The following is a 144,179-nucleotide window of genomic DNA, read 5'->3' as shown; positions in this document are numbered from 1 at the left end:
AGCTCAGACGCATCCTGTTTCCATTGATCATCCTTGAGATGTTTCTACAACTTGATTCGAGTCCACCTGTGGTAAATTCAATTGATTGGATATGATTTGGAAAGGCACACACCTGTCTATATAAGGTCCCACAGTTGACAGTGTATGTCAGAGAAAAGAAATCAAGCCATGAGGTTGAAGGAATTGTCCGTAGAGCTCCGAGACAGGACTGTGTCGAGGCACAGATCTGGAGAAGGGTACCAAAACATTTCTGCAGCATTGAAGGTCCCAAAGAACACATTGGCCCCATCATTCTTAAATCTGAGAAGTTTGGAACCACTAAGACTCTTCCTAGAGCTGGCCACCTGGCCAAACTGAGCAATCAGGGTAGGAAGGCCTTGGTCAGGGAGGTGACCAAGAACTAGATGATCACTCTGACAGAGCTCCAGAGTTCGTCTGGGGAAATGGGAGAATCTTCCAGAAGGACAACCATCTCTGTAGACCTCCACCAATCAGGCCTTTACGTAGAATGGCCAGATGGAAGCCACTCCTCAGTAAAAGGCACATGACAGCCCACTTGGAGTTTGCCAAAGGGCACCAAAAGGATTCTCAGATCATGAGAAACAAGATTCACTGGTCTGATGGAACCAAGATTGAACTCTTTGGGCTGAAAACCAAGCGTTACGTCTGGAGGAAACCTGGCACCATCCCACGGTGAAGCATGGTGGTGATGGCAGTATCATGCTGTGGGGTTGTTTTTCGATGGCAGGGACTGGGAGACTAGTCTGAATCGAGGGAAAGATGAATGGCGCAAAGTACAGAGAGATCCTTGATGAAAACCTGTTCCAGAGCGCTCAGGACCTCAGACTGGGACAAAGGTTGACCTTCCAACAGGACAACAACCCTAAGCACACAGCCAAGAAAGTGCAGGAGTGGCTTCGGGACAAGTCTCTGAATGACCTTGAGTGGCCCAGCCAGAGCCCGGACTTGAACCAGATCAAACACCTCTGGAGAGACCTGAATATAGCTGTGCAACGATGCTCCCCATCCAACCTGACAGAGCTTGAGGGGATCTGCAGAGAAGAATGGGAGAAACTCCCCAAATACAGGTGTGCCAAGCTTGTAGCGTTATACCCAAGAAGACTCAAGGCTGTAATTGCTGCCAAAGGTGCTTCAACAAAGTACTGAGTAAATAGTCTGAATACTTATGTAAATTAGATATTTCAAATGTTTAAAAATGTTTTCGTTGTTTGCTGCTATAACAGCCTCCACTCTTCTGGAAAGGATTTCCACTAGATGTTGGAACATTGCTGCGGGGACTTGTTTCCATTCAGCGACAAGAGCAATTGTGAGGTCAGGCACTGATGTTGGGCGATTAGACCTGGCTTGCAGTCGGCATTCCAATTTATCTCAAAGGTGTTCGATGGGGTTGAGGTCAGGGCTCTGTGCAGTCCAGTCAAGTTCTTCCATACCGATCTTGACAAACCATTTCTGTATTGTACTCCCTTTGTGCACTGGGGCATTGTCGTGCTGAAACAGGAAGGGCCTTCCCCAAACTGTTGCCACAAAGTTGGAAGCACACAATCATGTAGAATGTCACTGTATACTGTAGAGTTAAGATTTCCCTTCACTGGAACTAAGGGGCCTAGCCCGAACCATGAATCACAGCCACAGACCATTATTACTCCTCCACCAAACTTTACAGTAGGCACTATGCTTTCGGGTAGGTAACGTTCTCCTGGCATCCACCAAACCAGATTCGTCCGTCGGACTGCCAGATGGTGAAGAGTGATTCATCACTCCAGAGAACATGTTTCCACTGCTCCAGAGTCCAATGGCAGAAAGCTTTACACTACTCCAGCCGACGCTTGTTATTGCGCATGGTGATCTTAGGCTTGTGTGCTGCAGCTCGGCCATGGAAACCCATTTCATGAACTTCCTGACCAACAGTTGTTGTGCTGATGTTGCTTCCAGAGGCAGTTTGGAACTCGGTTGTGAGTGTTGCAACTGAGGACAGATGTTTTTTAAGCACTATGTCTTTCAGCACTCAGAGGTCCCGTCTTGTGAGCTTGTGGGGTCTACCACTTCATTGCTGAGCCGTTGCTGCTCCTAGATGTTTCCATTTCACAATAACAGTACTTACAGTTGACCGGGGCAGGTCTAGCAGGGCCGAAATTTGACGAATTGACTTGTTGGAAAAGTGGCATCCTATGACGGTGCCATGTTGAAAGTCACTGAATTCTTCAGTAAGGCCATTCTACTGCCAAGGTTTGTATATGGAGATTGTATGGCTGTGTGCTCAATTTTTTTACACTTGTCAGCAACGGATGTAACTGAAATAGCCAAATCCACTCATTTGAAGGGCTATCCACATACTTTTGTATATATTAGTGTATATTGACAGATTGATTCAGGTTTGAAGTCTATCAGTTGAAAATATTAGGCTTAAATCACCTTGATTAGCAAATACACATAATACAAATCAGACTAGATTATCTCTTCAAAAGGCACATAAAAAAGTGGACACAGGTTATACCAAAGGTTACACCTTGGACACAGGTTATACCCAAGTCCATGTGAGGTCATGCATCCTCTCTTTAAACTGTGTACCTATAATCTGGATTTGATCGGCACAACACTGGAATGTAGCCTATGGCGAAAGTGTTCAGAATATGAAGATCCAACAAACCAATACTCAACCCCTCTGACCGAAACCACAGACCGGCATCCCTTCTTTCTTTTGCTGTCTCTGACTAACTCTGTTGCTATTTCTCTCAGAACGATCTTCTTGACCCTAATCAGTCAGGCTTCAAGGCGGCTCACTCAACTGAGACTGCTCTCCTCTGTGTCATTGAGGCTCTTCGCTCTGCCAAAGCTGACTCTCTCTCCTCCAGTCTCACCCTCCTAGATCCTATCTGCTACCTTCCTCTCCACCTCTCTGGGTTGGTCCTGGATTGCATCCTACCTGGCAGGTTGCTCCTACCAGGTGGCGTGGAGAGGATCTGTGTCTGTACCTCGTGCTCTCACTACTGGTGTCCCCCAGGGCACGGTTCTAGACTTAGCTCTGTCATATCCTCACATGGTCTCTCCTATCATTGCTATGCGATTGACACTCAACTACTCTTCTCCTTCCCCCTTCTGACACCCAGGTGGCGACACACACCTCTGCGTGCCTGGCAAACATTTCAGCTTGGATGTCGGCTCACCACCTCAAGCTCACCAAAACGGAGCTGCTCTTCCTCCTGGGGAAGGCCTGCCTGCTTCAAGACCTCTCCATCACAGTTGACAAATCCACGGTGTCCCCCTCCCAGAGTGCAAAGAACCTTGACATGACCCTGGACAATACCCTATTGTTCTCTGCAAACATCAAAGCAGTGTCACTTCAGGTTTATGCTCTACAACATCCGTAGAAAGTACAACCTTTTCTCACACAGGAAGTGCGCAGGTCTTAATCCAGGCACTTGTCATCTCCCATCTAGACTACTGCAACTCTCTGTTGGCTGGGTTTCCCGCTGGTGCCATCAAACCTCTGAAACTTATCCAGAATGCAGCAGCCCTTCCTAAGTTCTCCTATATCAACCCCGCTCTTCAGCACACTCCACTGGCTTCCAGTCGAAGCATGCATCCTCTTCGAAACCCTGGTGCTTGCCTACGGAGCAGCAAGGTGAACTGCCCCTCCTTACCATCATGCTATGCTCAAACCCTACATCCCAACTCTTGTACTCTGTTCCACCACCTCTGCTCTCTAGGCAATTCCACCCCTACAGGAGGGCAGCTCACTCTCAGCCAAGTCAAAGCTCTTCTCTGTCCTGGCACCCCAATGGAGGCACAAGCTTCCCCCTAAAGTCAGGTTGCCAATCCTGACGTGAAGTGTGTTCTATACTAAATATTTGAAACAAAATTAAGGAAATTAGTAGGGGGGGGGTTTTCGGCAAGGCCATTTTCTTGCCCGGCGAAATCCCCCCTGCCCTTCTAATAGAGTCAAATACTTTCTGTGGCACACACTACTGGTCAACATGAGCTACCAAAATGATTATGAAGTGTGCCAGGAATTGCAGTCCCAAGATAGAAGAGGGGGATTTCGTCAGGGAAGAAAATGGCCTTGCCGAAATCCTCCCCCTTCTAATTTCCTTAATTTTGTCAGTGGAGTCAAATACTTTCTGTGGCACACATCAGTCAAATACTTTCTATAGAACAAACTTCAAGTCAGGATAGGCAACCGAAATGAATGTATGTGTGTTTATATTAAACAGAGGGAGTAAAATGTAGGCAAGCAATAAACATTTCAGAACAACTACTAGTCAAATAAGACATGGGCGAGATGATGAATTTTGGCAAAGAGATTTATTTATAGACTAATACACTTGAAACAAATAGCAACCCCGAAAACTGCAGACATTACTAGTGTCTCCCCTGCGATCAAACTGTCATATAAAATGAAACGCAGCCTAATGTGATCGTTGACAGCTGCCTTGAAGGACAGAAATAAAAAATGCTTTCTGCTACTAAGATAAGTGAAATGTAGGCTAAACTGACAATGGAGTGAAGAGCAGAAATCTCAACTAGCAAGCAAATCACAGCAATGTAGAATTGAGTGTGCGTGTTCACGCGCGGGGGGAGGATTCTGGCAGGGGGTAGATTTTCGGCACACCTGTTATTTGTTAATGCAGCACAATCTGTATCTGTAGTATCTATCACTGCGTGTTGCGCAGCTGCAAGGCACTATCAGTGATTCCTTTTACCTGTCATCTCAGTCATGTTAGTTAGTGACTTGCGCCCGCAGTCACACACTTTGTTACATGACTTATGGTCATTATCTTGGAACCCTATTCCCTTACAGTTAAACTATAAACACATTTAAGTAACGTGCAGACTGGTCTGAATGAGTGTGTTGTATAGCCAATCCTTATCAGCAGCAGTAGGTTTTGGCTGATTTATTAGCCATGTTCTATCTATCATGCCTCATGCATTTTACATAAGTGGTCCCTCCCTGTCGTCAGTATTTGCATTCTAGTGGTATTCTAGTGACAGCATAGTGACTTCTTTTGTATGCTATTGTAGTGATCACTTCATTTTAATCATGTATTAGCTCCTGTTATGAATATAATGCAAGCAGAATATTGTCTTACATACATTTTTTAAATAGTACATTTTTGTTGCAATTTTAAACATACAGTCTACCTGCAGTGAAGGTGCCTGTGCCACTTCAAAAATCTCTTCCCAGCTCTTTTGCGATCTGTATGGCACACCTGTCAACATCCAAGTCCTCAAATGAAACTTGTATATTTTCATATTTATGCTATTTTTGTTCCTCCACCAGTTTTGATCCTTTATATTGGGCAGACAGACCAGTTCCCTACCTCCTCCCGATGTCACCTAACTCCATTTTTGGGGCAGTGCTGTAATCAGTTGGTTGTAATCTTGGATTCCGCAGACCTTCCCATACAATTCCGATGTCTTTCATGGAGCTATAACTCTACCATTCCAATTTGCAATATCATTTAAAAACAAAGTACCCTTCTCAAACATAATTTCCATAAATACAGGTATTTTATCAACCAGGACATTTGAGTTCAATCATATCATCTCTTTTGATGAAATTTAATTTGTAACCAGCTCTGCATTGCTTGTTTGCAATTTTTAAACAAGGATGAGCTTTTCTTAGTAATCTACTTGAGAACCATTTTGGGTTCAAGTAAAACTTTTATATAAGTGAAGCTTTTTAGAGGTTTAGCGCTTTTATATTTAATCCTCTCCACTCAGTTCGTAATCATTATAAACGCTTTATCTTGTCTAGCATCCCAGATAAAGCAAAATATTTTTTGCTCATTATGATTTTGAAGAACAAAAAAATGTATGTCTTACATAGGCTACTAGTTCTATCATGTATTTAATACTGCAACTCTTAATGCTGTGGTGAATGCTCTCACATTCAGGTGTTATGTCACAGATGAATAGGAGTGGAAGGTAGGAGTCAGGTGCAGAGAGCAGAGGGTTCAAGAAAAAGAGGCACTTTTATTCCGGCACAAACGGTCATGCCCAAACACAGGGTGGAAAACACTGACCAACCCAAAACACAGGGTGGAAAACACTGACCAAAACACAGGGTAAAAACGGTCCGGAGCACAAAACCACAGCAGAGAAAATGTTGACATGATAATCATTGAAACTCAAGTTCAAGCACATTCATGCACACGTGCAGTACTCAATTAGTAACAATGATCTAAGTTCCACTAGCAACATAAAATAGTGCCCGTGATAAATGCTGTATAATGGTATCACATATCATACATAACATCTCCTCCCTTCCAGCTATGTTGTACTCTGTCAACATCAACGAGCTATGCATATCAATTCAACTGTAAAAAAAAATGAAGGCACTTACATTCTACGTAACAATTTTGTTTGACAACATGACATTTTTTTACGTTTTAGCTTTTTTTTTTGGTTGTCAATGACAATTAAGTCCATTCTCTGAGGTACTCTATAATTTCTCTCAGGGTATCATTTTAGGTTGTGAACCAGTTAGTAGTTTTGGGACTCAGAGCTGGTATGCTCAACAGTCTCTTGAGGTTTAATGTCACCAGTAGCAGGTAACACCTCTGGTGTTGCAGGGGCGAACTCATCTAAGTCCTGTGAGGAAAAGCCACCAACAGCTTCGTCCTCTGTTTTTGTTTTGGGAATACTGTTTATTTCGAACGTGTCTGCGGAGGTCTGACTTCAGAAGATCCAAGTGAGATCAGAGGCTTCTTCCCATGAAGAGCATTGCTGGTGTCTGAACTGTTGTAGTGTGAGCCGTGTTTCAGTAAGCCAATAGGAATTTGCTTCTTTCTGCTGAAGTGACTTTCCCTCTTTTCCCATTGCTTTCAACTGTTTGAATGACTGGACAAAGCGTTCAGCTAGTCCATTTGCAGAATAATGGTACAGCACTGAGGTGATGTGCTTTATGCTGTTCTTCCTGACAACTTTCAAACTCCAAGGTGAACTGACATCATTGTTGCTAACCAACTGCTCAGGCAGGCAGGCCTGTGCAAGAGAACAGGGTGCAAAGGACGTCCACTGTCTTGGTTGATGTTTCATTTTTAACAGTGAAGAGGCCATTTCGAATGAGCATCGACCACGGTGAGGAACATCCTGTCCAGGAAGGATCAAGCGTAGTCGACGTGAACACGTTGCCAGGAGGTAAGTAGTAGGCTACTCTCATGTGTGGTCTGTGGGTGTTGCTGTGTCTGACATCCATTGCATGTCTTGGCCAGGTCCTCTATTTGATGGTCGATTCCAGGCCACCAGACATAGCTTCTGGCTAAGCGCTTCATCTTAACCCCTCCCAAGTGTCCTTCTTGATGCGCTTGAAGCACTATGAATGTAGCTTTGGTGGCACTAAGATACATGTACCCCACATTACACAGCCATGACACACTGATAATTGGTCATGTCGGGTGGAAAACTCAGGATGCAGCTAATCATCTTGAGCTGGCCATCCTTTCAGTCAGCTCATAGACTTTAGCCAGTGTTATATTTCTGTTTGCACTAGCACCCAAATCCAAAAAGAGACTGAGGCACCTTCTGAGTCAGGTGGAAGGCGCCAGCTTGGTCTGTAGCTTTCTCAGCTTGAAGAAACTCCAGTGGAAGGTGTGAGGGTCTGTAGCGTTTCCATGTTGCTTAGTCCCCTTGAAATCAACGGTGTAGTCATTAGCACCTAGAAACAACGCCCACCGCTGTAAACGTGCAGCTTCCATAACTGGAACACACTTCTGCGTGTTGAAGATTGAGACCAGGGGTTGGTGATCTGTGATTAAGGTGAAGTGTTTTCCGTACAAGTACTGATTGAACTTCTTCACCCCTTATCCCAGGCTCACACCTTCTCTGTCAATCTGTGCATAGTTGCGCTCAGCAGAGTTCAGAGACCTTGAGGCGAAAGCGATTGTTTGCTCAGATCCGTTAGCCATTTTGTAGGAGAGTACAGCGCGGATGCCATACAGAGAGGCATCGCAGGCTAGGCGTAGTGGTATGCTGGAGTCATAGTGTGTTAGCACCTCTTCTGAAGAGATCAGCTTTTTTGCGGTCTCTTCAAGCTTGTTCAGACCACTTCCAGTTGCTTTCCAGTTGCAGCCAACAGTGCAAAGGGTGCAACACAGTGGAGAGGTTGGGTAGTAATATTGACAAGGCCCAGGAATGAGCGGAGCTGGCTCATCTTCCCGCTTTGGGGCTTTCAGAACTGCATAAATTTTGTCCTGACATTTGTGAAGGCCGTGTCTGTCAATTGCCCACAGTACTCGACGGAGTCCTTGAACTAATATTTGCTTTCAAGCCGTACTTTGCCAGTCGAGTGAGAACCTCCTGTAGGTTTGCCAGATGTTCGTCGTCATCACAATGATATCATCTAGATAGCACTGTGTGCCAGGAATGCCCTGGAGGACTTGGTCCATAGCGAGTTGCCATATCGCTGGGGCACTGGAGACTCCAAAAAACAGCCGGTTGTAGTGTTAAAGGCCCTTGTGTGTGTTGATGGTGAGATATTTTCGTGATGGCTCCTCCATTTCCATCTGCTGCTACACTTGAGCCAGATCAATCTGTCAGTGATGTGAAGATGTCCTCTATCCGTGGCAGCGGGTACTGTTCTGGATGCAGTACAGGATTTACTGTGACCTTGAAATCATCACAGATGCATACGGCACCAGTCCTTCTGATTATGGGCACAATGGCTGTTTCCCAGTTAGACCAGTCGACTTTGGAGAGAATGGTTTCATCTTCCATACACTGGAGCTTTGCCCTGATCTTGGGGCAGATGGCATACGGTACGGGACGAGCCTTTTGAAACTTCGGCTTCACGTCATCCTTGAGTACGATCTGTGCTTTGTGTTTTAGGGTGCCTACTCCGTCTTGGAACACCTGTGCTTACTGAGACAGTAGCTGTGTTCGTCTTTTGTCTGTAGAGCGGCTGCTCTGTTTTGAAGGGATTTGCATCACCTTTACTGACTGCCAGATAAGCTAAATGCTCCTCAGCCATTCCATTACAAACAAAGGTACAACTCCTTTTTGTAGCACATATAACTCCAAAGTGTATCTTTTGTTGTCTCACATTCACTGAGTTTTCTCATCGGAGCAACGTTCTCTCCTGTGTATGTTTTTAACTTCACTGTGGTAGGTTTCAGTTTCACATTTGGAAAGTTTTTCTTGTAGCCCTTGTGAGTTGACAGACAGAGCTGATCATGTGTCTAATTTCATTTTTTGTGCCACCCCCTCTACTTCAGGTGTCACCCAGATTATTTTGCAGTCTGTCTCTTTAAGAAAGAGAAGTATTCTTCATCAGTCATTTTGAATCAGTTTCAGTAAACTGAGGCACATTTTTGTGACTTTATCACTGTTTTGCACATTTTCTGTATGTGTCCTCTTTTATTACATTGTCTACAGTTTTTGTCTTTAAACCAGCAATCGGGCAGTTGTGACTTTTTACTGCACATAAAGCATGCATGTGATTTCTCTTGATGTCAGGTGTGAAACTTGTTTGCTCTGTAACCCGCCTGCGTCTTTTGCGGCAGTTCCCATTGATATGGCGATCTCAAGTACGCTCACCAATGTCAAATCTCTTTCAGATAAGAGCTGTTTCTGTGTGCTCTCATTGTGTAACCCTCATACAAGCCTGTCGCTGAGTGTGTCCGACAATCCCGCTCCAAGCTGAGAGCTGCGAGAGTCAACGGAGCTCTGCAATGTACTCCGGTACTGACTCTGTCTTTTGCTGATTCCGTTTGTGAAATTGGAAACATTTGGCTATGACCAGCGGCTTCGGATTTAGGTGAGTCTAACACATCTTTATGAAGGTTTCCTCTGCTGGCTTTGTTGGCGCTGTAAGGCTACGTAGCAAGTTAGATGTTTTTGCTCCTATTACACTGAGAAGTACTGCCGCTTCCCTCATCTTCTACCCCATTAGCAAAGCAATACTGCTCAAGTCTCTCCGCATATGTAGCCCATTCCTCTATGGTGCAATCGATGTTGTCCTGTCACGCCCTGACCATAGAAAGCCTGTATTTTCTATGGTAGAGTAGGTCAGGGCGTGACTAGGGGTGTTTAGTCTAGTTTTTTCTTCTATGTTGGTGTTTGTGTATGATTCCCAATTAGAGGCAGCTGGTAATCGTTGTCTCTAATTGGGGATCATACTTAAGTTGCATTTTTTTGCACCTGTGGGTTATGGGATATTGTTTCTGTGTAGTTGCCTGTTTAGCACTGCATTGTCATCACGGTTCGTTTGTTCTTTATTTTGTTTTTGTATTTGCTTAAGTTTCACTTTCATAAAAATTATGTGGAACTCAACATAAGCTGCGCCTTGGTCCGATCATTACTACGAACAACGTGACATGTCCATTTGTTCTACACATGAAAACATTTTCGCTTTGTTTGTTTTAGTCGAGCTAGGAAAGGGAGACAATCCTATAACTTTTGCCTTTATTCCTTCTTTACTCACACACCCCCTCATTTGTCCAGCAGCAGGTCCGTTATGGGTTAGTGCTAACAACGTGGTATTGTGAGGATTGAAAATATGCTTGGCCTATCATGGGGGTGTGTGTGTGTGTGCTGGAAGTAACATTTTGCAATGCAATTTATGTTCTTACTACAACACAAACAGTAATACATGATACTTGAGACAGAGATAACGTTGACATGATTTATCGTTCAAGCACACTGCATTCATGCATAGGTGCAGTACTCAATTAGTATCAATGCTCTAAGTTCCACAGTAACAAAATAAAGTAGTGCCAATGATAATGCTGTGTAAAGTGCTTTTAAAGTATTTACATCCCTTGACTTTTTCCACATTTTGCTGTGTTAGTCTGAATTTAAAATATATTAAATATATTTTGTCACTGGCCTGCACACAATACCCCATAATGTCAAAGTGTAATTATGTTTAAAAATGTACTAAACTTTTAAAGCTGAATTGTCAAGTATTCAACACCTTTGTTATGGTAAGCCTAAATAAGCTCAGGAGTAAAAATTTGCTTAACTAGTCAAATACAGTGCCTTCAGAAAGTATTCATACCACTTGATATTCCACATTTTGTTGTGTTATAGCCTGAATTAGAAATTGATTAAATATGTTTTTCCTGACCCATCCACACACCCACAAAGAAGAAGTGAATTAAAAAAAATTGCAAGTAAAAAAAAAATGGCATACAGAAATATCAATTTTCCATAAGTATTCACACCCATGAGTCAATACATGTTAGAATCACCTTTGGCAGCAACTTTCCACACCTTGATTGTACAATATTTGCACATTATTATTAAAAAGATTCTTCAAGCTCAGTCAAGTTGGTCGTTAATCATTGCTAGAAAGACATTTTCAAGTATTGCCATAGATCTTCAAGCCAAGTTAAGTCAAAACTGTAACTAGGCTACTTAAGAACATTCAATGTCATCTTAGTAAGCAACTCCGGTGTGTTTTATGTTATTGTCCTCAACGGCAAGGCTCTCCAGAGGGTGGTGCGGTCAGCACAATGCATCACCGGGGGAAAATTACCTGCCCTCCAGGACACGTACAGCACCCGATTTAAACTCAGTTTTTCACAATTCCTGACATTTAATCCTAGTAAAAATTCTCTGTTTTAGGTCTGTTAGGATCACCACTTTATTTTAAGAATGTGAAATGTCAGAATAATAGTAGAGAGAATGATTTATTTAAGCTTTTATTTCTTTCATCACATTCCCAGTGGGTCAGAAGTTTACATACACTCAATTAGTATTTGGTGGCATTGCCTTTAAATTTTTCAACTTGGGTCAAATGTTTCGGGCAGCCTTCCACAAGCTTCCCACAATAAGTTGGGTGAATTTTGGCCCATTCTTTCTGACAGAGCTGGTGTAACTGAGTCGGGTTTGTAGGCCTCCTTGCTCGCACATGCTTTTTCAGTTCTGCCCACAAATTTTCTATAGGATTGAGGTCAGGGCTTCGTGATGGCCACTCCAATACCTTGACTTTGTTGTCCTTATGCCATTTTACCACAACTTTGGAAGTATGCTTGGGGTCATTGTCCATTTGGAAGATCCATTTGCGACCAAGCTTTAACTTCCTGACTGATGTCTTGAGATGTTACTTCAATATATCCACATAATTTTCCTGCCTCATGATGGCATCTATTTTGTGAAGTGCACCAGTCCCTCTTGCAGCAAAGCACCCCCACAACATGATGCTGCCCCTCCCGTGTTTCACGGTTGGGATGGTGTTCTTTGGCTTGCAAGCATCCCCCTTTTTCCTCCAAACATAATGATGGTCATTATGGCCAAACAGCTCGATTTCTTTTTCCATCAGACCAGAGGACATTTCTCCAAAAAGTCCAATCTTTGTCCCCATGTGCAGTTGCAAACCGTAGTCTGGCTTTTTTATGGCGGTTTTGGAGCAGTGGTTTCTTTCTTGCTGAGCGGCCTTTCGGGTTATGTTGATATAGGACTCGTTTTAATGTGGATATAGATACTTTTGTACCTGTTTCCTTCAGCATCTTCAGAAGGTCCTTTGCTGTTGTTCTGGGATAGATTTGCACTTTTCGCACCAAAGTACGTTCATCTCCAGGAGACAGAATGCGTCTTCTTCCTGAGAGGTATGACGACTGCATGCTCCCATGGTGTTTATACTTGTGTACTATTGTTTGTACAGATGAACGTGGTGCCTTCAGGCATTTGGAAATTGCTCCCAAGGATGAACAAGACTTGTGGAGGTCTACAATATTTTTTCTGAGGTCTTGGCGGACTTCTTTTCATTTTCCCATGATGTCAAGCAAAGAGGCACTGAATTTGAAGGTAGGCCTTGAAATACATCCACAGGTACACCTCCAATTGACTCAAATGATGCCAATTAGCTTATCAGAAGCCTCTAAAGCCATGAAATAATTTTCTGGAATTTTCCAAGCTGTATAAAGGCCCACTCAGCTTAGTGAATGTAAACTTCTGACCCACTGGAATTGTGATACAGTGAAATAATCTGTCTGTAAACAATTGTTGGAAAAATAACTTGTGGCATACACAAAGTAGATGTCCTAACCGACTTGCCAAAACTATAGTTTGTTAACAAGACATTTGTGGAGTGGTTGAAAAACGAGTTTTAATGACTCCAACCTAAGTGTATGTAAACTTCCTCTGAAGGGGGAAGTAGGGGTAGAGAACTAGGGGTGATCAAAACCGTTTCCTAACTACAATATCTTATCTTGACAGGTATTGCAAGCCAAATAACTGCTACACAATGGAGGATTCTGAAACCACTTATGGTTTTGGTTATGATTATGGGGATTATAGCAATTCCACTTGTTACTCCTCATAATGAGGAGGTAGCTTTCAAAACCCATAGTACATGCTTCATGGAGGTTTTATGCATTTCCCTCATGGTGGTCAATGTGGTTTTATTCTGGGGGGTTTGTGGGAATGGCGTGGTCATCTGGATCGCTAGTCATAATATGAAAAAGACGGTCAACACCACCTGGAACCTCAGCCTGGCCGTCTCCGACATCATATTCTGTGCCTGTCTACCCTTCAACATCATTTACCCGGTAACAAAGGAGTGGATCTTTGAGCTCTTCATGTGCAAATTCAGCTCTTTAGTGATGTTCCTGAACATATTCGGCAGCATATTACTCCTGGTCATCGTCAGTGTTGACCACTGTGTGTCAGTGACGTTTCCAGTGTGGGCTCAGGACCACTCCACCATTTGCAAGGCCTTTGAATTTGTGTTCCTGGTCTGGGTTGTCTATGTCGCACTGAGCATCCCCTCCTTGGTGTTCAGTGATGCCAAGACTAATGTAGGGAAGAGCATGTGTTTCAATAACTAGACAAACCAACACAGCCACAAGATGATCACTGTAGGTCGGTTTATCAGGAGGCTTGTGCTCCCATTCCTCATCTTCTGTTACTCCATCATCATTCTGCTACTAAGGACCAACCGGATGATCAAGTCCTCCAAGCCCTTAACTTATGACTGCCCTGATAGCCACATTCTTCATCTGCTGCCCTACCATGTCTTTGTTCTGTTTGAGTTGATCCACCAAAGCTACGACCTGGCGATTATAAAAGCTGGACTGATGGTGGGTACCACTGTAGCCACAGCAAACATTTTCCTCAACCCAATGCTATATATTTTCATCTTAGACAGCTCCATACTTTCTAAGATGGAGAATGCCATGGGAGAGGGGGTCCGCACTACCAGCCACTACACCTCTAGGTCCAGCTCCATGGAGAGCAGGCGCAGGGACTCCACACATTTCTAAAAGTCTGAGGATGGTAAGGCCTCAGTGGCTGTAGAGACTGCGAACACAATTTTGTTCAGCAATACGTTGCCTTGTAGAAATGTCATGTAAGGTGGACTTGCACTTGAGGGTCTAAGAGAATAATGATATTTGTCATGTATTTGTTAAATCACAAGTCGTGTTCTTTGTCTCATGTTAATGTAGCGTGGTTCGTTCTGCGTTGTGTAATTCTTAATGAAGACGCTGCCACAAATGATGGTCTGCTCGTTGAAATCTTTTTATTTGCCCTGCACACGAAGAGACAACACACACGTTACCCTTGGTGCAGTCACAGCTCTCCGGCACCTTGCTAGCCGAGGGTCAGGCAAAAGAGAGCGCCAAAAGGAATTAACAGGTGCTGCGTGCACACTCGCTGCACAACAGCATATACAAGTAAAACTATACAGAACATAATTCTGACAAAATAAAAGACATACCTGCACACGAAGAGACAACACACACGTTACCCTTGGTGCAGTCACAGCTATCCGGCACCTGCGCGAGCACATGTACACTCACTCAACCACTGTCACAAGTACTTAGAAGTTACAACAGATACCCCAGTCAGTGAGCTCTGTGAAACTTGTTAACATAAATTCCTACACTGTCCACACTATAACAAACGTATGGTTGCAAAACAGTACATTGTATAACCTTATGACGGTTTTATATTAAACAGTTTCGGAGCCAAGGACAACATACCTTGCTAGCCGAGTGTCAGGCAAAAGAGAATGATAAAGTGGTATGGGGATACAGATAACCCGCGATGGGCCAAACCAAAATATACAAAACTTTTACAATCACTTGTATGTACAATATTGGTATGAAAAAGTGTTTGTACACCAAATAAAAACATTAGCTATGCAGCTGTAATTAAATAAAAAAATACACTGAATTATTATTATTATTACCAGATTATTAACATCCCCTCTTGACCTGGCCTATTTGAATTGGTCCTTGTGTGCAATTTGGTGCGTAATCTAGGGGAACAACATCACACTGCTACATTCACCCCCACTGTTTTACACTAGATTATAGACCCAAAACAAAACACATTACCTCAAAGGTAACAAAGCAAAGAAAGAAAAAAAATTCACACCCACAGGGCGACAGAGTAACCCAGTGTAGTCCCTTAATTCTAGACCCACAAATGGTCGATCAGCTGAAAAGCTATCCCGCGAAGGATTAGGAAAAATAAGGGGTAGCTAATCCCTTATTCAACCGTATACGAAAAATGCCATATACATTTTATGCCGATGGGCTACACACAAAGTTACATGAATTGTCAAATATATTAGACAAACCCACAAATCATTCTAAGACATGCTTAGATTTCCTACATTCCTACAAAAGAAAAGGTAGGCAATATCCTACCGTCACTGAGAAAACAAGAACTGTTTCATTTCCTGTGTAGACATAGTTTGGATTAACCTATCCACTGGCTTAATAAGTCTACCCAGTCTAGTCCGAACACCCTCACCCACAAACCTAGCAGGAATGTCACAGACAGCACTAACCCTGCTCAGAGGTCTAACCTCAGGATGGGGAGTACTACAGATCCGCATCTCCGGAGCCAGCACACTTTCAGTTACCGACTCAACACTAGTAGTGTCAGACGACTGATCAGAATCCTGGTAGATTGTCACAGACCACACTGACGAAGCATCTTCAACCAAGGTAACATCATCCACACTCAATGGAGTTTCGCAATCAGAACTCTTGTAGGCTTCGGGGATATCTCTCTGGTCCACTTCTGCTGAGCACACCTCACTTAAGGGGACTTCATACGGTTGTTCCACCTCACTTCCATCAGCCGGGACTTCACCATCCTCTTGGAGTATCCTCCCAGAAGACTCAGGAAGGCCTGCTACCCAGTGGACAGTCCTGGCGTCACTCCCATCCATTTGGCTGGACATTGCAGACATCTCAGAGATCACGTCACCACTCGATAGAGATCCGTGACCCTCAGGTTCCTCCCACGAAGGTAAAGGCAGAAAGTTGACTGGCATAATCAGGTTCCTATGCACAGTTTTGATGCGTCCAGTGGTAGGGTGTTGGATACGATATGTGTTCAGTGAGCTGTTCTTTGCAACCACTATGTACACCACACTCTCCCAGCGATCAGCCAGTTTCTTCTTGCCCCTCTCCCCCTTGTTAGCAAGTAGAACTCTATCTCCCTTCTGCACCGAGTGACCCTTAGACCGTCTGTTGTAGACCTCGGCTTGTCTCTTTTGTTGCTTACTGGCATGCTGCTGGGCCAATGTCATGGCCTCTCTCAGATCCTCACCCAGAGACTGGACATACTTATCCACATCTACTGTGTCCCCATCCAACAGCACACTTTCAAACATAACATCTACCGGCAACCTAGGGGTGCGTCCGAACATCAAGAAGAAGGGTGGAAACCCAGTAGTCTCATGAACAGTGCAGTTATAGGAGAATGTCAATGTGTTCAACATCTGAGGCCATTTAGCCTTAGACCTAGCTGGCAGAGCTCTAATCATCCCACCCAGTGTGCGATTCAGACGTTCTGCTTGACCGTTACCCATGGGATGATAAGGTGTGGTGTGGGACTTTTCAACACCAGATAACTGAAGTAATTCTGCAATAAGTAAACTCTCGAAGTTTGCACCCCTGTCAGAATGGATGCAATCAGCGAACCCATAAATGCAGAAGAAATTATTCCAGAGAACACGAGCAACAGTCTTAGCAGACTGGTTTGGACATGGATACGCACAGGCCAGCTTAGTAAAGTGATCAGTCACTACTAACACATCAATAGACTTGTTGTTTGAATCTTCGGCAGTCCAGAAATCAATACACACAAGTTCTAAAGGTGCCGTTGTCACAATGGAGACAAGTGGGGCTCTTGCTTCAGGCTCAGGTGCTTTACTCAACACACATCTCTTACAGTGGGCCACATATTCCTTGACATCCTTCTCCATAGATTCCCAGTAAAACCGCTGTCTCGTGAGCCACAATGTGCGCTGCTGACCCTGATGACCAGCATCATCATGAACTCCCTTCAACACAAGGCCTCTCAAAGACACAGGTACGACATACTGGAATATTTTCTTCTTACTCACTGGGTGTTTTGAGACACGATACAGAATCCCTAACCGCGTGGTGAGTTTCCCCCACTGTCTTAGAGTATAAACTGTTTCTTTAGCTTCAAAGACTCGCTCTCTCCTAGATGGGCGCCGGCCTCTATCTACAAAGAACATTACTCTGCTGATGATAGGATCCAGTGACTGGTTATCATACAGCTCCTTGTGTGTAAGGACAGGTAAAGGGCTCTGACCCATGGACATCAACTTCTCAAGGTGCTGCACATGTGAAACGGACCTCACTGTGGCACCATCATCCCATCGGCGATGGGCTTGGAGGACAGCAGACACCTCTTCACAGGAAACCAACCCACTGACATTGTCTCCAGCTCTACTCAACTCACTCCCAGGAGCCATAGACGTTCCACAGCCAGCCTCGGGCTGCTCACAGGAGAGACGGAACATGTCTTGTACATCATCCAGTCGAAGACCTCTGGCTTCCTCCAGCAGGACATCATATGGAATTCTTGTCAGTCGGTGCAGAACTTTGGGGCGGACAAATGGCTCTCTGCTCAAAGCATCAGCAACAACATTCTTGGGCCCTGGTATGTACTGGATATCAAAATCAAAAGGTGCCAGCTTTGCAACCCATCTCTGCTCACATGCATCAAGTCTCGGCTTTGTAAGAATATATTTGAGTGGATTGTTGTCGGTCCACACCGTAAACTTATGCCCTCGCAGCCAATGGCTGAACTTATCATGAATGGCCCATTTCATGGCTAGAAATTCCAGCCGGTGAGCAGGATACTTGGATTGTGCATGATTAAGAGATTTACTAGCAAAAGCTATTGGCCTGGCTATGGCCTTCCCATCTTGCACTTGGGATAGTACCGCTCCCAAACCACTAGTAGATGCATCAACAGAAAGCAAAAATGGCTGAGAAAAATCTGGATGAGCCAGCAGTGCCTGGTCAACTAGTGCTGCTTTCAAAGCTTCAAAAGCGAGTTGACACTCGGCAGTCCAGTCTGCAGCAGTGAGCCTGCGAGAGGGACCAGGCCTCTTTCTGCCCTTGCCTCTCCTAGGCTTCTTCTGACCTGTAGTCAGCTGAAACAATGGCCTAGCAACCATGGAACAATTCTCAATGTAGTGTTGATAGTATACTACCATACCAAGGAAAGAACGGATTTTGCTAGGAGACGGAGTGACACCATCAGCTTCCATCATCTCACTCTCAGTCACATTCAAAATGGTTTGAATCTTAGCAGGATCAGTGGCTACGCCCTCCTGAGAAATGATGTGGCCCAAAAACTTAACAGACCTCCTCAAAAACTTGCACTTAGACGGAGACAGTTTAAGATTGTGCTCCTGCAACCGCTGGAAAACCATCTCAAGTCTCTGCAGACTCTCTTCCTCCGTCTTAGCAAAAACCATCAGATCATCCAAATAGCAAAGGAGACTTAGAAAGTTTTGGTCCCCAAAGATGGTCAGCATCATTCTCATAAACGTAGCCGGGCTGTTGCAAAGGCCCTGAGGCAAACGATTGTACTCGTGCAGACCTAAAGGAGAGGAAAAGGCAGTGTATTTCTTATCCTCTTCATGCAGTGGCACATTGTAGTACCCTGATGTCAAGTCCATTGTGCTGAAGAAGGCATTACCTCCCAGCGCCGCCAGTACATCAGCCTGATGAGGCAGGGGATGAGCATCCTTCACTGTGCGGGCGTTTAACCACCTAAAGTCAGTACATAGACGCAAGTCCCCATTCTTTTTCCATACCAGCACCAATGGTGAGGCATACTCGCTGCTGGATTTTCTGACGATTTCCTTTTCCTCCATATCATCCAGTGTTTCCCTGAGTTTTTGGTAATCAGCTGGAGAAAGCCTACGATAAGGTAATCGAAATGGGCGGTCATCAGTCAGCCGTATGCGATGGCAGAACTCTTTTGCCTCTCCACAATCCAGGCTATGTCTAGAGAACACCGTGTCATACTTCTCAATTAAACCGACAAGTTTGTCTTTCCAGAACTGTGAGACTGGACACTCCTCAACCGACAGGCCTTGAAGTCCAAGATTGCTCAGTGTACTGTTTCCATTAACTACACTGCCATCAACTGAACTCTTGGCTGTAAGACTGCCATGTGAGCTGTCACATTGTGCTTTTGCCACGTTCTGGTAAGCAGCTTTCTGCTTGACATCATCAAAATCCTCCAATGCAATACAAGGGTACACATCTGCCACTTTAGCATTTCGTCTCAGGGTAACTGGCGAAGTTGTTGGATTCACAATCTTCACAGGGAGCCATCCATCCCCCCACAGAGGCGTAACTACTCTCCCTACTAGTATGTGTCGATTCACACAACGAGACGTGCTGGGTTCGACAACAACAGTACTGCCCACAGAGAGTTTTGTCTTTGGGGGTAAGCGGCCCCACACAAGATGCTCACTCATGGGTTGGAGCGTTACTGCCCTCTTCAACTTAATGGTGCCCACTTTATCTGGGATGGAGTCTCCTCTCCATCTCTCCAGATTTGATAGGAGACGCAGGAACTGGCTGTCCTCACACTGTCCAGAGGGACCTGGCGTACCCACCACCTGCCAGTAGCTGTCATTTGATTTGAACTGTCTAATCAGAGACTTCAACACGTTAGTGCCAACAATGAGTTCATCAACCTGCCCATCTACAATCAGCACTGGGACTACATAACTGAAGCCATAAAGCTGTAGTTTCAAGTCACACATGCCCACTGGGCTAGTTTGCGTCCCACCACAACCCACCAGTATGATGTCTGAAGGAGCTAGAAAGTTCCCCTCTACCACTCCTGCCTCCCTCAACCGAGGTACAATATCTGCGCGCAGAGTAGTAGCCATGGACCCACTATCTAACATCCCCTTCAGCTCAACTTTATCCTGTACTAGCACGGTGGTGTAAAACAAACTGTCATTCTGAGAAATTCTCATTGTGTTCTGAAAAATTACTGTGTTGTTCTTGGGTACTGACTCACAAAAATAAGAATAAACAGATTGGATATCATCATCAGTGGAGGAAAAATTAGACTGCCTCACATTGCCCTCCTCAGAATGGAGACTTTCTAGTTTTCCTGAGACCTGCCAGTCTGCCCACATACAGGGCTCTTTCGCTTCCCAGTCTCACTACAGTCAAAGCTCATGTGGCCAGGAGAGAAGCACTTGAAACACAGCTGGTGCATCTGACAGTGAGCTTTGGTCCAGTGATTAGTGCTTCCACAGACAGCGCACTCACGCTCACGTTTGGGGAACTGTTTACGGGGGCCTCTGTTCACAGACTGAGTATTGCTGACAAGAGCCTTCTCTAGCATACTCAAAACCTTCTCTAATGTCCCACCCTCAGATACAGATTGGGCCTGTTCTGGTTCACGGCCACATCGAGAAAAAGATGACACATTAGGTCTGCTCTCAGGATCCACTTCCTCCTGGGGGGAGTCGAAGACAGCAGCCACCTGCTGTGAAAGTTGTGTTCTACATGCTTTACGCTCCCTTAACAGTTCATCCAAACGATCCTGTACCTCACTGGCTGTCCAGTCACGAAGGGGTTTGCATTTGAACACTTGGGCCAACTCTTTATCAGGACAGTTACGTACAAACATGACTGCCAACTCTGAGCACTGATTGGGCAAGGTTCTACCCTCACTTACAAGGTACTGTTCAGCTGCTTCTGCAGCTTTGTTAAGCCTAATCCAGAAATCTAGTGGACCCTCATTAGCATATGGTCTCATTGAATAGAAGTCAGCTAATGGCATACCTGAGTAGACAGTATCCCCAAAGTGTTGCTTGAGAACACTGAACACTGCCTTAACATCTGTGACAACAGGGTTGTTACGCATCCAGACTTTGGTCACATCCCGTGCCCTCCCCATGAGCCTAGACATCACCTCCCCAACATTCTCAGACCCAGTGTAACCCCTCTTCTCTAGGTAGACTCCCATTAGCTCCTCCCACTCCAGGACAGAGTACTTATCTGAGCCATCACCCCTGAAGAAAGGTGGAGCACTAACCTCTGACTTCACAACCAGATTCAGCTTGGACGCATCAATTAAAGTTGACCCACATTGTTGAGGCAGGGGAAACTGCTGGGATTGGTCAGGGGAATGGGCAGGAGAAAGACTTGAAGCCCCAGGCTGCAGTAAACTCGCTCTGATAGATTCTCCTATCTCTGAACCAATCTGCTTAATAAGGTCACTAAGCTGACTCGGTGTCCCATTATTACTGAGGACTGGGGACAATGGTACATCAAGAGACAGAGGTGGGATACCCTGGTCAGGTGGAGTAAACAGCCTACCCCTCCCAGTGCTTGTAAACTCAGGACTAGCAGCCACTCTACTCCCAGGAGCTGACTGTACCAATGGTGTAAATGCATGGACACCCCTCCCTCTACCCACACTAACCACACCAAAATCCCCAGCATAACTCATCTTATGGACTTGAGAGTCTTCCATGGCTCAATAGAGAACTAAACTACATGTAATTTACTGCATACAAATACAAAAAAAAAATGCAATAAACAAATTCCCTCAAAACATGCAAATAAACGCCAATACAATTATCTAGTGAATATGCTACATTCACCTTCACTATTTACAGTATACATTCACTTATAGCAAACCATCAACAAGTGCGCATGCGCGGGTCGCGCATCTCCTCCACATGCACAGCTCCGGTGGTCAGCTTGAGCTAACCAGTCGGCAGGTCGCGGCACCAGTTTGTAGCGTGGTTCGTTCTGCGTTGTGTAATTCTTAATGAAGACGCTGCCACAAATGATGGTCTGCTCGTTGAAATCTTTTTATTTGCCCTGCACACGAAGAGACAACACACACGTTACCCTTGGTGCAGTCACAGCTCTCCGGCACCTTGCTAGCCGAGGGTCAGGCAAAAGAGAGCGCCAAAAGGAATTAACAGGTGCTGCGTGCACACTCGCTGCACAACAGCATATACAAGTAAAACTATACAGAACATAATTCTGACAAAATAAAAGACATACCTGCACACGAAGAGACAACACACACGTTACCCTTGGTGCAGTCACAGCTATCCGGCACCTGCGCGAGCACATGTACACTCACTCAACCACTGTCACAAGTACTTAGAAGTTACAACAGATACCCCAGTCAGTGAGCTCTGTGAAACTTGTTAACATAAATTCCTACACTGTCCACACTATAACAAACGTATGGTTGCAAAACAGTACATTGTATAACCTTATGACGGTTTTATATTAAACAGTTTCGGAGCCAAGGACAACATACCTTGCTAGCCGAGTGTCAGGCAAAAGAGAATGATAAAGTGGTATGGGGATACAGATAACCCGCGATGGGCCAAACCAAAATATACAAAACTTTTACAATCACTTGTATGTACAATATTGGTATGAAAAAGTGTTTGTACACCAAATAAAAACATTAGCTATGCAGCTGTAATTAAATAAAAAAATACACTGAATTATTATTATTATTACCAGATTATTAACATCCCCTCTTGACCTGGCCTATTTGAATTGGTCCTTGTGTGCAATTTGGTGCGTAATCTAGGGGAACAACATCACACTGCTACATTAACATAATGTCGAACAATCTACTTGTTTGATTTGTTTCTCTCATGAGTAAACTGAGTATGGTCTTGTGGAGATATTGGTCACACTTTATTTGGATAATCCAGATGACACATTAATGTTTCTTATAAAAAACAAGTGATGCAGTCAGTCTCTCCTCAACTGTTAGCCAAGAGAGATTGGCATGCATACTATTTATATTAGCCCTCTGATTACAATGATGAGCAAGACGTGCCGCTCTGTGGCAGCTGCAGCTTAACTAGGTCTTTCCTTGCAGCACTCAACCACACAAATGGACAATAATCAAGCTAAGACAAAACTAGAGCTTGCAGGACCTGACACATACCGATGTAGGATCTTATTTTGAGCCAGTTTTGTACAGCAACAACAGGAAATGTGAATTCGATTTTGGATTATACATTTTTTTAGGGGTTGATATACATTTTTCGTACGGGAAAATCAAGTCTGAAATTTCTGTGGAATTTTAAAACTTTAAGACTTTTTAAACCTCAAATACCTCAGTTTTACATTTCCTGCATTACACTCTGTCTGAATTGGATCTTTAATTATGCATTGGATATTGCAGACATCCATACACAACATATTGTCCAGACCTATTCCCCCCAAAATAATTTGACTTCTGGGTCCAAAAGGGTAATGAAATTTGTAAAAATACAAGTATTTTCTTGTTCAATCTGTTTTGATTTGTTTTCTATATATACAATGAATATACAATCTTGTATTGTAGATATTGTAACATGTTTGGTTATTTATGTAAATATTCATGGGAAACGACTGCAAGAGAAGCTGCTTGCTTTTAATGAACTGAGAAGCAGCACCAGGCTGTTTGTGTGTGTGTGTGTGTGTGTGGTGAGTGCATTTTTCTGATTTAAATCCGATGTTTTGATGCATAGAAAATTAACTGATACTGTGCATTCGGAAAGTATTCAGACCCCTTGACCTTTTTCAAATGTTGGTACGTCACAGCCTAATTCTAAAATTGATTCAATTATGTTCTTATCATCAATATCCCATAATGATGAATGAAAAAAGTTTTTAGAATTGTTTGCTAATTTATTAAAAATGAAACAGAAATACCTAATTTAGATAAGTATTCAGGCCCCTTGCTATGAGACTCAGACTTCAGTTCAGGTGCATCCTGTTCCCATTTATCTTCCTTGATGTTTCTACAAATTGATTGGAGTCCACCTGTCGCAAATTCAATTGCTTGGACATGATTTAGAAAAGCACACACGTCTATATATGGTCCCACAGTTGACAGTGCATGTCAGAGCAAAAACCAAGCCATGCTGTCAAAGGAATTGTCAGTAGAGCTCCAAGACAGGATTGTGTCGAGTCACAGATCTGGGGAAGGGTACCAAAAAATGTCTGCAGCATTGAAGATCCCAAAGAACACATTGGTCTCCATTCTTAAATGGAAGACTCTTCCTAGAGCTGACCACCGGGCCAAACTGAACAATCGGGGGAAAAAGGCCTTGGTCAGGGAGATGACCAAGACCATGATGGTCACTGATAGAGTTCCTCTGTGGAGATGGGAGAACCATCTCTGCATCACTCCACCAATCAGGCCATTATGGTAGTGGCCAGACAGCCACTCCTGAATAAAAGGCACATGACAGCCTGCTTGGAGTTTGACAAAAGGCACCTAAAGACTCTCAGACCATGATGAAACCAAGATTGAACTCTTTGACCTGAATGTCAAGCATCACGTCTGGAGGAAACCTGGCACCATCCCTACGGTGAAGCATGGGGGTGGCAGCATCATGCTGTGGGGATGGTTTTCATCGGCATGGACTGGGAGACTAGTCAGGATCGAGGGAAAGATGAACAGAGCAAAGTATAGAGAGATCCTTGATGAAAACCTGCTCCTGAGCACTCAGGACCTCAGACTGGGGTGAATGTTCACCTTCCAACCAAACAACGACCCTAAGCACACAGCAAAAACAACACAGGAGTGCTTCGGGACAAGTCTCTGAATGACCTTGAGCGGCCCAGCCAGAGCCCGGACTTGAACCCGATCGAACATCTCTGGAGAGACCTGAAAATAGCTGTGCAGCGACGCTCACCATCCAACCTGACAGAGCTTGAGAGGATCTGCAGAGAAATGGGAGAAACTCCCCAAATACAGGTGTGCCAAGCTTGTAGCGTCATACCCAAGAAGATTCGAGGCTGTAATTGCTGCCAAAGGTGCTTCAACAAATACTGAGTAAAGGGTCTTAATACTTATGTAAATGTAATATTTCCGTTTTTTAAATACATTTTCTAAAACTGTTACACTTGTTTTTGCTTTGTCATTATGGGGTATTGTGTGTAGATTGATGGGGGAAAAAAGCTATTTAATCCATTTTAGAATAAGACTAATGTAACAAAGTGGAAAAGTTAAGGGGTCTGAATACTTTCCAAGTGCACTTACTAGGCTCTATTTTGTTTAGTCATTCCATACTGTCTTTTAAAATGCAAATTACTGTAAATCAAAGTAAGTCATACCTGCAGTTGTGACAGACACAAACTTTTGTGTCAAATAACCCGAATTTAAATCAATTGAAAAGGAAACAACTCCTTTGTTTACAGTTTCGTAATGTACTGTAACCACAACCACAGATGGCATAAGTGCTTTGCCAAATACCCATCCCAAAACAGCCACCTAACTGTAGCTGTCATTGGCTTTGTGCCCCCCATCATCTTCTGCTACTCTGTCGTCATCATCCTGCAACTGAGGACGAACAGGATGACAAGGTCCTCCAAGAACTTCAGTCATGACTGCACTGATAGCCACGTTCTTCATCAGCTGGCTGCCTTGCCATGTCTTCATCAATCAGGAGCCAGGTATTACAATTTTCAAACTTTTATTCATGAAGGGCTAAAGATATCTGCAACTCTGGCTAGTGCAAACAGTTTTCTGAACCCATTTCTGTATGCGTTCGCGAGCAAAGATGTCAATCAGAAATGCTGGAGCTCTGTAGTCTCTAAAATAAAAAATGCTTTTGATGAGGAAGAGCGCTCTACAAGGAGTAGAGGGACCTCTTCCTCCCAGGCTGATTAAAAAATGTCAACAAATGTCTGATTGCCTTTCAACAAATACTGTAATTACAAGGCAAGTGTATGCTCCTTAACTTTTTTTCAATTTTTGCCTAAAATGACATACCCATGAAGCAAGGATATGCATATTCTTGATACCATTTGAAAGGAAACACTTTGAAGTTTTTTGAAATGTGAAATTAATGTAGGAAAATATAACACATTCGATCTAGTAAAAGAAAATACAAAGAAAAAGCAACCCTTTCTTTTGTACCATCTTTGAAATGTAAGAGAAAGGCCATAATGTATTATTCCAGCCCAGGTGCAATTTAGATTTGCTAGATGGCAGCAGTGTATGTGCAACGTTTTAGACTGATCCAATGAACCATTGTATTTTTGTTCAAAATGTTGTATCAAGACTGCCCAAATGTGCCAAATTGGTTTATTAATAACTTTTCAAGTTAATATCTGTGCACTCTCCTCAAACGATAGCAATGGTATTCTTTCACTGTAATAGCTACTGTAAATTGGACAGTGCAGTTAGATTAATAAGAATTTAAGGTTTCTGACAATATCAGATATGTCTATGTCCTGAAAAATGTTCTTGTTACTTACAACCTTACAACCTTAGCTCAACCATCCCGTGGGGGACCCACCGATCCTGTAGAGGTTTTAAGGACATGTCCATATTGCCAATTCAATGATAAGGATTGTGACAATGATTCATAGAATGTTGGTTCTATGTTATCTATATCAGCTGCAATGCAAACTACCATATGCAAAACTTTTCATCACCAAAAACGAGTAGCAAATGTTGAATAATGTCTGTATGTTGACAGTCAGTAGTATTTGTATTTCCTGCCACATATCACCCATCTTATGTTTGACAGGTTTTTGTGTAATCAGATTTGTACCATGAAATATAATTCAGCCCACCGTGCCAACATTCATCTGTCAGATCATGTGCTGTGACACTGAAATATCAAGTGCAATTAGATATCCTATAAAGCAGTTGTTCCCAAACTTTTTATAGTCCCGTACCCATTCAAACATTCAACCTCCTGCTGCGTACCCCCTCTAGCACAGGATCAGCGCACTCTCAAATGTTGTTTTTTTGCCATCATTGTAAGCCTGCCATACACACTATACGATACATTTATTAAAAATAAGAACGAGTGAGGTTTTTGTCACAACCCGGCTCATGGGAAGTGACAAAGAGCTCTTATAGGACCAGGACACAAATAATAATATAACAATAATCAATAATTTTGCTCTTTATTTAGCCATCTTACATATAAAACTTTATTTGTTCTTCAACAATTGTGAGTAACTCACCACAGGTTAATGAGAAGGGTATGCTTGAAAGGATGCACATAACTCTGCAATGTTGGGTTGTATTGGAGAGAGTCTGTCTTAAATCATTTCCCACACACAGTCTGTGCCTATATTTGCTAGTGAGGGATGAGAATCCACTCCCACATAGGTACGTGATTGCAAAGGGCATCAGTGTCTTAACAGTGCGATTTGCCAAGGCAAGAATCTTTGAGTGTAGCCCTATCCAGAAATCTGGCAGTGGCTTCTGATTTAAATTACATTTTCACAGAACCACTTGTTGTAATTTCGATGAGGCTCTCTTGTTCAGATATCGGTAAGTGGACTGGAGGCAGGGCATGAAAGGGATAGCGAATCCAGTTTGTGTCGTCCATTTCGGAAAAGTACCTGCATAATTGCTCACCCAGCTCACTCGGATGCTTTGCTATATCACATTTGACATTGTTCGTAAGCTTGAGTTCATTTGCACACATCATACAATGATGGAAAGACCTGTGTGTTGTCGTTGTTCATGCAGACAGAAAAGAGCTCCAACTTCTTAATCATAGCCTCAATTTTGTCCCGCACATTGAATATAGTTGTGGAGAGTCCCTTTAATCCTAGATTCAAATCATTCAGGCGAGGAAAAAACATCACCCAGATAGGCCAGTTGTGTGAGAAACTCGTCATCATGCAAGCGGTCAGACAAGTGAAAATGATGGTCAGTGAAGAGAACTTTAAGCACATCTCTATTAAAAGAAACATGTCAATACTTTTCTGCCCATATCATTGCATAATGCAGGAAATACACGAGAGTTCAGTGGCCTTGCTTTAACAAAGTTAACTATTTTCACTGTAGTGTCTAAAATGTCTTTCAAGCTGTCAGGCATTCCCTTGGCAGCAAGAGCCTCTCTCTGTGTGGATGCTGCAGTGTACCCAAGTGGCGTCGGGAGCAACAGCTTGCACTCGCATTACCACTCCACTGTGTCTCCCTGTCATGGCTTTTGCGCCTACAGATACCAACACATCTTGACCACCAAAGTCCATCTGATGTCACAAAGCTGTCCAGTACTTTAAAAATATCCTCTCATGTTGTCCTGGTTTCCAGTGGTTTGCAGAAGAGGATGTCTTCCTTAATTGACCCCCTCATAAACGTAACGGACATATACCAGGAGCTGTGCCAGGTCCGCCTGTAACGGCTGTCGAAGTCGTTCTCCTCCTCAGACGAGGAGGAGCATGGATCGGACCAACACGCAGAGTGGAAAGTGGTCATTATTTAATGAACGTAAAACAGAACACTTACACATACAAAAACAACAAACGTGACAAAACCGAAAACAGTCCCGTGTGGTACGAACACTGACACGAGAACAAACACCCACAAAACACACGTGAATCCCAGGCTGCCTAAGTATGATTCTCAATCAGGGACAACGATTGACAGCTGTCTCTGATTGAGAATCATACCCGGCCGAACACAGAAAATAACACATCGACAACCCACCCCAACTCACACCCTGACCAACTAAATAAATACAAGAAAAAGGAAAAACAGGTCAGGAACGTGACACCGCCACGTCTGCTGACTCATCCAGCTGTAACGCATATAATTCACTGGCCTGTATGCGAAGCAGTAATTGTTTCAAAACATCTCCTGCCATGTCACTGATGCGTCGTGAAATAGTGTTGTTTGATGAAGACATTGTCTGTATAGTTTTTTTGTCCTTTTACACCAGCATTGTCCCAGCCATATCCGCGTCAGCAGGAAGAATTAAGTCCTCCACAATAGTATGGGGCTTGCCTGTCCTAGCCACTCGGTAGCTCACCATATAAGATGCTTCTAGCCCCTTCTTATTAATGGTGTCTGTTGCTTTTATATATGTCTCACTACTCAAATGTCTTCTTTATTCTCGCTCAAACTCCCGTGGCTTATTTTTCTAATTGTCATGTTTTCGTTTCTAAATGTCTGCACAAGACTGAAGGTTTCCCGCAAGAGAGTAGCGCTTAATGTGATTGGATGTTAATTACATTTACATTTACATTTAAGTCATTTAGCAGACGCTCTTATCCAGAGCGACTTACAAATTGGAAAGTTCATACATATTCATCCTGGTCCCCCCGTGGGAATTGAACCCTGGTCCCCCTGTGGGAATTGAACCCACAACCCTGGCGTTACAAGCGCCATGCTCTACCAACTGACTAGGCTACCTGCATTTGACATTGTGTTGTTATTTCGCTTAACACTAGATGGTTTAATTTTATTTTTGGCGTGAAACGAGACTACACAGGCGAGGGGGGAAAAAACTCACCGAAATGTATAGCCCCGTTGGAAAATACAAATGTACTGTTTGAAAATGGGAATCACATTTTTATTTGGCGTACCCCCGACGGTATTGCGCGTACCCCTTGGGAATACCTGCTATAGAGGATCTGAGAATTCAGCCTGGTCCTATAGACAAGACGTAACATATTATGTTATATCAAATTAATATGATATATGTTACGTTTGGTATGGTTACATAGGACAGACGGTTACTTAAGGCAAACGTCTAGCAAACCAAATGTTGCGAGCTCGAATCTCATCATGGACATCTTTAGCAAATTAGCAACTTTTCAACTACTTACTACTTGTTCAGCTACTTTGCATGTTAGCTAACCTTTCCCCTAATGCAAACGTCTAGCAAACCAAAGGTTGCGAGTTCAACTTTCATCACGGACAAGTTTTGCATTTTAGCTAATTAGCTACTTTGCAACTACTTAGCATGTTAGCTAACCTTTCCCCTAATGCAAACGTCTAGTAAACCAAAGGTTGCGAGTTCGGATCTCATCACAGACAACTTTAGCATTTTAGCTAATTAGCAACTTTTACACTACTTACTTATTTTTGCTACTTTGCAACTACTTAGAATGTAAGCTAATTTAGCTAACCCTAACTCTATCCTTAACCATTTAACCTAACTCCTAAACTTAACCCTAACCCCTAGCCAAGCTAACGTTAGCCACCTAGCTAAAATCCACAACATATCATATGTTTTGCGAATTCTTAACATATTGTACGTTTTGCAAATTCATAACATAAAATAGAAATTGTAATTCGTAACATATCATACGAAATGGGTGATGGACATCCACAAATGAATACATACCATACGAAACGTAACATATCATACATAATGGAGTATCTCAGATTTACATACAGAATTATACAATATGCTCTGAGACCAGGATGGAGAAAATAATTGGAGACTCCTGTGTTGATATTCAGGTTGAACAATACATGGAAAACACATTTCACACAACCACTGTGAACTCATTGGAAGTTGGAATTGTTCATGTATTTGTAAAAACACAAGCATTGTTCTGTTCAATTTACCTGTTTAATTTGTTTCTCTGAAGAAGCTGACTAAGCGATGATCTTGTATTGTATTGCACCATGTTTGTGGTTATTTATGTAAATATTTGGTGTAAACCACAGAAAGAGAAGCTGCTTGTTAAAAGGAAGTTAGTCCGACAAGCAGAAAAAGTATTGTCCCCTACTAAACTGCATTTCTGATTCTGCAGCAGGCTGTTTCTGTTGTGTGTGTGTGTGGTGAGTGCCTTTTTTCTGATTAAATCCAATGTTTTGAGGGACGGAATGTCAATTGATATACACTTATTAGGCTTTATGTTAACTTGGTTACAATATTGTTTATGTTTCATGCATTTTTTAAAAAAAATCTAATTAAAAGTGATAAATACCTGTAGTTGTGACAGAAACAAATTGTGTCCAACCATCTTTGTGTTGGACACACCAAAGTTTAAAAATTATCAAATCTGATAACTAAAAAGTTATTTTCAAAACATGAACAAACATTTGAAAAGTATTATTTCAAGCTGTGTGAATCCAGGGTGAACAGTATATTTGAAAAGTGATTGTAATTACATTAGTTTATCAAGAGTTACAAAACGAGATTCAGAATATATGAACCTGCAGCCTCTGTAATATCCAAAGGGCCAAAGTCAGTGCTATGTATTGGATGCTGTGCCTGACCAGGTTTAGGTGGAGGCTGCAATTCCAGTTGAGGTTTATTTTCACTTCATTCAAATTTTGAAATTGCATGTCAATTTCAGTTCCTGAATTTAAATAAATTATAAAGGAACTCCTAAAATAGGTCATTATAAAAGCATAGCTTAAAACAAATTGCAGATAACTTGTACCTTCAAGTAAATCATGCATTTATGTCAATGAGACACTTTCATGACATAGTGTGCCATTTAATGGCACTGTGTTTTTTGATTTGTTTTACCTCACGGACATAAAATGGTATGAATATATTACAATGCAACTAATATTTTATCACTTAGTTAACTTAACAACATGTTCTGAGTTGACACAGCTAAAGCTTTTCAATAACATTCAAAATACTGACATTTTAATCCTCAAATCTTAAATTAATGTATTGAATGAAATGATATTCAATCTTCCTGCTGTTTGTTTTCTCTGAGGTAGCTGATTTTTATACTTGTGTTTGGACAGAACGAGAGAGCCATGACAGCAGGGATATTAGACGCAATTTCAACGAAGGATGATTATTATTATGATGATAGCAAAACCCCTCCAACTCAGTCCTCATTTGGCCAACCACCGGATACATCAGCCAGTTCACAAGGGGACTACATACTCCTTGTGGTCAATGTGGTCATCTTACTGCTGGGGGTTTGTGGGAATGGGGTGGTCATCTGGATAGCTGGTCTCAAGGTGAAAAAGACGGTCAACACCACCTGGTACCTCAGCCTGGCCATCTCCGACTTCATATTCTGTGCCTGTCTCCCCTTCAACATAATCTACATGGTAACAAAGGAGTGGATCTTAGGGCACTTCATGTGCAAGTTCACCTCTTTTGTGATGTTCCTCAACATGTTCAGTAGCATCTTCCTCCTGGTCGTCATCAGTGTTGACCGTTATCTACTTGTCGTATTCCCAGTTTGGGCCCAGAACCAGCGAACCGTGAGGAGGGCCTCTGCAGTTGTGGTTCTTGCCTGGGCCGTCTCTGTTGCACTGAGCATTCCCTCCACAGTGTTTCGTCAGGTAACCACAGATGGCATAAAGTGCTCTAATTATTACCCACACCCAAACAGTCACATAACTGTAGCTGTCAGTCGATTTATCAGTGGCTTTGTGCTCCCGCTCCTCATCATCATCTTCTGCTACTCTGTCCTCATTCTGCGACTGAGGACCAACAGGATGACCAGGTCCTCCAAACCCTTCAGAGTCCTGACTGCACTGATAGCCATGTTTTTCATCAGCTGGCTTCCATACCACGTCTTCATCCTTCTGGAACTTAAAGCCCACGATCAAACTTCTCTAACTGTTATTCATGAAGGGCTAAATATATCTGTGACTCTGGCTAGTGCAAACAGTTGCCTGAACCCGTTTCTGTATGCATTCATGGGCAAAGACTTCAAGCGGAAATGCTGGAACTCTTTCCTTTCTAAGATTGAAAATGCTTTTGATGAGGAGGAACGCTCTTCAAGGAGTAGAGGAACCTCTTTCTCCCAGGCTGATTCAAAAGTTTATACAAATGTCTGATTGCCTTTCAACAAATATTGTAAAACAGGGCAAACTTATGCCCCTTTTAAGTATATTTTATATATTTCCAATACAATAACCCATTAAGTTCACATATTAAGGTCCATAGTTGTGACAATATAAGATTTGCTCTGTCTTAGCCAACTGTTATGCAAACTATGCAAATGTTTTAACCCTGAGGAAACTAATTTCAAGTTATTTCCTGTAACACCCACTCAATTGTGGTAACGGTATTGTTCAAATGTAGTTGAATGTAATTTTTATCACCATTCAAGTAACATAAGCAACAATATTGTACTGTATTGTTCTGCATTTCCTGCCATGCATCACCCATCTTATGTTTGACAGGTTTTGTGTAATCAGATTTGTTCCATGAAATGTAATTCAGCCCACCGTGCCAACATTCATCTGTCAGGTCATCTGCTGTGACACTGAAAGGTCAAGTGTAATTACATATCCTATAGAGGAGCTGAGAATCTTATTGAAGAGCCCTGTGTTTCTACTTCACAAAACCGCTGTTTGTCAACAATTATTTTGAATGAACGTGAAGCCTTTGGAACTTCATACTGTACTAATATCTCTTACAAATTGTGAAATAGCTTTTTTCACATGTTAAGCTCAAACTTTCTCATGTGAATCCATATGTTCACATGTATTACATTTAGAGATAACAAGTTAACACCACCTTTCACATGTGAGGAGAATAACGTGTTTTCTCCTCCCATGAGTTGCAAGTTTACATGTAAAAAACATTCACATTTGCAGTTTCACATGTAAGAATCATTCACATTGTGTAATTGCAAGGTCACATATGGGGCTGAAATAGTGTTATTCCCCTCCCATGTGAAACAGTGGTGTTAACATGTTGCAGTAGCAATTTTTCCACATGGGGAATTGCAAATTATGTAATGCCATTCTACTTTAATTAAGTAATAATTAAAGTGCATAAAAATGAATTATGGTGCCATCCACTTCATTTGTTTTCCTCCATGGTGTTGCATTGATACATGTATATTTAGTACTACCACGAGGAGGAGGCATTCAGAGTGTTTCTGCTGCAGGCGCACGCTCTATTCATACGTTGGTCCGTGGCTGTTGGAAGTAGTCCGGTGAAAAGAACCCGAGAAGCTAGTTAGCTAGCAGTGTCTCCTTATTTTTAATATCCTGTGTTCCGGTTTGTATTTTTTATTTTATTTTATTTATTTTATTTTACCGTTATTTTACCAGGTAAGTTGACTGAGAACACATTCTCATTTGCAGCAACGACCTGGGGAATAGTTACAGGGGAGAGGAGGGGGATGAATGAGCCAATTGTAAACTGGGGATTATTAGGTGACCATGATGGTTTGAGGGCCTGGTATGCATGGTTACGTTTTCAAAATCTAGAGAGAAAATGTTTAACTGAACTGTAATGAGTTTATGGGTCATTTTGATGTATCATTTAATTGTTTTGACCAATTGGAAAACAAGTGAGATTTTTTTCCATGAACATGAGCGTAGCGAAGCTAAATAACTAGCTAGCTAAATCACTTTTGTATGCAAGTCAATGGTAACATGTTGGCATCTCAGATGATTTAAAAAAATATATTTGATACTTTTCGGATCTCTTAAATTGTAAAAATGTTCACAAACAAGGGCTCATATTGAGGGTATTTGTCACACCCTGGCCTTAGTTATCTTTGTTTTCATTATTATTTTAGTTAGGTCAGGGTGTGACATGGGGATGTATGTGTTTTGGTTTGTCTAGGGGTTTGTATGTTTAATGGGGCAGTGTCTTGTCTAGGTGTTTGTATGTCTATGGCTGCCTAGATTGGTTCTCAATTAGAGACAGCTGTGGTTTATTGTCTCTGATTGAGAGCCATATTTAAGGCAGCCATAGGCATTTGGGTTTTGTGGGTAATTGTCTATGTTCTATGTTGCATGTGTGCACTTAGTTCAGTTTAGCTTCACGTTTGTTTTGTTCATTTTGTAAGTGTTTGTTTTTTCCTTCATTAAAAGATGTATTTTTCACGCGCTGCGCCTTGGTCCTCTCTCTCTTATCAAGACGATTGTGACAGTATTTGCATGTGTACATATGAACCACGCTAATTATATGTATTTTAGAATGTCATTTTTTATTAAATCTATATCTAATAGCCGCATGCTAATTTCTAACTGCTAGCTTGTTAGCTAGCTTAGTGCTAGGCGCTAGCTAGCCTGCCATTTCATCCCAGCTAGCTAGTTTTAGCTTCCCTTATTGTTAGATGTCCATTTGGATTTTGTTAATTTTTTATTATTTTAAAATGTATTTGAAAACTTGTGAATGTGTTTGCTATTGGAATGAATGCAAACAGATGCTTTTCTAAAAAGAGAGGATTTTGAATTTGAAGAGTCAATGTTCTGAGATTGAGAGAAATTTGTAATAAATATACATTGGAAGAGAACCCCAGTGAAACTGAGCTTACTCCGTGTCTTCTTATTGATCCTGTTTAACATGTTAAAATTCACATTAAAATAGTCACGTGATGAGGTATGCACACCTGTGACTTCAGCATCAATATTGACCCTCTTGGTCTGAATACTTTCCGATGGCACTGTATTGTATAGCTTGTTCTTCGATACCAAAGCAATCTACAATAGAAAATGGGGTGTGTCACTTTCAGTATTACTCACCTTCAATAACAATAATCAAGGATCGTACATCAAGAAAAATTAAGTATAGTAGATAACTCTAATCTAAACTAATCTATAACTTGAAGAAAATGCCTTTTGATCCTTTGGAGTAGTAAGCTTTCAGTTATATAATTTACAGTGAAAGACCTTTTGGGTCATATTCAAATTAAATAAGTGAACAAAAATATTTAATCCTTAAGAGTATATTGATGCACCCAATCTAAGAAACATAACCAAAAATAAAGGGTTAAATATGTGTACAAAAAAAACAAAATATTTCCTGAGCTTTCTTATATCTCCTTGATATAGGCAGTGGCGTGTATTCATGGATGCCAAGGGAAGCCAGGCTTCCCCCCAAAAATGTACCAAGAACATTTTGTAAAAACATATGAAATGTAGCTTTCACCTCTGTGTTTCAAAATGTTCCTTCAATTCGCAAGAGGCTGAATGCATCTCACCGGAGAAAGCATCAGAGTGAGCAAAACACCACCCCTCTGTCTCTCTACATGTAGGCCATCTATCTGATGCTGTCTGGTCCAAACGAGTATGACATTGATACAGCCCGTTGCATTGAATAGAATGAAAGTGAAGCCAGCGAGCATTTGGCCTCCCTTGATAATGTATATAAATGTGCCAATCAGCGTTGAGCTAAACTGAGCGAGCTTAACTGTGAAAGGTCCTGGTGCACCAAAAAAACGTGTCAAGGGAAGCCAGCCTGGATTTTGGAGTCACTCCTGTCAAATCGCATTGAGAGCATTCGTCATTGACAGAAACAACTTGAATTGTTACATCTCATTGTGTTGTCATTCGGTGGCTAGGTAGCTAAAATTGTCGCTTTCCTAAATTAGCCATGGATGGAGATAGGGATTTTGACTTGTGGTTTTACTTATTTCTCCGTACTGGCCAATGATTATAACGGCGATTCTGATCCAACCATTAAGTCATACATGTTGTGCCCCTGGCCCGATAGGATGGAAGTTCAATATGTAGCTAGATGTAGATTTTTATTATTATTTTTTTTTATGAATATTAAACTCCTTTCGCACAGAACACCCAGCTGGTGATGGTTGTCACAAGCCGGCTCATAGCCTGTGACAAAAATGAGGGGACACGAACAACAGGTATAGGCCAATTTAAAAGTGTTCTTTATTATTAAACAAACTATTAACTTAAACTAAGAAACAGGAATGAGGTGTGGATGTATCATAATGTAAGGTGTATGTAAAGTGCATGGGTGCATGAATATGTGTGTGTGAACATGACTGAGTGAAAACTATGCAAAACTACAAAGGAACAAACAAATCATGAGCATACCTGGAGGAGCAGAGAGAGAGAGAGAGAGGTGATTAGTAAGCAGTTTTATACCCTGAGCCCAGGTGGCTCCAATCACTTAACGACCCTCCTCTGCATGCAGGAGGAACCGCCCCCTGCACTGCAGAGGAGGAGCCGTGACACCCCCCTCCTTAAAATGAGGGTCCCACCCTCAACCCAACTTCCTCCAACATATTCAAAATAATTCAAATTTCCCAAAAAACAAATAAACAACAAAAATACCAATCCCGGCTCCTAGCAGTAGCCCCGTGTCCCCCAGCTGACTGTCCGCCCCTCAAACTCAGCAGCCCTGGTACCTGGGGAGCAATTTAAGAGGAAAGAGGCGCTGACAGCCCGTAGGGTCAGCAGAGAAGAGATACAAGCTAGGTTAAAGGAGCACGGGACAGAGCATCAGCAATGATATTATCCTTACCACTAATGTGTCTAATATCAAGGTTGAAAGGTTGCAAGAACAAAGCCCAACGCATCAGGCGCTGGTTTGGGTTTTGCAGGGACCTCAGAAAAACAAGTGGGTTGTGGTCAGTGAACACAGTTAAAGGGGTCAAACCAGAACCAACATAGACCTCGAAGTGCTGTAAAGCCCAAATGAGACCTAACGCCTCCTTTTCAATTACAGAATAGTTTTTCTGATACTTATTAAATTTTCGTGAGAAGAAACTGACTGGACACTCAACCCCGTCGTCATTCTCCTGGAGAAGCACAGCCCCAGCACCGATTTGACTGGCGTCTACCTGCAATTTGAAAGGTTTCCCAAAATTTGGTGCTGCCAACACAGGTGCCAAACACAAAAGAGTCTTAACTGCATCAAATGCCTCTTGACACTGGGTGGTCCAGATAAATTCAGCCTTGGCCTTCAACAGATTGGTCAGTGGGGACACTACTACCGAAAAGTTTTTACAAAAAGCACGGTAGTACCCCACCATCCCCAGGAAGCGCATCAGTTCTTTCTTTGTAGAGGGCTGTGGGAACTGCTTCACAGCCTGAACCTTGGCTTCCACGGGACAGACAAATCCCTGACCAACAACCTTGCCTAGGTATGTGACTGTAGCTTTGGCAAACTCACATTTTGCCAAATTAATAGTCAACCTGGCCCACACCAGTCTTTCAAACAGGCCTTGCACTCTCCGAACATGCTCCTCCCAGGAGTCTGAGTAGACGACCACGTCGTCCAAATACACGGCACACCCTTCCAGACCTGAGACCACCCGATTCATTAGCCTCTGGAAGGTGGCTGGAGCATTCCGCAAGCCGAAAGGCATCACTTTATAAGAGAACAAACCAGATGGAGTTATAAAGGCAGCAATTTCACAAGCTCTTTTGGTAAGGGGTACTTGCCAATATCCCTTTAAAAGATCAAATTTGCTAACATACTTTGCTGACCCAACTTGATCAATACAGTCCTCCATCCTAGGAAGAGGGTAAAGGTCTGCTTTAGTAACATCGTTAACTTTTCTATAATCAGTGCAAGGTCTGAAAGTAGAATCAGACTTTTTGACCAATAGACAGGGTGAAGCCCAATTTGAACAACATGGCTCCGCAATACCATTGTCCAACATATACTGCACCTCTGTTTCCAGTTTCAATCTCTTCTCCTCAGACACACGATAAAATCTCTGTTTGATAGGCTTAGCATCTCCGATGTCTATATCATGTTCAATTAAGTGGGTTTGCGATGGAGTGTCAGAAAACAAAACAGGGTAGTTTCTAATAAGAGCTACCAATTCATCACGTTTCTCAGAGTCTAAATGATCTACCAAAACCCCAAGGTTTTGCAAAGTCTGGGAGTTTTTCAACCGTCCTTGTAAGACCTCATCTGAAACTTTAACTTCCTCTTCTCCCCCCTCCACCAAATTAAAGCCACAAGATGCAGGGACTGGGGCAGCAGTCAACACTGACCTCACTGCTGGAGTGCCTTCAACTTTGCTTAGATCACGGGAGTGATAACATTTTAACAGGTTCACATGGCATAATTTAGAGGACTTCCTATGACTAGGGGTTTCAATAAGATAGTTCAAATCTGACACTTTACGCAACACAGTGAAAGGACCACAGTATTTTGCCTGAAAAGGTGAACTTACAAGAGGCAGAAGAGCAAGTACCCGATCACCGGGACTAAACTCACGCAGCTCAGCCTGTCCGTCATATTTCAGTTTCATTTTCCGTTGAGAACATTTTAGTTTTTCTTTCGCTAGTTCACCAGCCCTATACAACTTCAACCTAAAGCCATTTACATAGTCAATAAGGTTCCGAGGTGGTTCCTCAGGCAAACAACCATCCTGCAACACTGCTAAAGGCCCACGCACCTTATGGCCAAACACTAAGTCATTTGGGCTAAACCCTGTGCTTTCCTGCACTACTTCACGAGCAGCTAGTAACAGCCAAGGTAACCCCTCCTCCCAGTCGGCAGACAGTTCCGTACAATATGCACGAAGCAAGGATTTTAAAGTTTGATGAAAACGTTCCAAAGCTCCCTGGCTCTGGGCATGGAACGCAGTAGACTTGTTGTGTTTAACTTTAAGCTGTTTGAGAACCTGAGCAAATAAATGAGAGGTAAAGTTAGACCCCTGATCTGACTGGATGGTTTTTGGAATCCCAAATGTTGAAATAAATTGAGTTAAAGCTTTAACTACTGATTTTGAAGTTATGGTACGCAAGGAAAAAGCTGCCGGATATCTGGTTGCTTGACACATAACAGTTAATAAGTAGCTATGACCTGACTTGGACCTTGGTAATGGCCCAACACAATCGATAATAAGATGCTCAAAAGGTTGCCCTACGGCTGGTATTAGATACAACGGTGCAGGCTTTACAACCTGATTTGGCTTGCTTGTGCGCTGACACGTATCACAAGTTTTAATAAACTGAGATACATCCCGCTTTAAACGTGGCAAGAAAAAATAACGAAGTATGCGATCATAAGTTTTACGAACACCCATATGACCTGCCACATCACCATGTGAAGTTTGCAACACTTTATTTCGCAAAGTAGTAGGTACAACTATTTGAAAGACTGGTTCTCCTAAACCCTGATCATAGTGTGGAACCCATTTCCTGACCAACAGCCCATCAAGAAGAAAATAACACTGAGCACTATTCCTCACCACTGAATCAGGAACCACTTTATCAAACAGATCAGCCAAAGTAGTATCAGCCTTTTGCTCAGCCATCAATGAATCTCTAGAACTAGTCAACTGTTCTGTCTGGAGTTTGACTGGCAACTCAAGACTTTCTGGCTTACTCTCAATCTCCTTACGAGAGGCTGCGCGGGTAACCGTACAAACTGGAAATACCTCAGGAGACACACAGTTCTGATCCGGAGATTCCCTTGCAGGGGACACTGAAGGTTGCTTCTTACAGATGTTTAATTTGCCATCTGCCCACACCTTACTACCTGCCAAGTCATTCCCCAAAATCATGTGCACTCCCTCTACTGGCAACTGAGGTCTAACCCCAAAATCTACATCACCCTCTACCAGACCACATTTTAGGGTAACTTCATGTAAAGGACAAGAGAATGGAACTAAACCCATACCACATACCATTACACAACGGCCAGTATCAGACTCTTTAGAGAACGGCAAAACAGATTCCAGAATAAAAGAATCTAAAGCTCCAGTGTCTCTTAGGATCTTGATTTTAACATTCTGGTTGCCATCTACCAGGGACACTACACCATCTGAAATAAAGGCTGAAAAATCACAGCGGGAAAACTGAGAATCAAACTCAACTAGTGGCTGAAACAGCTCACCCTGGTGGTCAGAGGCTGTAACAGGACTTGCCATCACAACAGGTTTAACTTGAACTGACTGTTATGATTTAAGCAGAGGACAATTTTTCTTCCAATGTCCTTCAACTAAGCAGTAGCGACAGGTATTAGCATTAACCGGTGCTTTAAGTCCTCCAGACCCAAACTTCTGCTGAGGCCTTTTGAAAAAAATCTCCAAAAAAAGGTGACCTCCTATTCCTAGGAGTAAAGTTATTTTCATGGTACATGTCACTGTTTGACTCAAAATGGCTTTTATGTGTTAGCCTGTACTCATCTGCAAGGATGGCTGCATCACTTGGAGACTTAACTTTACGTTCATTCATGTATGTAGCAACCGGGTCAGACACAGAATTTTTGAACTGTTCTAACACAATCAAATTAGACAGACCCTCAAAAGTACTAACTTCAGAAGCTGTACACCAACGATTAAATGCAGAAGTCAAACCACAAACAAACTCAGAATAGGTTTGTAAATCTAACTTTTTCCTGTAACGGAAACGTTGACGATATGCCTCTGGCACAAGCTCGTAGACCTTCAGAACTGCTGATTTAACTTTAGCATAAACTTTACTGTCAGCTACACTCAGTGCTGCAAAAGCCTCACGTGGTTTACCTGTAAGTACACATTGCAACAACATAGTCATGTCCAAATCTGACCAAGCTCTAGCTTCCGCAATACGCTCAAATAAAGTAAAGTATGTGTCTGGATCTGACTCATCAAATTTAGGCAACAAACGAAGATTCTGTGAAACATCAAACTGTGGTAGTCTTTCCGGTCTATTAGCATTTCTCAATCGCTCTATCTCTAATTGCATTTGCAACAGTTCCCTCTGCTGCTCAAAAGTTATTGAAGGGCTAGACTGAAAACTTGCACCCTCACTACTAGCAGACTGACCGCCAAAAACACCCATTTCCCTAAGACCCTGCTTTAAGCTAGTTTTAACACTCTTTAATTTTTTTATCAACAATCTCAATCTGATAATGTTCAGCAATTTCAATTAACTGCTCCTTAGTACACAACTCTAAGGCTACCTCTGAAGGAGCTTGAACAAAACTACACAAAATGGAAGACATTTTCCTCAACCAATACAACTATTACAAATGCTCCAAAAAAAACACAACTCACCTGCTGTCAGTCTGGGTTCAAGGACAGGAGCCACACCCCACTATCCTCCAAAAACTACTAACTAACTGGCCCTGGTCTTCGTCCAGTCACATGTGGTGGGGTTTTATGCACACAAAACCAGTGGAGTGGAAAAGACAACCAGAAACTGGCGGCCCTCCCATAACCACGGAGGTGCTCCCGAGCCGATGTAGGGGAAAAGGGAAAGGGATGCTCTACCCACGTTCACTGCCACCTAAAACAAAAACACCACAAGCCTCCTATTGACACTTGCTGATATGCCTGAACAGGAGAGGACTCCCACATGAACAAAACCCAGAAAAACACAGAGTGAATTGCTTAGCTACCAAGCTAACTGAACCAAAAGAACACATGGCTCTCAACTCTCTCTTAAACAAAAATTGGCCCAACCAAAACATCCACTCAAACAAAAAAAAATGTCAATCTGAACTAAACTAACCCAAGTTAACTACTATCCCGGACGAGTCCCCACTTGTCACAAGCCGGCTCATAGCCTGTGACAAAAATGAGGGGACACGAACAACAGGTATAGGCCAATTTAAAAGTGTTCTTTATTAAACAAACTATTAACTTAAACTAAGAAACAGGAATGAGGTGTGGATGTATCATAATGTAAGGTGTATGTAAAGTGCATGGGTGCATGAATATGTGTGTGTGAACATGACTGAGTGAAAACTATGCAAAACTACAAAGGAACAAACAAATCATGAGCATACCTGGAGGAGCAGAGAGAGAGAGAGAGGTGATTAGTAAGCAGTTTTATACCCTGAGCCCAGGTGGCTCCAATCACTTAACGACCCTCCTCTGCCTGCAGGAGGAACCGCCCCCTGCACTGCAGAGGAGGAGCCGTGACATGGTGATAACTGAGTATACCAATCCTTGAATGGAAGTTCAGCTAGCTAGCAAGAATTTTAGCCAGGTAGCCTTGGGCAACAAAAATTAAAAGCGTGTACTTTATAACAGAGTGATAAACCGCTTCATCAACATGAAAGAGAGGAGGATGGCATCAACATATTTCTCTACTTGCACGAACACGCGCACACAGAAATCAGAACCATGGACAGCCACATCATATTTACTTTACGTTGATTGGACTTAATTGTTTTTGGTATCTTTTAGTTGTCACTGTATTAGACTAAGCAGAGGTGATTTGATGTTTGATTTGAAGTTGAAAGGGTGCTGGAATAGTGGAGACAGTTCTTGTTTTCTTTGCAACTTGCGGTAACTCTCTGTGGTTGTAAATCAATAGTTGTTTAGTGGTACAAAAATGGAGGAAATATGAACTTTCTTGACCATGCTGTAGGTCATGTCCTGTTTGTTACATGCAATATGCTTTGTTGACTAAACCGGAGAGAGGTTGCTATCCGGTTTTGTGATGAAACAAAGGTGTGATTGAACTGTGTCTTCTTATTGTCTCGGCCTTTAGGCCTATATACTGTATCACGTAATTTTTTTGTAATTTTCATCATAGGTACACCTCAACTATGACAGACAAAATGAGAAGAATTTTTTTTTGTTGAGAAAATCACATTGTAAGATTTTTAATGAATTTATTTGCAAATTATGGTGGAAAATAAGTATTTGGTCAATAACAAAAGTTTATCTCGATACTTTGTTATATACCTTTTGTTGGCAATGACAGAGGTCAAACATTTTCTGTAAGTCTTCACAAGGTTTTCACACACTGTTGCTGGTATTTTGGCCCATTCCTCCATGCAGATCTCCTCTAGAGCAGTGATGTTTTGGGGCTGTTGCTGGGCAACACGGACTTTCAACTCCCTCCAAAGATTTTCTATGGGGTTGAGATCTGGAGACTGGCTAGGCCACTCCAGGACCTTGAAATGCTTCTTACGAAGCCACTCCTTCGTTTCCCGGGCGGTGTGTTTGGGATCATTGTCATGCTGAAAGACCCAGCCATGTTTCATCTTCAATGCCCTTGCTGATGGAAGGAGGTTTTCACTCAAAATCTCACGATACATGGCCCCATTCATTCTGTCCTTTACACGGATCAGTCGTCCTGGTCCCTTTGCAGAAAAACAGCCCCAAAGCATGATGTTTCCACCCCCATGCTTCACAGTAGGTATGGTGTTCTTTGGATGCAACTCAGCATTCTTTGTCCTCCAAACACGACGAGTTGAGTTTTTACCAAAAAGTTATATTTTGGTTTCATCTGACATTCTCCCAATCTTCTTCTGGATCATCCAAATGCTCTCTAGCAAACTTCAGACGGGCCTGGACATGTACTGGCTTAAGCAGGGGGACACGTCTGGCACTGCTGGATTTCAGTCCCTGGCGGCGTAGTGTGTTACTGATGGTAGGCTTTGTTACTTTGGTCCCAGCTCTCTGCAGGTCATTCACTAGGTCCCCCCGTGTGGCTCTGGGATTTTTGCTCACCGTTCTTGTGATCATTTTGACCCCACGGGGTGAGATCTTGCGTGGAGCCCTAGATCGAGGGAGATTATCAGTGGTCTTGTATGTCTTCCATTTCCTAATAATTGCTCCCACAGTTGATTTCTTCAAACCAAGCTGCTTACCTATTGCAGATTCAGTCTTCCCAGCCTGGTGCAGGTCTACAATCTTGTTTCTGGTGTCCTTTGACAGCTCTTTGGTCTTGGTCATAGTGGAGTTTGGAGTGTGACTGTTTGAGGTTGTGGACAGGTGTCTTTATTACTGATAACAAGTTCAAACAGGTGCCATTAATACAGGTAACGAGTGGAGGACAGAGGAGCCTCTTAAAGAAGAAGTTACAGGTCTGTGAGAGCCAGAAATCTTGCTTGTTTGTAGGTGACCAAATACTTATTTTCCACCATAATTTGCAAATAAATTCATAAAAAATCCTACAATGTGATTTTCTGGATTTTCTCCCCTCATTTTGTCTGTCATAGTTGAAGTGTACATATGATGAAAATTACAGGCCTCTCTCATCTTTTTAACCTGTCTAGGATCAGCGTGGCGCTAGCGGCACACCCCCCCCCCCCCCACTGAAAAACCAGTGCCGCGAAATTCAAAAAAAATATTTTTTTTAAATATTTAACTTTCACACATTAAAGTCCAATACAGCTAATGAAAGACACAGATCTTGTGAATCCAGTCAACTTGTCCGATTTTTAAAATGTTTTACAGGGAAGACACAATATGTAAAGATGTACATCTATTACCTAAAAACACATTAGCATAATCCACCATCTTTTATTTGTCCACCAACACCAGTAGCCATCACCAATTCGGCTAAACTAAGATATTTATAGCCCCTAACCAACAAAAAAACTCATTAGATGACAGTCTGATAACATATTTATGGTATGGGATAGGTTTTGTTAGAAAAAAGTGCATATTTCAGGTAGATGGCATAGGTTACAATTGCACCCACCGTCACAAATGGAATAGAAAAACTACTTAGAGCAACGTGTTTACCTACTTACTAATCATCAAACATTTCGTAAAAATACACAGCATACACGAATCGAAAGACACAGATCCTGTGAATACAGACAATATTTCAGATTTTCTAAGTGTCTTACAGCGAAAACACAATAAATCGTTATATTAGCGTAGCACATAGCACATAGCAGCCCAGCATTGATTCTAGCCAAAGTGAGCGATAAAAGTCAACATCGCCAAAAGATATTAATTTTTTCACTAACCTTCTCAGAATTCTTCCGATGACACTCCTGTAACATCATATTACACATTCCATATAGAGTTTGATCGCAAATGTTTATATTTAGCCACCAAAATCATGGTTAGACAATGTGAAATGTAGACAAGCTGGTCAGAAAAAGTCCTTGCGCCACTTAGACAGTGATCTACTCTTATACATAAATACTCATAAACGTGACTAAAAAATATAGGGTGGACAGGGATTGATAGACAATTTAATTCTTAATACAATTGCGGAATAACATTTTTTAATTTATCCTTACTTTTCAATACAGTTTGCGCCTAGCGAAGCTACGTCATAAAACATGGCGTCCTAAGCCACTAAAATGTTTCGACAGAAACACGATTTATCATAATAAAAATGTCCTACCTTGAGCTGTTCTTCCATCAGTATCTTGGGCAAAGGATCCTTTCTTGAGAGCAATCGTCTTTTGGTGGAAAGCTGTCCTCTTGCCATGTGGAAATGCCTACTGCGTTCGGGATGAACTGAAAAGCGTGCCCAACTATTCACATCGTTGCAAAAATAAATGTCCCAAAATCGCACTAAACGGATATAAATTGCTATAAAACGCTTTAAATTAACTACCTTATGATGTTTTTAACTCCCATAACGAGTAGAAACATGACCCGAGTAATATTACCCCCTTCACTAATGCTTGGAACAGGAGCGGGCCGGTGTCCTCTAGGCGCATGACGCAGCTCCAAAAGAATGACTAGCTTCAGGGTTTTTTCATTTGTGGGGCCTGTGAACGCGCAATCGACCCCATTGGAATCGTCATCACGTAAAGGCATCCAGGGGAAGACGTAAGAAGTGTCCGTATAGTCATAGCAATATCAGTGCCGTTTTAACTGACTTCAGAACAGTGGCCAACATTTCTGAAATCTGAATCCATGTCAGGGAAATTGCTGTAGAATGGGCTCTGTTCCACTTAGAGACAAAATTTCAACTCCTATAGAAACTATAGACTGTTTTCTATCCAATAATAATAATAATATGCATATTGTACGATCAAGGATTTTGTGGGAAGCCGTTTCAAAAATTACCCAATTAGCATAAATAGTCTAAACAGCGCCCCCATCCCCAACAGGTTGTTAAGTGGGAGAACTTGCACAATTGGTGGCTGACTAAATACTTTTTTGCCCCACTGTAGGACAGATACTTCAAAACGTAATTCCTTTTTAGAATAATTTTGACTGTCTTTTTTGCCCTTCATGAATGTGTTATTCAATGCATTTCTATGGGCTATAGTAGTAAAGGCCAAATTCAATGTTTTTATCAAATAATGTAATATTTTTTGTTTATCTGAAGGGGTCCTAAAATTTTAAAACCAATAGCTAAATCATCAATGGTATGACCATCTTAAAACAATGCCATATGTTACAGTAGCTTAGTAGAAACCCTCCCCCAAACACCTTAGACTTTTAGTTAAATAATCAACCTACATTATCTCTTCATTATGAAGTCAATTATACAGACACAAAATCTAAAAATACAGTTTCAGTATACTATGTGGGTATGCTTGAGAACTCAACGGTGTTGAATAACATTCCCCGGCAACAAAGTGAGGTGACATACTATCATTGAATGTAAACCCCAGCCTGTATTTAAATCTACAGTTCTTTCAAAAATCGCTAGGGTTAGTATTAAACCCCTTTGTTATGGCAAGCCAAAATAAGTTCAGGGGTAAAAATTAGCTCAACAAGTCACTCTGTGTGCAATAATAAGGTTTAACTGTCACGTTCTGACCATAGTTCTTGTGTGTTTTGCTTGTTTTAGTGTTGGTCAGGACGTGAGCTGGGTGGGCATTCTATGTGTTGTGTCTAGTCTGTCTGTTTCTATGTTTGGCCTAATATGGTTCTCAATCAGAGGCAGGTGTTTTGTGTTGTCTCTGATTGGGAATCATATATAGGTGGCTTGTTTTGTGTTGGGGATTGTGGGTGGTTGTTTCCTGTCTTTGTGTTTTCTCTGCACCAGATAGGGCTGTATCGGTTTGCCACATTTTGTTATTTGTAAGTGTTCACAGTTTCGTCATTAAACATGTTGAGCACTGGCTACGGTGCGTGTTGGTCCGATCCTTGCTACACCTCCTCTTCAGACGAAGAGGAGGAAGGCTGCCGTTACATTAACATGATTTTTGAGTGACTACCTTATCTCTGTAACCCACACATACAATTATCTGTAACTTAGTTGAGCAGTGAATTTCAAACAGATTCAACCACAAATACCAGGGAGGTGTTCCAATGCCTGGCTAAGGATGGCACCTATTGGTAGATGGGTACAAAAAAGCAGACAATAGTTCTAAGTTTGAGCATGGTGACACTTTGGATGGTGCGTCAATACAACCAGTCTCTACAAAGATACAGGAGTCCTTCCTAACTCAGTCGCCGGAGAGGAAGGAAACCGCTCAGGGATTTCACCATGAGGCCAATGGTTACTTTAAAACAGTGAGGATGGATCAAGAACATTGTAGTTGCTCCACAATACTAACCTAAATGACAGAGTGAAAAGAAGGAAGCCTGTACAGAATACAAATATTCCAAAACATCCATGTTTGTAACAAGGCACTAAAGTAATACTGCAAAAAAATTGGCAAAGCAATTAACTTTTTGTCCTGAATACAAAGTGTTATTATTGTGGAAAATCCAATACTACACATTACTGAGTCACCACTCTCCATATCTTCAAGCATAGTGGTGACTCCATCATGTTAAGGGTGTGCTTGTAATCGTTAAGGACTAGGGAGTTTTTCAGGATAAAAAGAAATGGAATGGAACTGAGCACATGCAAAATCCTAGAGGAAAACCTGGTTCAGTCTGCTTTCCACCTGACAATGGGAGATGAACTCACCTTTCACCAGGATAATAACCTAAAACTCAAGGCCAAATCTACAATGGAGTTGCTTTACAAAGAAACTAGTTAATGTTCCTGAGTGGCTGAGTTACAGTTTGATTTAAATCTACTTAGAATCTATGGCAAGCCCTGAAAATGGTTGTCGAACAATGATCTACAACCAATTTGACAGACCTTGAATAATTAAAAAAATAATAATGAGCAAATGTTGCACAATACAGGTGTGGGAAACTCTTAGAAACCTAACCAGCTGTAATTGCCACCAAAGGTGCAATCTACAAAGTGTGAATACTTATGTAAATTAGATATTTCTGTATTTCATTTTCAATAAATTTGCAAAAATTTCTAAAAGCATGTTTTCACTTTGTCATTATGGTGTAGATGGGTGAGAAATAAATGTAATCAATTTTGAATTCAGGCTGTAACACAACAAAATGTGGAACAAGTATTAATACTTTCTGAAGGAACTCAAGCATTCTATCATTTCAGACACAGCAGTTGCATTAATTGCATAACTAGAACCTTGGTATTTTGCTTTCAGAAGTTAGAACACTCTCAACACTAGTGCGTCTGGTGATGCGTTAAGTGGCCAGTTGAATTAAGCAATAAGGCCTGAGGAGGTGTGGTATATGGCCCATATACCACGGCTAAGGACTGTTCTTACGCAACGCGGAGAGCCTGGACACAGCCCTTAGCCGTGGTATATTTGCCATTTACCACAAACTCCCAAGGTGCATTTTTGCTATAATAAACTGGTTATCAATGTAATTAGAGCAATACAAATAAATGTTTTGTCATACTCACGGTATCCCATCTAATATACCACAGCTGTCAGACAATCAGCATTCAGGGCTCGAACCACCCAGTTTATAATATCAAATATCATCAACAATATATTCACATTACCAATAATATTTGATATTACTACTCATTTTCCCCCCTACATTTCAACTTAAAGCCAACAGCCAACTGAAAGGAAAGGCACTGCATTCTAATTTTACTTCAAACCACCATTATGAGAAAAAAATACTGGTTCTGCAGAGTCATTTAGCAGAAGTGAAAGATTCGAAATAGAGCTGTTTACAGAAAATAACGTTCAATGAATCCACAATAAATTCATTGTGCACAGTGTGGTTAGCTGACCACCTCTGACGAGATGGATGAACAAGCAGTCGATGAGTTGATCAGTAGAATCGAGGCTAGTTATTGAAAGGGCTGTCTTGACAAGAGGCAGGAATGTTCCATTGAGCCTGTTGGTCAAAACAAACTATGGAGGGTTTATTATTCAGTGTTCCAGAGTTGTTGTCAGTAACGAAAAGGACTTCTGTACAGACATAATACATCAGTAGGACTGATACAGCACAGTTTTATGTCAGGCCACTGCTCCAGAAAACTAGAGATGCTGTATGATAGTGCTGTATCACCTAAGGCTCTCCTCATAGGAATACTGCTGAAGAATGAGGAGAAGAGTGGGGAGACCTGTCCTCATGGTGTGTCCGCAGGGATGGATGGAGAGACGAATGTTCAGTCCCATTCATTGCATTTTCTAGGTGGACTTGGCTATATTCAATCAGATCCGCTTTATCCAATATCCGATAGCGGTTAGAGCTGTCAAATCCACTCAGCCAGCACAGCCACAAGTGGCTCCTGGAATTATAACACAGACATTGCCATTGGATCGCACTGAGTCGCATTATCAGAAACCCTATGCAGCATTGTTCAAAAATGTCCTCATTATTTTATTTAAAGATTTTTACATTTGAACGTAATTATTTCTTATATAGCCTACACTTTCTCTTTCTGAACTTCTAACTTGAGCGGGCGGGTTGCTTCATGACAATGATCGCAAGAGCAACTGCTCACCAATTTGAAGGCTCCAATGCAGTTCCACCTCTGACTTTCCAAATCATCCTCTATTTGGGTGTCTACTATCGCCAGTTAATTCTTTATCTGATTCAATCTAGGTCTTAGTTGCTTTCTCCAACCAAGTCACGGATCGGATCCTGAGTGTCGCAGCCGTCTAAGGCACTGGTTTGGACCACATCCTCATTTTAAGTCCAGTAGCTTTCAAATATACAGTATTCAGCAAACGGAAGTATACATATAGTAAATTTCATCTCTAACAAAACAAAACATTTAGTTGAAAATGGCAGACCATTAAAAGGTTTTGTGACCATTTTTAAACCCTTTCATAAAAGAGTATTTGTTATTCTAATCTGTGATAGCAGCAGATCCTATTCAATAACATACATTATGCATACACAGACTTCTTACAGTTCTTTTTAATCATCACTTTCAGATGAACAGGAATTGGCTCCTTGTGGTCAGCTGACAGTAATCCAACCATTATGTACTTGGATGTGCTTCCAACACAGCTACTGTACCTTAATGTTAAGTCATAGTGCACAACACATACATGTGCATAGAGGGGGAAGTGCTTCTCATTGGTCCTTATTTGAGTTCCCCAATGAATCCATGTTCATCAGCCAAGTAGCTAAATGTCATTTCTAAAGCAGTATACATTATGATGCTGTTGTCATAATCAGCCAGTTAAACTAATAAAGAAAAAGGGATGTGCAAAATAAGGAGACAAATAAAGAGGTGGAGGGGAATAGGGAAGTACTTTAAATACAAATGTATTTCCTACACATAGATTTTCAGTTCATGTGACATTTTGGACATGGATGCCATTAATCGCAGAACAATATGTGCGAAGGGAAGGGTTATAAGAACAGAATAAGAAAGAGAGAGGGAGAGGGAAAGGAGATCATATCATCTCGAAGTTGGTCGGTACTCCTTGGGCACCCCGGCCATGTTCCTCTTCTTAAGGGCAGCGTCTACAGTCATGACCAGTTCGTCAATGCTAGCACGCATCTCGGGTGTGTACGGGTCATACTCCAGCTTACGCAGGCCAGAGCGCTTGAAGTTGCCATCCTTCTGTCCCTCTACACAGAGCAGGCGGTCCTCGGCCACCTCCAGGCCCAGAAACAGGACCATGTCCTTGAGCTTGGAGAACAGCTCCCTCTTCAGCTCTTCAAAGTGGACCACGTGGACGTTCCTCCCATAACGCAGCCAGTCCAGCGTGTGGGATGCCCACCAAGGAGCATAGTTCTTCACAAACTCAGGCCACTCTGCAAAACAACACAGGACACAGGAAGTAGATTTATTTTTGATTTTTTTAAGGGTACACAATTGAGCCCCGGTACATCAAAGTGTAAATGATTCTAATAAAAAATTGAAGAAAACACCCATAAATGGGGCACTATTGGCTGAATGAACAGCAGTAAAGAATACAATTTGAGAGAAGCAGGTCATTTCTGCAGCTCTAAACATCCCCAGGGATTCCTGGGTAGTGAATTCAACAGAGGAGGCCTCTCTTCTAGCAGGCACATCCTTTTTTTCAGCAGGAAATTAAGCTGTGAAGAAGGGTACACACCCCCTTCCCCCATCCCCTTTCCTTGCAGAATAATCTTCAAACACTGATGTTATTTCATTTGAGAGGTCTGGTGCAATTCAACTAGTGTAATCACAGCAGATAATGCATTCTCTGAGACACGGGCTTCCTTAAGGAGATTAAATTAATGACATGGAGCAAAGCAAGTTTTAGTCCTTTTAGCAGACAGACAGACCTGCTGCAGTCTGGTAGGCTCATGATTTACCACCAGGGTCAATGGAGGGCTGCATGGAAAAACATACTGTTGAGCAGGTAACAGCTAGGACAGAGATCTCCTGTTGTGGCACCAGTAGGTCTACCAGCACCCCACAGTCTACACTGTTGTTCAATTGGCTGTTAAGACAGTTCACTTCACCATACAATTTTGGAATTCTTTACTGGAGAAACTTTCAATCATTTATAATCTACAGTTCATAAAGGAATTGGCAGGCAAAGCCAGGGCTGCGTTATCATGTACTGTATCTTTACTAGGAGGAGAGGGATGCTTGTTAAAGTGTAATCCCTGCTGAGTTAGCAGTGCAGGCGTTGGGATTCAGATGATATGGGAGTGGAAGCTACACTGCCATAGTGAACTACAGAAGGACATTGCATGTTAAAGTGAAACAGAGTCTGCCACAGTTCTCTTCTCAGATAGCAACACAAAATCTGGAGGCCAAAACACCACAGCTATTGAATCGCCCTTGAACAAACCTCATGTTTTGTATGCCAAGCCCAGGAAGGTTTGGTTAAATAACTACAGTAGACTGTCCTAATCAGAGCAGGATAGTACAATTCAACCATTTGAATGTAGTATGTGATGGATAGATGTTTATTTGCTTGTCAGCTAGTTGGGATTCAGTTAGAAGTCAGACTGTGCAGTTAATTTCTGGCCATGGACCAAGGTTGTTGAGCTCCTCTGGAAATCAGGAAGTACAGAATGTTAGCCTCTAAGCACAATATGAAAATGTGAAAGTAGTTGGGGCCCATGGGGCCAAAAAGCTAATACAGTAAAGTGAAAGGAGCTGAGTGAATAACAAAATTATGTAGCCAAGGGACAATTGTTGGTTTAGAGAATGTCGGATATTCTTTTTGACAAATTCAATCATCCACATAATCATTCAGAGACCACTTCCGAATATGACACATCGCCTACTGATACTTATGCATGTGTAACATTCCAGCTCTGGCCAAAATAAGTTATGCCCCCAAGGTAATTGTATGAGGCTACAGTGCATTGAAAGGCAACAGTAACTCTAACGTTCTTACACAATGTCCTGCTGACTCAGAAATTCCATCCCAAACTGCACCCTATTCCCTATTTAGTGCAATACCCCTATGGGCTCTGGTCTAAAGTATTGAACTTTATAGCTATTATGGTGTCATTTGGAGCATGCCAGGGACTCTTCTTCCCTCCAGATCACAACTGGCAGCTGTCAGAAAGCCTGTTCTCTCTCTAACACTATTACATCATCGCTACACCTACAAATAAAAGAGAAACAATCATGGCAGACAGCAGTCTGAATCTGCTGATGGTTTCGAATGCTGGGGTCTGCAAGGCTTCATCTCTCTCCCCTGAAAATCTCACTGGAGATTTCAGATAGGAGCCGGTTGCCATGGTTACTGACACACTCGAGTGTGTCGAGGGAAAAATACACAACATTAAAAAAAATCTGCCTGTTGGAGAAGCTGAAATTGAGAAAATTTTATAACACGATAAACTGTTTATTTAAAAAAAAAATATCCGAAGACAATTCAAATTGAAAAAAGGATTGTAGAGTCTAGAAAGTGTGCAGAGAAACTGATTACTCAGTGAAGACATCAAAACTATGAAATAACACATATGGATAGATTTTAGATTTTAGATTCTTCAAAGTAGCCACAATTTGCAAAGCTGTCATCAAGGCAAAGGGTGGCTACTTTGAAGAATCTCAAATATAAAATATGTTTTGATTTGTTAAACACTTTTTTGGTTACAACATGATACCATATGTGTTATTTCATAGTCTTGATGTCTTCCCTATTATTCTACAATGTAGAGAATAGTAAAAATAAAGAAAAACCCTTGAATGAGTAGACGTGTCCAAACTTTTTTCTGGTACTGTAAATTGAAATCCTCTGTTGGTTTACCACATTAGTTGATAAGGAGAGAGCCACTGAACATTGGCACACAGTAGCATAATGGAGGAAGGGCACATCTACATTATACCAACCCTGTTCATATCTGTTGAGTTCACCTAGTCATGACTCATCAATAATCAGACAATTGGGTAAAACTTTACATTACCCTCATTACTGTGCAACTATACTCATGTAATTACTGTGTAACAGTATTGTAACTACACGTTGTACTTACACTGTACTTACAGCAGTAACCCTATTAACCTTAGTCCTAACCCTAGCATCTTGTCCACATCCTGGCTCAACCCCAACCCTAAGTACAGTGTAAATAAAGTGATATAAAGAGTAATGACAATAGTTGTTACACTGTAATTACAGCAACAATTACATAGCAATAAGGGCACTGTATCATTGTCTGAAGTCTCACCTTTCCCTCTCCAGTGGGCCTGTGAGGCAAATCCAATATGGCCGCCGTACTTGCGGTTGAACTCAGCCATGAGGGCTTTATAAGGGTTGCGGATCATGACGATGCTGGCGTCAAAGGCTTCAATCTCCTTCTTGCCGCTCTCATGTGTTTTAATGCAGACGTTCCTACCACTCCGCCAATGGTCTCGCTCACCTTTGAAGCCTTTTAAAAGAAAAAACAACGACAAAACGTGAACATGCTTAATAGTGTAATTTTGCCTGTGACTGCATGACTTGCCAATGTATAACTATCCAGTACCCATGTCACCTGTTACCTCCAGGTTAGGCCTACAGTACCTTTGTTGTAGAGGGAGCCATCAAAGTAGTAGCTGCCTGTGTAGAAGCCAGTGGCCAGCTCTATGAGGTGGCGGGCCCAGGTGTTGCCAGCCCCGGGGAAGCTGGCCAGGGCCATCAGCTGCTTGGAACGCGTGGGCAGGAAGTGCCGGTCCATACAACGGTTATCTGAGGGAACACAGGAAAGAACACAGGTCACACGTGATACACAATAATACATTATACACAATAATATATGATAATACATGAAATACTCAGAATTATTTGTGTTCCTTCCAAAAAATGGAATGTTATGAAAATGTTATGAACCAGACACAAACTTGAAATACAATACTAGCTGGTGAGTGAGTGAGAATGTCAAAGGGCCTATGTACTTTAGTATGACAGAGGGAATCTCAAAGGGCCCCTGTAAGCCCCTGAATGACTGGTGAACATAGAAAGCTATTTCAGGGTCACACATCCTACATTTAACATTTTTGAGAAGGAGGATTATTTAAGATGTTCTTTGAGGAGGTAGGGTTTCAGGTGCTTTTGGAAGATGGACAGGGACTCTGCTGTCTTAGCTTCAGGGGGAAGCTGGTTCTACCATTGGGGTGCCAGGACAGAGAAGAGCTTGGGCTGAGCTGAGTGGGAGCTGCCCTCCCCTCTCGTAGTGGTGGGAGGGCAAATAGACCAGAGGTGGCAGAACGGAGTGCTCGGGTTGATGTGTAGGGTTTGATCGTAGCCTGAAGGTAGGGAGGGTAGTTCCTCTTGCTGCTCCGTAGGCAAGCAGCATGATCTTGTAGTGGATGCGAGCTTCGACTGGAAGCAAGTGGAGTGTGCGGAGGAGCGGGTTGACATGGGAGAACTTGGGAAGTTTGAAAACCAGGCGGGCTGCAGCGTTCTGGATAAGTTGCAGGGGTTTGATGACATAAGCGGGGAGCCCAGCCAACAGCGAGTAGCAGTAGTCCATACGGGAGATGACAAGTGCCTAGGCCTTGAGCAGACAGGTGCTTCTACTACAGAGAAAGAACTGGGCAAAGGTAATGTATATCGCCATTGAAATCCAGTCATTGCTTCAAATGTCCTGCACTATTCAACACAATGACCCTCATGACATAGAGACTGACTCAGTAGATGTGTAAGCTTTGTGAGTAATGTGGTTGGTGTGAGTGGAGCTCTGTGTTGATTATGATGTTATAACTCTGGAGGCTGTTTAACCCTTTACACTCGTGGGAATTGGCCTATATGGATAGGGATAAATGTAAATGTTGCATGCTAGCAATTGAAAGGGAACAGTTGGGAGATTATGGTGTTAGGTTCTAATTCTCAGAGTAAAAAACTCAACGGACACTATGAAAGCTTAACCAAGTTAATTCTTCCAAGAGGGTCAATACAGCTGCATTCAGACAAAAAGATTTGCACACAGGCACTGATATTTAACCCTTCCTCCTAGGCTGAGTCTCCTCCTACACATCTGAACAAACATAATATCTTTACTGCTAGGCAGGAAACTCAAGTAATACGGCCATAAACTTTTCTTTCTCCCTTAACGTGACTTGAACTCGACCCCTTTCATCACTAATTCATGGCTCTCTCCCCTCACATGCCTGCCACATGTGATCGCTTCCCTGCACTCAGTACCTTACAAGCTTAATTGCACACACTATATACCTTCCTCCCACAGGTAACCATTAACTTCTGTTCCAGACCCTCTAACCCTAAGTACTCAATCTTTCAATAGGATCCCTGATATAATGTAAATGTTATACATTACCCTCTCTCCCTCAGTGACATGAATAAGCATATTTCTCTTCATCCGAAGAGGAGGAGCAGGGATTGAACCAAAATGCAGCGTTGTAGTTCGACATATTATTTATTTACAACAAACAGACGAAGACGAAAAACTCTTGAAAAAAATACAAAACAATAAACGACGTAGACAGACCTGGACGACGAACTTACATGAAACACGAAGAACGCATGAACAGGAAAACTGACTACATAAAACGAACGAACAAACAAAACCGAAACCGAAAACAGTCCCGTGTGGCGTAACATACACAGACACTGACACAGGAGACAACCACCCACAAACAAACAGTGTGAAAACACCTACCTTAATATGGCTCTCAATCAGAGGATATGAAAACCACCTGCCTCTAATTGAGAGCCATATCAGGTCACCCTTTAACCAACAAAGAAACACATAACATAGACTACCCACCCAAACTCACGCCCTGACCGTCAAACACATACAAAATAACAGAAAACCGGTCAGGAATGTGACATAACCCCCCCCTCAAGGTGCGTACTCCGAACGCACCACCAAAAGTCTAGGGGAGGGTCTGGGTGGGCGTCTGACCACGGTGGTGGCTCAGGCTCTGGACGAGGTCCCCACCCCACCATAGTCAATCCCAGCTTACGTCTCCCCCTCAGAATGACCACCCTCTTACTCCACCCACCTAATTTAAGGGGCAACACCAAGATAAAGGACAGCTCCGGGACAAGGTAGCTCAGGACAGAGAGGTATCTCAGGACAGAGGGATAGCTCAGGATAGAGCGGTAGCTCAGGATAGAGAGGTAGCTCAGGATAGAGGGGCAACTCCGGACTGAAGGGCAGCTCCGGACAGAGAGACAGCTCTGGACTGAGGGGCAATTCTGGATAAATAACAGCTCCGGGCTGAGGTGCTGCTCATGGCTGGCTGACGGCTCTGGACGCTCATGGCTGGCTGACGGCTCTGGACGCTCATGGCTGGCTGACGGCTCTGGACGCTCATGGCTGGCTGACGGCTCTGGACGCTCATGGCTGGCTGACGGCTCTGGACGCTCATGGCTGGCTGACGGCTCTGGACGCTCATGGCTGGCTGACGGCTCTGGACGCTCATGGCTGGCTGACGGCTCTGGACGCTCATGGCTGGCTGACGGCTCTGGACGCTCATGGTTGGCTGACGGCACTGAACGCTCATGGCTCGCTGGCGGGTCTGGCAGATCCTGTCTGGTTGGCGGCTCTGGCAGATCCTGTCTGGTTGGCGGCTCTGGCAGATCCTGTCTGGTTGGCGGCTCTGGCAGATCCTGTCTGGTTGGCGGCTCTGGCAGACCCTGTCTGGTTGGCGGCTCTGGCAGACCCTGTCTGGTTGGCGGCTCTGGCAGACCCTGTCTGGTTGGCGGCTCTGGCAGATCCTGTCTGGTTGGCGGCTCTGGCAGATCCTGTCTGGTTGGCGGCTCGGGCAGATCCTGTCTGGTTGGCGGCTCGGGCAGATCCTGTCTGGTTGGCGGCTCGGGCAGATCCTGACTGACAAATGGCTCTAGCGGCTCCTGACTGACTAACGGCTCTGACGGCTCGGGACAGACGGGCGGCTCTAATGGCTCGGGACAGACGGATGGCTCAGACGGCACTGGGCAGACGGATGGCTCAGATGGCGCTGGGGAGACGGATGGCTCAGATGGCGCTGGGGAGACGGATGGCTCAGATGGCGCTGGGGAGACGGATGGCTCAGATGGCGCTGGGGAGACGGATGGCTCAGATGGCGCTGGGGAGACGGATGGCTCAGATGGCGCTGGGGAGACGGATGGCTCAGATGGCGCTGGGGAGACGGATGGCTCTGATGGCACTGGGCAGACGGATGGCTCTGGCCAGATGAGGCGCACTGTAGGCCTGGTGCGTGGTGCCGGAACTGGAGGCACCGGGCTAAGGACACGCACCTTCAGGCTAGTGCGGGGAGCAGGGACAGGGCACACTGACCTCTCGAAGCGCACTATAGGCCTGGTGCGTGGTACCGGCACTGGTGGTACCGGGCTGGAGACACGCACCATAGGGAGAGTGCGTGGAGGAGGAACAGGGCTCTGAAAACGCACTGGAAGCCTGGTGCGTGGTGTAGGCACTGGTGGTACTAGGCTGGGGCGGGAAGGTGGCGCCGGAAATACCGGACCGTGTAGGCGTACTGGCTCCCTTGAGCACTGAGCCTGCCCAACCTTACCTGGTTGTATGCTCCCTGTCGCCTGACCAGTGCGGGGAGGTGGAATAACCCGCACCGGGCTATGTAGGCGAACCGGGGACACCATGCGTAAGGCTGGTGCCATGTAAGCCGGCCCAAGGAGACGTACTGGTGGCCAGATATGTAGAGCCGGCTTCATGGCACTTGGCTCAATGCTCAATCTAGCCCTACCAGTGCGGGGAGGTGGAATAACCCGCACCGGGCTATGCACACGTACAGGAGACACCGTGCGCTCTACTGCGTAACACGGTGTCTGCCCGTACTCCCGCTCTCCACTGTTAGCCTGGGAAGTGGGCGCAGGTCTCCTACCTGCCCTAGACCCACTACCTCTTAGCCCCCCCCCCCCCCCCCCCCATTTTGGGGGTTTCTTCTCGGGCTTCCTTGCTAGCCGCGTACCTTCATATCTGCGGTTTTGAGCTTGATTCTCCGGCTTCCAGCCATGTCTCTTTGCTGCCTCCTCATACCACCGCTCCTGGGCTCTCGCTGCTTCCATCTCCTCACGAGCGCGGCGATATTCCCCAATGTAAGCCCAGTGTCCTTTTCCCTCCAATACTTCATCCCATGTCCAGGATTCCTGTTTCGTGGACCACAGTTCGTGGTCCCGCTGCTTGGTTCTGGTGTGGTGGGTGGTTCTGTAACGACTTTCCTCCTCCTCTTCATCCGAAGAGGAGGAGCAGGGATTGAACCAAAATGCAGCGTTGTAGTTCGACATATTATTTATTTTCAACAAACAGACAAAGACGAATGAACAAAAATACAAAACAATAAACGACGTAGACAGACCTGGACGACGAATTTACATGAAACACGACACCCTTTAACCAACATAGAAACACATAACATAGACTACCCACCCAAACTCACGCCTGACCGTCAAACACATACAAAATAACAGAAAACCGGTCAGGAACGTGACAATTTCATATTCTCAGAACCTAACAATGGGAAAGTTATAAGATCAAAGTTGAGGACACAACAGTTCACCTGACACAAGACTGAATCCAAACATTACCCTGTTGATTTTATGTGCATTTTACATTTACTGTACTTTTCGCCGCCTGTTTTCATAACGAAATCTGAGAATACTCTGGATACATTCAGTAACATGATAAGAATATTCCTGGGAAAATGTGGGGTATGTACAACAAATAGACAAAACTATGACAAAGGTTTGAGTGAGAGGACTAACTGGTTTCTCCACATGGCCACACATCTCTACAAAGTGTGCACAGTTCCTAAGTCATTTCAAAGCACTCTTATGACTCAAAGAAGAGTCTTTAACTATAAGGTTCTTTTTTGAGCTCTCCCAGCTGTGCTGTTGACCACAATTTTAGTTGTTTTGTTTGGAACACAACCCTCCTACCTGACAGTAGCCAATTTAAATCTGCTGTGAATAAGAGTAAATGCCCATTCCGAGAGCAACACTCACACATTATAGCAAGAGAGCAGGGAAGAGGTGAAAAAGTAGGCTGTTACATTTTCATAGTATCACTTTTACAGTATAGACTCATTTTCACCTCAACTACCTCTTACCCCCAGCATATTGACTTGGTACCGATACTCCTTGTATATAGCCTCGTTATAGTGATTTTATTGTGTTACTATTTCCTTCTTACATTTTAACTCTGCATTGTTGGGAAAGGGCTCATGAGTAAGCATTTCATGGTAAAGTCTACACCTGTTGTACAGTACCTGTCGAAAGTTTGGACACCTACTCATTCCATGGTTTTTCTTAAGTTTTACTATTTTCTACATTGTAGAATATTAATGAAGATATCAAAACTATGAAATAACACATATGGAATCATAACGAAAAAAAGTGTTAAACTAATCAATATATTTTATATTTCAGATTCTTCAAAGCAGCCACCCTTTGCCTTGATGACAGCTTTGCACTCTTGGCTTTCTCTCAACCAGCTTCATGAGGTAGTCACCTGTAGTACATTTCAATTAACAGGAATTTCTTTCCTTCTTAATGCGTTTGAGCCAATCAGTTGTGTTGTGACAAGGTAGGGGTGGTATTCAGAAGAAAGCCTATTTTGATAAAAGACCAAGTCTATATTATGGTAAGAACAGCTCAAATAAGCAAAGAGAAACAATACTACTCCAAGACATGAAGGTCAGTCAATCCGGAAAATGTCAAGAACTTTAAAAGCTTCTTCAAGTGCAGTCGCAAAAAACATCAAGCACTATGATGAAACTGTCTCTCATGAGGACTGTCAGAGAAAAGAAAGACCCAGAGTTACCTCTGCTGTAGAGGACAAGTTCATTAGAGTTAATGGCACCTCAGATTGCAGCTCAAATAAATGCTTCAGAGAGTTCAAGTAACAGGCACATCTCAACATCAACTGTTCAGAGGAGACTGCCTGAATCAGACCTTCATGGTCAAATTTCTGCAAAGAAACCACTACTAAAGGACACCAATATAAATAAGAGACTTGCTTGGGCCAAGAAACACGAGTAATGGACAATAGACCGGTGGAAATCTGTCCTTTGGTCTGATGAGTCCAAATTTGAGATTTTGGGCTCCAACCGCTCCAACCAATTCAAGGCACACTTAACCAGCATGGCTACCACAACATTCTGCAAAGATACGCCATCCCATCTGGTTTGCACTTAGGGAAAAAAATAATGTTTTTCAACAGGACAATGACCCAACACACCTCCAGGCTGTGTAAGGGCTATTTGACCAAGAAGGAGAGTGTTGCGGTGCTGCATCAGATGACCTGGCCTCCACAATCACCCGACCTCAACCCAATTGAGATGGTTTGGGATGAGTTGGACCGCAGAGTGAAGGAAAAGCAGCCAACAAGTGCTCAGCATATGTGGGAACTCCTTCAAGACTGTTGGAAAATCATTCCAGGTGAAGCTGGTTGAGAGAGTGCCAAGAGTGTGCAAAGCTGTCATCAAGGCAAAGAAGAATGGCTACTTTGAAGAATCTAAAATATAAAATATAATTCGATTTGTTTTTCACTTTTTTGGCTACTACATGATTCCATATGTGTTATTTCATAGTTTTGATGTCTTCACTATTATTCTACAATCTATAAAATAGTAAAAAATAAAGAAAAACCCTTGAATGAGTAGGTGTGTCCAAACTTTTGACTGGTACTGTATATCTGAAATGCAGCCATATACACAACAACTGACATTTTGCACACAAGAAATCACGCTACAGTATGTTAAAGAGAAGCACCACAAAGACTGATAGGCCAAGACGTGCTCATTAAAACAGCACAAACCGTAACCCTTGATTTAGGACCATAGCTAGTCAAGGCGATGAAAGCATAACGCTAGATGCACTGCCAATTTCGACACCACCTGAGTGGACAGCCAGACAACAGGAGCACTGTGCAAGTGCTCACCTCAGAGCACAACCAACTGGCTACATTGGTCCTATACCCATCAATAACGCAAACCTGTATATCTATCAATAGCAATTAGACCTGCAAAAGCAAGGAATAACATTAAAAATCACAGTAAAAAGCAAAGGCCTAAATTGTACATTACATTCCGAAATCAACCAAACAACCAGTAGGCTTACATGAGGGAAAACCAATTAATTAATAATTATGTTGTTGTTTCCGGCCCCTTATAAATGCAACCTTGGTCAGGTGGGCATAATTTGAAAGCTTGTTCTTTTTACGCATAGAAAGGAGTCATGAGCAATGGTCTCTCTAATTTAGATGGGCACTGAGGGCATTTTTGGTCTTGTGAGCGGAAACTTGAAGTTGTGAGAATTTTGTGCAACTTCCAGGCCGGGTTTACAGTGAACACTGAGGCTGTACCCTTACAGTTTTAGACAGTAGCCAATAGGCTATTGTGGCTATTTCGGTATAATGTAGCCCTACCAACAAAACCAATGGATCAAATCCAATAACATGTTCACATGGAAATAGCTTTTGATTTCTATGATATAGCCTACAGTAGCCTATATGTGGTGTTCAATGCAGGCCTACATTGCATGAGACTTTTAAAAAGGTTTTACATTATGAAGGGCTTGACATTAATTTATGATTTTTTACATGGTCTGTAACACCATAGGCCAAATACTGCAGGTGACTGTAAATTGCATTGTATGGTGCAATAAACCACTTTACAAACTACAATTAATTATTACTACCATACAGATAATTAGACAATGTAGGCTATCCCTCTGCATATTGGCGTATTTGCATATTCAAGCCTGTCTCAAAATACAACACCTCCCCTTTAATTAAGACACAAGCTTTTTACCTGACTGGCTTTTCAAAGACAGCTTGAAATGGAGTCTACACATTTTGTGCTCTTGTAGGAAGAAGCAGTAACTCCCCATTGCTGACCTATACTTATCTATAACTGAGCTAAGAATATCACCCAATGTACTCTTGATCTTAAAAGCACATTTATTGATCTGAAAAGTGCATTCACTTGCGGGTTATTGAAAGACCGCTTGTGGGCTACCCCACCAATATAATTTTACTCCATTGCGCTCTGGCTCTGCCTACAACAAAATGACAGACTCAAGGTTGCAAAGTTAGATTTGTTATGGTTTGTTGCATTGAAAATGGGCTGATATAATCACAGGAATCACAGGAAAAACTTGATCTATATAGTGCGAACTCAGTGAAGTTCAATCTCTTGCATCTCTGCACAGCTTGGTATTTCGTCTGCGCCGCAGTCCTGCAGGAGGTGCGCACGCGCGCAATTTAGAGGGAACATTGGTCATGTGAGGCGGGTGTTCCACTATGAATTTTCTTCACAATAGACAAATATAGGTTCATTCTGTTCAGAACAACCCAGGGTATGAAGCAATGTCATCTTGTAACTGTACATCAATGATCATACATGTTGACACTGTATATGACATGAGTTTTATGAAATGAAAATGTGAAGTGCTTGGCTTGCTTGTATGACATCAAAGCTATATTTATTATAATCCTGAACTTCTTATCTTTCAAAATGCATCTAGTCATCCTAATTTACATAATTTCCCTCACTCAGACAACAAAATGTGCAAAAGTTGCCAAATTAACAACTTCTTGTTGCATGAGGTGCTTAAGTTCAGAACGGCTGTCAGTCAAACTCGACTCCTCTGATGTAAAAAAATACAGACCAGTATCACTTTTTTATTTTCTTTCCAAAACAGTGTGCCGTCTTTGACCAACTCTCTAGCTATCTCTCTCAGAACAATCTAATTGACCCTTACCAGTCAGGCTTCAAGACGGGTCACTCAACCGAGACTGCTCTTCTCTGTGTCATGGAGGCTCTCCGCACTGCCAAAGCTAAATCTCTATCCTCCGTTTTCATCCTCCTAGATCTATCCGCTACCTTCGACATAGTGAACCATAAGATCCGCCTCTCCACCTTCTCGGAGCTGGGTGTCTCAGGCTCTACACACTCTTGGATTGCATCCTACCTGGCATGCCGCTCCTACCAGGTGTCATGAAGAGGATCTGTGTCTGCTCCACGTACTCTCAAGACTGGTGTCCCCCAGGGCTCGGTACTAGGCCCTCTCCTCTTCTCTCTATACACCAAGTTACTTGGCTCTGTCATATCCTCACATTGTCTCTCCTAGCATTGCTATGTGGATGACACAACTACTTTTCTCCTTCCTCACTTCTGACACCCAGGATGCGACACGCATCTCTACATGCGTGGCAGATATCTCAGCTTGGATGTCGGCCCACCACCTCAAGCTCAACCTCGACAAGACAGAGCTGTTTTTCCTCCATCAAAGTTGGCAACTCCACGGTGTCCCCCTCCCAGACTGAAAAGAACCTTGACGTGACCCTGGACAACACGACCCTACCTCACACAGGAACCGGCGCTGGTCCTAATCCAGGCACTTGTCTTATCCCGTCTGGTCTACTGCAACTCGCTGTTGGCTGGGCTCCCCGCTGGTGCCATCAAACTCCTGCAACTTATCCGGAACCCTCCAGCCCACCTGGTGTACAACCTTTCCAAGTTCTCCCATGTCAACCCGCTCCACCGCACATTCCACTGGCTTCCAGTTGAATCTTGTGTCCACTACAAGACCATGGTACTTGCTTACGGGGCAACAAAAGGAACTGCCCCCCCCACCTTCAGGCTATGCTCAAACCCTACACCCCAACCTGAGCACTCCGCTCTGCCAACTCTGGTGTTTTGGCCCTCCCACCTCTACAGGAGGGCAGCTGCTGCTCAACCTAGTCCAAGCTCTTCTCAGTTCCACCATTGTGGTGCCAGGACAATCTTTCCCCTGAAGCTAGGACAGCAAAGTCCCTGCCTATTTTCCCAAAAACATCTGAAACCCTACCTCTTCAAAGAGTATCTTAAATAATCCCACAGCACCCCTTCCCACCACTAGCTTTGACTTTGTACTTACTGTGATATGTGGTTGTCCCACTTAGCTATCTTAACTGTAAGTCTGTAACTGTACGTCAGTCTGGATAAAAGCATCTGCTAAATGACTAAAATGTAAAAATATAAATGTAAAAATGCATACAGCACTGTGAAGTGCAGAGCCTGAGCTCTGACGTTATTAATAGCATGTTACTTACAGCCACTGGGCCCAATTTAGGTGCTTAACAGAGCCATTTTCAACCCGTTAACGGCTACGTGTGTAAAGGGCTACGGAAGCAAGAGATGCTACAGTACATCAGTAATGTGTGCTGAGACAGCTGGGGATGCACAGGCCTTCCTCATACTGGAGCAGAAAAAAAAGGTCACATAATACATGGCCAGTGAATAGTTGTAAATATATAGCTTTTTAAACAACTACACAGTAGGCTTCCTTTTTTGAGTTGCATTGACTGTTGTTTTTAATGGTATCCTTATAATATGACTGGTCCAGACCAGGTTGTTGTTGTACACGGTTTATTTGAGCCTCTATTTCTGCTTCTGAATGTAATTAGAGTTGCTACAGCACTAAGGCTGCATTGCTCACAGCCTATCTGAGCAGCCATCTGCAGAAGTGTGATAAAACAACCACGTGGGGGATGGGGGGTGATGGTGTGAAATAAGTGAGCTAGCCGTTTCACAAGAACACCCTCCCAACACCGGCCCATGGTCAGAAATACTGCCACTCCTGTACCACTTTCAGCACTCTGCCAATCTCTTCTACTCAAAGAGCATAAATACAAATCTATGGAAATCCATCCTTTAATATGAATGACATTGGTAATGGTAATTGATGTAGTTGAATTCAGTCATTACAACTAGAGAGGGCTTAGAATGATGAGGTCAGTGGCACATAGTGAATCGTTTACCTTGGACCTGTGTCTGGTACACCACAAAGTACTTGTCATTCCCACAGCTCTCAAACTCTTCACCATGGCAGCGGTGCATGCACATTTCCTCATCCTCCATCTCATGGAGGGAGAAGTGGGGGGTGGGGAACCCACAGAGACACCTGTCTCCAGCCAGGACCGCTAGGGACAGCTCCTTGAGGGCAGGAAGGAGGGAGTAGAGGGATGTCAGAGGGAGAAAGATATATGCATATGATACACTTGCACACAACACTATAGCTGTGTCGAATACTCATACTAACCGCACTAGCCATACTATTTGTGACGTAAATTGAGTATATAGTATGCTTATTGGTCATAGTATGGATATAGTTAGTATGCCAAAAGTTCCCGGATGACATACTAAATTCGCCAAAATACGAAGTATACATGCAGTGGACACTATTTCCGTGCATAATGCAATTTTTCAGGAAATGGGCGTGGCTTCATACATTTTCAGATTTGAAGAAAATGGCGGAAAATATGCAGCCGAAGTTTCACGAGAGCAGATATGTCACGACTTCCACCGAAGTCGGCTCCTCTCCTTGTTCGGGCGGCGTTCGGCGGTCGATGTCACCGGCCTTCTAGCCATCGCCGCTCCATTTTTCATTGCTCCATTTGTTTTGTCTTGTTCCCCGCACACTTGGTTTACATTCCCTAATCACATTATATATTCCTCTGTTCCCCCCATGTCCATGTGTGGAATTGTTTTGTGTTACGTGTTTTATGTGACGCACCAGGCTGGTTTTCCATGTTCTGTGTTTATTTCACGAAGTATGCTTATTTGGTAACTATAGCTTTTGTGACTGTTTTCGCGCTTTGCACTTTTGCCATTTTTGCTGGAGGTTTTGACACAGTCTGCTGTTTGCTCCTGCCTAAATAAAGTGTACGCCTGTTCACAACTCTCTGCTCTCCTGCACCTGACTTCGCTACCAGCACGCACACCCGTGACAGAATTCCACACCACCCATGGAGTCAGCAGGAGCAGGTACCCCGGTTAGAGGAGTCGAGGAACGCGTCCGAGAACACTCTGCGATGCTGCAACATCTCGGCGCCACGATGGATCGCGTTGTCCAGACCATGGACCGCTGGGAGAGTCAGGGAGTCTCTCCAGCGCCTCGACCAGCACAACCAGGGGTATCTCTACCCGTCCCTCCTGGATCCGATCCCAGTGGGTTGCTTCTCTCCCTTCCCAGGGAGAATGAAGGGACGGCAGCACGGTGCCAGGGGTTCCTATTACAGCTGGACCTACACCTGGCCACCATTCACCCAGCTCCCTCGGGAAGGGAGAGGGTGTCTGCCCTCATCTCATGCCTTTCAGGGAGAGCTCTGGAGTCGGCAAATGGCGTGTGGGGAGAAGGAGATGCGGCGTTGGACCACTTCGAAGATTTCACCCGCCGCTTCCGGGCAGTCTTTGACCACCCGCCCGACGTTAGAGCGGCGGGGGAGCGGCTCTTCCACCTGAGGCAGGTGACGAGGAGTGCCCAGGAGTTCGCCCTCGAATTCCGGACTTTGGCCGCCGGAGCAGGATGGAAAGACAGGGCCCTTATCGACCACTATCGATGCAGCCTGCGCGAGGACGTCCGGCGGGAGCTGGCCTGCAGGGATGCCACCATCACCTTTGACCAACTGGTGGATCTGTCCATCCGGTTGGATAACCTGCTGGTCACCAGCGGACGTCCAGAGAGGGCTCTGTTGGTTCCATCTTCCAGCACCCCCACTCCGGTGCCCATGGAGCTGGGAGAGGCTGCACTTAGGGAGGCTGGAGGAGGGCCTTCACGTGCACCATCTGTTGCCGAGGAGGGCACTCTGCCGGTCGGTGCCGGGTTGGTCCCTCTGGGAGTCGAGGCAGCAGGCAGGGCTCTCTGGCATCACCCCAGGTGAGTAGGCACCACTCTCATCCAGAGCCCTCTGTTAACCACCTGTTTGTTCATGTTTGTTTTCATGAGTTTTCCCCGCATTCCCAGCATAAGGCGCTCGTCGATTCAGGCGCGGCTGGGAATTTTATCAACAGAGTGTTCGCCCTTAGTTTAGGGATTCCCATTGTTCCTGTGGTTAGACCTTTCCCGGTACACGCTCTGGATAGTCCACATTAGGGTCCGGGTTAGGGTCCGGGTAGTCGACATTAGGGTCCAGGTTAATTAGGGAAGCCACCATCTCCCTGGCCATGGTGACGCGGGGTAGTCACAAGGAGAGAGTCAGTCTCTTCCTCATTGACTCTCCTGCGTTTCTCGTGATACTAGGCCTTCCCTGGTTGGCTCGTCATGACCCCACCATTTCATGGCAACAGAGGGCTCTAACAGGGTGGTCGCGATAGTGCTCGGGGAGGTGTGTAGGGGTTTCCGTTGGTGCTGCCACGGTGGAAAGTCCGGACCAGGTCTCCACCGTACACATCCCACCAGAATATGCCGATTTGGCTCTCGCCTTCTCCAAAAAGAAGGCGACTCAATTACCACATCGACGGGGGGATTGTGCATTAAATCTCATGGTAGACGCTGCACTTCCCAGGAGTCACGTGGATCCCCTGTCGCAAGCGGAGACGGTGGCTATGGAGACATACAGTGGGGAGAACAAGTATTTGATACACTGCCGATTTTGCAGGTTTTCCTACTTACAAAGCATGTAGAGGTCTGTCATTTTTGTCATAGGTACACTTCAACTGTGAGAGACGGAATCTAAAACAAAAATCCAGAAAATCACATTGTATGATTTTTAAGTAATTAATTTGCATTTTATTGCACGACATAAGTATTTGATCACCTACCCACCAGTAAGAATTCCGGCTCACAGACCTGTTAGTTTTTATTTAAGAAGCCCTCCTGTTCTCCACTCATTACCTGTATTAACTGCACCTGTTTGAACTTGTTACCTGTATAAAAGACACCTGTCCACACACTCAATCAAACAGACTCCAACCTCTCCACAATGGCCAAGACCAGAGAGCTGTGTAAGGACATCAGGGATAAAATTGTAGACCTGCACAAGGCTGGGACGGGCTACAGGACAATAGGCAAGCAGCTTGGTGAGAAGGCAACAACTGTTGGCACAATTATTAGAAAATGGAAGAAGTTCAAGATGACGGTCAATCACCCTCAGTCTGGGGCTCCATGCAAGATCTCACCTCGTGGGTCATCAATGATCATGAGGAAGGTGAGGGATCAGCCCAGAACTACATGGCAGGACCTGGTCAATGACCCGAAGAGAGCTGGGACCACAGTCTCAAAGAAAAACTACGCCGTCATGGATTAAAATCCTGCAGCTCACGCAAGGTCCCCCTGCTCAAGCCAGCGCATGTCCAGGCCCGTCTGAAGTTTGCCAATGACCATCTGGATGATCCAGAGGAGGAATGGGAGAAGGTCATGTGGTCTGATGAGACAAAAATAGAGCTTTTTGGTCTAAACTCCACTCGCCATGTTTGGAGGAAGAAGAAGGATGAGTACAACCCCAAGAACACCATCCCAATCGTGAAGCATGGAGGTGGAAACATCATTCTTTGGGGATGCTTTTCTGCAAAGGGGACAGGACAACTGCACCGTATTGAGGGGAGGATGGATGGTGTTGAATCCTCTTCAGGCAAGGTGGGCCATGTTTTTTTTAACCTGTTTTGTGTTTAACCTGTCCTACAGACCAGGTTCCCAAAATGTGAAGGCAGACGCACTGTCCCGGCTGTATGACACAGAGGAGCGGCTCATGGAACACACTTCCATACTCCCGGCCTCCTGCCTGGTAACGCCGGTCGTGTGGGACAGAGCCCGCCCCCTTCCATTGTCCAGCTGGGCGTCTGTACGATCCGTCTGCTGTCCGCGACCGGCTGATCTATTGGGCCCACATGTCACCCTCCTCTGGTCATCCTGGTATTGGTCGGACGGTGCGCTGTCTATGTGGGAAGTACTGGTGGCCCACTTTGGCTAAGGACGTGAGGGTTTATGTTTCCTCCTGCTCGGTGTGCGCCCAGTGCAAGGCTCCTAGGGACCTGCCCAGAGGTAAGTTACAACCCTTACGCTTTCCACAACGGCCGTGGTCGCACCTGTCAGTAGATTTCCTGACTGATCTTCCTCCCTCACAGGGTAACACCGCGATCCTGGTCGTTGTGGATCGTTTTTCTAAGTCCTGTCGTCTCCTCCCTTTGCCCGGTCTCCCTACGGCCCTACAAACTGCGGAGGCCTTGTTTACACACGTCTTCCGGCACTACGGGGTGCCTGAGGATATAGTGTCTGATCGGTGTCCCCAGTTCACGTCGAGGGTCTGGAAGGTGTTCATGGAACGTCTGAGGGTCTCGGTCAGCCTTACCTCAGGTTTTCACCCCGAGAGTAACGGGCAGGTGGAGAGAGTAAACCAGGATGTGGGTAGGTTTCTGAGGTCCTATTGCCAGGACCGGCCGGGGGAGTGGGCAGCGTTCGTGCTCTGGGCAGAGATGGCCCAGAACTCGCTCCGCCACTCCTCCACTAACCTCACCCCCTTCCAGTGTGTATTGGGGTATCAGCCGGTTCTGGCTCCTTGGCATCAGAGTCAGACCGAGGCTCCTGTGGTGGACGACTGGTTCCGGCGCGCGGAGGAAACATGGGACGCCGCCCATGTCCACCTTCAGCGCGCCATGCTGCGCCAGAAAGTGGGCGCAGATCATCACCGCAGTGAGGCTGCTCTCTACCCGAAACCTGCCCCTCTGCCTGCCCTGCAGAAAGCTGGTCCTGCGGTTTAGGGTACAAATGGTTAATGTTAAGCAATGTAATGACTTTTCAAATAAGTTACCTTACACGTTATGTTGACTGACAATTTGTTAGCAACGCTATCCTTATGAACGTTATTTATTTAATTACTTTTCTGCTCTTTTGCACACCAGTATCTCTACTTGCTCATGATCATCTGATGATTTATCACTCCAGTGTTAATCTGCTAAATTGTAATTATTCGCTCCTATGGCCTATTTATTGCCTACCTCATGCCTTTTGCACACAATGTATATAGACTCATTTTGTTTTTTTTCCTACTGTGTTATTGACTTGTTTATTGTTTACTCCATGTGTAACTCTGTGTTATTGTCTGTTCACACTGCTATGCTTTATCTTGGCCAGGTCGCAGTTGTAAATGAGAACTTGTTCTCAACTAGCCTACCTGGTTAAATAAAGGTGAAATAAAAAATAAATATAAATAAAAATGAACCACATAGAATATTGTTACAGCAGTATGTACTGGTATGTTAACTAGATACTTAATGTGAGTTGGCTACTAATAATCAAACCTGCCAGTATATTAACTATATGCTATCAATCCTGCCAGTATATTAACTAGATGCTATCATTATGCCCGTCATTCTTAGCTTAGCTAAGTGGTATAGTCGAGTGCTTTCGTAAATTCGCTCTGGGTAGCTAACGTTACTCCGATTTCAGAGCACTCTCGTCTGAGTATACCAAAGCGCTAAGTAACTGATACATTTACAAACGCTCAACACCCGTTGAATATGTCTGGTGCCTAACCAGCTCTGCTAGGGTGAGTAAAATGGTCAGAGTGAGTTGTTCTATCATACGTGTCTGGAAGTAGCCAGCCAATTAGCTTGGCTGCTTGACAGCGGTTGTGAGGCCAGAGTGCTCTGGTCAACTCTACTCCTCGGCCAGAGCGTCCAGTGTGCGCTCTCAATTTACAAACTGACATTTTGACAACACACTGAATTTACAAGCGCACTCAGGGCCAACTGGCACTCCAAATTGAATTTAAGAACAGACCCGAAGTCGTAAAATGTCTAGCTAGCAATTTGTTACGCTAACAAGCTAGCAAGAGGTTGCATAGCAACAGCATCAACTTCCGGTAGACAGGCGAAGCGCTAGGTTTCCAAACACTTAAAAGACACATCCTCTCCCCTCAGCCCTCAAATGAAGTGGACACGTCTGACGTTTGTTTCATGATGTCTGACGAGTTGACATTTGCAGCGCATGGGGCGATAAAATAATTAATTAATTTTAAATGGACCACTCTTGCACGGAAATGTGTCACTCGTTCATCCCACGGTTGTGTTTTCAGTCATCATGGAACTGTTGTGTGTGTGCCTTATATGCGCTACAGTCAATTATGATTGCATTTCATAGACAATGCATTCGCAGACATCGAATGTTTGCCATCCTACTATATCAGGTAAATCGAAAATACAATGTATAAGTCAAGGAATGTTATGTGCGCAAGTTAACGTTTCCAAAAGCTAACTAAACAAAAACATCATTACTTTTGTTACATGTCTGAGTCGTCATGCATTAGTAGCACAATTTCTAACTTATTTGCATTCGTTTTTACTTACACTTGTGTGTTGACTCCATATTAATGTTGGTTTTAAGTTTTGGCTGACTTTTCTTAGCGGATGTACAATCATCGCGAATTGAATTATGGGGCGTTTCAGGCCCGGAGTGAACATAATTGTACACTAGCAAATTCAATCAAAAACGAGGGCTGAGGGGCTTACGTTGCCAACTTCCCTTGATTGGCTTATCATTTGGACAAATGACAAAGATGGCCATGGGGATTCCCCCAAGGGCAAAAGGTGAGGGTAAGTGGAGCAGGGTGTGTCTTATGAGTTTGAAACGCAGCCCTAGTAGCTCATTTGAAAGGATAATGTTCGTTTACAGTTTAATAACATTAACTAATAGTATATACTCATTAAGTATGTAGTATACAGTATGTTAGTATGGGTATTCGAACACAGCTAATCTCTCTCTCTTTCTCAGCAAACAAGCAAACAGACATCAAAATCTGACTTCACAACATGTACATTTCCCTCACCTTCTCTGTGCAAAAGTCCACACACTTCTCCACTGACATGTTCTGGATGACAGCGCTGATGGGCAGGGCCAGGGTGACGTTGTCAGGTCTGTGGAAGCACCCCTTAAAGATGGCACTCCCATCTGAACCAAGGAGAAACGCAACATACTAGATTAGTATCGATCACTAACCGATTTTCATGTGTGTTCTGACTGAACAAAGCTTTCAGTTTGACCCCTATAGTATCCATCGACCTCTCCCTTGGCCTTGCTAGGAACCTAACACAGAGCATGAGGCCCTGACCCAGCAGCGGCCTGCCCTGAGCAGTTACCATCACATCAGGGACTGCCTGGCTCTCCTGCACTGGCTGTCTCAACAACCTTCCTCCCCAGACTGTCCCTATGGGCAACCACAGTGCACACAGGCCCAGCCATACTGTAGAACAGCAAACAGGCCCAGCCATACAAAAAACAGGCCCAGCCATACCGTAGAACAGCAAAAAAACAGGTCCAGCCATACTGTAAAACAGCAAATAACAGATCCAGCCATACTGTAAAACAGCAAATAACAGGTCCAGCCATACTGTAAAACAGCAAATAACAGGCCCAGCCATACTGTAGACCAGCAAAAACAGGCCCAGCCATACTGTAGACCAGCAAAAAACAGGCCCAGCCATACTGTAAAACAGCAAAAAACAGGCCCAGCCATACTGTAAAACTGCAAAATAACACACCCAGCCATACTGTAAAACAGCAAAAAAAACAGGCCCAGCCATACTGTAAAACAGCAAATAACACACCCAGCCATACTGTAAATTAGCAAAAAAACAGGCCCAGCCATACTGTAAAACAGCAAATAACAGGCCCAGCCATACTGTAGAACAGCAAATAACAGGCCCAGCCATACTGTAAATCAGCTAATAACAGGCCCAGCCATACTGTAAAACAGTAAATAACAGGCCCAGCCATACTGTAAAACAGCAAATAACAGGCCCAGGCATACTGTAGAACAGCAAAAAACAGGCCCAGCCATACTGTAGACCAGCAAATAACAGGCCCAGCCATACTGTAGAACAGCAAATAACAGGCCCAGCCATACTGTAGAACAGCAAAAAAACAGGTCCAGCCATACTGTAAAACAGCAAATAACAGGCCCAGCCATACTGTAGAACAGCAAATAACAGGCCCAGCCATACTGTAGACCAGCAAAAAAACAGGTCCAGCCATACTGTAAAACAGCAAATAACAGGCCCAGCCATACTGTAAACCAGCAAAAACAGGCCCAGCCATACTGTAGACCAGCAAAAAACAGGCCCAGCCATACTGTAGACCAGCAAAAAACAGGCCCAGCCATACTGTAAAACTGCAAAAAAACTGGCCCAGCCATACTGTAGAACAGCAAAAAAACTGGCACAGCCATACTGTAAAACAGCAAATAACACACCCAGCCATACTGTAAAACAGCAAAAAACAGGCCCAGCCATACTGTAAAACAGCAAATAACAGCCCCAGCCATACTGTAGAACAGCAAATAACAGGCCCAGCCATACTGTAAATCAGCAAATAACAGGCCCAGCCATACTGTAAAACAGTAAATAACAGGCCCAGCCATACTGTAAAACAGTAAATAACAGGCCCAGCCATACTGTAAAACAGCAAATAACAGGCCCAGCCATACTGTAGAACAGCAAAAAACAGGCCCAGCCATACTGTAGACCAGCAAATAACAGGCCCAGCCATACTGCAGAACAGCAAATAACAGGCCCAGCCATACTGTAGAACAGCAAAAAAACAGGCCCAGCCATACTGTAAAACAGCAAAAAACAGGCCCAGCCATACTGTAAAACAGCAAAAAAACAGGCCCAGCCATACTGTAGAACAGCAAAAAAACAGGTCCAGCCATACTGTAAAACAGCAAATAACAGGCCCAGCCATACTGTAGACCAGCAAAAACAGGCCCAGCCATACTGTAGACCAGCAAAAAACAGGCCCAGCCATACTGTAAAACAGTGAAAAACAGACCCAGCCATACTGTTAAACTGCAAAAAAACAGGCCCAGCCATACTGTAAAACAGCAAAAAAACAGGCCCAGCCATACTGTAAAACAGCAAATAACACACCCAGCCATACTGTAAAACAGCAAAAAAACAGGCCCAGCCATACTGTAAAACAGCAAATAACAGCCCCAGCCATACTGTAGAACAGCAAATAACAGGCCCAGCCATACTGTAAATGAGCAAATAACAGGCCTAGTCATACTGCAAAACAGCAAATAACAGGCCTAGTCATACTGTAAAACAGCAAATAACAGGGAAGTGAGCTGTCTGTGTAGGTTATGCACCAAGAGAGGTGAGAACACTCATTGGTATGTACAGACAGCAGGGCACTACAGCCAATATATTTTCCATGGCAGGTGGTCCGTGTGTTGGAGACCTGGAGGAGTTAGTCATAGTGTGTGAGGGACTAAATGTATTTAAATGTGACTCCTGCCTCCAGAACTCTCACAGCTGCATACAGGGGAGGAGAGACAACCACTCTTTTTCTTACTTTCTCTCACTTTTTATATTTTGTCTTATGCTTTCAATCTCTCTCTCTCTGTCTCTCCCTCTCTCTGTCTCTCTTTCTCCCTCTCTCCCCCCATCTCTCAGTTTCTCACTCCCTCCTCCCACCTTCTTTAGGTCTTCCTCTATCTCCTCCTCTTGCCATCACTCACATAAGAAACCCTTTCCTTCTTTGGTAATGAAATGCTTCATTGGAGCTTCCTGTGCTAGTTTGTCACGCAACTACAGTATACAGGAAAAAAATACAAACGCAACATGTAAGGTGTTGGTCCCATGTTTCCTGAGCTGAAATAAAAGATCGCAGAAATATTCCATATGCTACACAATGTTTATTTCTCTTAAATTTTCTTCACAAATTTGTTTACATCCCTGTTAGTGAGCATTTCTCCTTTGCCAAGATAATCCAGACACCTGACAGGTGTGGCATATCAAGAATCTGATTAAACAGCATGATCATTACACAGTTGCACCTTGTGCTAGGGACAATAAAAGGCCACTCTAAAATGTGCAGTTTTGTCACACAACACAATGCCACAGATATCTCAAGTGTTGAGGAAATGTGCAATTGGCATGCTGACCACAGAAATGTCCACCAGAGCTGTTGCCGGGGAATTACTTAATTTTAGAGAATTTGTCAGAACCTCCAACCAGCCTCACAACCTCATAGCACATGTAACCATGACAGGTAGCCTAGTGGTTAGAGCATTGGGCCAGTAACCAAAAGGTTGCTAGATTGAATCCCTGAGCTGACAATGTAAAAATCTGTCGTTCTACCCCTGAACATAGCAGTTAACCCACTGTTCCTAGGCTGTCATTGTGAATAAGAATTTGTTCTTAACTGACTTGCCTAGTTAAATAAAGAATATCCAGCAACTTCACACAGTCTGATCAACTCTGTGCAAAGGAGATATGTTGGAATGCATGAGGCAAATGGTGGTCACACCAGATACTGACTGCTTTTCTGATCCATGCACCTAGCTTTTTTTAAGGTATCTGTGACAAACAGATGCATATCTCTATTCCCAGTCATTTGAAATCCATACATTAGGGCCTAAGGACATTGATTTCCTCATATGAACTGCAACTCATTCAAAACTTTGAAGGTGAATGCACCAATTTGTAAGTCGCTCTGGATAAGAGCGTCTGCTAAATGACTTAAATGTAAATGTAAATGTAAGTTGTTGCATGCTGTGTTTATATTTTTGTTCAGTATATATATTAGCCCAAGGCCATGAGAACCAGATCAGCAATCTGCTTTAGCAGACAGGTAAAAAGAGAAATAACAACAATCACAATGTTGTTATTGTAACTCTGAATATAAACAAGCTTGGAGCCTCTTCCCTGAGAAATAGATATACTGCCAAAGATTGCACACTGGTGGCTATGATCTTAGGAGACAAAGAAGGGGTGGGGAGGGAGGAGGAGCACCCTCCCCTGTGGCCTCTGAACATCCCTTCACACTCAACGCCCCGTCCCACCGCAGCTCACGCCATATTCATTTCCCCTCAGAGGGTTACATGGATAAACAGACAGCTTGCATTGTGGTGATAGGTGGTTGAAACTCACAGCGGCGCGCTGACTCCTGGCTCAGCTCCAGTCTGTAGATTGACAGGCGGTTGGCCCCTCCACACAGGTTGCCCTTCTCGCCCTTACACTCCATGTTGCATTCACTCTCAGATGCATTGGGGGCCTGGATCTTGTGGCCACAGTAGCACTCCGCCCCAAACTCTAGGCCTGAATACAGGTAGCCCCTAGTGAAAAGGAAATAGAGGGGGTAATGTTAATATCATCATTAATAAAAGAGAGGCTCAGGCTTGCACAAAAATGTTCAGCATTGGTTGCAACTAATGCAACGAGACTCTCAGGGCTTCTAGTGGGGGGTGGGGGTGGTGTTGGTGGTTACTGCCCACAGGGCTGGTTCCAGGCATAAGCAGCAAAAGCTTATAGATAATATATATATATAGAGAGAGAGATTTATTTTGGAACTTACTATTGAGAGTAAGTATATAAGAATACACCAGTTGCAATTTCTAAATTTGGTTGTGCATCAGCTGTTTTCTCTTGTTATGTCAGTCAATGACAGTCACGCAATTAGCCATGTCAGATACCGACTGGGCATGCAAGTCACTTGATTTTGTTAGTCGTTTTCACTCCGATATCATCTTAACATGGCATAAATTATTACAAAATGTGTAGAATTGCAGGAAACTAGCTTTAATACTGCATAAAATATCTCTCTAGAATTTGCAGGAAATGTATGTTTCTCTCGACTGTCAAAAGGGGGGGGGGGCGCTAAAATATTTTGCAGTGAGGGGTGGGGGCCCCCCAGCCAAATCTTGCTTCAAGCTTCCAAAAGTCTATACCCGGCCCTGACTGCCTGACAACCTGACAACATCTTGTCTCTGCAATGTCTGACCAGATGGAAGTGGTTTTGTATTTTAGCACTCGATTATTCATGCAACTGCAAGACGCCCACAACCCTCTCTCTCAGCAGCTCTCTCCACAGAGTCAGTCCACTAATAGGGTTGAATGGCTCATAGACAGTCAGTTGGGTAACCGGCAGTAACCTCACTCACCCTCTCCAAGATGAAGAGAGCTCTCTACAAGGTCAGTATCAGAGAGAGAGTGCATGCATTAATACTGCACCAAGACACCAGAGCTTTTTTTAGGGTGACGCTGATTATGAGTCCATGTACAGTACAGTATACTGGAAGGCTCTATCCATCAAACACAGAAGGCCTGTACACTCCCTGGGGAACAGTACCCTGGCAGTGGCACATGAGGGATGCACACTTGACTCCTGAGAGGCCTTTATAGTGCCAATAGATTGCCAGCACAACACATCCTTTACCCTGAAGAAATCACACAGACTGACAATCAAGGAAAGCCCTAGCTAGTTAGTCACAATGGTGCACTTCTCTGCTTCATTGACGTCTGTACAGTGCCTTCAGAAAGTATTCATACCCCTTGACTTATTCCACATTTTGTTGTGTTACAGCCTGAATTCAAAATGAATGAAATATATTGGATGAAATATACACACAATACCCCATAAAGACAAAGAGAAAACATGTTTTTAGAAATGTTAGCTAATTTATTGAAAATTAAATACAGAACATGACACAGTCAACACCATGCTTGAAAATATGAAGAGTGGTACTCAGTGATGTGTTGTGATGGATTTGCCCCAAACATAACGCTTTGTATTCAGGACATCAAGTTAATTACTTTGCCAGATTTTTTGCAGTTTTACTTTAGAGCCTTGTTGCAAACAGGATGCATATTTTCAAATATTTTTATTCTGTACAGGCTTCCTTCTTTTCACTGTATAATTTAGGTTAGTATTGTTGAGTAACTACAATGTTGTTGATCCATCCTCAGTTTTCTCCTATCACAGCCATTAAACTCTGTAACTGTTTTAAAGTCACCATTGGCCTCATGGTGAAATCCCCGAGCGGCTTCCTTCCTCTGAGTTAGGAAGGACGCCTGTATCTTTGTTGTGACTGGGTGTATTGAGACACTATACAAAGAGTAATTCATAACTTCACCATGCTCAAACGGAAATTCAATATCTGTTTTTTTTACCCATCTACCAATAGGTGCCCTTCTTTGCATGGCATTGGAAAACGTCCCTGATCTTTTTGGTTGAATATGTGGTTGAAATTCACTGCTTTACTGAGGGACCTTACAGATAATTGTCTGTGTGGGGTACAGAGATGAGGTAGATATAAAAAAAATAATGCTAAATACTATTATTGCACAAAGAGTGAGTCAATCCAACGTATTATCAGTTCGTAGAGCATGGCGCAGGCAACGCCAGGGTTGTGGGTTCAATTCCCAAAGGGGACCAGTACGAAAATGTATGTATGCACTGTATGCATGCACTTAACTCAGTCAAAACAGAAAATGTGTGTCAGTCTGTCTCTTGTGAAAACAGTGAACAACTTGTGAACATTTCTGAATTATAATATATCAAATGATTGTCATCTTACATTCAAACAATGAATCCTGATCTAGGATAACTTTTAAAACATTAAATGATTTGGCTTGCTCTAAAAGGATTTGGCTAAAAGCAAATCTACCCGCTCTGGATAAGAGCATCTACTAAATGACAAAAATGTAAAAAAAATTGCTAAGCAAATTCTTACTGCTGAACTTATTTAGGCTTGCCATAGCAAAGGGGTTAAATATTTATTGACTAAAGACATTTCAGCATTCCATTTGTAATTAAACATTTCTAAAAAGATAATTCCACTTCAACATTATGAGGTATTGTGTGTAGGCCAGTGACACAAAATCTTAATTTAATCCATAAATAATTCAGGCTGTAACACAACAAAATGTGGAAAAAGTCAAAGGGTGTGAATACTTCTGAAGGCACTGTATATTAGCAGCCTGCTCTGGGAGGGGTGTGGACAGAGAGAGAGAGGAGCAGAGGAGAAAGATGAAAATGTGCTCTCTACTGCACTTCTCCTCACTCTCTCTCTCTCTCTCTCTCGCATATATATATATCTTCTCCTCTCTTTATATACTGTTTATATACACTGCTCAAAAAAATAAAGGGAACACTAAAATAACACATCCTAGATCTGAATGAATGAAATATTCTTATTAAATACTTTTTTCTTTACATAGTTGAATGTGCTGAACAAAATGACACAAAAATGATCAATGGAAATCAAATTTATCAACCCATGGAGGTCTGGATTTGGAGTCACACTCAAAATTAAAGCGGAAAACCACACTACAGGCTGATCCAACTTTGATGTAATGTCCTTAAAACAAGTCAAAATGAGTCTCAGTAGTGTGTGTGGCCTCCACGTGCCTGTATGACCTCCCTACAACGCCTGGGCATGCTCCTGATGAGGTGGCGGATGGTTTCCTGAGGGATCTCCTACCTGGACTAAAGCATCCGCTAACTCCTGGACAGTCTGCGGTGCAACGTGGCGTTGGTGGATGGAGCGAGACATGATGTCCCAGATGTGCTCAATTGGATTCAGGTCTGGGGAATGGGCGGGCCAGTCCATAGCATCAATGCCTTCCTCTTGCAGGAACTGCTGACACACTCCAGCCACATGAGGTCTAGCATTGTCTTGCATTAGGAGGAACCCAGGGCCAACCGCACCAGCATATGGTCTCACAAGGGGTCTGAGGATCTCATCTCGGTACCTAATGGCAGTCAGGCTACCTCAGGCGAGCACATGGAGGGCTGTGCGCCCCCCCCAAAGAAATGCCACCCCACACCATGACTGACCCACCGCCAAAACGGTCATGCTGGAGGATGTTGCAGGCAGCAGAACGTTCTCCACGGCGTCTCCAGACTCTGTCACGTCTGTCACATGTGCTCAGTGTGAACCTGCTTTCATCTGTGAAGAGCACAGGGCGCCAGTGGCGAATTTGCCAATCTTGGTGTTCTCTGGCAAATGCCAAACGTCCTGCACGGTGTTGGGCTGTAAGCACAACCCCCACCTGTGGACATCGGGCCCTCATACCACCCTCATGGAGTCTGTTTCTGACCGTTTGAGCAGACACATGCACATTTATGGCCTGCTGGAGGTCATTTTGCAGGGCTCTGGCAGTGCTCCTCCTTGCACAAAGGCGGAGGTAGCGGTCCTGCTGCTGGGTTGTTGCCCTCCTACGGCCTCCTCCACGTCTCCTGATGTACTGGCCTGTCTCCTGGTAGCGCCTCCATGCTCTGGACACTACGCTGACAGACACAGCAAACCTTCTTGCCACAGCTCGCATTGATGTGCCATCCTGGATGAGCTGCACTACCTGAGCCACTTGTGTGGGTTGTAGACTCCGCCTCATGCTACCACTAGAGTGAAAGCACCGCCAGCATTCAAAGTGACCAAAACATCAGCCAGGAAGCATAGGAACTGAGAAGTGGTCTGTGGTCACCACCTGCAGAACCACTCCTTTATTGGGGGTATCTTGCTAATTGCCTATAATTTCCACCTGTTGTCTATTCCATTTGCACAACAGCATGTGAAATTTATTGTCAATCAGTGTTGCTTCCTAAGTGGACAGTTTGATTTCACAGAAGTGTGATTGACTTGGAGTTACATTGTGTTGTTTAAGTGTTCCCTTTATTTTTTTGAGCAGTATATACAGTATATCGCCTCCTCTCTTTCTCTCCTCTCCTGTGAGTCAGTGGTGAGTGTTGGGCTGAGCCATTGGGCTGAGATATCCATAGGGTGCGAGAGGGAGAGGAGGGGGCAAGGGGAAACTGGAAAAACAGATGATGTGAAGAAAATATGGTATGAGAAGGAAAGAGGCAGGCAAAGAGAGAGACAGAAATAGAGAAAGAGAGAAAGAGATACAGTGAGAGAGAGAGAAAGAGAGCAAAAGAGAGTGAGAAAGAGAGAGAAAAAAAGAAAGAGAAATAATGTGGAAAAGGTATGAACAGTACAGTTATCGAGCGCTATGGAGCTAATGTAAAGGAGAGAGAGAGGGAGATGGTGTGAGACTATGTATGACAGCTGGCACAAGGCCCATGTTCATCTACACTCTGGTATACAACCTTTATTCCTCACTCCCATCCTGTGTTTGTGACTTTTTATATTCCCAGGCCTACCTTTCAGCACAGTTGTCCTGGCAACGGAAGACCGTCATTTTCTTGTAGTCAAAAAAGGACACTCCCCTGAGTGCTCTTTTCGCCGTGTTGTCTATATAGCAGCCGATGTAATTCGCTTTAAGAGAGAAAAACAAAACATTTCTCATAACAAATAAAAAATGCACAATTTAAGCAGAGCAATATTATGGGAGATAAGGGGGAGAGGCAATAATACAGTTTGGGGTAGAACAGAAAGAAAATTGTCATTTAACAAGTTATTCCAAGTTATGTGAGTAAAACATGCACATTTACAGTAGTACATTTTCAATGGTAATTGCTTATCAATAGTCATGGTAAATTATAGATCTAACAGAAAACATTTTTTATAAAAAATTCTGTTGAGACTATCTGTATATTAGTAAAAGAACTTTAAAGAACATCATCATCCATCTGCTCCATTCAATGCAGACATATTGAGGGCAATGTTGCTGCTCAAGGAATCAAAACCAGACGGGCATGTTTATTTATTTATATAGACACACAACCCCTTCTAGTGGCCTATTACTGCAACGACACTCAATACACTTCCTGACTTATTCAAAGTGAGTAGATAGGGAGGAGGTAAGGAGGGGGGAGGGAGGAAAGGCTGGTAATGTCCTTCTGCAATGGGACTGGCTGATCCTCACCCTTCCTTCCTGCTCAAATAAAATACCATTTTATTGGCCCCATACACATATTTAGCATGTTATTGCGGGTGTAGTGAAATGCTTGCATTCCTAGATCCAACAGTGCAGTATTATCTAACAATTCACAGCAATACACACAAATCGAAAAGTAAAAAAAATTGAATTAAAAAATATATAAATATTAGGACGAGCAATGTCGGAGTGGCAATGACTAAAATACAGTAGAATAGAATACAGAATATACATATGAGATGAGTAAAGCAGTATGTCAACATTATTAAAGTGACTAGCGTTCCATTATTAAAGTGACCAGTGATTCCAAGTCTATGCATATAGAGCAGCAGCCTCTAAGGTGCAAGGTTAAATAACCGGGTGTTAGCCGGCTAGTGATGGCTATTTAACAATCTGATGGGCTTGAGATAGAAGCTGTTTTTCAGTCTCTCGGTCCCAGGTTTGATGCACCTGTATTGACTTCACCTTCTGGATGATAGCTGGGTGAACAGGCCATGGCTCGGGTGGTTGATGTCCTTGATCTTTTTGACCTTCCTGTGACATCGGGTGCTGTAGGTGTCCTGGAGGGCAGGTAGTTTGCCCCCGGTGATGCGTTGGACAGAACACACCACCCTCTGGAGAGCTCTGCCTTGGAACAGTTACCATACCAGGCAGTAATACAGCCCAACAGGATGCTCTCAATTGTGCATCTGTAAAAGTTTGTGAGGGTTTTAGGGGCCAAGACACATTTCTTCAGACTCCTGAGGTTGAAGAAATGTAGAGAAGCTGTTGCGTCTGTCTGTCTGTGGGGAGGACCCTTTCAGATCGTCAGTGATGTGTACGCCGAGGAACTTGAAGCTTTCCACCTTCTCCTTCACCTTTTCCCGTCGATGTGGATAGGGGCGTGCTCCCTCTGCTGTTTCCTGAAGTCCACGTTCAGCACCTTTGTTTTGTTGACGTTGAGTGAGAGGGTATTTTCCTGGCACCACACTTCTAGGCCTCTCACCTCCTCCCTGAAGGCCGTCTCATTGCTGTTGGTAATCAAGCCTACCACTGTAGTGTCGTCTGCAAACTTGATGATTGAGTTGGAGGTGTGCATGGCCACGCAGTCGTGGGTGAACAGGGAATACAGGCTGAGCACATACCCTTGTGGGGCCCCTGTGTTGAGGATCAGCGAAGTGGAGGTGTTGTTTCCTACCTTCACCACCTGGGTGTGGCCCGTCAGGAAGTCCAGGACCCGGGCGGTAAGCAAAGTGGTAAGCGGGGTTCAGACCCGGGCGGTAAGCAAAGTGAAGTGGGTCTAGGGTAAGGTAGAAGTGATAGAAGAAGGTGTTTAGCTTGTCCGGACACCGGTGTCCGCGGCGTGGTTGGTTTTCCCTTTGTTGTCTGCGTTTGTCTGTAGACCCTGACACATATGTCTCGTATCTGAGCTGTTGAATTGCTACTCCACTTTGTCTCTGTACTGACGTTTTGCCTGTTTGAGTGCCTTACGCAGGGAATAACTACACTGTTTGTATTCGGCCATATTCCAAGTCACAATGGTTAAAAAAACATTTAAAATATTTAATTTAACCTTTATTGGTGGTTCGCGCATTCAGTTTTGCGCGAATGCTGCCATCTATCTACGGATTCTGGTTTGGATAGGTTTTAATAGTTACAGTGTGTACAACATCTCCTATACACTTCCTGATGAACTCAGTCACCATATCCGTGTATTTGTTGATGTTATTGTTAGAGGCTACCCGGAACATATTCCAGTCTGCGTGATCAAAACAATCTTGAAGCATGGATTCGGACCAGCGTTGAATAGACCTTAGTACCGGTACTTCCTGTTTTAGTTTCTGCCTATAGGAAGGGAGGAGCAAAATAGAGTTGTGATCAGATTTGCCAAAGGGAGGGCGGGTTAGGGCCTTGTAGGCATTTCGAAAAGTTGAGTAGCAGTGGTCTAATGTTTTTCCAAAGCGAGTACTACCGTCAATGTGTTGGTAGAACTTTGGTAGTGTTTTCTTCAAATTTGCTTTGATAAAATCCCCAGCTACAATAAATACAGCCTCATGATATGTGGTTTCCAGTTTGCATAAAGTCCAGTGTAGTTCTTTGAGGGCCGGCGTGGTATCGACTTGAGGGGGAATATTCACGTCTGTGACTATTATAGGTTGGGTGAACAAAAGGACTTGAGTTCTGTATGTGATCATAATCACACCTTGGGTAGTTAAGCATGAAACATACACCCCGCCTTTCATCTCCCTGGAGTGTTCTTTATTCCTGTCTGCGCAATGTACTGATAACCCAGCTGGCTGTATGGACGGGGACAGTATATCCCGGAAGAGAACCATGTTTCCGTGAAACAGAGTATGATACAATCCCTGATGTCTTTCTGGAAGGAGATCCTCGCCCTGAGCTCATCTACTTTATTATCCATAGACTGAACATTAGCGAGTGATATACTCGGAAGCGGTAGATGGTGTTCACGTCTTCTGAGTCAGACTAGAAGTCCACTCCGAATACCTCTTCTCTGCCAGCAATGTTTTGGAGCAGCCTCTGGAATAAGTTCAATTGTTCAGGGGGGTACGAACAAAGGATCCTCCAACTCGGGAAAGTCGTATTCCTGGTGAGTTACCGCCACTCTGATATCCAAAATTATTTCCTGCTGTATGTAATAACACAAACAAATCTGGGCTAATAATGTAAGAAATAACATACAAAAAACAAAATACTGCAAAGTTGCTTAGGAGCTAGAAGCAGAGCTGCCATATCTGTCGGAGCCATTTTCTGTGAGGTAGCATGTTGGGGGTGGGGGGGGGGTGCACAATGCACATTATAACCCACCACATTACTGTAACTGTAATGATCTAAAAGGCGGTTGAGCGGCAGCATGTGGTGCTCTGTAGGTCCTGGGCATTAATCTTCCTCCCAGACATGGTAATGGAGCGGACTGAGCATGATCACTAATCTGCTTTAGGACAAATTTAGCTCAACTGAACTGCGCTTCAATGGGGCTGACCTTCCGCCTTCCTTTTTTGTGCTTAGTTTATGAAATGAAATAATCAGATCAGAAGCCAGTCGTTCAGGGAAGCAGAGATACACTCCCCTATGTAATTATTTGGACAGTGAAGCTAAACATTTTAATTTGTCTCTATACTCCAGCATTTTGGATATGAGAAAATGTTTCATATGATGCAACAGTACAAAAGGTCACCTTTTATTTGAAAGTATTTTCATACAGTACATATCTGTTTTGCCATTTAGAAATGAAAGCACTTTATGTATCTAGTCCCGCCATTTGAATGTGTCATAACTATTTGGACTGTCACATTCCTGACCTTATTTCCTTTGTTCAGTCTTGTTTAGTTGGTCAGGACGTGAGCTGGGTGGGCATTCTATGTTATGTGTTTCTATGTTGGGTTTATTGTTTGGCCTAATATGGTTCTCAATCAGGGGCAGGTGTTTGTCATTGTCTCTGATTGGGAACCATATTAAGGTTGACTGTTTTCACTGTTTGTTGGTGGGTGATTGTTCCTGTTCATTGCGTTCTTCGTTGTCTCTATGTTCACATGTTCAGGTCTGTAGCGTCATTAGTTTCATTTTCTGTTCATTGTTTTGTTCGTTTTGTTAAGTGTTCCAATAAATATGGAAACGTACCACGCTGCAATTTGGTCCTCCTCTCTTCCACCTAACGAGGAGCGTTACAGAATCACCCACCAAAACCGGACCAAGCAGCGTGGTAACATGCAGGAGCAGCGCAAGAAGGAGTAATGGACATGGGAAGACGTTTTGGACGGCAAGGGTTGCTACACATGGGAGGAGATCCTGGCTGGAAAGGATCGCCTCCCATGGGAACAGGTGGAGGCAGCTAGGAGAGCAGAGGCAGCCGGAGAGAGGAGCCAGCGATGTGAGGAGGCAGCACGGCAGCGTGACAGGTACGAGAGGCAGCCCCAGAATTTTTTTTTGTGGGGGGGGGGGGGGGGGGGGGGGGGGGGGGGGGGGGGGGGGGGGGGGATAAAGAGGAGTGTGGCTAAGCCAGGTAGCAGACCTGAGCTCACTCCTTGTGCTTATTATAACCAGCGCGTTACTAGTCAGGCACCGTGTTATGTGGTTAAGCGCACGGTGTCGCCAGTGCGTGCCCATAGCCCGGTGCGCTATAGGGCAGCCCCCCGAAAGTGTCATGTGAGTATGGGCATCCAGCCAGGGCGTAGTGTGCCTGCTCAGCGTGTCTGGTCTCCAGTACGCCTTTTCGGTCCAGGGTATCCTGCGCCGGCTCTGCGTGCTGGGTCTCCCGGGCGCTGGGAGGGTGCAGTGCGTCCTATGCCTGCGCTCCGCTCGTACCGGGCAAATGTGGGAGTGGAGCCTAAGGGAGAGGTGCGCATAGTAGGCACTAGATCTCCAGTGCTCACCCACAGCCCGGTTCAACCTGTGCCTGCACTCTGGAGGGTCCGGGCTAGAGTAGTAGTCCAGCCTGAGGGAGTGGTGCCAAGGCTGCGCACCAGAGCTACAGTGCTCCCCCACAGCCCGGTTCTTCAGGTGCCTCCTCCTAACACCAAGCCTCCTGTAGGTCTCCCCAGCCTGGTGGGTCCTGTGGCAGCCCCACGCACCAGGCTGTCTCTCCGTCTCCTCCCTACAGGAGTACCCGTCTGCCCAGCGCCGCCTGCACTGCCCGTCTGCCCAGCACCGCCTGCACTGCCCGTCTGCCCAGCGCCGCCTGCACTGCCCATCTCTCCAGCGCTGCCTACACTGCCCGTCTGCCCAGCGCCGTCAGAGCTGTCCGTCTGCCCAGCGCCGCCTGCGCTGCCCGTCTGCCCAGCGCCGCCTGAGCCTTCATAGCCGCCCGTCTGTCCTGAGCCTTCAGAGTCGTCCATCAGTCAGGAGCCGCTAGAGCCGTCCGTCAGTCAGGAGCCGCTAGAGCCGTCCGTCAGTCAGGAGCCGCCAGAGCCGCCCGCTAGACAGGAGCTGCCAGAGCTGCCCACCAGACAGGGGCTGCCAGAGCCGCCAGCCAGCCAGGGGTACTGTCACATTTCCTTTGTTCAGTCTTGTTTAGTTGGTCAAGACGTGAGCTGGGTGGGCATTCTATGTTATGTGTTTCTATGTTGGGTTTATTGTTTGGCCTAATATGGTTCTCAATCAGGGGCAGGTGTTTGTCATTGTCTCTGATTGGGAACCATATTAAGGTTGACTGTTTTCACTGTTTGTTGGTGGGTGATTGTTCCTGTTCATTGCGTTCTTCGTTGTCTCTATGTTCACATGTTCAGGTCTGTAGCGTCGTTAGTTTCCTTTTCTGTTTATTGTTTTGTTCGTTTTGTTAAGTGTTCCAATAAATATGGAAACGTACCACGCTGCAATTTGGTCCTCCTCTCTTCCACCTAACGACGAGCGTTACATGGACAAATTCATGTAATTCACGCTATCCATACTGCCCTTTCCCACCTGCACAAAAGGAACACCTATGTGAGAATGCTGTTCATTGACTACAGCTCAGCGTTCAACAACATTGTTTTTACACTGCTGCTACTCGCTGTTTATTGTCTATGGATAGTCACTTTACCCCTACCTACACTAACGTTCAAAAGTTTGGGGTCACTTAGATATTTCCTTGTCTTTGAAAGAAAAGCTATTTTTTTGTCCATTAATAAAAGAACTTCAAATTGATCAGAAATACAGTGTTGACATTGTTAATGTTGTAAATGACTATTGTAGCTGAAAACGGCAGATTTTTTAAAACGGAATATCTACATAGGGGTACAGAGGACCATTATCAGCAACCATCACTCCTGTGTTCCAATGGCACGTTGTGTTAGCTAATCCAGGTTTATCATTTTAAAAGGCTAATTGATCATTAGAAAACCCATTTGCAATTATGTTAGCACAGATAAACTGTTGTTCTGATTAAAGAAGCAATAAAACTGGCCTTCTTTAGACAATTTTTATTTATTTTATTTATATTTCACCTTTATTTAACCAGGTAGATCAGTTGAGAAAAAGTTCTCATTTACAACTGCGACCTGGCCAAGATAAAGCAAAGCAGTGCGACCAAAACAACAACACAGAGTTACACATAAACAAACGTACAGTCAATAGCACAAAAGAAAAGAAAAATGTAAAAATCGATGTACAGTGTGTGCAAATGTAGAAGAGTAGGGAGGTAGGCAATAAATACGCCCCAGAGGCGAAAATAATTACAATTTAGCATTAACACTGGAGTGATAGATGTGCAGATGATGATGTGCAAGTAGAGATAATGGGGTGCAAAAGAGCAAGAGGGTAAGTAATAATATGGAGATGAGGTAGTCGGGTGTGCTATTTACAGATTGCCTGTGTACAGGTACAGTGATCGGTAAGCTGCTCAGACAGCTGATGCTTAAAGTTAGAGAGGGAGATATAAGACTCCAGCTTCAGAGATTTTTGCAATTCGTTCCAGTCATTGGCAGCAAAGAACTGGAAGGAAAGGCGGCCAAAGGAAGTGTTGGCTTTGGAGATGACCAGTGCAATATACCTGCTGGAGCGTGTGCTAGGGGGGGGGGGGGGGGGTTGCTATGGTGACCAGTGAGCTGAGATCAGGCGTGGCTTTACCTAGCAAAGACTTATAGATGACTTGGAGCCAGTGGGTTTGGCGACGGATATGTAGTGAGGGCCAGCCAACGAGAGCATACAGGTCGCAGTGGTGGGTAGTATATGGGGCTTTGGTGATAAAACGGATTGCACTGTGATAGACTACATCTAGTTTGCTGAGTAGAGTGTTGGGGGCTATTTTGTAAATGACATTGCCGAAGTCAAGGATCGGTAAGATAGTCCGTTTTACGAGGGTATGTTTGGCGGCATGAGTGAAGGAGGCTTTGTTGCGAAATAGGAAGCCGATTCTAGATTTAATTTTGGATTGGAGATGTTTAATGTGAGTCTGGAAGGAGAGTTTACAGTCTAGCCAGACACCTAGGTATTTGTAGTTGTCCACATATTCTAGGTCAGAACCATCCAGAGTAGTGATGCTAGTCGGGCGGGAGGGTGCGGGCAGCAATCGGTTGAAGAGCATGCACTTAGTTTTACTAGCATTTAGCAGTTGGAGGCCACGGAAGGAGCGTTGTATGGCGTTGAAGCACGTTTGGTGGTTTGTTAGCACAGTGTCCAAAGAAGGGTCAGATGTGTACAGAATGGTGTCATCTGCATAGAGGTGGATCAGAGAATCACCAGCAGCAAGAGCAACACCATTGATATATACAGAGAAAATAGTCGGCCCGAGAATTGAACCCTGTGGCACACCCATAGAGACTGCCAGAGGTCCGGACAACAGGCCCTCCGATTTGACACACTGAGCTCTATCTGAGAAGTAGTTGGTGAAACAGGCGAGACAGCCATTTGAGAAGCCAAGGCTATTGAGTCTGCCGATAAGAATGCGGTGATTGACAGAGTCGTAAGCCTTGGCCAGGTCAATGAAGACGGCTGCACAGTACTGTCTTTTATCGATGCCGGTTATGATATCGTTTAGGACCTTGAGCGTGGCTGAGGTGCACCCATGACCAGCTCGGAAACCAGATTGCATAGTGGAGAAGGTACGGTGGGATTCGAAATGGTCGGTGATCTGTTTATTAACTTGGCTTTAGAAGATTTTAGAAAGGCAGGGCAGGATGGATGTAGGTCTATAACAGTTTGGGTCTAGAGTGTCTCCCCCTTTGAAGAGGGGGATGACCGAGGCACCTTTCCAATCTTTGGGGATCTCAGATGATACAAAAGAGAAGTTGAATAGGCTAGTAATAGGGGTTGCAACAATTTCTGTGGAAAATTTTAGAAAGAGAGGGTCCAGATTGTCTAGCCCAGCTGATTTGTAGGGATCCATATTTTGCAGTCCTTTCAGAACATCAGCTGTCTGGATTTGGGTGAAGGAGAAACGGGGGGGAGGGGGTTTAGGGTAAGTTGCTGCAGGGGGTGCTGAGATGTTGGCCCGGGGTAGGGGTAGCCAGATGGAAAGCATGGCCAGCCGTGGAAAAATGCTTATTGAAATTATCGATTATCGTAGATTTCACCTAATATTTCACCTAATAAAATCGTCACCTAATAATCCCCAGTCTACAATTGGCTCATTCATCCCCCTCCTCTCCCCTGTAACTATTCCCCAGGTCGTTGCTGCATATGAGAACGTGTTCTCAGTCAACTTACCTGGTAAAATAACGGTAAAAAAAAAAAAAAAAAAAATATCAGTAGTGACAGTGTTTCCTATGCTCTTATTCTCCATGGACTTTACAGTGTCCCAAAACTTTTTGGAATTAGTGCTACAGGAAGAAAACTTCTGTTTGAAAAAGCTAGCCTTAGCTTTCCTAACTGAGTGAGTATATTGGTTCCTGACAAGTTGCATATCGTGGGGGCTATTCGATGCTAATGCAGTTCGCCACAGGTTGTTTTTGGGCTGGTCAAGGGCAGTCAAGTCTGGGGGGAACCAAGGGCTATATCTGTTCTTCTACATTTTTTGAATGGGGCATGCTTATTTAAGATGGAGAGGAAAGCCCTTTTGAAGAGCATCCAGGCATCCTCTACTGACGAGATGAGGTCAATATCCTTCCAGGATACTCGGGCCAGGTCGAGTGGAAAGGCCTGCTCGCTGAAGTGTTTTAGGGAGTGTTTGATAGTGATGAAGGGTGGTCGTTTGACCGCGGACCCAGTTCGCATGCAGGCAATGAGGCTGTGATCGCTGAGATCCTGGTTGAAGACAGTAGAGATGTATTTAGGGGGCGGGTTGGTCAGGATGATATCTAAGAGGGTGCCCATGGTTACGGATTTAGGGTTGTACCTGGTAGGTTCCTTGATGATTTGTGTGAGATTGAGGGCATCCAGCTTAGATTGTAGGACGGCCGGGGTGTTAAGCATATCCCAGTTTAGGTCACCTAACAGAACGAGCTCTGAATATAGATGTCGGGGCGATCAATTCACATATGGTGTCCAGGGCACAACCGGGGGCCGAGAGGGGTCTATAACAAGCGGCAACGTTGAGAGACTTGTTTCTGGAGAGGTGGATTTTTAAAAGTAGAAGCTAGAATTGTTTGGACACAGACCTGGATAGTATGACTGAACTCTGCAGGCTATCTCTGCAGTAGATTGCAACTCTGCCCCCTTTGGCATTTCTACCTTGTCGGAAAAAGTTATAGTTAGGGATGGAGATTTCCTATGCCAGGATTCAGAGTGGAGTGTGCTAAATCAGTGAAGAAAACAAACTTAGGGAGGAGGCTTCTAATGTTAACATGCATGAAACCAATGCTTTTACGGTTACAGAAGTCAACAAAAGAGAGCGCCTGGGGAATGGGAGTGATGCTGGGGGCTGCAGGGCCTGGGTTAACCTCTATATCACCAGAGGAACAAAGGAGGAGTAGGATAAGAGTACGGTTAAAGGCTAAAAGAACTGGTCGTCTAGTGCGTTCGGGACAGAGAGTAAAAAAAGCGGGTTTCTGGGCGCGGAAGAATAGATTCAAGGCATAATGTACAAACAAGGGTATGTTAGGATGTGAGTACAATGGAGGTAAGCCTAGGCATTGAGTGATGATGAGAGAGGTTTTATCTCTAGAGGCACCATTTAAGCCAGGTACGGTCACCACATGTGTGGGGGGTGGAACATAAGGACTAGCTAAGGCATATTGAGCTGGGCTGGAGGATCTACAGTGGAAGAAGACAAACATTTACTAGGCATATTGACATTAGGGAGAGGCATGTGTAGCCGAGTGATCATAGGGTCCAGTGAGTAGCTAGGCGAGCTGGAGGTACGGCGATTCAGAGGGCTAGCAGCAGGCTAGCAGATGGGCCTCAGCGGGACATTGCAACGGGAGAGCCTGTTGAAACCCCCTCGGACGGTTACGTCGGCAGACCAGTCGTAATGGATCGGCAGGGCTCCATGTCGGCAGCAAAGGGTCCATGCCAATTTGCAGAAGAGGTATTGAAGCTCAGGAATTATCTGATGGATTTCTTCAGCTAGCCAGGAGAAGGGCCTAGCTCCAGGCTAGCTCCAGGCTAACTGGTGCTTGCTTCGGGACAGAAACCCCCTCGGACGGTTACGTCTGTAGACCAGATGTGATGGATCGGCAGAGCTCCATGTTGGCAGCAAAGGGTCCAGGCCAATTGGCAAAAGAGGTAATTGAAGCCCAGGGATTGCTTGATGGATCTCTTCAGCTAGCCGGGAGATGGGCCTAGCTCGAGGCTAGCTCCAGGCTAACTGGTGCTTGTGTCGGGAAAGAGACGTTAGACAGGAGTAGCCACTCAGATAGCAGCTAACTAGCTGTGATGATCCAGAGTAAAGGTTCAGAGCTTGCAGTAGGAATCCAGAAATTTGGTAGAGAAAAGCAGTCCGATATGCTCTGGGTAGATATCGCGCTGTGCAGGCTGGCAGGAGTTGCCCGGGCTGAGGCTGGCAGTCCAAGTTAACGGTGATAACCGCTAGCAGTGGCTAACTGACTACTAGCTAGTAGCTAGTTAGCTGGCTAGCTGCTGAAGGGGGTTCCGGTTCAAAAGTGTAAAATAGCAGATCCATACCACATTGGATGAGGCGGGTTACAGGAGAGTATGTTCAGTCCGTAGATGAGAAAATGAGATTAAAAATATATACGAAGAAAAACGATATTTACAAGGGACGGGACTAGACAATCAAAACAGACAACCCACTGCTACGCCATCTTGGACTAGTGGAGTATCTGGAGCAGCAGCATTTGTGGGTTCGATTATAGGCGCAAAATGGCCAGAAACAAGGTACTTTCTTCTGAAACTCGTCAGTCTATTCTTGTTCTGAGAAATGAAGGCTATTCCATGTGAAAAATTGCCAAGAAACTGAAAATCTCATACAACGCTGTGTACTAATCCCTTCACAGAACAGCGCAAACTGGCCCTAACCAGAATAGAAAGAGGAATGCTGATGTTCCAGATTCTCAACTAGTCTAAAGAAGGCCAGTAAATTTGTGGAATTTCTTTCCTTCTTAATGCGTTTGAGCCAATCAGTTGTGTTGTGACAAGGTAGGGTGGTATACTGAATGTAGGGGTGGTATACCTATTTGGTAAAAGACCAAGTCCATATTATGGCAAGAACATCCGACCTTGATTGGGAGTCCCATAGGGTGGCGCACAATTGTCCCAGCGTCATCCAGGTTTGACTGGGGTAGGCCGTCATTGTAAATAAGAATTTGTTCTTAACTGACTTGTCTAGTTAAATAAAGGTTAAATAAAAAAAATACAAATAAAAAAACAGCTCAAATAAGCAAAGAGAAATGACAGTCCATCGTTACTTTAAGACATGAAGGTCAATCAATTTGGAAAATTTCAAAAACCTTGAAAGTTTCTTCAAGTGCAGTTGCAAAAACCGTCAAGCGCTATGATGAAACTGGCTCTCATGAGGACCACCAGAGGAAAGGAAACCCCAAAGTTACCTCTGCTGCAGAGTATACGTTCATTAGAGTTAACTACACCTCCAAAATTGCAGCCCAAATAAATGCTTCACAGAGTTCAAGTAAAGGACACATCTCAACATCAACTGTTCAGAGGAGACTACGTGAATCAGGCCTTCATGGTCGATTTGCTGCAAAGAAACCACTACTAAAGGACATCAATAAGAAGATGAGACTTGCTTGGGTCAAGAAACAAAGCAATGGACATTAGACCAGTGGAAATGTGTCCTTTGGTCTGAAATCTGTCCTTTGGATGATCTGCTTCTCTGAGTTTGACGCCACAGTATGAGGTTACTGTCTCCACTCTCGTATCATGTTATTATCTGATCATATAATCTTGTTATATGTACAGTAATGCTCTGGCCTCATGAGGGATGTTAACACATAACATTAATCTGTACTGGATAACAACAATACACTTGCTGGATGTTTCCTTAAAACAGGGTAAATGATGAGGTTGGATACAGGGGACGACAGTATTTGCTTCATGTTTTTTTCAGACAGTGTGTGTGTTTTCTTTTTTTTTCTTTTTTTCTTTTTTTTTGGGGGGGTGGATCAGCTTAATATTGCGGAAAGAATGTTGCTTCCAATGTAATTGTCTGCATCATTTCCAATCCCCCATATTTTTTGGGGTAAATATATATATCCATTCACGTATACATACATATACACATATATACATACACATACCTACATAGACATACATACTTTTTTTAAAGAGTATACCTTTATTATTATTCCCCGCAAACCCTACCACCGATCCCCCAATTGGAGTAAACTGATAAACATTTCTGTTTTTACCTTCAATTTATACATCTTATACACATTTTACAGACACAGTCTACTTTATAATAGTTCTCTCTTGTTTGTTCTTAGTCCTTCCTCTATTTCTGTTGTCCATCCAGTTTGATTTCAACTTGTAACTGTGCTATTTCACAATAGCTCCGCACCTATACACATTTCACAGATCCCGTATGCCCTACATTGTTTATCTTGTTATTAGTCCCACCCTTCAGCTCCACTCAACCTTTCCCATCTATCTTCCAACATCATCCATTTCGGATTTTTATTAGCCATATATTTTTCAACTGTGCTGTGATGCTTCACAAAAGATTTGAATCTTCCTATTCTCATAGCTTCCACGGATTGTAAATTAAAAATAAACATTTTTGCTAAAATAATTATTATATTATTGATTGATTGACTATGGCTTTTCAAATCCCCCAGTATTGCTATCTGTAGCATTAGTTCTACGCAAATGTTGCAATTCTTCAACCATTCCTGGACCTGTGACCAAAAACGAGCTACATGCGGACAATACCAAAATAAATGGTCTAATGACTCTGCCTCCTCACAGCAGAATCTACAGAGCTGGGAAGATTGTATCCCCCATATATATAACATTCTATTAGTTGCAAGAATTTTGTACAATAATTTAAATGGAAAAATTCGAAGTTTTGAATCCGGCGCTGTTTTGCGTATCAATTCATAAACCATGTGCCATGGAATGGGTACATCGAAAATCTCTTCCCAACTATTTTGCAATTTATATGGCACAGCTGTAAGTTTTTTGGTCCTTAAATGAAATTGGTATATGTTTTTATTTATCACACTTTTCTTTAACCATTTATGTTCTTTAATATAAGGCCGACATACAAGTTCCTTACTTTTATCCCCTTCCACCTGCCTCTTCCATTTTTGTGGTAATGCCGCAATTAATTGGTTGTAATTTTGGGTAGAGCAGACATTTCCATATGTCTGTGTTAGCTGCATGTGTGACATTACTCCACCAGTCCTATTTATGATATCATTCACAAAAATTATACCTTTTTTAAACATTTCTTCGATAAATACAGTTTTTTTATCAATTACTATATTTGAATTTAACCACAAGATTTGTTGTACTATTTGTTCCGTCCTTTCAGGTGGATTAAACTGAAATTGCAACCAACTTTCTAAGGCTTGTTTAAAAAATAAAGATATTTTGGAAATTATTTCCTTTTCAAGCAACCGAAAGTGAGCAGGTGTAATCTGAATAAAAGGAAAAAGGCCCTTCTTGAACATAGGATGAGACATTCGTACCAATCTACTAGAGAACCAGTTTGGATTTAAGTATAACTTTTGTATGACTGATGCCTTTAGTGAGAGGTCTAATGCTTTAATATTTAATAATTTCTGCCCTCCGAATTCATATTCGTTATATAAATAGGCCCTTTTAATTTTATCTGGCTTGCCGTTCCAAATAAAATTGAATATTTTTTGTTCATATAATTTAAAAAGCAGGTCACTAGGTGTAGGCAAAACCATAAGCAAATAGGTAAACTGTGATATGATTAAAGAGTTAATCAGGGTGATTTTCCCACAAATAGACAGGTATTTTCCTTTCCATGGTAGCAAGATCTTATCTATTTTTGCTAACTTTCTATAGAAATTTATTGGAGTGAGATCATTTCTTTCTTTTGGGATTTGTATACCGAGTATGTCCACATCACCGTCAGACCGTCACCGTCAGATCACCGTTTAATTGGTAAACTACATGGCAATGTAAAATGTGTATTTTTTAGTGATCCAATACGTAATATGGTACATTTATCATAATTTGGTTTTAATCCAGAGAGGATAGCAAATGTATCTAGATCCTCTAAGAGGCCGTGGAGAGTTTCTAGTTGTGGTTTTAAAAGAAAACATGAATCATCAGCGTACAATGACACCTTAGTTTTTAGGCCCTGGATTTCTAATCCCTTAATATTAATGTTTGATCTAATTTTAACAGCTAACATTTCGATGGCAATAATAAATAGATATGCCGATAGTGGACAACCTTGTTTTACTCCTCTAGATAGTTTAAAACTTTCTGAGATGTAGCCATTATTTACTATTTTACACCTAGGGTTACTATACATAATTTTTACCCATTTTATAAGAGATTCCCCAAAATTGAAATATTCTAGGCATTTATATATAAACTCCAGTCGTACTTTATCAAAAGCCTTTTCAAAATCAGCTATGAAAACCAGGCCTGGTGTCCCCGATATTTCATAGTGTTCCATTGTTTCCAGTACTTGCCTTATATTATCTCCAATGTATCGTCCATGTAAAAAACCTGTCTGATTAGGATGAATAATATCTGACAAAACTTTTTTTATTCTATGCGCCAAGCATTTTGCTAGGATTTTTGCATCACAACACTGAAGTGTAAGAGGTCTCCAATTTTTTAAATGGACTGGATCTTTATATATACCACTTGGGTCCTGTTTCAGTAATAATGATATCACACCTTCTTGTTGCGTGTCTGATAATCTATCATTTATATAGGAGTGGTTAAAACAAGCTAATAATGGTCCTTTGAGTATATCAAAAAAATGTTTGTATACTTCCACTGGTATGCCATCCAGTCCTGGAGTTTTCCCATCCTTAAAGGCCCCAATTGCATCAAGTAGTTCCTCCTCTGTAATTAGGCCTTCACATGAGTCTTTCTGTACAGATGTTAATTTTACATTATTATTAGGGAAAAAATCCATACAATTAGTTTCAGTTAGTGGAGATGGAGGAGCCTGAAACGAAAATATATTCTTAAAGTACTTTACTTCCTCTTTCAAAATATCATTTGGTGAATCATGCGTGACTCCATCATTTGTAACAAGTTTTAATACGTTTTTTTTGGTAGCATTTCTATATTGACGATTGAAAAAGAATTTGGTGCATTTTTCCCCATATTCCATATTCATATGTGTGTGTTTTCTCTGTGTGTGTGCGCATGCACACACACGCATGCATGCATGTGTCTATAGTGTGGAGCAGGTTGAGTGTGGCTGCTCTTGAAGAGAACATGACAAGGGCCTGGTACTGTGGGACAGAAGAGTCATGGATGAAAGGGAGCGGCGCTGCTTTGAAAGCACTAATCACAATGGCAGGTAGCTAGCTCTTAGAGGGCTGTGCCAGTAACAGAAAGGCCGCTAGTTCTAATCCAATGTGAAGAATCTGTCAATGTGCCATTGAGCAAGGCATTTAACGCTAATTGCTCCAGGGTCGCCATTGACAATGGCTGAGCTTGTTTGTGACCCCACTCTCCGAGTGTGTCTCAGGGGGAGTTGCAATATGCAAAAAAGCACATTTCCAATTCACACATGCGTATAATATACACTTGTACATGAGTGAAATAGGACAAATATAAGCACCTACCAAATTGTTATTATTATTATCCATACTACGTAGAGATCTTTTAATCGGTAGCTCTTTTACATGTACTACATAAAGCATGTTTGTGCTTCTCTCCATCCGAATGCCACAAAAACAATCACTGTGCAAATCAATTCCAATCAGGAAGTACTTGTGCTTGTAATACATATTTCTCTCATGCATATTCTTACTATAAGTAGCTAGTTATCCTCGTACTACGAATGATAATATTATATTTCTATGATTATACAGTTAACTGCTGTCCTCTGGTATAAATTCTACTATATACTTTATTGTCCAGTATGGGAAGTGTAAAGATCAATGTGGAGGATAACATGATTAGATGGGAGCGAATCAGGGCACTGTGCTGTGCTGCGCTGTGCACTCCTGACACTGCCAGCCATGCGGAGTCCCAGGCTAAATGAATCTCCATCACTTTACTGGAGATCAAGCCAGTTCTTTTTGGGAAAGGTTAATTGCCATGGACATGCTATATATGGCCAATGAACACAAGCGGTGCAGGATTTTACCAAAGATCTATAGTTAGAAACCTTCTGTTGGGAGTTGGAGCCCTTCAAACATCAGACCGGATTAGCCTAGTGGGCATATATATATATATATATATATATATATATATATATATATATATATATATATATATATATATATGATTTTGTGGTTTGGTTCCAAGTCACTTATCTGTGGCATTCTGGGTACCTAGTAAATATATACAATGTCACACAAAGTGTTGCTAGGGATAGCTCTATGATATGGGTAAACGTATTTGGGGAAAACCTGCTATCACTGTGAGATGAATCTGTACGTTCTGAATATCCCCCCAAATAACCATGCTAAATGGCCTGCTGGTGGGTATTTCCTGACTGTGGCTAAGGAGGACCAGGGTGGGTGGGACCACTGAACTAACTAAGCCTCTGGTTCCAGATCTCCCTGGGAGAGAGAGAGGAGTCCCTCTGTTCACACAGGCTCTTCATCTCTCTGGAGAGGCATCACCTGAAGTGCCATTTACCTCTTAAATATACAGTCACAATATCCAAGCACATTAACCTTGAGCAACACTGAGTGTGAATGTGTATGTGCCTATCCACCCATGTCTGTGTGTATAATGGAATATCTTTCATAATGAACAGCGAATACTCAAGGTGAAACTTAGGTATGATAGTCACTAAAATTGACAGTTTATTTCTTCAGGCTGTTTATTTCTTCAGGCTATCTACAAAACAAATTAACTGTAGTCAGTGGTGTTTTTAAGAGATACTGATTGTTATGTGTAAAATCAAGTTAAGAGTCCCAACAGTACAAACCATGTAGGTACTATCCAACTAGTACATCTCGACATAAACTGTTAACTCACCCCGTCCGTCATCCAGATCTTTGGCGTTGCGTCCTTTGAGGGCACGGTTCCAGCTGCTTGTGTAGTCTCCTCCCCGGGCCCTCCAGTCATGGCTGTCCTTCCCAGCAGCTCCTTTCATCCATGGAGGGCCGTACCTCCTCGGGGTGGGTCTGCGGTTCTCCTTGAACACCCTTCCCATCATCCCTACCCGCCGGCCGTCTGAGGAGGCCACCCTGTTCCCCATCTCAGACGCCACCAGGGGGTCCCGGCCCCCATTGGCCCCTGTGGAGTTGTCCCCTACGAAGCCAGAGTGCAGGAACACCAGGCTCCCGGCTGTCAGGTAGAGGAGGATGAAGGAGAAGAAGCGCACGGGTTTCCTCCGGAAGTAGCGCTGAATCTTCAGCAAAGGCCTAGCCATGCTGGCTCCACCTGCCGCTCAGTCACAACGTCCCAGAGAGACACAACCATAAAGCAGCAGGACAACAACCCTAAAGCTACTGAGAGGTCCAATCACACAGGAGAGAGAGTCACAATATAAAATCTTAATCCAATTCTGGGAAGGGACAAATAATGACCTATCAGGCTAAAACATATAACAAAGGTGTGTTGTGCTCCTGTCCTGAGTGTGTGTGTGTATGGGATCTCTGCATGAGGTCTGTCCACACTCCTCGTGGAGGTGTGTGGGTGTGTGTGGAGCTGGAGAGTGTGTCTCCAGTGTGTGTCTCTCTACGTTCCCACTGAGAGAGCATCAGGACAGAGAGCTGACGGTATGGCCATGGCAGGAAAGATGAGTGGCTCAGACTGAAAGACAATCACCGAAGCAGCATTACTTCTTTCTCGCTATCGACCTCTGGCTTGTGCCTCCTCGGCTCCACAGAGGTCCTTTCCCCCGCTGTGCAGATGGAAGAGGCTTTAATTCACTCTCTGAGCTGAGATTCTTGTGCCTTTGTGTGTCCATCCATTCACCGTGACGGTCTGTGAAGGAGGTCGAGGCTCGCCATCTGAAAGTATAATAAGACACATTAATTCTCTCTGTGGGCTCCTACAACACACACCACCTCCCCACCTCAGCAACACAATCAAGGCAGAAGCAGTAGCAAACAGCACATTAGGGTGGATGAAAATCCTTGGGCTGTGGTTGTTGTTTTCTTCAGTTCATAAACCCAATGTGGGTGGTCCTCTGTTCCAACCAGCTCTGAGCTCTACAGGCTTCTTTATCTCTGCTAAATGAAGCTGGAATGGGAACATTGGAAGGGGAGGGGAAACAAGAGTTCTACCCTGTAGCATCTCCACTGGTTCTATTTCTGTTAATCAAGGTGTTTCAGTAAGTAATAAAAAACGGCCAACAATGGAGTCTAGCAGTATAGGTAAAATCCTCTTCGTTATGGATGGTATGAGTTGCTGAATTGGAGAAAATATTTGATTGTCATTCTTCTCTCTTTCTGTTTCAGTGGTCTCAGATCAGGATCTGGCTACATTCGTTGTCTTAAATTAAAATAACTTGGAGCTGATTTCCTGGTGTGTTTATTTATTTATTTTAATTATTATTCTTTTTCCCAGAAAACTTGGGGGGCCAAATTAAACCCCGGGCCGCCAGTTGGGGAACCATGCTGTAGCGGCTGAGTGCCCACTCCCCAGGTCCTCTCTATCCCTGTGAAAGGCCTCTCTGTTCTGTTCTGTCCAGGGCCACAGCGGTAATTGTCTGGGAGGGGATTCACACCGAGGTGGTAACAGAACACCGTCCAGAGGCCCATGGAATTTTACAGAACCCCCATGGTGACACTCGCCCCCGTGCCTTGCTGTCTGGTTCAGGACAAATCAACAAAGCACCTGTGTCACCTGAAACCCCCAGCAACCCCGAACAACCCAATCTCCCTGTCTGCATTACCCCCGTGGTGGTTTGGGTACGATCCAGGACCGTCCTGGGGGAGTGTCTTAAAACTGGGAGCACGTCTGCTCAGATAAATGGACCTTTTGTCATGCCTAATATTGGCTTTTCATCACTGCAGCTTACAGACTCAGGCCTTAATAAAACGTCTGTCTGTCTGTCTGTCTGTCTGTCTGTCTGTCTGTCTGTCTGTCTGTCTGTCTGTCTGTCTGTCTGTCTGTGGCAGAACACTCCTGTTGATGGGTGGTTGGGTAGAAAAATAAAGGGCACACATCTGATGGCAGAATGTTACAGGTCACACGCGCAAAGCACCTCTCACCTGAAGGCAGAACTAGAACGAGGCCATATTACTGCACATTCCACCATAAGTTTTACTGTTTACTCACAGGAGCATCGCTGTCAACATTGGAGTGTTACTATGGAGGGAATACTGGTCCAAAGGCCGGCAACATTGCAGTATTGAGTCGTTTCATCTTACCGTTTAAAGGCAGTGTACAGTATGCCGGTTCGTACCTAGTACATTCTCCATTCAGATTGCAAAGGCATCTATTTCCTCCTTATCGCGATTGAATGGCAAAGACTAAAAATAAATTGGGAATATATGCACACTTACTTTCTTAAACACCATTTTACACCACCATGCTAGAGTGGCTTAAGCCTAGGAATGCTAGTCCCGGATGTTGCGTATTGCGTTTAGCCAATCAGGTCGCAGCAGTCTGTTGTTTACCCCTGGCTGAAAACGGGGCGCAACTTTCACAAACTTGCACCATTGAGAGCATTCTGTCGGGCTGCATCACCGCCTGATACGGCAACTGCACCGCCGGCAACCACATGGCCCTCCAGAGAGTGGTGCGGTCAGCCCAACTCATCACTGAGGGCACACTGCCTGCCCTCCAGGACATCTACAGCACCCGGTGTCATAGGAAGTTCAAGAAGATCATCAAGAACCTCAGCCACCCGAGTCACGGCCTGTTCACCCTGCTACCATTTAGCAGACGGAGACAGTACAGGTGTATCAAAGCCAGGAGCGAGACACTGAAAAACTGTTTCTATCTCTGTACCATCAGACTGAACATCCATCACTAGCCGGCTGTCACCCGGTAATCTGCCCGGCACCTTAGAGACTGCTGCCTCATGTATACAGAGACATTGAACACTGGTCACTTTAACAATGTTTACATATTGTTTTTTTACCCACTTTATATGTATTTACTGTATTTTAGTCATGACTCATGGCTCATCCTATATAACTACTGCTGTACACACCTTTTCTATTCATGTACTCTCCATACTGTCTATACACACCATTTATGTATATATTTATATTCCGGACACTGACATTGCTCTGACATATTGCTTATATTTTTGGGATTATGTGTGTATTGTTATTGTATTGATAGATATTGCTGCACGGTTGGAGCTAGAAACCTATGCAATTCGCTGCAACTGCAATAACATCTGCAAATCTGTGTACGCAACCAGTAAACTTTGATTTGATTTGAAATGGCAAAAATAGGAGAGGTTTAGCCATAATTATGACTTTGTGGCTGTAGTAACTAATGACGACGAAGTGTCATCAAACGGTTAACCAGGAAATTCTGGACTGGATCACAAACTAAACCGGGAAGTGAAACATTTTAAATGCTTTTACTGGACTGTTGAAGGACCGATATTGCTGGCTTTTAATCTCACTCCTTTTTAATGTACCGGCTATACACGGCTCACTGCTTTTAAACAGTGGACACATATTTTTGAAGTTTGGACAACTGCTTTTAAAGTATTGACAACTGATGTTGAAGATTGGCTTATTACTGCTGTCTATTGATTTGAAGAGGTGATTATCATGACGGCAACAATTCCTCAACCTTGTGAGCAAACAGTTGAGACCAGAGGAGGCTGCTGGGAGGAGTTATAGGAGGACGGGCTCATTGTAATGGCTGGAATGAAATAAATGGATTGGTATCAAACACACATATGTTTGACTTCGTTCCATTTATACTATTCCAGCAATTGCAATGAGCCCATCCTCCTATTGCTCCTCCCACGAGCCTCCTCTGGTTGAGACATATTTACTGTTCCCTGTTTTTTTGTGCCTCAGGACCATTTGAAAGAGCCGGATCTGGGCTCTATCTACTAGAAGGAGCAGGAGTAAAAGAAGGATTGGAGTGGACTGGGCAGGCTGCCCAATTTCACCCACCCTTTAAAACATGAGAAACAATTTTTTCCTTTTGTGGAATTGATTTCACCCTGACCCCTTTATATGGGTGGCCTACAGAATGTTTTATACATTTTACAATCTAACCTACTTTTTTATTAAATCTTGCCTCCTTGTGTTTTATGGTTACTCTGGGTCCCAACTGGTCACTACAACTTTTAAATGTTACTTTACTGTGCTTGTTTTCTATTAAAATGGTCCAAAATAAACAAAAATAGATTCTTAGCAAAGAGACATTTCTCAAGCGATAATTTTGCTAGGACTGTCTGGGAGTGGTCTGAGTTTAGTTTAGTTTATTAGGATTCCCATTAACTACTGCACATGCAGCAGCTACTCTTCCTGGGGTCCACATAAAACATACAATACATGACAAAGTACAGAAGAGTTATAGACATGAATAAAATAAATACTTTTTTTTTTTTTAAATAAGACAAAAATAGTATTTACACACTATTCATATACACATATTCATTCTTATATACAGTACAGTTAAAGTAGATCTTTAGAAAGAGGAGAGATGCTGTGATACAATAGTTTTTTAAAGCTAAACTTGCTTTTTGCCTGAGTAACCTCTGGTGGCAGAGCATTCCACAATGACATGGCTCTATACATAACTGAGTGACACATGACATCTGTTTTTGGTTTGGGTACCATGAAGAAACCCATAGTGGCATGTCTGGTGGGGTATGTATATCTGTTTGAAATGTATTGGTCTATTGAGTAATTTATCACCTTGTGATGTCACCAGGCAGTCCAAAACTCCATCCCACCAAAACAGCCTGAAATTTCAGGGGGTCTTTTCAAACCGCTCTTACACTAAAAGGGCATTATCATAATTTTCACAATTTCACAGTATTAATCCAAACTCTTGGTGTGGAAGTACAGTGTATATAAAACACATAGCAAATCATGTTTTTGATCGCACTGGGGCTTTAAGGGTACTGGTGCTCCAAACCTCCACCAGGTGCCGTAGTCGAGTACTTTATGACACACACACAGACACACAGACAATCACCCTATTAATTATTTATAAGCATGTCATGGAAAAAATTAAATTGAACTTCAAACTTCACTTGATAAGAGTATTTCTAAATTTCCAAGGTCAAATTATTTTATTAAGAGTGGTCACTGACTTCAAAAGTAGACATTGAAACAGATTTTGGATGGCTTCGACAAACCTAACGCAATGTTAAATCTTAGTGCTGGCAGTAGTGTTACATGTTCAGGGGGGGGGGGGGGTTGGGGTTAGAAATATATTTGCTGTTTTCAGAAATGTAAGTATTGGCACAGTAGCTGGCGGTGGTGCAAAACGGATGGGTTTTTATTAAACATGTTATGGTGTGTAGAGGCTTGGCCCCTCACTGGCCAATCAGAACGTGCTCCATAGCTAAATATGTGTTTTGTGTATTTATGGCCTTTTATGTATTGCACTGTCATCGACTTCAATTAGAATGTTAGTCCATTATAGCCTAGTTCGTTAAATAGCCTCCCCATATTTGCTAAATATGTTGAACATTTTTACAGTCCACATTGTTCTAATTGTATTGCTTCCATATGAAAATACATTGTTAAATGTAGGCTATAACATTTGCACTGATATAGGGGTTAGGCCTGTAAATTGCAGTCTGTCTAAATACAGTTACAGGCACCACAATTGCTGGATAAAGATCCAATGTAAAGAGAAAGGGGGAATGTCCACTCCCCGTTATACTGCTCACAGATGTAAACATCATGGAACCATCTTACAGATCATATTTGCCCTTCTCCAGAAATAGCAGATGAAATTGCATTGCATTCGAGCCATGTACTTTCTCACCGGAAACCCATGGATGTTGAGTCTTTCTAATAAGTTAGATTTTTTATTAAATTAAATGAAAAACAACCAATCTGCTTTACTAACAACAATATTTCTAAATAGGATTGGGTCAGAAGCATTATATCATAAATCCAGTGGGGGCTGTTGAGGGGAGAACGGCTTATAATAATGTCTGGAATGGAGCAAATGGAATGGCATCAAAACATTTTTGATGTGTTTGATACCCTTCCATGAATTCCGCTCCAGCCATTACCACGAGCCGTCCTCCCCAATTACCTCCTGTGCATAAATCGCTTCTCTTGTTCCATGGTACTGTGTGCACATGTACTGTAGGCCTCAATGTCTTTATGTATACAAAATACTAGACTCCTGTCAATTGTATCGCTGTCTATGTGCGAGGCGGATAAAAATAAAAACATTTATCTGCTGTTGATATGGTATTATAGGATGGGATAGTTTGGAGGAACACACTTTTTTATTAATTGGATGAGGGGCGCTCTTTGAAAATGGTGATGGATAGCCTACTCTGAAACAAGCAAAATGAAGTATAAGGTATGAGAATAATAATGAAAGAATCCAGGCTGTATCACATCTTGCCGTGATTGGGAGTCCCATGGGGTGGTGCACAATTGGCCCAGCGTTGTCCGGGTTTGGCCGGGGTAGGCCGTCATTGTAAATAAGAATTTGTTCTTAACTGACTTGCCTAGTTAGATAAAGGTTACAGAAAATAAAATACATTTTCAAAAGCATGAGGGCAGAAAAACCCAAACAAATATTGTTTAGGGTCCGCTAAAGGCTAGAGCCCGCCCTGGCTGCGCTTCTCCTCTCAAAATCCATGCCATTATCAACTGCGTTATCTTTTTCTGGGTCTTAAAACTTCCCATTAGCACTTTTGCACTTGTTTTTAAGGACACACCAAAAATATTGCAACCCCTCCCACCTCAGCGCAAGTGATCTGATGTTAGACAGATAAATTGCCGGGCCTGGCATTAGGGCTGGAAAATGCCAGTGCGCCAGTTTTTACATGACGAAATTACAAACTAACGTGCGTTTGACACTTGCGCCTCCTTAGCGCCAGCCGAAAGTAGAGCACAGTGAGACAGAAGAGATAGGAGGGGGCAGAGAGCGACAGGTGTCCTCATTCTGTTTACAATAACAATGTTTATATGAGCTATAAGAGGCCCCTGTTGCTGCACTCTCTGAACCTCCTCCAGTATTATCCAGAAATGGTTAAAAAAAATGGGAGCATGACTTTTTGTGGAGAGCAGTTGAGAAGGTTAGGGGAGGAGAGAGGGGAAGGGGGTAGTGGTGAGAGTGGCGAATCTGTCAGCCAAGTCATGGCTGAGCTATCAGTCATACAGGATGGGCGCTAGCCCTCTGATTGGCCATTAATTCACATTCATATTAAATGAGCCAGCAAATATTTAATCAGAGCGGATTCTTGGAGGAGAAATGTCAGAGTTAATCGTTGAGCTCAGCGCGTGCAGTGGACCATGGCGCTGCAGGACACTCCATAAATATACTTCATATCTGCCCTGGGACTCATTGAGCACTAGGCACAGAGCCATCCTGCAGTGTGGCGGCAGTCCCCTCCCTCTGTGACACCTCACTCAGGGAACAAATCTATTGGGACCACCTGCCCTGACCACTGGCCTGTCTGTCCTACCCTGTCCTACCCAGTCCTACTTTGCCGGCTTTCTGACAGCTCTGTCACAACCTTATTATATATCTTCCCCATATGACACTCAGTTACCAATCTCATATAGCTTCCCCACTGTGCAGATACGAAATGGATTGGAATGACTGGATGGATTAAGTTTTCTTCCACTAGGTTTTAGAGAATGTGTATTGGGTTTTAGCGAATGTGCATTAGGTTTTAGAGAATGTGTATTGGGTCTTAGAGAATGTGTATTGGGTTTTAGCGAATGTGTATTGGGTTTTAGAGAATGTGTATTGGGTTTTAGAGAATGTGTATTTGGGTTTTAGCGAATGTGTATTGGGTTTTAGAGAATGTGTATTAGGTTTTAGAGAATCCATATTGGGTTTTAGAGAATGTGTATTGGGTTTTTAGAGAATGTGTATTGGGTTTTAGAGAATGTGTATTGGGTTTTAGAGAATGTGTATTGGGTTTTAGAGAACGTGTATTGGGTTTTAGAGAACGTGTATTGGGTTTTAGAGAACGTGTATTAGGTTTTAGAGAACATGTATTAGGTTTTAGAGACAGGATTGGGTCTTAGAGACATTGGATTGGGTCTTAGAGACATTGGATTGGGTTTTAGAGATAGTAGCTCGAGTGGCAGTGTGAGCATTGTTTGTAGAGGAGTGCAGTGGTTAAAGCTGTTAAAGAAGGCAAGGGAGAGAGAAAGGCAGTAGCAGCCTGAAGAGTGTTTGTCTTTTGGAGAGGTGGCTGAGTTAGTCCTGTTTAAATGCCATGTATTTGGCCCCAGATGAGGATAATACAGACCACTTATATATAATTCAATTGGAACTACTTATCAAATCTGTTTTCATTCATTATCCTTATTTGTCTATGTAAGGTTATTGGATTATCTTTCGTTTAAACCACGTACAGAGAGACCTTTCTCTATATATTATTTTCATGATTTCATGCATCATGAAGGGACAGTCCCACATTGTTCCCATAAATGTCTTTAAAAAATTATCATGTTCCAATGCCAAGAAAACAAATTATGTGGAAATCTCCTAGTAAGGACTGACATTCTGATGAGAGGGAATTGGAGAGCTGTGTTGTGCAGTAGATCAATAAAATAAAACAAATCAGTCCCAGAAAATAACATTCTCCCATGGTCAAACAACTACGACATGAAACATGTGGTTTGGCTTGGACCTTACAGTACATATGTGTCCAATTTCCGATATTTTGTATTTTCTTTGCCAAGAACCCTATTCCACTCCTGAATTCTTGGGAAACATGGAGAGGTTCTTAAACAGTTAGACCAAGGTTGTATCTCAAATGGCACCTTAAAGGCAACTCACTCCTATGGGCCCTTGTCAAAAGTAGTGCACAATATACTGTAGGGAGGGAATAGGGTGCATTTTTAGAAACAGTTGACAACAGCTGAGATGTAATTATTTTAATCGATCCTCTCCCTTGTTTGTGTTGGGCTTGGCTGTGACTGCTTTCCTCTCTCATGAGATTGTGGTCTACAGCAGAGAAAACAGCATAATAACATGGCTGAGCAGGGGCTGATGAGAGAACTGTGTGGGTTTGACGAGAGGACTGTGTGGGGCTGACGTGAGGACTGTGTGGGGCTGACGTGAGGACTGTGTGGAGCTGACGAAAGGACTGTGTGGGGCTGATGAGAGGACTGAGTGGGGATGACGTGAGGACTGTGTGGTGCTGACGAGAGGACTGTATGGGCCTGACGAGAGGACTGTGCGGGCCTGACGAGAGGACTGTGTGGGGCTGACGAGAGGACTGTGCGGGCCTGACGAGAGGAATGTGCGGGCCTGACGAGAGGACTGTGTGGGGCTGACGAGAGGACTGTGCGAGCCTAAAGAGAGGACTGTGCGGGTCTGATGAGAGGACTGTGTGCCTGACGAGAGTACTGTGTCAGGCTGACGAGAGAACTGTGTGGTGCTGACGAGAGGACTGTGTTGGCCAAACGAGTGTACTATGTGGGGCTGACAAGGGGCAGTGTGACGAGAGGACTGTGTCGGCCTATCGAGTGGACTGTTTGGGGCTGACGAGAGGACTGTGTGGGGCTGACGAGAGGACTGTGTAGGGCTGACGAGAGGACAGTGTGGGGCTGACAAGGGGCCAGTGTGGGCCTGACGAGGGGCCAGTGTGGGCCTGACAAGAAGACTGTGTGGGCCTAACGAGAGGACTGTGTGGGCCTGACGAGAGGACAGTGTGCCTGACGAGAGAACTGTGTGGGGTTGACGAGAGAACTGTGTGGTGCTGACGAAAGGACTGTGTCAGGCTGGCGAGAGCACTGTGTGAGGCTGACGAGAGAAATGTGTGGTGCTGAGGAGAGGACTGTGTCAGGCTGGCGAGAGCACTGTGTGAGGCTGACGAGAGAAATGTGTGGTGCTGACGAGAGGACTGTGTCGGCCTAACGAGTGGACTGTGTGGGGCTGACGAGAGGACTGTGTGCCTGACGAGAGGACTGTGTCAGGCTGGCGAGAGAACTGTGTGGGGCTGACGAGAGAACTGTGTAGGGCTGACAAGAGCACTGTGTGGTTCTGACGAGAGGACTGTGTCAGGCTGGCGAGAGCACTGTGTGGGGCTGACAAGAGAACTGTGTGGTGCTGACAAGAGGACTGTGTTGGCCAAACGAGTGTACTATGTGGGGCTGACAAGGGGCAGTGTGACGAGAGAACTGTGTCAGCCTAACGAGTGTACTATGTCGGGCTGACAAGGGGCAGTGTGGGCCTGACAAAGGGCCAGTGTGGGCCTGACGAGAGGACTGTGTGCCTGACGAGAGGACTGTGTCAGGCTGGCGAGAGAACTGTGTGGGGCTGACGAGAGAACTGTGTGGTGCTGACGAGAGGACTGTGTTGGCAAAACGAGTGTACTATGTGGGGCTGACAAGGGGCAGTGTGACGAGAGAACTGTGTCAGCCTAACGAGTGTACTATGTGGGGCTGACAAGGGGCAGTGTGACAAGAGGACTGTGTCGGCCTAACGAGTGGACTGTGTGGTGCTGACGAGAGGACTGTGCGGGCCTGACGAGAGGACTGTGTGGGGCTGACGAGAGGACTGTGGGGGCTGAAGAGAGGACTGTGTGGGGCTGACGAGAGGACTGTGCGGGGCTGACAAGAGGACTGTGAAGGCCTGATGAGAGGACTGTGTTGGCCAAACGAGTGTACTATGTGGGGCTGACAAGGGGCAGTGTGACGAGAGAACTGTGTCGGCCTAACGAGTGGACTATGTGGGGCTGACGAGAGGACTGTGGGGGCTGAAGAGAGGACTGTGTGGGGCTGACGAGAGGACTGTGCGGGGCTGACAAGAGGACTGTGCGGGCCTGATGAGAGGACTGTGTGGGCTTGACGAAAGGACAGTGCGGGCCTGATGAGAGGACTGTGTTGGCCAAACGAGTGTACTATGTGGGGCTGACAAGGGGCAGTGTGACGAGAGGACTGTGTCAGCCTAACGAGTGTACTATGTTGGGCTGACAAGGGGTGGTGTTACGAGAGGACTGTGTTGGCCTAACGAGATGAATATGTGGTGATGACGAGATGACTGTGTGGGGCTGACGAGAGAACTGTGTAGGGCTGACAAGAGCACTGTGTGGTTCTGACGAGAGGACTGTGTCAGGCTGGCGAGAGCACTGTGTGGGGCTGACAAGAGAACTGTGTGGTGCTGACGAGAGGACTGTGTTGGCCAAACGAGTGTACTATGTGGGGCTGACAAGGGACAGTGTGAAGAGAGGACTGTGTGGGGCTGACGAGAGGACAGTGTGGGCCTGACAAAGGGCCAGTGTGGGCCTGACAAAGGGCCAGTGTGGGCCTGACGAGAGGACTGTGTGCCTGACGAGCGGACTGTGTCAGGATGGCGAGAGAACTGTGTGGGGCTGACGAGAGAACTGTATGGGACTGACGAGAGAACTGTGTGGGCCTGACGAGAGGACTGTGTGGGACTGACGAGAGAACTGTGTGGTGCTGACGAGAGGACTGTGTGGGCCTGACGAGAGGACTGTGCGGGCCTGACGAGAGGACTGTGTGGGACTGACGAGAGGACTGCTTGCCTGATGATTGGACTGTGTCAGGCTGGCGGGGGAACTGTGTGGGGCTGACGAGAGAACTGTGTGGTGCTGACGAGAGGACTGTGTTGGCCAAACGAGTGTACTATGTGGGGCTGACAAGGGGGAGTGTGACGAGAGAACTGTCGGCCTAACGAGTGTACTATGTGGGGCTGACGAGAGGACTGTGGGGGCTGAAGAGAGGACTGTGTGGGGCTGATGAGAGGACTGTGCGGGGCTGACAAGAGGACTGTGTAGGCCTGACGAGAGGACTGTGTGGGCCTGACGAAAGGACAGTGCGGGCCTAGCGAGAGGACTGTGTTGGCCAAACGAGTGTACTATGTGGGGCTGACAAGGGGGAGTGTGACGAGAGGACTGTGTCGGCCTGACGAGATTACTGTGTGGGCCTGACGAAAGGACTGTGTCAGGTTGGCGAGAGTACTGTGTGGGGCTGACGAGAGAACTGTGTGGTGCTGACGAGAGGACTGTGTTGGCCAAACGAGTGTACTATGTCGGGCTGACAAGGGGCAATGTGACGAGAGGACAGTGTCGGCCTAACGAGTGGACTATGTGGGGCTGACGAGAGGACTGTGCGAGCCTGACGAGAGGACTGTGCGGGCCTGACGAAAGGACTATGTGGGCCTGACGAGAGGACTGTGTGGCTGACGAGAGGACTGTGTTGGCCAAACGAGTGTACTATGTGGGGCTGACAAGGGGCAGTGTGACGAGAGGACTGTGTCGGCCTAACGAGATGACTGTGTGGGGCTGACGAGAGGACTGTGTGGGGCTGACGAGAGGACAGTGTGGGGCTGACAACGGGCCAGTGTGGGCCTGACGAGAGGACTGTGTGGGCCTGACGAGAGGACAGTGTGGGGCTGACAAGGGGCCAGTGTGGGCCTGACGAGAGGACTGTGTGGGCCTGACGAGATGACTGTGTGGGGCTGACGAGAGGACTGTGTGGGGCTGACAAGAGGACAGTGTGGGGCTGACAAGGGGCCAGTGTGGGCCTGACGAGAGGACTGTGTGGGCCTGACGAGAGGACTGTGTGGGGCTGACGAGAGGACTGTGTGTGGCGATGAGAGGACAGTGTGGGGCTGACAAGGGGCCAGTGTGGGCCTGACACGGGGATAGTGTGGGCCTGACGAGAGGACTGTGTGCCTGACGAGAGGACTGTGTCAAGCTGGTGAGAGAACTGTGTGGGGCTGATGAGAGAACTGTGTGGGGCTGACGAGAGAACTGTGTGGTGCTGACGAGAGGACTGTGTTGGCCAAACGAGTGTACTATGTGGGGCTGACAAGGGGCAGTGTGACGAGAGGACTGTGTCGGCCTAACGAGTGGACTCTGTGGGGCTGACGAGAGGACTGTGTGGGGCTGACGAGAGGACTGTGTGGGGCTGACGAGAGGACAGTGTGGGGCTGACAAGGGGCCAGTGTGGGCCTGACAAGGGGCCTGTGTGGGGCTGACAAGAGGACTGTTTGGGCCTGACGAGAGGACTGTGTGGGCCTGACGAGAGGACTGTGTGCCTGACGAGAGGACTGTGTCAGGTTGGTGAGAGACCTTTGTGGGGCTGACAAGAGAACTGTATGGTACTGACGAGAGGACTGTGTTTGCCAAACGAGTGTACTATGTGGGGCTGACAATGGGCAGTGTGATGAGAGGACTGTGTCGGCCTAACGAGAGGATTGTGTGGGGCTGATGAGAGGACTGTGTGCCTGACGAGAGGACTGTGTCGGGCTGGCGAGAGAACTGTGTGGGGCTGACAAGAGAACTGTGTGGTGATGATGAGAGGACTGTGTTGGCCAAACGAGTGTACTATGTGGTGCTGACAAGGGTCAGTGTGACGAGAGGACTGTGTCGCCCTAGCGAGTGGACTGTGTGGGGCTGACGAGAGGACTGTGTGGGGCTGACGAGAGGACTGTGTGGGGCTGACGATAGGACAGTGTGGGGCTGACGAGAGGACTGTGTGGGGCTGACGAGAGGACTGTGTGTGGCGATGAGAGGACAGTGTGGGGCTGACAAGGGGCCAGTGTGGGCCTGACAAGGGACCAGTGTGGGCCTGACGAGAGGACTGTGGACCTGACGAGAGGACTGTGTGGGGCTGACGAGAGAACTGTGTGGGGCTGACGAGAGGACTGTGTGGGGCTGACGAGAGGACTGTATTGGCCAAACGAGTGTACTATGTGGGGCTGACAAGGGGCAGTGTGACGAGAGAACTGTGTCGGCCTAACGAGTGGCCTGTGTGGGCCTGATGAGAGGACTGTGTGGGGCTGACAAGAGGACTGTGCGGTTCTGACGAGAGGACTGTGCTGGCCTGACGAGAGGACTGTGTGCCTGACGAGAGGACTGTGTGCCTGACGAGAGGACTGTGTCAGGCTGGCGAGAGAAATGTGTGGGGCTGACGAGAGAAATGTGTGGGGCTGACGAGAGAACTGTGTGGTGCTGACGAGAGGACTGTGTCGGCCTAACGAGTGTACTATGTGGGGCTGACAAGGGGCAGTGTGACGAGAGAACTGTGTCGGCCTAACGAGTGTACAATGTGGGGCTCACGAGAGGACTGTGTGGGGCTGAAGAGAGGACTGTGTGGGGCTGACGAGAGGACTGTGCGGGGCTGACGAGAGGACTGTTTAGGCCTGATAAGAGGACTGTGTGGGCCTAACGAGAGGACTGTGCGGGCCTGACGAGAGGACTGTGGAGCCTGACGAGAGGACTGTGCGGGCCTGACGAGAGGACTGTGCGGGCCTGGCGAGAGGACTGTGTGAGCCTGACGAGAGGACTGTGTGCCTGACGAGAGGACTGTGTTGGCCAAACGAGTGTACTATGTGGGGCTGACAGGGGCAGTGTGACGAGAGGGCTGTGTCGGCCTAACGAGTGAACTATGTTGGGCTGACAAGGGGCAGTGTGACGAGAGGACTGTGTCGTCCTAACGAGATGACTGTGTGGGGCTGACGAGAGGACTGTGTAGAGCTCACAAAAGGACTGTGTGGGGCTGACGAGAGGACAGTGTGGGGTTGACAAGGGGCCAGTTTGGGCCTGACGAGAGGACTGTGTGGGGCTGGCTGTAATTGGGTACAGTGTCTAACACTAGCTGTAGTAGGGTACAGTGTCTAACACTAGCTGTAGTAGGGTACAGTGTCTAACACTAGCTGTAGTAGGGTACAGTGTCTAACACTAGCTGTAGTAGGGTACAGTGTCTAACACTAGCTGTAGTAGGGTACAGTGTCTAACACTAGCTGTAGTAGGGTACAGTGTCTAACACTAGCTGTAGTAGGGTACAGTGTCTAACACTAGCTGTAGTAGGGTACAGTGTCTAACACTAGCTGTAGTAGGGTACAGTGTCTAACACTAGCTGTAGTAGGGTACAGTGTCTAACACTAGCTGTAGTAGGGTACAGTGTCTAACACTAGCTGTAGTAGGGTACAGTGTCTAACACTAGCTGTAGTAGGGTACAGTGTCTAACACTAGCTGTAGTAGGGTACAGTGTCTAACACTAGCTGTAGTAGGGTACAGTGTCTAACACTAGCTGTAGTAGGGTACAGTGTCTAACACTAGCTGTAGTAGGGTACAGTGTCTAACACTAGCTGTAGTAGGGTACAGTGTCTAACACTAGCTGTAGTAGGGTACAGTGTCTAACACTAGCTGTAGTAGGGTACAGTGTCTAACACTAGCTGTAGTAGGGTACAGTGTCTAACACTAGCTGTAGTAGGGTACAGTGTCTAACACTAGCTGTAGTAGGGTACAGTGTCTAACACTAGCTGTAGTAGGGTACAGTGTCTAACACTAGCTGTAGTAGGGTACAGTGTCTAACACTAGCTGTAGTAGGGTACAGTGTCTAACACTAGCTGTAGTAGGGTACAGTGTCTAACACTAGCTGTAGTAGGGTACAGTGTCTAACACTAGCTGTAGTAGGGTACAGTGTCTAACACTAGCTGTAGTAGGGTACAGTGTCTAACACTAGCTGTAGTAGGGTACAGTGTCTAACACTAGCTGTAGTAGGGTACAGTGTCTAACACTAGCTGTAGTAGGGTACAGTGTCTAACACTAGCTGTAGTAGGGTACAGTGTCTAACACTAGCTGTAGTAGGGTACAGTGTCTAACACTAGCTGTAGTAGGGTACAGTGTCTAACACTAGCTGTAGTAGGGTACAGTGTCTAACACTAGCTGTAGTAGGGTACAGTGTCTAACACTAGCTGTAGTAGGGTACAGTGTCTAACACTAGCTGTAGTAGGGTACAGTGTCTAACACTAGCTGTAGTAGGGTACAGTGTCTAACACTAGCTGTAGTAGGGTACAGTGTCTAACACTAGCTGTAGTAGGGTACAGTGTCTAACACTAGCTGTAGTAGGGTACAGTGTCTAACACTAGCTGTAGTAGGGTACAGTGTCTAACACTAGCTGTAGTAGGGTACAGTGTCTAACACTAGCTGTAGTAGGGTACAGTGTCTAACACTAGCTGTAGTAGGGTACAGTGTCTAACACTAGCTGTAGTAGGGTACAGTGTCTAACACTAGCTGTAGTAGGGTACAGTGTCTAACACTAGCTGTAGTAGGGTACAGTGTCTAACACTAGCTGTAGTAGGGTACAGTGTCTAACACTAGCTGTAGTAGGGTACAGTGTCTAACACTAGCTGTAGTAGGGTACAGTGTCTAACACTAGCTGTAGTAGGGTACAGTGTCTAACACTAGCTGTAGTAGGGTACAGTGTCTAACACTAGCTGTAGTAGGGTACAGTGTCTAACACTAGCTGTAGTAGGGTACAGTGTCTAACACTAGCTGTAGTAGGGTACAGTGTCTAACACTAGCTGTATTTGTGTCTCACAAACTATCCAGAGGCAGTGCTGCAATTACCACAAGACAGTGAACAGCAGCCAGACAGTAGATATATTGAACACCAGTCACAGTTTGAATACCTACAACTGTTCAGATGAGACATCCTTGTCAACATCTGTCTATGGGAGAGAGATACAGTATATGGCCTATAGAGATTGGGTGGAAGATGCAGTGCTGTTCTGACTGTGAAAGTATTCAACACCTCTCTTGGGGAGGTAAGCAAAGAAATGTTATTTACTGCTACCAAGGGAAGGGGGAAAACAAAGTAGACATGTAAGATGGGTGGAAAATGAAGGATGTGAGTAAGGCAGTACAGTGTAGAGAAGGAGATAAAGAGGTGCATTATGCAAAATCACATTTCGAACGTTTGTAAACAAGTGAATTCTTACACAGTGGCACGCATTGAAGTGGCAGATCCCAATAATTCTCCTGTATTTGGCACAAAAAGGATGGGGTTTTAGGTCAGCCATATAAAGCTTAGAAATTAAGCTTATGGATGGCAGGGAAAAGGCTCATTGTAATCCTTATAATACTCAATGGACCATTAAGCTCATTGGTGTCCTTCTTACAGTGAAAGAGAAGAGGTAAATAAAAGACCCCAAAAATAATGTAATCCTATACTGTAGCAACTGGCCCTGTACAGTAGCCTTAGCTGAGTGTGATGTAATGGAGTCACTACATTGGTGATGAGAACCATTTTCTGAACATATGGTGCCATGGAAACTACAGAGTACAAAGAAATGGGCGAAAAGGGATAATAGCTTTCCTTTGATTATGGAAAGTGCCCAAGAGCAGTGAGGTGCAATTAAGCAAATCAAAATTGGACTGTACAGGTTCCACCTACCATTTCCACAAAAGCTGAATCAGCTTTCTTTTTGTTCCACAGGACAATAGGCTGTGTGAAACATAATCTATCCATGAAGCTTTCCGCTTTAGAGAGAGAGGGAGGGAAGGAAGAAAGGAGTGAGAGAGAGAGAAAGAGGGACTGAGTGTGAGTGAGAGAGGGACAGAGAGAATTAATAAAACAGTGCAGCAGCCCCTTCACCTTTACAGGTTGAGAGGAACCAAAACCAGAGAAGGAGCCATTGATGGGCCCAACAGAGGAGGTTCTGTCATCCTGTCCTCCTTACCCATATGTCACCCATACCTCAGATTCCTCAACTCCTCTGAGCCTCTGGCCCCCCATGCTGTCTCTCCACCCAGCCCACCCAGCTTTCTGTCCGGTAGCCATAGACAGACATTTGAAAAACAATTGAGTGAATTGGCCCTCTCTGATGGCTCCCTAAAATAAGTAATTATGTGCAGTACTGCTGAATGGGGAAGCTCTGTCAATGGGAGATCAAATGATGTCTTCCGCTCACCAGCCTGAACAAAGCGATCATTCGGAGCCCACAGAATACAGTATCTGTATTTTTCCTCTGGATGGAAACGCTTCTCCTTGGTTCCAGCGTTCCCACTCACAGGATACCGTGGCTTTAATTACGAAATAAATCTCATAGCTACGTTATTCTATGAAATTCAGTCCACTGTGATTGAAAGGGGAGAAATGTATTTTGGGTCATAGTGAGTTTAGTCTGTGGAAATATAGGGAGGGCAAGGAGGAGGAGAGGATGTGTGTTTGGAAAAGAAGCCAATTGCAGCGATTTGCAGCAGCACTTCAGAAATATATTTGCAACGCCGTTTAAAAACAGTCTGAATATCTAATTACATATCTGTATACAAGGCGAGTGCAGGGTTCCCAACAAATGACTAGCTGTACACTTTACAGTAGTTATAGTAGAGACTCATCTTAACAAATCAACACAAATCAAGCACATACACACACTTGGAGTCATTCATTAACTGAAAAGAAGGCTCTACTTTTTCCATATTGACTGAACAGAAAGCCACATCAGTGAGCCTGCCAGAGAGATAGGTTGAAGATGACAAAAATTAAGACAACAGGATTCTAATATTCTTTAACTCTTTGCAACAAGTTAGCAACGCCACTAGTAGTTAGCAACGCCGCTAGTAGTTAGCAACGCCGCTAGTAGTTAGCAACGAATGTGTTTATTTTCTAACCCTGCAGCATGGAATTATTACATTGTCTTAACCTGTATATTTTCAACCTAGCCAGAGAGGGGGAGGCAGCTCCCACTCTCTCCCAGCTCCTACATTACACCATATCTCACATCAGCCTTCCTGCCCTTTGACTCAGATCTGAATCTATTCCAGGAAAAGATTAGCATCTAAGCAAAGCGTGCACGCCTGAAACAAGACACCGCAGACTGGCTCCTTTTCACCAGAGAGAGAGAGAGAGAGAGAGAGAGAGAGAGAGAGAGAGAACGGGAGAGAGAGAGAGAGAGAGAGAACGGGAGAGAGAGAGAGAGAGAACGGCAGAGAGAGAGAGAGAGAGAGAGAGAGAGAGAGAGAGAGAGAGAGAGAGAGTTGTTGTGGAATAAATATTCAATTACCATTACCTCCTTGATAGCAGATTCACTTAGTGTGAGAGTCTCATTACACAACATGTTCCATACTATCTGATACAGCTTTGTACATACTGTACCCAAAACCATACTATCTGATACAGCGTTGTACATACTGTACCCAAAACCATACTATCTGATACAGCTTTGTACATACTGTACCCAAAACCATACTATCTCATACAGCTTTGTACATACTGTACCCAAAACCATACTATCTGATACAGCTTTGTACATACTGTACCTTACTATCTAATACAGCTTTGTACATACTATACCCAAAACCATACTATCTAATACAGCTTTGTACATACTGTACCCAAAACCATACTATCTAATACAGCTTTGTACATACTGTACCCAAAACCTTACTATCTAATACAGCTTTGTACATACTATACCCAAAACCATACTATCTAATACAGCTTTTTACATACTGTACCCAAAACCATACTATCTAATACAGCTTTTTACATACTGTGCCCAAAACCATACTCCCTGATACAACCTTGTACATACTATACCCAAAACCAAATCACTTGTGGCCTGATCATAGATTCAAATACACTGAGAACAGAACCTGTAACTAATGCTGTAAATTGGTTACTAATCCAACATCCTGGCCAGTCATTACTCCACACCACCATTCACCCTAGCCTTACCTTCACTCTACTTAGCAAGCTAATCAGACGGCAACAAACACATTGATCCAATCAGAGCCTGCTGCTATTGACTGAGTGGGAGAAAGAGAGAGAGCGATGTTGGTGTATTTGGTGTATACAAGCAAACCAATGTGATGGTACTCAATGCATGTCAAGTAATGGTAAGTTGAAAGAGCTTGTGCTGTACAGTACCTGTGGTTTTACCTGTACCTGTGGTTTTACCTGTATCTATGGTTTTACCTGTACCTGTGGTTTTACCTGTATCTATGGTTTTACCTGTACCTGTGGTTTTACCTGTACCTGTGGTTTTACCTGTACCTGTGGTTTTACCTGTATCTATGATTTTACCTGTACTTGTGGTTTTATTATCTCTACATTTGGCTCTATTGTCTCTTCTGACATGTTCTTTTGAATGCAGATTTCAGATTGGTTTAAATGACAGAGTGCACCTTTGGATGAAATTCAAATGTGAAAACCTGAATGACAAATTGAAACCTGACTTCACCAGCAGCCAAGGATACCCTAAAGCCCAGACTCAGCTAAAGAGCCAAGGAGCCAGCTCACGTATGGGCTCACCTGACCTCTGACTCCTGTTTATCTAAATATAGTAGCTGTTTATTTCTGGACAGAATTAGTCACCAAACCCTCCATCCTGTCCTGTCCTGTCCATTGGCACGCACAAACACACGCACGCACGCACGCACGCGCGCACGCACGCACGCACGCGCACACACACACACACACACACACACACACACACACACAGTGTAGATAATGTCAAGACGGTGGCATGAGCAGGTTTCAGATGGACGGCAGTTGAATCTGAATTGTGTAAAGCGGCTTCCCCTTGTGGAAAAAATACTTGAATTTCACATGTGATCACATATGATCTTATGTGGAGTTAATGTGATAACATGTGACAACATGTAAAGCAACATGTGATAACATGCCTCCAGTATTTATGCTGCAGTAGTTTATGTGTCGGGGGGCTAGGGTCAGTCTGTTATATCTGGAGTATTTCTCCTGTCTTACCAGGTGTCCTGTGAGAATTTAAGTATGCTCTCTCTAATTCTCTCTTTTTCTCTCTTTCTTTCTCTCTTTCTCTCTTTCTTTCTTTCTTTCTTTCTTTCTCTCTCTCTCTCGGAGGACCTGAGCCCTAGGAACATGCCTCAGGACTACCTTTCCTGATGACTCCTTGCTGTCCCCAGTCCACCTGGCCGTGCTGCTGCTCCAGTTTCAACTGTTTCAGCAGGTTTCATGTTCTGTTATAATCTCCACCCGGCACAGCCAGAAGAGGACTGGCCACCCCTCATAGCCTGGTTCCTCTCTAGGTTTCTTTCTAGGTTCTGGCCTCTCTCTCTCTCTCTCTCTCTCTCTCTCTCTCTCTCTCTCTCTCTCTCTCTCTCTCTCTCTCTCTCTCTCTCTCTCTATCTATCTCTCTCTCTCTCTCTCTCTCTCTCTCTCTCTCTCTCTCTCTCTCTAGGGAGTTTTTCCTAGCCACCGTGCTTCTACACCTGCATTGCTTGCTGTTTGGGGTTTTAGGCTGGATTTCTGTACAGCACTTTGTGACATAAGCTGATGTAAGAAGGGCTTTATAAATAAATGTGATTGATTGATAACCTGAAACTAAACATGTGAAGTGTTCCATGTGAAATCATGTGGTTTTTCTGTAAGGGTCCCACTCCCACCCGTCCCTCACCCCCGTCCACCATCCCCTTTTGTCAAAGCCGTTTCCTCCTTTTAGCATCACCACCTCAGCTACAGGGAGCATAAGGAGATTCCACATGAACAAAACAGCCACTCTGAGATGCCGCACCAGCATGATGATGAAATGATCATTCTTTACCTTTGCTTTATCAAGAGTAGGATATCTAATGGCATTAACCTTTAGGTGCTTCCCACTGAACATTAACGTCTATGTCTATTAACGTCTATTAATGTCTAATATCTCCCCTTTCAACATTCAATACGCAATACTCCTCCTCTTAGCTGTGTGACAATGTCTCAAGGCCAATTCAGATAGGATGACACATGATTAGGGGGGAAGCAGAAAGTTGTCTGTCTGCCAGTCTGACTCTAGACCAGGATGTGCTTATACCGTGAGGGGCGCAAGGAACAAACCGTTTCTTGTTTTAACAGCCTGGGAGTCTAATGAAACTGAAAGGCACATTCAAATTGGCACATTTCACTATGCAGCAGAAAATGGCTGCATATTATACTGTACTGTACATTAGAGGTCGACCGATTATGATTTTTCAACGCCGATACCGATTTGTTGGAGGACCAAAAAAATCAGATAGCGATTAATCGTCCGGTTTTTATATATTTGTAATAATGACAATTACAGCAATACTGAATGAACAATGAACATTTATTTTAACTTAATATAATACATCAATAAAATCAATTTAGTCTCAAATAAATAATGAAACATGTTCAATTTGGTTTAAATAATGCAAAAACAAAGTGTTGGATAAGAAAGTAAAAGTGCAATATGTGTCATGTAAAAGAGCTAACGTTTAAGTTCCTTGCTCAGAACATGAGAACATATGAAAGCTGGTGGTTCCTTTTAACACGAGTCTTCAATATTCCCAGGTAAGAAGTTTTAGTTTGTAGTTATTATAGGACTATTTCTCTCTATAATATTTGTATTTCATATACCTTTGACTATTGGATGTTCTAATAGGTACTTTATTATTGCCAGTCTAATCTCAGGAGTTGATAGACTTAAAGTCATAAACAGCGCAATGCTTGAAGCATTGTGAAGAGCTGCTGGCAAACGCAGTAAAGTGCTGTTTGAATGAATGCTTACGAGCCTGCTGCTGCCTACCAGCACTCAGTCAGACTGCTCTATCAAATCATAGACTTAATTATAACATAATAACACACAGAAATACGAGCCGTAGGTCATTAATATGGTCAAATCCGGAAACTATCATTTCGAAAACAAAACGTTTATTCTTTCAGTGAAATATGGAACCGTTACGTATTTTATCTAAAGGGTGGCATCCATAAGTGTAAATATTGCTGTTGCTTGTACAACCTTCAATTTCATGTCATAATTACGTAAAATTCTGTCAAATTAGTTTGCAACGAGCCAGGCGGCCCAAAGTGCTGCATATACCCTGACTCTGTTGCACAGAACACAAGAGAAGTGACCTAATTTCCCTAGTTAAAAGTAATTCATGTTAGCAGGCAATATTAACTAAATATGCAGGTTTAAAATATACATACTTGTGTATTGATTTTAAGAAAGGCGTTGATGTTTATGGTTAGGTACACATTGGTGCAACGACAGTACTTTTTTCGCAAATGAGCTTGTTAAATCACCCACTTGGCGAAGTAGGCTATGATTCAATGATAAATTAACAGGCACTGCATCGATTTTAAGCAACGCAGGACAAGCTAGATAAACTAGTAATATCATCAACCATGTGTAGTTAACTAGTGATTATGTTAAGATTGATTGTTTTTTACAAGATACGTTAAATGCTAGCTAGCACCTTACCTTTGCTCCTTGCTGCACTTGCATAACAGGTAGTCAGTCTCCTCGTGTAGTGCAATGTAATCGGCCATGATCGGTGTCCAAAAATGCCGACTACCGATTGTTATGAAAACTTGAAATCGTCCCTAATTAATCGGTCGACCTCTACTGTACATAAATCCAAATAGTCCTTCATTGTGGACTGCTTATAAGGCATTATTTTCTATTCAGAAAGCATTTCTAGGTACAGAAAGCTCAATGTCCTCACAATGTCCATGGACTCTATACTCTGTTTCTAGTTCTCCTCAGGAAAACCTGAACAGCCTGATGACTATTTTGAGCCATAGAGATTGAGCAGACTCCAGAGGCCTTTGCCTGAACCTTAGCATACCAAGAGAGGGTATGATGAGGATGAGAAGAGAAGCGTGTGAACCTGCCTCTCACCCTGATGAACACTGCTTTACCACTGCAGTGGATCGCCTCCGAAAGCCCAGGGCATTTCGTCTTTTCATCAGAGCTCTGCAACAGTGAGCAGTCATGTCAGGCAGTGGCCAGGACCAACAGGGCTGGATGTACTTGTTTTGGGGGAGAGAGAGGGTGATGGGGTGGTGTGGGGTAAGGTTGGGGTTGAGAGTTCCGTGAGCATGCCTCCTCTTGCAGAACGGCCAATGAACCATGGGCCTACTCATCACGCCAATCTGCCTGAAAAGGCTGAGTAGCACCGGCAGCCGGATATCATCACAGCCACATTAATTAAAGAGGGGCCATCGTTAGAGGGAGTCCCTGTTGCTCACTGCTGTTTCTATTTCTGGAAGACTGATGTTGTTGTTATTGTTGTTGCTCTTTTTGCCTCTTCACTCAGACAGGAAGGAAGAAGCTAATGAATGTATGTAGCCCTAAAGGGTTGATGGATAATGAAGAGGAGCATGGTAAAATCTACTGTAACCTCAATCTCCTATCCAACAGTGGAAGTTAAGAATTTTAAAAAGTGCATTCCTGTTGCACATCACTAATTAGTGTAGGTGCTGCCAGTTAGAGATTACATTTCCAGATTCTTAGTAAACTGATTAAACAAAAGGAAAAGGTGCAACTCTGTTAAGAATCAGTATCATTGCTTTTCAGGTCTCAGAAAGCACTGCCTTTTTGTGTCCATTCAATCAGAATATCACATGACATGAGATTGAGGAAAAGGAAATCAAGGAACTGCAGCTTTTGTATTTTATGGAGAGGTATGCATGTGTTGTGTGTCCAGTGGAGAGTGGTGTGATATGAGTGTGTGCTGCTGCCGCAGAAGGGAGAGTACGTGCAGCTGGGCTGCAGACAGTATGACAGCTGCAGAGACGTGCTCTGGGCTCACAGGATTGAGGAAGCCTCTGTACTGCAGCCTCTCACTCACAGGATGAATAAAATATGAAGTGCACAAAGCACTCAAGTCCCAGGTGAAATGGAGAGAGAGAGAGAGATTCTCTCTCATTCTCTCTCTCACTCTCAGGGGAAGTGGCCATGCAGAGTTGTAGTAGAGACTTGGAGGAAAAGATAATAAAACTGATGAAGAGGAAGAGAGAAAAGAGGGGGGTAGAGGAAGGCAAGGAGGACATTGTATGAGGCTCTTCACAGAGCCATGAAGGTTGCTAAGGGAAAATAGTAGTAATAAATCCTAATTCAAACATTGCTTTCAATATGGGTACGATGAGAGGAGAGTAGTGTATTCAGGGGCAAGCACTTTGCCCCTGAATACACACCATGCATGCCAACACACATATTTTATACACAGCTTCCTCCGTCTGGGTTGAGAGCTGTATTCAACAGAATAATAGTATAACATCCACTTAGGATTTGAAGCATCATCCATCCACAGAAGTCACACAGCCTTTTCCCAGCCTAGGTATAATCATACCAGCAACACTTGGGGTTATGTTCCCCATGAATAAGTCATAGCTACATACTGTAGTAGCAGCAATATAGCATTCCCAACCCTGGCCTCAATCTAACCTTTCAGCAAGACCTTGTTTATGTCCATGTGGCTGCATGGGGAAATGTTTCCACCAGGGAGTCAGTGAGGGACTGAGTGAGCTGAGTCATCCTCAGGCACATCTATAAGAGACCTGGTACTGACACATGCTGTCAACACAGAGTAGACACAAGAGATGATGGGAGCTGACATGGCATGGGCCCTGCCACGTGGATGACCAGGCACTGTGTAATAATGTGACACCAAACATCTCACCAGACCTATGTGACTTCACTGACAGATGGAGAATGAATGAGCATGCTTACTACTTCTCACCAGACTAGAAACAATGCCAGGCTAATACTTAAAAGGTCCAATGCAGATGTTTTTATCTCAATATCAAATCATTTCTGGTTAACAATTGAGTCCCTTACTGTGATTGTTTTAAACATTTTTTAAAAATTGCTTCCTAGCAAAGAGCAATTTATCAAGCAAGAATTTTGCTACGACTGTCTGAGAGTGGTCCGAATGGCCGGGGGAAACCTAAAACTAGCTGTTATTGGTGATGTCTCCAGGCAGGGTAAAACTCCATCCCACCAAAACAGACTGACATTTCAAACAGCTCTTACACTAAAGGGCATTATCATCATTTCACAGTATTATTCCAATCTCCTAGTGTGGAAATATATATAAAACACAGGAAATCATGTTTTTGACTGTACTGGGCCTTTAAGACATCCTTTTTGATGCTTGTAGTGCAGGAGCCAACTCTTTGAATTAAAACATTGTGGAACGGTAACAATTGCAGGTCTTATAGTAAAAAGACAGAGCTTGGCTACTGCATTACATTACATTACAAAATCCTAGTCATGAAGAGCAGAAAACATATTGTAAGAACATTTAAGGTTCATCCTTCATGTAATTGTTCCCAATGGTGCATAACCAACTGTGGGCCCCTCATTAGTACTCGTTTAACCACTTATTCCATGATAATAGTTTTTTTCCTTGTGTTATTACTTTTCTACTATTTATCTTTTTTTCTCTCTACACTGTTGGGAAGGGCCCGTAAGTAAGCATTTCATTGTTAGTCACCTGTTGTTTACGAAACGTGAAAAATAAAATTGGATTTGATTTGAATTACACAGCAGTAACAGGCCTGTTGTATGTAGAGACTTCTAGCAGGAACAGTGGGATGCACCCTGTGATTTTGCGAGGAACTTCAATTCACAGCATTCTGACAAATCTGCATGGCAGGTGTGACAGCCCAATTAGGGCCCACCAAGAAGAGGGGAGAGGAGAGGAGATCTGATAGGCTGCTGCCTCTCCCTGTAGACAGACAGACAGACCCACAGGGGATCTCTCTTCTCATATCCTTTATCAGACCAACAACTGGTGCTGCATTGGAGGGAGGAAGGAGCATTAATATGAAATATCTCTTCCCTTTCCTCTTTTAAGTGAAGCCTGTCTGATTCTTCACAGAGCTTTCTGAATATGGGTTTGGATCCACTGTGTCAGTCCATTTCTTATTTCCTACTGTCCCATGCAGTGCAGATTCACCATGGTTCTCTACATAACTAGGCCTTAAATTGGTAAACTAGATTATTGTGCAAGAATATTATTGTGAAGATGAGGTATGTGTAACTTACTACAGACCATACAATAGTTGCATTCTTCTACCAGCAAGGAGAAGATCTGGGTAATATCTGCAACTTGTTACCCAAACAGAGCCTGAATTCATCAGTCAGAAACTGTAGCTCAAAACAAAAAGATAAATTATGAAATAAATGCTGTGTTTATCTTTCTTCCCACATGTTCCAACGCTCATCAGCCTAAGGAGGCATTCATTACTTTAATATGGGAATTCATTTGCGGAATGGATTATAATAGCGTGGAAATCTCCAGGCTGTGGAAGTTGTGTGTTAAATATCAATGGGGCTTTAGTTTAAGGCTCAGGATTAACCCAAGTTAAATGGCTCTCTGAGTTACACACTGGCGCCAGTAACTACATCTCTCTGCTTTAAGACGCGCTGAAAGTGGAACCAGAGAACTAAAAGTCTGTGTTTTAGGAGGATGGGTGTTGGCAGGTAGTGCCCTCTTGGTAAACCAGGAAGAGAAAACATGATCCAGTAGTTTGATGGAGACAAAGGGTTGTTTGTGTGTCAGCAACCAAGTTCAAGGATGAACAAGAGGGTCTATTATTGTAGGACAGCAATTACTGTTGGCTGATGTTCTAATCCCTATGACTGGCCGTATCTCAAGGTCAGCCATTGACTACATAATGGACTATTCTTTCTCTCTTTTTCCCCTCACTCTCTAATTCTCTAGTGTCCACACTCTTTTTCTCTGTCACACACACACACATACCCCCCCCCCGCCCCACACACACACACACCCCCACACCCACACACACCCACACACAAGGGGAGAGTAGGGTAGTGTTAGAGTTAGTATTGATGAGGGAATCACGTGATTAGGCCTTGGGAAGGTACTTCTACAGTGGCTGACGATCAGGCCTAATCAGCCATTTTGGGTTAATAAGCATGTGTATGTCAGGGAAGAGCTTAAAAGCATATGCGTTATCTACTTCAACTCTGCCAACTGAGAAGACCTGTTATCAACCTTTCAAAACCAGTTGATTGATGGATGATGTGAATGCTGGGGATGATGAGCATACATGATGAGTATTCTGATGACTTCCTCTGCAATACAATGTCTAATAAATAAATGACTGACAAAGCCAACTGAATACATTTAAATCATCAAAACACAACACCAATTGAAGTTCATGTATACAATAAGGACCAGAGGGTATGAGCCCGCTGTTGATAACCACATTACAGTTTATAAACAAGCCACCTCTAAACACAACCGGCATTATAGAGTGGATTCACACACTGACTAGCAGTGTTACAGTAATGACCTTGGCTAATGACGGGAATGATGACAAGTCATCTCCTTGTTTCTGTGACGGTGCTGACAGTGGCCTACCCTTTCTACGGCGTCCCGCAGTCATCCATCGCCATTGGGACGCCTTTAACACAGCTGATACATCATCCTTCCTCATCGGTGGGCAGACCCCACAGCTAATGGCCAGGCAGACACCGTTAGAGATTGTGGTGGCCGAATCTTCCACAACAACATGTTAACAGTGACAGACTCCACAACGCACAGGGAAACACACTGGTGATTCACTGACAGCTGCATCCCAGCATGCTGGACCCCCCAGCCACCCACACACACACCATGACCAGCCCACCACCAGCTTCCTAAAACTGTACACAGCGTGCCTTGTTCTATGTGCTGTCTGCTGGAGGAGGCCCAGCGGAGGAGAATTACTCTAAGTGAACAGGCCTGGGTTCACATCCGAGAGGAACATCTGTCCACAGGCTGGCTCTTAAAACACCTCAAGAGTAACAACATCAGCATAAACAAAACATGAAAGTGTTCGATGAGGATGAAGTGAATGGAATGCATAACAGCGACATACACACAAACACATGCAACTATATACGCAGGCACACACACCCACACGCGTGCACACACACAATGTCAATGTTATACCCAATTAGGACATCATCTTGCGACTTAAGTCTCATATTTGAGGGTTTTCCCATAGTCTGGCCTTTCTCCACACAATGTTAACTTACCATTTTCAGGCAGTTATTACTTGAGTATTATTTACTGAAAAATCGCACTGTTACAGATTATCCCGGTCTGAGCAAAAAATCTGTCTGAGATATGAATACAGCAAAGCCAACCCTCCTTGGGCCTTCCCAGGAACTGATCAAAGAGTCTTGCAGATAATCCCCACTCCAAAATCATCTTGTCCTTTAAGGAAATATTAGCGTTTATATAATAATAGAGCATTTTCCTCTGTGCCACAAAGGAGAACATGAAACATAAAGTCATACTTACTTATACTAGAAACAATCAGAGAGCTGTAAGTGTACGTATATGTTTCTGTCATTTCCCTCAGAAAAACATATGACTGAGCCATCACTATATATATATATAAGTCCTATAAGTCCTCAGAGATCTGCTGTTCTGTGTGTCTATGATTCTTCCTTGTCTGAAACATTCAGCCTTATTCTGCTCCAAAACAGCATTTGACAATGAGTACAGAAAACCATCAATTCCCTCTGTCTAATGTACCACTTCACTGAGACACTGCACTGACGAAACCCAGGGAACAGTGAGGAGACATTGTCCACATGCCAGAGCTTAAGCACTCAACACTGATTCTATAGCCAGGCTATTTCTGTATACACTCTAATGAGAATCTTGGCATCCATTCACGATGACGAAATATCGATAGAGAGAGCACATCATCAAACATACACACAGTAAAGTACAGTGCCTCCCCATAAAGCAGCAGGGTTCAGAGGGTTTCAATGCTATGACAAGCTCAGACATGGATGTTCTCCTTCATGTCAGCTCCCCTGGTTATCTTCACAGACCAGAGCCACTGGTTCCGATCCATGAGGAGTCACTGAGAGGTCAACAAGAGGATAAAGCGATAAGGAAGCAACATAAACGCTGAAGAAATTCAAAGCCTTCGTCACTGTGATTCTGGACTCTGTGCTGCTCTGGTCATGGCTCTACAGAGGGCTGCATATCTGAGAGGCTTTAAAGTGCTCCATTGGGCTGGGTGCTAAGCCTGCTAGCAATAAACCCCTCTGAAATTCAAAATTAAATACTACAGGTAACTGTCAAAATAAAGGAAACACTGACATAAAGTGTCTTAATAGGGCATTGGGCACCACGAGCCACCTGAACAGCTTCAATGCACCTTGGCATAGATTCTACAACTGCCTGAAACTCTATTGGAGGGATGCGACACCGTTCTTCCATGACAAAATTTCATAATTAGTTTTTTTGTTGATGGTGGTGGAAAACGCTGTCTCAGGCGCCGCTCCAGAATTTCCCGAAAGTGTTCAATTGGGTTGAGAGCTGGTGACAGAGACACACACCCTTTAAGCACCCTATGCTCCTTTGAGAGCCCTCTTTCAAAGTCACTGGGATCTCTTCTTCTAGCCATGGCAGCCAAAACAATGGGAAACTGGGAGCTTTTATACATGACCCAAAGCATGATGTGTAATTAACTCAGGGACCACACCTATGTGGAAGCACTGGCTTTCAATATACTTTGTATCCCTCATTTACTAAAGTATTTCCTTTTTTTGGGCAGTTACCTTTATTTACATACTATATTTTGAAAAACTGTTCTTTGAAAGATTCTTGTAAGGTTGACAGGAATGAGCACTCACAACGAACGTGTCAGCTGCCCTGGTGTATAATTGGACTGAATGATTTCTCAGTATTCTCCTGAGAATGCTGAGAATTCAATCGTTTTGATAAGAACGAATGGGTAATACTACAAAATACTGTACCATGCATCAGTTATCACCATGGTTAGCTAGCATTCCAATAACAGTCATTGAGAGCACCTGGCTGCCTCTTGTTCCAAGCTAACTGTGAGGGGGGTAGAGGAACATTATTTAGATATCCTGTTGCTGCTTGGCACAGCCTCACTCAGAATTGAATCCCCCTTGAGCGTTCATGTCACTAGCCTGTCCCCCCATTTTCAGCCTCAGGCTAGTAGATGGCTGGGGTGCGGGAAAGCTTCTGTCAGCTACAGTAAAGATAATTATGTTTTTTTAAATGTACATAAATTGTAAAGTATTTTGTCTGTAATGTATTTTTGTTATATGTTGGACCCCAGTAAGACCAGCTGTCGTCATTGGCGTCGACTAATGGGGATGCTAATAAATCAAATCAAAATGTCATTTTCAAAATGTGTGACTTATAATTAATCCATCTGATTTAAAAGTAGAAGGTGTTGACACTTATATAATATATACAACCTGCCATTAATAGTGAGTACTCGGTTTGATACCAGTGAACTCGAGAGCGTGATGACAACAGGTATTTCCACGGAAAAGGACCCATGAGGAACATTATGTGAAGTTGATAGGAGCATATCAATTGGGTGTCAAATGAAAGCTAAGACTCTATAGTTTTGGGAAATGAAGGCACAGATACATTTTTCAACCATTTTCCATCTTAAAAATTAGACATACATAAGTAAAGGCTTTGATTTATGGATGGAAAAGAGCTCTGAAAAGAAATCAACAAGAAAAAGTGTTAAAGGGTATCAGAAATACATCAAAAGGCAATAATGTTGACGTAAACACCCCTGTCAACTAATACCAACACTTATATTTCGTTTTGGAGATATTGTTACCTTCTGTAAGTTTAAGAAATATTGCCAAAAACCCACATATCTTTAAGATATTTTCTCATTTGTCATGAGGGAGGATAATGAAAGTTCACAGAAGCAACATGTAAAGATAGGCCTACCAATTAGTTATAGTTAAATTATAGTTAAATTTTGTCTATTTTGTTTATGAATTATTACGTGATTAAAAATCGTAATTCCATTATCCAAATTGGTAATGGAATTACTGCAACTGAATTGGCTACAATAGGATATCATAAAAATCACAAACCACAGTTGTGTTACCTGCTACTGTCCTCCCTTCCACTGGCGTACTGTTATGTTCAACTGATAACTGTTTTACTTTGTCTTTCTGTCATCTGGTGATCAAACCAAGAGTAAAACAGTCAGTCTGGACAACCCTTCCCTCTCCCTCTCTCTCTCTCTCTCTCTCTTTCTCTCTCTCTCTCTCTCTCTCTCTCTCTCTCTCTGCCTTTCTCTCTCTCTGCCTTTCTCTCTCACTCTCCAGTTAATTTCACCTCTCCCAGCTCTTACTGACACCTACCCATGAGCCCCTCTCTTTCCATTTCCTGTAACCAGCATCCTCACCCACTGAGCACCGGCCGACACCGGATGTCCATAGACGTTGAAAAGTAGTTGAAATTTGGTCAGTCCACCTTGGCCTTGATGTTAACGTCCACAGACGGACCAGACTAGACCAAATCTGAAACTATCATAGACATATGTTTCCCAAGTTTAGATAGTACAGTACAATACAGTACATTAAGTAGAGTACAGTGCAATACAGTATATTGAGTAGAGTGCAGTAAAATGCAGCACAGTAAAGAAAAGTATAGTATAGTACAGTATATTGTACTGTATACTGTACTGAACCATACTCTAGTTTACTGTACTGTACTGCACTGTACTAAACTCTACTCTGCATTGCTGTGCTGTATTGTACCATGCTGTATTCTACTGTGCCCTGCAATTCTCAGCTGTGATGTCCAAACTTGTGAAAGTCAACATTTCTGTGTTGTACAGATCAGGGACCCATGATGTAATTCCGTTACCGGGTGTAAATTCACCTCACTTACTGTAGTTCAATAAACAAACTCAAGGTGGCATGTCATAGCTGACACCCCTATCTTTCTGCAGAGTTTTTGGAAAACGTGGTTACATTAAACCTGAGGGGGATTTTACTGTAATTACATTACCCAAGTTTGCATCTGCACAGTTTTTCCACTGAATTCGTTTTTGTATGTTTTTATGTGGTAATTGTTAAAAGTAGTCCTTGTGCATAGAGTAGTATGGTTTGTTAAACTTTCAAATCAATGGTTTTTGTTTGTCATACATTTCTGTTACCGTGGAATTGCCCATAGGCTACTGAACAATGGCAACAGTACTAGCATTAATAACTGGGCATTTCAAGGCCTTGTTGTCATTTTACAGACTTAAGATATTGCTATTCTGTTATTCTGACCCAAGAAAGCTATTAAATGTGGGAATGTTTGCTTACCTCCAGTACTTACTGAATAAATATGCTTCTGGAGAGCACCTGCTGACAGATGATGATGCTTCATGATAAATACCACTGAATATCACTTCAGTCAATTGCCCCATTACTGAGCTGCCACAAAGGAGAATAAATCTCCTAACATATATCGAAGCATGTCATTAGCTCTAGTAACAGAACAACAGAGGGTGAAGGAAGTGAACGCAGAAAGTCAGGAAGGCAGAGAGACAGGCAGGTCTCCTCTGCTCTCTGAGGTAGATCTGCAAATCATTATGCTAGTTAAACATTAGCATGAGGGCTCTAAAGAAAGTCCAGCTACTTCACACTTTGGGCAAAGTGAGAGTGGCGATGTGTTGATTCAAGGCCACATGATATTTACATAAAGCCAGCCCTCCAGAACAGGCAGGGGAATACTTACATGCAGCCTAGCTGAGCCACTGACTCGGCATGATGGCACACGCTGGGATGAGTTGGCTACTGGTGGAGACTAGGGCGCTCTCACATTTGCATCAGCACTTAACTAATCCAAATAAACTCTGCATGTATCACAAGGTGTTGTTGTGAGATCCACACTGTGTTCAGTGCTGGCAGTCACAAATTAAACAAATTGATCTTATTTGGGGTTGAGGTGAATCAGATAGATATAGATAGCATCACATACCCAGTCCAAAATCAAATAACTTGCTAATGGGACTATTGTTTTACCCTCTTTTCTGACCTCTTTCTTTGTAATATACTGTATGTAGAACATATGCAAGAAAATGAATTAAATAAAACTATTCTTGCTTTTAGATTCTGTTAGAATAAATAAAGCAGGCATCCTGGTCCGGTAATGGTAGGCACATCTGTTATGTTTTCCATGTCAGCTCAGTGATAATGACTCTTTCCACCATTAGCTACCAGTGATCATTTGGTTTTTGATTTTGTTTCCCATTAGCTGACGCCAATGGCGACAGCTAGTTATACTGGGGTCCGACTCGTAACGGAAAAGACATTGCAGACAAAAGACTTTACAATTGACATACATTAACATGTAGTGTGTGTGTGTGTGTGTGTGTGTGTGTTTGTGTGTCTGTGTGTGTGTGTGTGTGTGTGTGTGTGTGTGTGTGTGTGTGTGTGTGTGTGTGTGTGTGTGTGTGTGTGTGTGTGTGTGTGTGTGTGTGTGTGTGTGTGTGTGTGTGTGTGTGTGCGCGCACATCTATCAGTTACACATACATGTCAGTACACACAGTAAACACAACAAGTAGGTCTCTCACCACAACCAAAAATAATGGTCTACTTTTAATAAGCTATAGGCTGTAGGCTACATTCAGATGTTTGTATTACTTACATTTATGGCAGAGCCCACTGCAGCGTACATAAAGATCCAAGGGGAGAGAAGAGGACCAATGATGAGTAGTGAACAAGTTGTAACACTGCATGGGGTTTGCTGAAATTACACTACACTGTCTGAAAGTCAACAATTGTGATGGGGGCACATTTCTCAGATATTATATAGAAACCAGCTGATAGAACCAGATTTTATACATCAGAAATCTGCTGATAGACGTTATAGCGTACAATACATTTACAAGTAAATGTTCATCTGCTTATAGAAAACGCCCATAATAGCCTACAATTTCATATCTGGCAAAAAATAATAATTGTTCCATTTAAATAAATAAAATATGATAAGGTGCATAACCTACCTCAAATAGGAGTCATAAGAGAGTAATCCAAGGGAGAGTCGAATACAATCCGTTACCGCATATACGGAAATATTTGGCTGAACCTAATGGAAAGACGCAACTGAAATAAGAATCGGTCTGATACAGCTCTCATTCACAATCTTGGTCCGTGCTCCGTGAAAATTCCTCACAAAATGAAGAGTATAGATCCAGTGGTAGTCTAAATGTTGCGATAGGGTATCTCATGTATGTATTCACCATGACGTCTGTCCTCTGTCCTCTGTCACTGCGATTCTCAATCCCGTTACAAACCAATCTCTGTCTAGTTCAATACACCATTCTGTGGATGCTGCCACAAGCTTATTTACAAGGACAGAATAAGGCAGAATAGCATATGGTCCTTGAAAAAAACTAAATTATGTTGATGACGGTACGCAGGAGACGATCATTTCCGTACCCCGTAATCTGCTGTTAGGTCAAAATCGGTATGATGCAGCCAGCGTGTCACGGTGAGGCGACTTGTCTCTGCGTGTCCAGAGTGCCTGTCAAACAGCCCTGCGGATCGTGCACACCATAGGGGTAACTGCGCTCTGCGCTCCACACAGGCCGACAGCACTGCCTACTGTATTTAAAGAGACACAGCGTAAAAGACGCGCAACCAAGGGCGCAGTGACTGTGGATTTCACTGCGCGGTTTTCTATTCCATATATGAAACATTATAAACCATACAGGCCACCCTGCACGTCAAACGAATCATGGTACATTTATCCTACAGTTTGAGCTATTTATGTACGTTCATGTCTTGAATTAATTATATGGGGCATGGGCAGGTCTGAGCATGGTCACCTTGACAAGATGACAGATTAGCTTCGACTATGTAATGTCACAACAATGCACCAAAACATTCTACCTCTAATTATGTTTTCATGAAAACAGGATTAAGTTCTCCAACATGGAATCTCTAGAGTTTACACTAGTTGGCTTGAGAATCATACTAGCCTAATGAAAGTTAGGCTCGCCCGCTCTCTCACACTCTTTCTCTTTCCCTCTTTCTTCCCCTCTCCTTTATTTATTTCTCTCTCTCCATCTCTCTCTCTCTCTTCATCTACTTACATATTGAGGGGTGTTGCTGCCTTAAACCACAATGTTCACATTTTTACTTTTCTTGAATTGAGTATTTTTCACCCACTCACATCCGTCTCCATAACTACAATTTCAGCCATATGGCCCTGACTATAAATTGGATGTATTGGATAGAGCAGATACCTTCACTGCTGTTCATCTTATTTGAAGAAGCCTATACAGAGCACCACACAATCCTTGCCTCAGCCTTCTCAAATCCGGGTCCAGCTGTTCAGCTGCTGCTTGCTTAACCGGCACACACAAGGATCTCTTAACTTAGTGGCTAGAGCTATCATATGCTCTGCTCAGAAACAAACCTTCCTCGAGTGTAAAACACTCTCGCTGATCACAGCCTCCCACTGCAAATGATGGCATTGGAATCAATAGCACAGAAACAGCATTAAGCAGGCTTTTAAAGGCCAGCATGCACCCCCCCCCCCCCCCCTCCCCACACACACACACAAACACATAATGAAAAACAGACACAGACACTCACAGAACCAGAACATAAGTCCAATGAAATACCCCCTGAGCCAATAAGACCAGGTATGCAGAAACTCAGGCACTCCATGCACATCAGTCATCCACAATACATGAAAATGAAAACAAATAGCTTGTGTAAGCAAACCTGTTTGTTAATCAGAGCTGAGCTGAGTAATGCAAAGTATGAATATTCTATGCTCTAAAAATATCTCAAAACATTTTCACTTGGATTAGACATCAAAAATCACACTTCTCTAATAGAAATATGACACGTTTTCCATGTAACCGACACATCAACATTATGCAGTAAAAATGTCTCGGTAGTTGAATAGTTAACCCAAGACCATCTCTGGACAATGAAATTGTTGAAATTGAGCTTAATTTAAAGAGCATTCCACTTCACAGCACGTCAACAGTCAACACATTGCACTTGTTATTGTTCAGTAGTCAGAAGTGTATCACACCCATATTTATAGACGTAAGACAAGCACCTATTAGGGTGGTCTATACATATTTCAGATGAAATGGGCAGCACAAAACAATAATATATATATATATATATATATATATATATATGGTTGTTACGTTTGGTGATGTATCGTGTCTTGTTTTGGGGTTTTCGCTGTCCAGTGTTTGTAACGAGGTTTGGGGTTTGTTTAGCGCCAGTGTTTTGGGCATTCACCCATGTTTTGGACCTGTTACGTTTTTGAAGGACATTAAAGCGTTTTCCCGTTCATTTCGCTCTCTGCATTTGACTCCTCACTCATTTCACTCACCCGTCGTTACAGAAGCCCGCACCACCAGATGGAGTCAGCAGGAGCAGCGACCACCCCTCTCCCCACGATGGAGGAGAGAGTCCTTCATCATACGTCCATCCTCCATCGCATTGGATCAGCAATGGATCAGATGATGGAGAGGATGGACCGTTGGGAGAGGAGTGGTCTCCCTACTACCCCACCCACCCTCCCACCAGCAACTCTACCATCTCCTCCAGCGGGATCCGGTGCCAGGGAGCCAGCGGCAGGGTGCCAGGGATTTCTGCTACAACTCGATCTCTACCTGGCCACCGTTCGGCCTGCTCCCTCGGACTAGGAGAGCGTGAGTGTCCTCGTCTCCTGCCTGACGGGTAGGGCCCTGAAGTGGGCCAACGCCGTCTGGAACAGGCCCGACTCAGCGAGGGGTCACTACCTGGAGTTCACCCGCCGTTTCCGGGCCGTGTTCGATCATCCCCCGGATGGCCGAGCGGCGGGTGAGAGGTTGTTCCATCTCCGGAAGGGGACGAGGAGCGTGCAGGATTTTGCGTTGGACTTCCGAACTTTGGCCGCTGGAGCAGGGTGGAACGACAGGGCCCTGATAGACCATTACAGGTGTAGCCTAAGAGAGGACGTCCGCAGGGAGCTGGCTTGTCGGGACACTACGCTCAGCTTGGATGAGCTGATTGACATGTCTATCCGGCTAGACCATCTGCTGGCTGCTCGCGGACGTTCTGAAAGGGTCCTGTCAGTTCCACCCCCTTCCCCCCCCCCCCCCCCCCCCCGCTCCCATTCCTATGGAGCTAGGGGGCTGCGTCTAGGGAGACCGGAGGAGGAGGCTCCTCCTGTACCCAGTGTGGCCGGAGTGGGCCCACTTCCGGTCGGTGCTGGAGGAGTCCATCTGGGAGTCGAGAGGGCAGGCAGAACACTCCTCAGTTACCCCAGGTGAGTCAGCACCACACTCTCCCAGAGCTTCCTGTTGGTCTCATGTTTTTGTTAATCTGTTTTCTGAGGTTTTTCCCCTCTCTCCAGCATAAGGCTCTAGTCGATTCAGGCGCAGCGGGGAATTTTATAGATCGCGGACTCACCCAGAGGTTGAGGATTCCGTTAGTCAAGGTAGACCCCCCCTTCCCCGTGCACTCCTTAGATAGTCGACCGTTAGGGTCATGGCTGGTCAGGGAAGCCACGATTCCTCTGGAGATGATGACACAGGGGAATCATAAGGAGCGGATTAGTCTGTTCCTTATCGATTCACCTGCGTTTCCGGTGGTGCTGGGGATTCCCTGGCTGGCTATTCACAATCCTACTATTTCGTGGAGACAGGGAGCTCTCCAGGGGTGGTCTGATGAGTGTTCAGGCAGGTGTTTAGGAGTTTCCATCGGTGCGACAACGGTGGAGAGTTCAGACCAGGTTTCCACCGTGCGCATTCCTGCTGAGTATGCCGATTTGGCTATCGCCTTCAGTAAGAGAAAGGCGACCCTATTACCACCCCATCGACAGGGGGATTGCGTGATAAACCACCAGGTAAACTCTGCACTCCCCAGGAGTCACGTGTATCCGTTGTCCCAGGAGGAGACGTTGGCTATGGAGACATATGTCACGGAGGCTCTGGGACAGGGGTACATTCGGCCCTCGATGTCACCCGTCTCCTCGAGTTTCTTTTTTGTGAAGAAAAAGGAGGGTGGTTTGCGTCCGTGTATTGATTATCGAGGTCTAAATTCCATCACTGTGGGTTTTAGTTACCCACTACCTCTCATCGCTACGGCTGTGGAAATATTTCACGGGGAGCGATTCTTCACGAAATTGGACCTCAGGAGCACGTATAATCTGGTGCGTATTCGGGAGGGAGATGAGTGGAAAACCGCGTGCGGTACCACATCTGGCCATTATGAGTACCTCGTCATGCCGTACGGGTTAAAGAATGCTCCAGCCATCTTTCAATCCTTCGTTGATGAGATTCTCAGAGACCTGCACGGACAGGGTGTAGTGGTGTATATTGACGAGATCTTGATCTACTCCGCTACACGCGCCGAGCATGTGTCTCTGGTGCGCAAAGTTCTTGGGCGACTGCTGGAGCATGACCTGTACGTGAAGGCAGAGAAATCTGAGTTTTCCAAACGAGCCGTTTCCTTCCTGGGTTATCGCATTTCCACCTCGAGGGTGTTAATGGAGGGTGGCCGCGTCAAGGCCGTGCGTAATTGGCCGACTCCGACCACGGTAAAGGAGGTGCAGCGGTTCTTAGGGTTTGCCAATTACTACCGGCGGTTTAACCGGGGTTTTGGTAAGGTGGCGGCCCCTATTACCTCACTGCTGAAGGGGGGGGCCGATGCGCTTGCAGTGGTCAACAGAGGCGGACGGAGCTTTCCGTCGTTTCAAGGCGCTGTTCACCAACGTGCCAGTGTTGGCACATCCTGACCCTTCTTTGGCGTTCATAGTTGAGGTGGACGCATCCGAGGCTGGGGTTGGGGCTGTGCTCTCCCAGCGCTCGGGTACGCCACCGAAGCTCTGCCCCTGTGCTTTTTTTTCGAAGAAGTTCCGGCCAGCGGAGTGGAATTATGATGTGGGGGATAGGGAGTTGTTGGCCATGGTTGTAACGTCCTGGGTGTCGGGGGGGGGTGCGAAGTCAAACGCAGGAGACAGCAGAGCTTCAATAAGTTGAGTCTTTAATCCCCAACTGTCCAACACAAATGTCCAACACGGACGAACTGGGTGAACATACACGACAGTCCAACGACACGAGCAACAATCCCAGTCCACAAATACAATCTCCACTCCCGAAATCCAAAAGGTTTACAAAGTAGCAATCCCGCACAAAGACGCCTACGGGCTGGCTGACAAATAAAGCCATACTAATTACCCACTTAACTGAACACAGGTGTAACAAATAAACACATAAGGAGGGGGGAGGAAAAAGAGTCAGTGGCAGCTAGTAGGCCGGTGACGACGACCGCCGAACGCCACCCGAACGGGAAGGAGAGCCTGCCTCGGTTGAAGTCGTGACAGTACCCCCCCTCTGACGCGCGGCTCCCGCAGCGCGCCGACACCAGCCTCGAGGTCGACCCGGAGGACGAGGCGCGGGGCGATCCGGATGGAGGCGATGGAAATCCCTTAACATAGATGGATCCAAAATGTCCTCCACCGGTACCCAGCACCTCTCCTCCGGACCGTACCCCTCCCAGTCCACGAGGTACTGCAGGCCCCTCACCCGGCGTCTCGAGTCCAGAATGGCCCGTATCGTGTACGCCGGGGACCCCTCGATGTCCAGAGGGGGAGGAGGGACCTCCGGCACCTCACCGTCCTGCAGGGGACCAGCTACCACCGGCCTGAGGAGAGACACATGAAACGAGGGGTTAATACGATAATAGGAAGGGAGTTTTAATCGATAACACACCTCGTTTATTCTCCTCAGGACTTTGAAGGGCCCTACACACTGCGGCCTCAGCTTCCGGCAGGGCAAGCGGAGGGGTAGGTTTCGGGTCGAGAGCCAGACCCTCTCCCCCGGTACAAACACGGGAGCCTCACTGCGGTGGCGGTCAGCGCTCCTCTTCTGCCTCCTAGTAGCTTGTTGAAGGGACTCCTGGACGGACCTCCAGGTCTCTTTGGAGCGCTGCACCCACTCCTCCACCACAGGAGCCTCGGTCTGGCTCGGATGCCATGGTGCCAGGACCGGCTGGTACCCCAACACACACTGAAAGGGGGACACATTAGTAGAGGAGTGGCGTAGTGAGTTCTGGGCCATCTCGGCCCAGGGAATGTATCTCGCCCACTCCCCTGGCCGGTCCTGGCAATAGGACCGCAGAAACCTACCCACCTCCTGGTTCACTCTCTCCACCTGCCCATTACTCTCGGGGTGAAAACCGGAAGTCAAGCTGACCGTGACCCCCAGACGCTCCATGAACGCCCTCCATACTCGGGACGTGAACTGGGGGCCCCGATCAGAAACGATGTCCTCCGGCACCCCGTAGTGCCGGAAGACGTGAGTGAATAAGGCCTCCGCAGTCTGTAGGGCAGTAGGGATACCGGGCAACGGGAGGAGACGACAGGACTTAGAAAACCGATCCACAATTACCAGAACCGTAGTGTTTCCCTGAGAAGGGGGGAGATCGGTCAGGAAGTCCACGGACAGATGAGACCATGGCCGTTGTGGAACGGGGAGGGGTTGCAACTTCCCTCTAGGAAGGTGCCTAGGAGCCTTACTCTGAGCGCATACCGAACAGGAGGAGACATAAACCCTAACGTCCCGAGCTAAGGTAGGCCACCAATACCTTCCCCGAAGGCTCCCCACTGTCCTCGTCACCCCAGGGTGACCCGAGGAGGGTAGGACATGAGCCCACCGAATCAGTCGGTCCCGAACACCAAGCGGTACGTACTTACGGCCCGCCGGGCACTGAGGAGGCGCGGGTTCCGCCCGTAACGCCCGCTCGATGTCCGAGTCCACCTCCCATACCACTGGCGCTATCAGCCTCGAGGCGGGGATGATGGGAGTGGGCTCGGTGGTCCTATCCTCCGTGTCGTAAAGGCGAGACAGTGCGTCAGCCTTTACGTTTTGGGAGCCGGGTCTGTAGGACAACGTGAACCTAAACCGGGTGAAAAACATGGCCCACCTTGCCTGACGCGGGTTCAGTCTCCGAGCTGCCCGAATATACTCCAGATTCTGGTGGTCGGTCCAGATGAGAAAGGGGTGTTTAGCCCCCTCAAGCCAGTGTCTCCACACCTTCAGAGCCCTGACCACCGCTAACAACTCCCGATCCCCCACATCATAGTTACGCTCCGCTGCACTGAGCTTACTAGAGAAGAAAGCGCAGGGGCGGAGTTTTGGTGGCGTACCCGAGCGCTGTGATAGCACGGCACCCACCCCAGCCTCGGACGCGTCCACCTCCACTATGAATGCCAAAGAGGGATCCGGATGCGCCAACACGGGAGCATCCGTGAACAGAGCCTTCAACCTGTTGAAAGCTCCGTCCGCCGCCGCTGACCACCGCAACCGCACCGGGCCCCCCTTTAGCAGTGAGGTAATGGGAGCCGCTACCTGACCAAAACCCCGGATAAATCTCCGGTAGTAGTTGGCAAAACCCAAAAACCGCTGCACCTCTTTCACCGTGGTTGGAGTCGGCCAATTACGCACGGCCTTTATGCGGTCACTCTCCACCACCACCCCCGAGGTGGAAATGCGATAACCCAGGAAGGAGACGGCTTGTTTGGAGAACACACACTTCTCAGCCTTGACGTATAGGTCATGCTCCAGCAGTCTGCCAAGCACTTTGCGCACCAGAGATACATGCGCGGCTTGAGCAGTTGAGTAGATCAGAATGTCATCGATATACACAACTACCCCCTGCACGTGCAGGTCCCTGAGAATGTCGTCTACAAAGGATTGGAAAACAGCTGGAGCATTCTTTAACCCATACGGCATGACGCAGTACTCATAATGGCCCGATGTGGTACTAAATGCGGTTTTCCACTCGTCCCCCTCCCGAATACGCACCAGACTGTACGCGCTCCTGAGGTCCAGTTTTGTAAAGAACTGCGCTCCGTGAAATGATTCCACCGCCGAAGCGATGAGAGGTAGTGGGTAACTAAACCCCACTGTGATGGCATTTAGACCTCTATAATCAATACACGGACGCAAACCTCCCTCCTTCTTCTTCACAAAAAAGAAACTCGAGGAGACGGGTGAGATGGAGGGCCGAATGTACCCCTGTCCCAGAGACTCCGCAACATATGTCTCCATAGCCAACGTCTCCTCTTGGGACAAAGGGTACACGTGACTCTTGGGAAGCGCAGCGTTAACCTGGAGATCTATCGCACAATCCCTACCCGGTCGATGTGGTGGTAATTTCGTCGCTTTCTTTTTACAGAAAGCGATTGCCAAATCGGCATACTCGGGGGGGAATGCGCACCGTGGAACCCTGGTCTGGACTCTCCACCGACGTGGCACCAATGGAAACTCCCAGACACCTTCCAGAACACTCCTCTGACCACCCCTGGAGAACCCCTTGTCTCCACGAAATATTGGGATTGTGCCGGGCCAACCAGGGAATACCCAGCACCACTGGAAACGCAGGCGAATCAATAATAAAGAGACTGATACGTTCCCTATGATTCCCCTGCGTCACCATGTCCAGGGGAACTGTGGCCTCCCTGACCACCCCTGACCCTAATGGCCGGGTATCTAGGGAGTGCACGGGAAAGGGAGAATCTATCGGCACAAGCGGAACGCCCAACTCTCGGGCGAGTCCGCGATCCATAAAGTTCCCAGCTGCACCTGAATCTACTAGTGCCCTATGCTGGGAAGAGGGGAAAAATAAAGGGAAAAAAATTGAGACAAACATGTGACCAACAGGGGGTTCTGAGTGAGTTTGGTGCTGACTCACCTGGGGTGATCGAGAAGCGTTCCGCCTGACATCTCGACTCCCAGACAGACCCCCCCAGCACCGATCGGCCCTGTGTCCTCTCCGACCACAGCTGGTGCAGGGGAGGCCTCCTCCTCCGGTACCCCTAGGCGCGGCCCCTCCCAACTCCATTGGGATGGGAGCCGGGGCGCTAGGTGGTGGAACGCACAGGACCCTCTCCGAACGCCCGCGGGCAGCCAGCAGATTGTCCAGTCGGATGGACATGTCGATAAGCTCATCCAAAGAAAGAGCGATGTCCCGACACGCTAGCTCCCTGCGGACGTCCTCCCGGAGACTACACCGGTAGTGGTCAATAAGGGCCCTGTCGTTCCACCCTGATCCCGCGGCCAAGGTCCGGAACTCCAGCGCGAAATCCTGTGCGCTCCTCTTCTCCTGCCTAAGATGAAACAGTCTCTCACCCGCCGCTCGGCCCTCTGGGGGGTGGTCGAACACGGCACGAAAGCGACGGGTAAACTCTGGGTAGTGCTCCTTCGCTGAGTCCGGGCCATTCCAGACTGCGTTGGCCCACTCCAGAGCACGACCCGTTAGGCAGGAGACGAGGACACTCACCCTCTCCGCTCCCGAGGGAGTAGGGCGAACAGTGGCCAGGTATAGCTCCAGCTGGAGTAAAAACCCCTGGCACCCTGCCGCCGCTCCATCATAATCCCTCGGGAGCGTAAGACGGAGCGCGCTGGAGCCGGGGGATGAAGAGTCCTGAGGAAGGGGAGCTGAAGGTGGAGAGAGGAGCCCACTCCTCTCCCATCGCTCCATTCTCTCCATCATCTGGTCCATGGCGGATCCGATTCGATGGAGGACGGTGGTGTGGTGGAGAACCCGTTCCTCCATCGATGGGAGAGGGTTGGCTGCTGCTCCTGCTGACTCCATTCTAGGTGCGGGATTCTGTAACGTCCTGGGTGTCGGGGGGGGGTGCGAAGTCAAACGCAGGAGACAGCAGAGCTTCAGTAAGTTGAGTCTTTAATCCCCAACTGTCCAACACAAATGTCCAACACGGACGAACTGGGTGAACATACACGACAGTCCAACGACACGAGCAACAATCCCAGTCCACAAATATAATCTCCACTCCCGAAATCCAAAAGGTTTACAAAGTAGCAATCCCGCACAAAGACGCCTACGGGCTGGCTGACAAATAAAGCCATACTAATTACCCACTTAACTGAACACAGGTGTAACAAATAAACACATAAGGAGGGGGGAGGAAAAAGAGTCAGTGGCAGCTAATAGGCCGGTGACGACGACCGCCGAACGCCACCCGAACGGGAAGGAGAGCCTGCCTCGGTTGAAGTCGTGACAATGGTTAAGGCTCTGAAGGTGTGGAGACACTGGCTAAGCACCCTTTCCTCATCTGGACTGACCACCGTAACCTGGAGTATATCCGATCAGCTAGGAGACTGAATCCTCGTCAGGCAAGGTGGGCCATGTATTTCACCTGATTTCGTTTTACGATCTCGTATCGACCAGGTTCCCTCAATACTAAGGCCAACGCGCTGTCCCGCCTATACGACACTGATGACCGGTCCATCGATCCTACTCCCATCATTCCGGCTGCCAAGCTGGTAGCACCGGTAGTATGGGAGGTGGACGCGGACATCGAGCGGGCACTAAGGGAGGAACCTGCGCCTCCACAGTGCCCGGAGGGTCGTAGGTTTGTGCCGCTCGCTGTTCGTGATCAATTGATTCGATGGGCTCATAGTCTACCCTCGTCAGGTCACCCGGGTATTTCGAGGATGGTGCGAAGTCTTAGAGGGAAGTACTGGTGGCCTACCTTGGTGAGAGACGTGCGATTCTATGTCTCCTCCTGTTCGGTG

The 144,179-nt window shown here is 44.6% G+C and overlaps 2 protein-coding genes and 1 pseudogene across 4 annotated transcripts; 2 read left to right on the top strand and 1 right to left on the bottom strand.

Annotated features, from left to right (window-relative positions):
• The first annotated feature begins 13,062 nt into the window (after positions 1-13,062).
• Positions 13,063-14,225, top strand: LOC129825911 (chemerin-like receptor 1; annotated as a pseudogene).
• A 17,224-nt stretch (positions 14,226-31,449) lies between these two features.
• Positions 31,450-34,966, top strand: LOC129826400 (C3a anaphylatoxin chemotactic receptor-like). The gene has a single exon (XM_055887095.1). It carries the CDS (start codon positions 31,747-31,749, stop codon positions 32,785-32,787), a length of 1,041 nt encoding a protein of 346 aa, XP_055743070.1. The 5' UTR covers positions 31,450-31,746; the 3' UTR covers positions 32,788-34,966.
• A 14,939-nt stretch (positions 34,967-49,905) lies between these two features.
• wscd2 (WSC domain containing 2) lies at positions 49,906-134,211 on the bottom strand. 3 transcript variants are annotated; one of them, XM_055887092.1, is made up of 10 exons: positions 133,623-134,211; positions 133,265-133,281; positions 99,214-100,193; positions 81,608-81,722; positions 76,597-76,781; positions 72,492-72,613; positions 65,709-65,883; positions 54,506-54,670; positions 54,171-54,371; positions 49,906-51,323 (listed from the first exon to the last, which is right to left on the bottom strand). In XM_055887092.1, exons 3-10 carry the CDS (start codon positions 99,608-99,610, stop codon positions 50,965-50,967), a joined length of 1,719 nt encoding a protein of 572 aa, XP_055743067.1. In that variant the 5' UTR covers positions 99,611-100,193; positions 133,265-133,281; positions 133,623-134,211; the 3' UTR covers positions 49,906-50,964. The 3 variants fall into 3 exon arrangements, with proteins under 3 accessions (XP_055743067.1, XP_055743068.1, XP_055743069.1); XM_055887093.1 differs by lacking the exon at positions 133,265-133,281; XM_055887094.1 differs by lacking the exons at positions 65,709-65,883; positions 72,492-72,613.
• Between the last annotated feature and the right edge of the window lie 9,968 nt (positions 134,212-144,179).

This window comes from Salvelinus fontinalis, chromosome 28 (genome assembly GCF_029448725.1).
Source record: "Salvelinus fontinalis isolate EN_2023a chromosome 28, ASM2944872v1, whole genome shotgun sequence".
In the NCBI taxonomy this organism is placed as follows: Eukaryota; Metazoa; Chordata; class Actinopteri; order Salmoniformes; family Salmonidae; genus Salvelinus; species Salvelinus fontinalis.
This window is presented reverse-complemented; position numbering and strand designations above follow the sequence as displayed.

Coding starts and splice junctions, on each gene's coding strand:
- LOC129826400 (XM_055887095.1), top strand. CDS start 31,747: ATGACAGCAGGGATATTAGACGCAATTTCAACGAAGGATGATTATTAT.
- wscd2 (XM_055887092.1), bottom strand. CDS start 99,610: ATGGCTAGGCCTTTGCTGAAGATTCAGCGCTACTTCCGGAGGAAACCC. Junction 76,782..81,607: donor CAGGACAACTGTGCTGAAAG/GTAGGCCTGGGA, acceptor CCTTTTCACTAG/GGGCTACCTGTATTCAGGCC. Junction 51,324..54,170: donor GGCCCACTGGAGAGGGAAAG/GTGAGACTTCAG, acceptor GTTGTTTTGCAG/AGTGGCCTGAGTTTGTGAAG.